Source organism: Aythya fuligula, chromosome 18 (genome assembly GCF_009819795.1).
Source record: "Aythya fuligula isolate bAytFul2 chromosome 18, bAytFul2.pri, whole genome shotgun sequence".
Lineage (NCBI taxonomy): Eukaryota > Metazoa > Chordata > Aves > Anseriformes > Anatidae > Aythya > Aythya fuligula.
In genome coordinates, this window is record NC_045576.1 from 4,929,740 (window position 1) to 5,073,918 (window position 144,179).

General features: G+C 44.5%; 1 protein-coding gene across 8 annotated transcripts; it reads right to left on the reverse strand.

The window, feature by feature from the left end:
* Positions 1–10,437: 10,437 nt before the first annotated feature.
* On the reverse strand, positions 10,438–92,440 carry TNRC6C (trinucleotide repeat containing adaptor 6C). 8 transcript variants are annotated; one of them, XM_032199434.1, is made up of 22 exons: positions 92,417–92,440; positions 91,486–91,507; positions 65,948–66,274; positions 46,869–49,460; positions 38,549–38,758; positions 37,496–37,662; positions 36,441–36,521; positions 35,742–35,799; positions 35,384–35,529; positions 28,471–28,644; positions 27,021–27,167; positions 26,417–26,536; positions 25,044–25,127; positions 24,487–24,718; positions 22,611–22,778; positions 21,345–21,536; positions 21,053–21,196; positions 18,014–18,130; positions 15,315–15,509; positions 13,895–13,965; positions 13,046–13,185; positions 10,438–11,855 (listed from the first exon to the last, which is right to left on the reverse strand). In XM_032199434.1, the coding sequence occupies exons 4-22, from the start codon at positions 49,240–49,242 to the stop codon at positions 11,495–11,497; spliced, it is 5,181 nt and encodes a 1,726-aa protein (XP_032055325.1). In that variant the 5' UTR covers positions 49,243–49,460; positions 65,948–66,274; positions 91,486–91,507; positions 92,417–92,440; the 3' UTR covers positions 10,438–11,494. The 8 variants fall into 8 exon arrangements, with proteins under 8 accessions (XP_032055325.1, XP_032055326.1, XP_032055320.1 ...); XM_032199435.1 differs by lacking the exon at positions 18,014–18,130; XM_032199429.1 differs by lacking the exons at positions 65,948–66,274; positions 91,486–91,507; positions 92,417–92,440 and adding an exon at positions 55,430–55,653 and having other exon boundaries at positions 38,549–38,755.
* Between the last annotated feature and the right edge of the window lie 51,739 nt (positions 92,441–144,179).

Below are 144,179 nucleotides of genomic sequence, written 5' to 3' on the forward strand. Positions count from 1 at the left end.
TGAGGGCCCTTGCAGGCAGCTGGATCACGCCTGGTGGTATCGAGGCAGGAAGCGAGCCGGCTTTTGCTTCCTGGATCACGGCTACAAAATCCAACAGCTGGCAGCAGGAAGCTGAGGGCAGGTGATCACCGATGGAGCAGAGCCCAGGCGGTGCACACTGGGGATGGTGAGGGCTGCCACCACCCCACGGGCACCTGAGTGGAAAGAGGAGCAAGATTTGCCCACCCAACTGCTTCCCCAGCCTGCAGGAGTGAGCAGCCAGGTCGGACGCTTCATGCTGGGGCTTTGTGGAAGCCCAGCTCGGCACTGAAGCACGCTGCTGAACCCAGCATACCTGTGGGGACAGGATTAATCCTGGGCACCTGCAGCCTGGGGGCTTCTCTGGGGGCTGTGGGGAGCAGTGAAGGGGCTCTCGCCTCCAGAGCATCTCCTGTGTGTGAAGATGCAGCAAGGGGAAGGGATGATGCCCATCAGCGTGGCCAGGGGGAATTGGGACTTGCTGAGGCTGAAGGGTCCTCAGGGCTCTTAGCTGTGTGCTGGAGGCTGCTCTAACAAGGGATGGGGGATCTGGGAAAAGCCTCTGTGCCCAGCGAGCCCCCCCCATCCCAGGCAGCAGCAGTGCTTGTGCTCCCCATCCCACCTCTGGGACTCTGGGACTGCAGAGGTCTCCTCACATCATTCCTCATAATTTAGCTGTAGTTTAAGGTCTTTTTTTTTTTTTTTTTTTTTTTTTTTTTTTTTTTTTTTTTTTTTCCACAGGTGGTCCATTACATCCAGGAGGCCCAGAGGAGGTGTTCTGCTGTGTGTGACACCATGTGGGTGGCAGAGGACAGAGGGATGGGGACATGTCCCTGCCCCTGTGGGGTGGCTGTGCCCAAGGACAGCAGGACGAGGGCACATCCCTGCCCTGTGGGGCTGGCAGTGCCCCAGTTGCTGTCCCTCCACGAGCAGCTTCAAGCACCACAGCCCCTGCGTGCTGGGCATGCAGCAGTCACAGCCCAGCCCTGGCTGCTGCTGAGATCCCCAGTGCTGCTTTTCTACAAAAAAACCCTTTGCAGCAGCTTGACCCCATCCCATGCAGAACCAAAGGCTGCTTTTCCCATCCCCGAGATGCTGGAAAGATCTCGAGCATCTTCCCGTGGCAGCTCTCCCTTTCTCCCCCTCCTTTCCCTGCTTGGACTCGCAGCCTGAGCAGCCTCCAGCCCTGTCCCTGCTCTCGCCCACGTCCCCCGGGAGCAGAGCGCCGTGCGCTCGCCCCGGTTCTGTTCCACATCATGTGGCACAGCCCATCAAACCGCGGCGAGATGCTCCCGCTTAATTTGTGTGCACAAACAATCAGGGGGAATCAAGATGCCGCCCGCGAGAGCTGCACGCCAGTGACAGCGGCGCTGCCTGCGGGGGGAGGCCTCAGCTGCGCGGGGGTGCTGTGCCTAATTGGTGCTGGCTGCTGCAGCTTGCTCGGGGTGTGATTGATGGGGAGCGGTGGCACAAACACTTCAGCCAAGGACACTGAACGGGAAAGCAAAACATTTTAAAAGGGAGAGCGGCACGCACTTGTTGGGGGTATAATTAGCCGTGTTTGTCTTCAGGGCCTTGCGCTGAGCGAGGTGCAGCGCTGGGGAAAACAAGCTGGCAGGCTGAGTGCTCTGCAGAGCCTGGCCCCACCGTCCTCGCACCCCATGAGCTGCACCAGGGCGCTCCCGAGGGGTCCTCGGGGCCCTGCTCTGCGTGGCCGGGCAGCCACATGAGGGGTGGCCTGAGGGCAGCAGCAGCAGGCCCCAGGGGCAGCGCCCTGCCCTGCTCCCTTGGGAGCTCCGATGGGTCACAGGATCCTAGAACCCCAGAATCATTCGGGTTGGAACACACCTCCAAGATCATTTGGTTCTACCGTCCCCCTTCTACCACCATCACCCACCAAGCCATGTCTGCAAGCACCACGTCCAACCTTTCCTTGAACACCCCCAGGGACGGTGCCTCCACCACCCCCCTGGCAGCCCGTCCCAGCGCCTGGCTGCTCTTTCTGAGGAGAAATGTCTCCTCATTTCCAACCTGAACCTCCCCTGGCACAACTTGAGGCCTTTCCCTCGGGTCCTGTCACAGTTACCTGTGAGCAGAGGCCGACCCCCAGCTCCCCACCCCTTCCCTTCAGGCAGTTGCAGAGAGCAATGAGCTCTGCCCTGAGCCTCCTCTTCTCCAGCCCAAACCCCCCAGGCCCCCCAGCCGCCCCTCACAGGAGTTGTGCTCTGGGCCGTGCTCTGTCACGTCGCACCCTCTCGGCAATGGCACAAGCTCGGCCTGAGATGGCTTCCAAGCAAGGAGCGTGATCAAGTACGTGGCTCAGTGTGAGCCTGTGGGGTGGGCTTTGGGGGAGGACTTTGGGGAGGAGTTGCGAAAGGACTTTTTGGGGGAGGATTTTGGGGAGGACTTTGGGGGAAGGCTTGGGGAAGGATTTTTTGGGGAGGACTTTGGGGAGGCCAGCCATGCCTCACACACCTCCACAACACGCACTGCACTGCTCCCGTTCCCCGTGCTGAATTATGCTGACTTATACTGAATTATAAGGGGGGTCACAACACTGGGGGCTGCCCCAGCCCCCCCTCTAGGCCCCCAGCCCCCCCACATCGCCACCACCCTGTGTCCCCCCCCCCCCGCCATGCTGGGGATGGCAGAGGAGCCCCTCTGCTGCTGCCCACAGCCGGCCCTTTGTTCTGCTTTGCTCTGCCCTGACACCGGGACAACCCCACAGGGTTTGTTGCTGGCCGAGGGATGAAGATCTGTGCACATCGATGGGTCGGAAATGAGGGCTAGAGTGGGTTTTGGGCAGTGCCCAGCTTTTTTCTGAGGGGACATTTCAGTGTGTGAAGCCATAGGGGTGAGGCTGCGGGCTGCTCAGCACCAGCAGTGCCCATCCTGCTACCTCCCGGGGGCCTGGCACCCCGATACCTGCATAACCCCTAGGAACTGCATGCCACAGGACTCGAAGCATCTGCAAGGCACCTTTACAGCACTTTGCCTTTTAATAACCTCTCAGCTGACAGGGGACAAGCAGGCACAAATTTGTTTGATTTGAGTTGAACCCTGCCTGGTTTAGGCACTGCCCGTGCAGAGTGGGCGCAGAAGCTGCCTGAGCTGGCAGACAGAATGGAGGGCACCAGCACAGCACGTTATCCCCTCTTCCCAGAGTCACAGTTTATAGATTGATCACCAAAAACCCACAGGTTTCCCAAGCTTGGGAGATACTTACCGAGAATAAGTGAAGGATCTGCTTGGGGAACTTCTACATCGCCTGACCATGCTACAAAGAGAAAGAAGGGAGGTAACATTTGTCATTTTATCTCCTGCAGTGACCAAAACCAGCAGCATCACTGCAGTCTGCTAGCAAGGGGAAAGCTCTCCTGTTGTGTGGGAAAAGTGGGATTTGGTCTCCCAAAACAGCCCAGCCCACGCCATTGCCCTGCTGCACAGCCAGCATCATGCTGCCGTCCCACCAGGCACACCAGGGCAGCCCACGCACCTCTCCGAGCCACAAATCTCCACAAGACACTTGCTCTGGACCCCGAGCACCTCATCAGCTCTGTTGGAACCCTTCCCAGACACCGTGTCCCAGACATATCTCCCAGGTGGAGGCCCTGCACCATCTCCAAAGCAGAAGATGGAAGCAGCAATCTCCAGTCATCCCAGCATCCTCCCAGCTTTTCATTACAGCTCTGTGCAGCCCCGTTAAGGCTCTGGTCCATCATCATGGGACAGCAGAACTGAGTTTTGCTTATGCTGCTACAAACCCTGATAAGCCTTGTATCAGAACCCTTGCAACCAGTGGGAACCTGGGATGCTGACCTGCAATTCCCTTGCTGTGCAGACCATGATCCTGTGGTCTCTAAAGGACTGAATCAGTCCTCCAGCTTGGCATTTTCTCTCCTTTAGGTGTAGTTCGCATGTAGCATAGAAGTGGGACACACACCTGTTGCCTCTACAGTTCCACCACTGCCAATGAAAATGGCAAAGCATTTTTAAGAATATTTCAGTCACTTCTGCCAGGTGCAACAGCGCACTTTAAATGCACCCTGTTGACAAGAACCCCAAGAATAATCCCGTCTGGAAAATATGCTATTTGGCCTCCCAGCCTTGTTGAAGGTCCAAGTGGAAAAGGAGAATTCTTCAACCACTTCTCACTAGGCTTATATCAGAAAAGCTTCCATTTCTTCTCAGCTAGAGCTGGAACCTACAGGGGTAAACCCAATGTCTTGGAACCTGGATTCCAAAACACGGTTCAGAAATGGGTGTTGGAACTGAAAGGTGATAAAGAGCATTACTTTTTATTGGGGTGTCTTCACTAGAAGACAACAAAATCCCTCACCTATGCACTGGGATCCCGTTATTTTGGGATAGTTTATCTTCCTCATATTTCCAGGGTTTGGTGCTTTGCTCCTGAATCTGCACTAAACCATGAGCAACCAGTGCACTGCAGAGTAAATACTAAGCTTTATTCTGTGCCAACCCCAATATTAGTCTATAATGGTTGGGCTTGAAAGCAGCACCAGGGGCTGTCACGGGCCAGGTGGTCCCTGTATCCCTGAGCGCTTGACTTCAGTTCTTGCACTTGTCTTTCAGGAAAGCCGCAGGAAACTGTATTTTTTCAAGGCTGGTAAAGCACGATGGGAAATTTTGAAATTTCTTCCACGTACAGCAAAAGTTTAAAACGGAGGTGGGGAAGACAGCACCAAAACATATAGTAGGGAAGCGGAAGAGCAAGAAATAAAGGATATCAGAATAATGCAACATGTCGAACTTAGCTTTAGAACAGCTTTACTGTGTGCTTGTGTTTACAGGCTGATGTACAAAGAAAACCTTCACTGAGATAAGAGCTAGTAGGGAACACTTCTCTGGGGGGTGATACTCAGAAATGACCCCAATCAGCAGTTCCTTATGTTTTTTTCATCCCCGTGCTCCCGGCCTCACCAGCTTGCCTCATTTACCTATTGCATCTTACCTTTGCTGCTGCTCACTTACACAGGCTGGGAAAGTGCAACTCTCCCCATCCTGGAAGATTTATTTATTTATTTTCTAACCATTTAGCAATAAAAGCATTACAAAGTAATCAGAACTATTTGCCTACCACCCTTCGTCCTACAATCATGCTTCTGAATATGGGTTTGTCCTGAAGAGAGAGGCAAGGTCCGCTCAGCTACGGGGACTGGTGTCTGTCCCTCCTTGTTCAGGTATTTTATGCTCATGCTGAATCTCCCACCCAGTACTGTGACTGCATTTCTGGAGTAGAAATACATTTCTGTGTACTTCACACGGGTAGAACCTGCAGTTTTTACCTGCAAAATACTGATTTCCTCTGCCTCTGTCAGAAGTCTCCTGTAATCTGTAGGGAGAGAAGAGTTGGGAAGGAGACAGAAAAAGCAGGAAAAGTGGGTACCACTTCAAATTGGATAAAATAATGCAAAATCGGATTGTTCCTACTCATGTAGGGTACAGACAGAAAAAAAAAAACACAGAAGTACTGTAGTCACAAGGAGACCACTGCAAAACCAGAAACAGCATCTGCTCCTTTCCAGCACTGTCAGCACACAGGTCTTTAGTCTGCTTGAAAATATTTTTTCCAACGTAAATGAAGGAGTGAGAAAAGGAGAAAGAACTATAGAGCAGCAAGAGAGGAATCCGACACAGTTTGGACTGTCACTACTGAGTCAGTCCCCCGACAGAAACGATTTAGGACAGGTCACTATTTGATGTGAAGTGCCTAAAGGCAGGCAGCAGCTGGGGGATTTCTCATCAGCAGTCCCAGCCTCACCGCTAGTTCAAGGCAAGCCACCTTTACTACTACTACTATTTATTGAAAGCAAAGCAATCTTCCAGCTTATTGTGTTTTATAACATTTTAATAACCCTGAAATCATGACTGCACTGGGACCACGTTTTCATCAGAGAAAATTTACAAGCAACTTGTTTCCAATGCATCTGACAGTAAAAAACAAACACCGGGGGCACACACAGGACAAAGTGTCATATTCGCTCCTAATGAAACGTCGTCATTAGAGAGGAGAAAACGGTGGGAGCGTGAGTAATTGAAAATGGTCAACTTTACTGTCTTTGCACAGGCTGGAGGGGCCGTTAGAGCATGTAGTCTGGCAACTTGCAGCAAGCAATAGTTAACCTGAGAATGGGTGTATCCGCTGGAGGAAGACACCTAGAGCCCACTAGAACATGGGCACGTTAGCAGTCCGTCCTCCCTCAGGAAAGCTACAATGTGGATGAGTGCTGGAGGCGCCTCTCCCAAATTCCAAGAGCACAATATTACTGGAAGAGACCCCCTGGGAACAAGGGGGGGATGTGAGAGGACAGAAGTTTGGCTGCTCCCGTAGACTTTAAGGTTTCCCGGGTATGTTACCGCCTTCGAAGCCACCCAAGGACCTGGGTAAAACAGTCCAAGAGACCTGCAGGGAGCTAAAATCGTCCTGTGTGGTCCGTGGACGGGCCCATGGTCTCCTCCGACTTCCCGCTAAAGGTAACACCACGCATCACAGACATTTCCACACATTTACGGAGCTGTCGTTTACCTTGGGTTTTCGTGGGGAACGCGGGTAAGTCAGGCACCCGGACAGTTCGCGAACAGAGTCCGTCCGATCTCCGTTTGAGCTCCCAGAACTCCCCTTCCCTGAAGCTGGCTACGCAGGACTTTTGCAGAGATTGTACATTCAGCATCAATACAGTGATACAATTCGTACACCTGTCATTTTGACAACGCGAGGACGCTAACAGACATCTAGCAGCAGTTCGTATACGGCGGCGTGAGACGATCCTGGCGGGGCGCCGTGGCGATCTTTGATCTGGTACCACAGGTATGCTCCACGCTATAGCTGCCCAAAACCCCTGTCTGAAAGGGCATTTCCATTCCATTTCCAGACTCTTCCAACTCCAATAAGTCTTAACATATACAGATAGCCATATACATTTTTAATTAAAATGCTCCTTCACATACACAATCATATATTGAATTATCAAGGACAATAATATATTTTTGGAGCAGAAGTAGCAAAAACAATCTGCTCTGCCAGTGCCACCCACAAACTAGACAAATAACTAAGAAGTTTGACAGTTTCAGACCACTTAGGAAAGAGAAATTCTCTTGGCCTAGAAGATAGGGAAGCCATGCAGTGAAAGTGCTATGGAAGATACAGTAAATGCAATATACATTAAAAACACAAATTGTTTAAAATGTTCTCTTGTAAAGATTCTTGAGACACAAGGATCATCCTTAGCATCAGGAGCTATCTTTACAATTTCAGAAATATTTGATAACATTAAAGCAGGAGAGAGTATGACACTGAAAATAAAAATTCTACCCAAACACTATAAGATCGATTTTGGCCAAAAGCTACATTTCTTTTAATATACCAGGGTGGATACTAAATTTTAAGAGTGTATCAGATTTACAAAAAGTCATCTGACAAAAGCTCTCATTTGCTGAAACATCTGACTCTGTGATGGACTTTGATGTCTAGGCAAACAAAACTCAGGAAAGCTGAAACTGAAAGCCCTCCTTGCTCAAAGAAAAATAAAAATAGAAACTCTTCCAAGAATTTCAATACCAACACCTGGAAGAGAAAAAAAAAATAAAAACAAACAGGGGATAGGAAGGGGAAGCAGTTCACAGTGAAAAAAACAACTATGACAATAACTGTGCAATATTGGGGCAGTATTGATACTGGATGAGATTCACTGAACAGGCTGCAGATTGGAAATTTTAGCCATCTAGGTAACAGAACTGACCCCAAAATCTAGGTTTGATAATTTGTAACTTTATCATACCTGCCAGCAAACTGCAAACTCAAGAGTTGCTTGGGTTTCCCCCTGCCCAGGGGTCTTTCTCCTTGCACGCACAGCCCATGGCAGAGTAGCCTAGCGAGAGAAAAGACCCCCCAGCAGAAAGCTGGGCTGAAGGCCCAGTGCTGGCAGAGCTGCTGGGTGCTGTGAGCTGCTTCCTCAGTAATCCAGTTCTTCACGAGTTACTTTCCTTCTTAAAAGAAGTGCAATGAGTTATACTGTCCAGAATCAACCACTGGAAACTTGGGATAAATCATGCTTTCAGTATAAATCACCGTAACGCCACCAATAAGTAAAGAACTGGTTTTAGGGAGGTGGGAGGAGAACGTAAGCTCATCTTTAAGCTAGGGAGATGGAGCAAGTTTGGGTTCCTCCAGGAACCTTCTGCGATTTGCCTGCTACACCTGGTTAGCTACTCAACTTATCTCCCTTGAGTTCAAACCTGAAAGGCCAAAACATGAATATATATATATATATATATATATATATATTTTTTTTTTTTCCTATCTTATTTATAGGCTATCTGCCCACCTCATAAAATTTAGCGGAACTGGCCATTTTGATCTAGAGACATTAAGTCCAGAAAATGGGAAGCTACAGCATGACTGAACAGTGGAGCTGGAGAGGAGCCTTTGGCCTCCTGTCTCCATACTCAGTGTTAGCCATTAATCAAAGACATGAATAAATGAGAAAAACAACAAAAAATGATTACTGCTTTTTATGCATCACTCTTTTGGATGTGATATGCAAAGCATTCGTGGTACAAGCCATCATCAACAAGCACATACTCCAAGTGTGTGACTACACTTACAGGAGTGATTTGCCTGGCTTTACACTTAAATCTCATTAATATTGAAAGTGTTAAACTTCCTCCATGAAATACCTTATGAGCTTTTACTTTTTTTTTTTTTTTTTCTTTTTAGTATCCCCTGCATAAAAGAAAAATACACATTATTTGAACAGCCAAGAAAAAACTGCAATTTATTAAGTTTCAAAGAATCTTCGTACTCTTGAAAGCAACTTTCGGTGCATGTTCTTTAACAATCACATTCTATGAGGAGAAAGAACATTAAAAGCCACAATTGTTTGTTTGTTTGTTTTTAATCTCAGAGTTACAGACATCTTTAATCCAAAAGGAAAGGCAAAAAAAAAAAAAAAAAAGCGCCCCCAAACAAAAACCCACCCCAACAAACCCTAAACAGAAATTTCCATTCCCAATTTCAAAATATCAGGAGTTTTTCTACAACTCAATGCTAAACTTCAGCATGAAAAATTGTATGTAAACACGCACATACACACATACATATTTTATATAAGAGAGTGTGTGTGTATATATATATAAAATATATATATGTAGGAGGCGTGTAATGGCAATGAGATGCAATTACTCTGAGGAAAGGTTATTCAGCTAAATACACTACTAAAACTTGAGAAAAAAACAAGTCTTGAACCCAGTTTGTGCATAGTTCATGATCCTCTATAAAACCAGCTTTTGTTAATTTGCAATCTTGCAGGACCCTTTAAATCTGATAAAACCATTAAAAAGCTAATCTTCCAAAAAAAAAAAAAAAATGTAATGCACAAGTTTCCTGATCCAAGCAGGCAGGGAGCACAATGTTCATATAATTTTTAAAACATACTTGAAGTGTATGTTATTCCATTGTCTTTCTTCCTTTCAAAACAATCAAAAACATTGATCTTTTTTTAAACATAAAGCAATTTTTTAATATATAAAGCACTCTTCAAACATCTATTTCTTTTGAGTCCATTATTTGGTAAATATGTAACTGCTACACATTAGATTAGGTATTTTCTTCTTTCTTACTGTCTTTTTTTATTTTATTTTGTTTTTTAATAATATCTTCAGTGCTAGGAGTTGGGTTTTAAAAATACATGAAATGGTGTGGAGTTGCTCCTCGGGAAACCCGGCTTTCCTGAGACATCTTCCACCATGTGCAAGATAGTGATCACAAAGTTTTCGCCACTTTGACGAAGAGGAGGAAAACAACAACAAAAATAGTACACAGCAATGGCCAAAGAAAAGAATAATACAACAACACTGTTCAATCCCAGAGCTCTGAAGTAGCATATCTTCATTCTGAAAATAGTTTTCTTTACGATGGAAGTCTTTTTTTTTTTCTTTTTTTTTTCTTTTTTTTTTTTTAATTCCTTTTTTATTTTAAAGTTTGAAGGAGAAAAAAGGTCTGTAAACAGGTGAGAGCCAAAACTCCTGGCTCCTCCAAAAGCAGTCAAAACCTATGTCCAAGTGCTTGTTTCTGTTCCTGCTTGCAAGGGAACTATCCACTCTTTACAATTATCTATGGCCACAGTTCAACAAGAGTATTTTTTTAAACTTTATATTCCGAATGGAAAAATGGTGCAATACTCCGGTAATAATTTTCTTGCATTAGTCCACAATAAAAAGCCGCTAAAGGTAGATATACATATTATTCTCCAGAGATACACACTGTAATTTTTAAAATGCGATAAGAGTCCTTGAGTAAACATTTACACGTGAATTGTCGCCGGCCCCTTCTATCAGTTTCTTTCTTTTTTTTTCTTTTTTTTTTTTTCTTTTCTTTCCTTTTTTTTTTTTTTTTTTTTCTCCTTTTTTACCGTTATAGGATTAGCTACAAGAAGGGCTGCGGACACTCAGTGCAAAGTTAGAAGCTAATAACAATTAAACATTTGACCAATGAGCAAATAAAAAGCATATACTGAATAAAAGGAAAAAATTCACACTTTTAGTTAAATCACACGTGGGCGCACACGTACACACACATACACACAAGCACACTCACATACATACATCTGTTCAAACAAAAACATATAGTCTGAACTTTAAAAAAAAATCTTAGAGCCTGTTTTTTGTGTACTGATGCCAACCTGGAAGTGTAATAATTAGACTTAGAAAGTGTTCACATTTTGTTATTGGCCTGCTGGATTCAAGTATTTGCATGTTTGATATGTTTTTTTTTTTTGTTTTTTTTTTTGACTTTTTATATTTTTGGGATTAAAAAAATGACATGAAAAAGTAATGAAACAAGGGTAATGTGCATAGGCAGATCCATGGGAGTAGTGGACACAGAGATACCCCAGCCCCCGCCCGCCCTCCCCCCATTCAACCTGTACAGTCAAGAGTTACCATTCAGATTCATTACTTTTCTGTACCAATGGTAAATATCACACTTCACCCTTTCTGATTATTGGGTCCGCCTCTGGTAATGTGCATAATAGTCACAGGCTCATTTTAAATAGGCTTTCATTTCCCCTTCCCCCCCCAAGTTGATAAAATAACCCTTTCCAGCCCAAATTCTGAAAAGTGCCCTTCATGATAGACCTATTCTAAGCAGCTTTTATAGTTTGTTTTTAAAATCACCATACAAACATAAAAAGACAACATAAAACAAAAAGCCATGAAAAAAATAAAACCTGTCATTAGCATGTGACACTGACCAAAAGTAGCCCATACTGTTTCATTAACAGTTCACAAGGACTTCTGCAGTTTCATATTTGATATTGGACAGAGGTACTAAAAAAGGGCTGCCAGTCTGATCTGTTAAAGCTGGATTCTTCATCAAGCCCGGGACTGGAAAGGGTTACAACTTTTATTTTTCCTTTAGTGCTGATGATTGTTATTTCCATTTTGTTTCTCTCGTTTCCTAGATGGACTCCCCACTGAGAAGATCACCTGGAAGAAGAGTATTCAGAGGTGTGGGGCTCCCGATAACTCGGCCGTCGTCGGTGCTGGGGGGTCCCCAGAGGCTGCTGGAGTACTGGGGCACCCCACCCCACAGCAGGTCGCTGCTGCCCTTGCCCCCCAGGCAGGGGCTGTTCCAGTGGCCGGTGTCGCCGCGCACCAAGCCGTGCGAGCCGCCCGCCGAGCCCAGGCGCGTCTGGTTGCTTCCAGTGTTGGACTGCCAGCTGGAGGTGGGCGGCAGGGGCTGGCCTTGTGCTAAGAAACGGTTTACTTCCTCTTCACCAGCAAACTCGGCCAAGATGGTAGTGTTTCCCAGGACACACCTAGGGACAAGAGCAAAAGGCGACGTGAAATGAGGGGCGCAGGCGGCGCTTTTGGAGATATCCAAGATTTCTGTATATCTGTTACCTGCCCCGTGTTAAATTTGAGATGAAGGATTAGGCCAAGTCTGCTCACTTTTAGGAATCCCACTCTCTTAAAAAAGACCCCTTTCATATTTACCTGTCTGCAGGCAAACACAAAGCCATGTGTGTGGAGACTACATTTAGCCAACATACATCACAGGAGACAGTCTGCACTCTAGGCTTGAATTTTCATAGAATTTTAAATTAATTTTCAAGAAGTATTTAATCACTGCTCTTTCTAATTTACATAACAAAACCCCCCACGCAACTTGAGAGAGAGTGAGTGAGCCATTCCCTTATCAAATCAGATGGGAGGGATGGGATCTGAGCCTGTTGACTCTGAGATGTATTTTCCAGCAATCAAGTCCATGTAAACATTCATCTGTGAAACAGACAGTGGCTGATATCTTTAATACTATCCTGCTGGCTTCCACAAATCGCACTGTATTTTGCCGCTGTTGCTCTGCCAGCAACCCAAAGGCACATATTGCTGTGCCTTTCTGTCATTCAGAAAGGTCTGTCCTGTTCTTTGCCAGCAGTGCAACTAGAGGTATGCCACAACCTATTAAAAAAACAATTAAATGGAGGCCTTCCAAATCACTGATAACATAAGGACTTTAATATGTACATATTTAATATAAGTACTCATCTTTAAAGTCAGATACCAATTTCGCATTTGGCAGCATTTCTTTTACCTGATGCCACATTTAAATTGATGTAACTAAGATGGGTCAATTTTTCATCTCCAATCAGCTCTGAATGCTGCTTTGTAACATTTTATTAAGGAAAGGTCCATCCTTATTGTTTGGCCATAGAGCAAACTATTTCTTCTACAATCAGTGTTTTAATCACACTCATGCTACTGATGTCGATAAAGAAATTTCCTTTCTAAGCAGTTAAGTTTCAAACATCAGTTGTTATATTTGTTATATTTTCAATTGTTTCTAACATCACTGATTTTATCACTCAAATTCTCCGGCTCTTGTGTACTATACCAGTTAGTCCTGTGGATTTTAAAACAGCTAAAATTGCTCATTTTGTTCCTTCAGAGAAGTAGTTCTGACATAAAAGTAGCTTCGTAACAAAGGACAAACAAAGTAGAAACGTACATATGCAGAGACTTTTGGGCCTTGGCTGCTTCTTCCTTGGAACTGTATCGGACCACAGCATTCCCTTGTGTCAGGTTCAGGTGGAATGTTATTAGAGGGCCATGCTGCAAACACAGTGTCCGCAGTGTGGAACCATCAATCTGGTAAGAGAGAAGGGGAAAAAGATTTATCTGTGCTTTTGTGGTTTCACTTCATAATTATTGCCAGCTGAACAAGTTTAAAGCTAAAGACTAAGCAGGTGTGAAAGAAAAAAATATGCTTGATTTACATAAGAGGAATTTAATTATAGACTTATCACTGTCTTCATTGAGAGTGACATCCTGTCTTAAGGCTTCCCTGCAGTCCAGTGCACAAAACTTCCCCAATTATGTGACACAAGCTATATTTACAATCAGAAGTCTACAAAGTTAAAGAAAAAGCAGCACTCGTAAATTTAACTATTTTTTCCCCAGGATTACTTTAGATGCTTTGTAGCTTATGATCTTCCTTGTGAACGATACTACAGGGAGGACTAGAGAATTTGACGGACTTAGAAGAAAAATAAAACCCCACAGAATATGCAGCTTTTATACCTCTGAACCTGATAGAAGACATTATTCACCTCTAAGCTTACACATACGGAAGTGGTGCACACTGAATGACTAATTACATGGTCTTAAAGCTCATATTTGATTTGACAGCACTTTAAAAACTTAACAGATTGCCTGCAGAAGACAGACAATTGGAATAAATGCAGAATAATTATTTTCCCTTCAAATGAACCAAATTACCAAGGCTGATGAATGTTCTTCTCATCTCTCAAATATGACAAGTCTCTTTCCATAACTAGTTATGTACAATTCTAGTTACCTGGGGTGTGAGGTTTCGAAGAACCAGCCAGCTGCTTGTTCTCCCTGAGCTGTCAGTACTCCATGCTGAACCTACAATACAAATTCCGCAACAAAACATTTAATCACGGTGTGGAGAACATATTACAAGAAGAAAACTTATCTGGAATCACAACATACTAGCAAGAGAAATTGCTACCATAAACAAATCTTACAGCAGTTTACTTGCAACTTGATTTATTGTCTGCTTTGGAATGAAAGGTTGCCAAAAGAAAACCTGCTTTTGTTACATTTAGAAGATCTGTGGCATTTTTCACATTCCCACAATAACTTTGGGATGCAGGTACGTCACTGCAATAAACTGCATCTTCAGGTTACATTAAAATTACTTTGGAAGAAACATTTTAAAAGCAATTCAGATGTCCAAGCTCAGATTGCTGGTTGCTATTAAAGATTTTTATAGCTCTGCAGCACTCTGCTATGTTGCCAATGATAGATTAATGTATATGAGTTATTCAAAACAGATATTTCTGCACTGACAACGTTCTGATTAAAGATACATGGGTATCACCAGCAAAACCTGCTTTTCCAACCTCAGCCTGATGTTTTACAATGAGAAACTGTACAAGCTTGGTATTTATTAGTGGCATTTGAAAAACTGCAGTACTTCTGTAGTCACATGTGTGACCACACTGGCTTCAGACAGAATACTGGCACTAACAGTATCAGGCCAGCAGGTGGGGCTTTGGTGCAGAAAACATTCAAAATAAATGGTAAGAAGGTTTAATTTCCATCTTAGTGAAAGCATAATAACAAAATATTCAGCTAGATAAAATATGTGTACTGCTTTCTTTTGAAGCTGACAATACTTCTCAGACAAATATGATGCATACATTTATATAGCCATAATTGTGGTTTCTCATATTTGTATTTAAGCAAAATAATGACATCTAAAAAGGAGTCTGTATGAAAAAATCAAGACATTCCCTGCGGGCCCTGAAACGCCATCAGGTCCTAAATGCTTCACATCCACAAACGTGTCCCATGTTAAATTTCATAGGATGATTCACTTATCAAAGTCTTGTAGGAAGTCACAGATCATAGCACAAAACAAGAAACACACTTAAAATCTATTTTTAAAAATAAGAAAACAGGGAAAAAATCCTGATCGTTAATAGGAATGGAAGTATTTGGCAATTCACAGGTAAAATTACTAATATGATGACCTGAAAGATGACAGCTTCATTTACAACCTATTCTAACTAAAATAAACAAACACGAGCTTCATCCTCAAAATGGATACGCTCTGCTTGTGTTAAACCTCAACCATCTGGAGTCTGATACAAAGCTGCAGGGCGTCTCACTATTGTAAGACAGAAAAACAACAAACAATTACAAAAGGAAGGCGCTGTTGTGCTATATGATATAGAAGTCAGGAGTACCAGAGGAGTAAGAGCTGGTCCAACCCAGGGGACTGGCACCCCATGTAGACGATGGCTTGGTGTTTGTTAAGCCTGGAGGAGGTCTTGTAGGAGCAGTAGTGTTTCTGGGTACCTTCCATAGTTCATGGGATAAAGAGGCTTGTGTGTGAGAGATTGGGCCAGAGGACCACGTAGACTTGATGTCTGACAATTTACCTGCAACAGAACAAAATAAATTAGTGTATTTTCTGTTAGCAACAATGGCTAAATCAAATAGGATGGGTAGTCATCAAGCTTCTGAACTCACTACATTCTTCCAGCTTTTCAGGAGAGAAAACAACAGAATTCTGCAACAAGTCAGCAATACAAATCCTATATACGTGTAACCTGCTTACACTGCTATTCATATTTTCAAAGAAATTTTTAAATAATGATTCTAAAACCACCTGCTACATATACAGATCCTTTCTTTTTTTTTTTTTTTTAAATCTCCTACTATTTTGCTTTCTTGTAAAAGTCAATACATGAAAAAAGACCAGAAATTTGAAATCTAATTTCATCAAAATTATAACTTTAAGATTATCTCTCTTAAAGACTTTAGAACCTAAACACTTGTTTTCCACATAACTCATTTTATCTAATATAAAGTAAGCAGCACAACCACATGTTCTTCTGATATATTATTAAAATTCCAAAGATGAAAGACCAGCAAAAATTCTATTTCAGAATATTCAAAATAACAGATACTCTTTTTTCAAGTGTCTCTGAGAAACTGAATTCTGCAGAAGAGTAGACCATTTTGCAATCTGTCAACTCTTTGAAACTTTTTACTGTTTGGTTTATTTCCTCAATCAGTAGTTCAACTATTTTACTATTGTTCCCATCAAATCAGAGCTTTATAAAATAGTACAAAACCCAAGAATAACGAGTACTGTTTAGCTGTGAGAGGCACACAAAATCAATTGAAATTATAGAAATTACAGATAGTAAACCAAAATCCTTTATTCACCTTTAGACTTGCACATCTCTGCCTTTCTTCCTTGTAACAGCTTAAGTTATGAAAGTCAAGAGTGCAATAATTTCCTTGCCATGACACAGTCCCCCCATTACTGCCATTAGCAGCACACATTTTCACTGGAACGGGCTGAAATGGTCACATTGCTGCATATTCTGCATGACCAAGTGATACTGTGCTTATGCTGGCTTAATGTTTTTATTTTGGCAGCAGACAATAAGAAAATACTTTATCTGACAATGTTGAAGATACATAAATCCCGTGGACTTTTTTAAAACCAGATTTGAACTGCCAGATTAATTTTATATTGAATCAGTGCTTTGCAGCAGGTAGTCATAGCAGTCTTTGTATGAGGGACCCTGAAGCCAAATTTACCAGTCACAAATCACAGCCTCAAGTTATATATATACACACACACACACTCAAAATTGTTCCTATTTATCTGTATCATCTAACTCAATGATTTCATACTGAATCATAGTAATTCAAGTGAAAGGGCAATCGCTCTCTCCTCTTCTTGCAAAACTGTGGTGACAAAAATAATTTAACAATGATGATCAAGACATTAACAAAGAGAAAAAGGGTGGGAGTGAGGAGGAAAGTCTGAATTTTAGAACTCAGAGCAGGCTCAACCTGCAATGTAGCACATGATGCATGCATGTTACCACAGATTAGATGTTGCTATCTCACTAATTCCCATGGGTTTAACACAAAGATTAGATGAGACTGCAAAAAATAAAAGCAAGTAAAGCAGAAATGCATGACAGATATAAGAAAAGCAACCTATTCCTTTCTTTTCCTTTTAATGGAGTAAAACATTTCAAACAAACCCTTTTTGCTTTGCTACCTGCAGTATGACCTACAGGCTGTGGCTTCTTTGATTCATAGCAGTGGAGAGTGTTCATTGATTAGATATGAAAGTGGTAATATAAACCATGCAACAGCCCCTACACATTTTTATAATGGGACAAACTGGATATTTATGTAGTCAGTTTGCAAGCTTATTTTCTATGATTTGCAAAGAGAGATACCTCAGAATTTATAGCTCATTGGAAAAAATGGGGCAATTTGCATATTGTTTACACCATATGCAAGCTCAGGTAAATAGTAAGCATCACACTTTGGAATGACAATTAAAAGACATTTAAACAGGTGTTTTGATCTGCTTAAGTAAGGGGACACACGAAGAAAACAAGCTTGTGCTTTATGAAGCTTTCTTCAATAATTAAATAAAAAGCCCCCAAAACCAACCCCCATTCCGAGGCAGAATACCTCCTTGAGGTACAACTTAACTTTCTCCTGAGCTGAAGACATTTTACTGCTAACAGTGAGTTTGTTAACAAAAAATTCCTATGAGCTCGCACTGGAAGGGTCTAGTAGGGGAGTTACTACCGAGGTCTTAGAAAATAGAACATTCCTCTGCAAAGTTGCAATGGAAATAGTCGTTAAGACACCTCGATGCCAATACAGAGTGACGGCATGTGCCATCAAGTGGAGTAAATACATTTTTCCTTAGCACAATTCCAGGCATAGCATACAGAGCTCACCACTGAAGAGCTGCCAGGAGAGCTGCCTACCTGGCACAGGACTGAAAAATGTGCTTCTGTCTATAGTAGCACTACTGCAGTAACTGGGAAAGCACTTCTCCTAGGGCCTTTTCTCAGAATGCAGGGGAACGTGAAAGTAGAAAGGCCATTTTTCGTACCTGCAATGCTAGGTGCGGATGCAATGCTGCTGAAAGAGCTACTGTAGCCGGAGGCACTAAGCGGCCAGGCACTCGATGAAGGCAGCGTGGCATTCTGAGATGATGTTGGGGATGACCCTGCAGAACCAGCAGAGAAGCAACTAAGAAAGATGGGCATAATGATGTTTGGTGTGACATAAGCAAAACTATTATGTGCAAATACAAACCATGCAAGGCATTTTCCTTAATCAGCCTGGTCTTAGAAGTCTAGGAATGAAATGTTACAGAAAGCATGATAAAGTGAAGCAGAAGTCTTTAGTAGAAGAGAAAAGAAAGCTGGCACAGTAGTAAATGTACTAGCGCCTGTGCAGAAGATAAATTCTGCTTTTCGTTTAAGATATGCGACTAAAAAAATCAGCATTAAACTGTTTAGTCTCAAGGAACAGGCCTCATTTATAAAGGTGCTTTGCTGGCTGACTTAAGCAATGGCAACTGTAGATGAGCATAAATGTATATGATAAACTAACCTCTTACCATGGGTGATTTGTCCTAAATTACTTGAGGTGAGCACTTCTCCCACATTTTAATGCCCACAAGCATCTTTAGATTTTTGCAGGCTTTCAGTAAAGCAAGGATATATTTTAGCAATCTCTTCTCAAACTAATAACATTAAACGAAATAGCCTGAAACCATCTTGGTAAATCATTTACAATCTGAGGAGCTATCTAAGCATACATACAATTTCCTTACTGGCAGCAAATGAAAGAGACAGAACATAAAAAAATATCTTCATTATAAGGGCCAGAAGAAGTCGAAGTATTCTTTCTAGCCACCAACAAAATTGTTTATCCCAGGTGACTTATCATTCCGGACATACACAGATATACTGTGATACCAAAACATCTTTACCTGACTAATAAAACTACAGGTGAGTTTTTTGGAAGAAGACAGAGTGATGTATTGAGGCAGAAGGGAGGAAGCAAACGGACATTATCATCCCTCAATAAAAATCACAGGCTATGTACGTTCACCTGGAACGGAGACCAAGCAAACTTTACCTCACCCAGACTCACTGTGCTGCTCTCAGGACACACCAATACAGACATCAGTCTCAAGCAAAATAATTGCATCAAGGCCTTCTCTGGAAATAATCTATTCCCCATGCAGACACCTCTGAGGAAGGCTGGGGAAGGGAATTATATCAGACTCAAAGGCCCATATGCTCACAGAGCTGAAAGCAGCCCTGGTTCCACATGGCTAAAGGCTTTCAGTTTGTAGTAGATGATCCTGCAAAGCATCTTTAGCAAATAGGGCAAAACAACAATCAAACCAAAAGCTTAGGTTTTATCTGTTTCTAAGTGTACAGTGTATATATAAGCCACAGTCTAGCCCTGTGAATGGATCTCAGCTCCATTAATACAACCTGTGAACTTCAAGCTGTAGTATACAAAGACAGTCTTTTTGTGTCAGCGTGTCATGAAAATCCAATTTCATTCAAAGGAGTACTGACAATAACAAATAATTCTACCCAGAAGCAAACACCAGGATATACAAGCATAAAGAAAAAAACAAAGCAACTAAATTTTTTATTAAAATTATATTACTTATATAAAGATTTTTTTTTAAAAAAAGTAAACATATTATGAACCCCAGCAGTCATTGCTTTTCAAAAGGTTTTGTCTCCTGGCAGCCTGTTTTACCTCTGCAAAGATCATCTATACTGACACTCTACAAGTGGTGCAATTATTTCCTCACTCCACACAGATTGTATACCAGCAGAGCTAATGTATGCTTCCATTCCATGAAGAGGTGAGACCTGGAGCAGGTATCATTTCACTTAGAGATACAGTTCTGTAGGGCTACGTTTTTGGCCCAAAGGGAGTATTTCTTGGGTGCACCATATCTGAACTGTGGCTGAATTATGTCTTTATACTTTTTTTATTTAGCACTGTAGAGGTAACTTCAAATGACTGAGGCTGTCTGCCCCTTGAAGTATATCTGGGTCATTAAAAAGTTAATTCAACATTACTTATGTGCACAAATACTTCGTAGTTCGGTTTAAATAAAGACAGCTTTCTGGTAAGAGACAACTCAAAATCATTCAAGGCAATGAAAAACACTCCTCCTTTCCCTCATATCTCACATCCTTTCACATGAGCTGACATGTTCAGAGCTGGAAACTAGTTTCTGATTTAATTTTGGCTTATAATCTATGCAGATATCACTGATGTAGCTACTATAACAAAATCCACATTTTTAACCCTGACAGGTCCTTATTGATAACCTGATTATAATACCCCAATGCATCTTGGAGTACTTTCATAGAGTACAGGTAACTGGCCAATTAGGGCACACAGATCACAATTAAACCAAGCCATCGCTCCATTGATCCACTTTCCCTGTATCTAATTAGTAAATAGCATAGTCCCACAGGTTTATTGTTTTAGAGAATACCCTTTTAATTCTGGGGTAAACAATGTCAGGACAAAAGGAATGGAAATGGCACTGCGAAATTCTAGTCTACAAGTTAATTCCCTTTTTTATTTTTTTCTTTTCTTTGATGGTTTTGGATATAAAACAAAGCCACAGTTATGCATGACAGAAGACTGCTGCCTCAGCTACAACCGTGGAACTTTTGTATTGTGACTTCTTAAATATTTCCTGAAGTGCAAGAAGTTGGTCAGTATGGAGAATAAAATCTTGTTCAAAGCAAAGTGGTAGGAATTATACATGTTACAAAAAGATTTTGTGGTCACTGGAAGTTTTATTACGTATCCCAACCCTTCCCAACATAGAAATATTCACATTCCCAAGGAAAACCAGAACCTTCATAGTCCCATATTTAGCTAATGTATTTCTGGATTTTCAGTGAAAGTTCAGAGCTGAAGCTTTATTAGATCAGGACTATGTGCAAAAATATATATATGTAAATACTAAAATATATAAAAATACTATAATATATAAAAACATATATATAAATACCATACCCATATTATATGAAGTCAACTTTGTTGGAAAGAAGAAAGTAAATATAAATACACAAGTAATTTGTGTGTTTACCTCCACTCTTGAGAAGATAGCGATTAACATCCTGTATTGTGGTGTTTATGGTAGGCCCAGTTGGAACACTTCCAGGAGTAACATCAGGGTCATTTTCAGGATCAATATTCTGCAGTCCTTTCCATGGCACTCCTGGATGAAATTCTGTTCCAAATATAAGAAAATAAACAAACAAGGGCACATAAAGTCATAGTTCCCCAAATTTTCATTCTTCATATCAGAAGGATGCAATAAATAAAACCAACAGTGTGATTTAATGACATCAGTTTAACATGAATGCTTTGCATTTTACCTGGTGGCCAGTTTATGCTGGAGCCATTGGAAATTTTATCACTATCAGTTTTGGCACGTGACCAGCTGTGAGGAACAGCTACGGGTGGACTGGCAGGCGATTCACTGTTTTGAATCAGATCATACCGGCCGTAAGAGTCATCAATGGAGGACTTTCCCGGAGGACCAATACTTAAACCTCCAGGTATAGCACCTGTAAAGAACAGAACAGAAAGGCTTTGTTTAGGAGTGGGTCTAATTTGGGTTATTTCTGTTTTAAAATTAAAAAATAACATACAAACACTATGAACAATGCTTAACAGCCTCTGAAGCCTTACTAGGAAATACAGCTGTGAGATACTGCTGGTAAAATCCAGACTCAAGTTAGCTATGGAAATTTAGGCTACATTACTGCCAAAAAGAAAATAAGTCATTCAAATCATCATAGGGATGGTAAATGGGAATTTGCTGACAGCATACTATGGAGTATCTTTGTAGGCATTCCCCCTTCTTATCGTTCTCTAGGTTTTTATTACTGACAGTATGGATGATTTCTAATAGCAAATCCCATGTTCCTACAAATTATCAGACAACAATTTGGCATAAGCAGTAAAGCTTTTTGCAGAATAAGAAACTATCATAATAGAGAAATAATTCCTGTTGCTAATAATAAAAAGCAGCATACAAGACTGTTAACAGTGTCATGTTCTAACAGAGTAAGCTTGCATAAAGGAAGTAAAGGAATAAATGACTCAGGATACTGGAGGAAACAGGGATAAAGGTGTTCCAACAGATTAGCAATCACTTCTGGAAGACTGAATTTTGTGTTCCTAACTCCCAGTGTGGGCAATTATATAATCCATCATACCTTTGTACGTGACTGGCTGTGAAAAGTTGGTGATATTGGAAAAACTGTGGGGTAAAGTCAATGTAAAGTTTTTTAGAATTAAAGTATGCAGATCTGGAGTATGGGAAAGCCTGTGGGACTTGTTTGCACATGTTGCCAGCACTAATGGCTTATTTTACTCCATGTTCTGAGCAGTAAAAGTCACTAAATGAAACCAGCAGAAAGGTCTGTATGTATGATGTTCTAGCTGCAAGAACTTCAATGCATTGCTGAATGAGACTACAGAAATCTTAAAAAAAGGAAGTCAGTCTCAACAGGTGCTGCTCTGTATCAACCATTTATCAGCACTTACAGAAAAGAGTAACATGAGAAAAAAATATAATTGCAATGTGACTCAAGTTTCAAAAAGCCAAACTGAGATGGAGATTAAATGTGACATACCGTGCTTGCTGGAGTTCTGGTCAAGAGAAGAAGCAGCACTAGACAGATTATCCATTGAGTTGGGGTGTGTCCACTGAGGAAGGCGAGACTGGGACTGAGAAGTGTCCTTCACTGACAAACCACCAGTAATGTCCATGTTATTTACATTCATGTTCGGGTTCAGTCCAGCTAAGGGGAAACAGGTCATTACATATCCCTAATAAACTGGAGGATTAAAAAATAAGTCTCTGTTTAAAAATCCAACTAAAGGAATTATTAAACATTGATTGTTTAGACATTTATACATACATGCAGTAATTCACTATACATGTTTCTATCTGCTGTCAAAAACTAGCTGTTATGAGAACGCTCCTAATACCCCTATGGATTCAGAAAATATTCGAACATTGCTAAAAGGGAAAACAAAACAAAAACAACAACGAAAAAAACACATGTAGGGATATATTTTAAAGCTGTCAGTATTTCTATTTGCAGTCTCTTTACTTGCCCCAGAAAAGGCCTTCTAGAAAAATGCACTGGAATGCTAAGTTTAAACCAGTGAAGAATTTACAACATTCCACTGTTAAGCCAAAGTATTCCTAATGTCTCACCAGCATACCCCTGTGATGTCTGCCATTTTATTTTGTTAACAACATTTTAAAAATCCCAAATGAAGCAATTAAAAGGTCATACAAAGAGCTGCTAATCGTCAGGGCAGGCATGGACATATATATTTTGGAATAGATCAAGCAAAACCATCCTGTTTTCATATAGTACATATAATATTTAGGGAATAATTTTAACATGCTTCCGTGACATGGATCTGGATCCTTTCTCATATATAATTCTGAATGTTAGCAGATCACAGGAAGCTAAGATATGATAAGAACCTCTTAGACTTAGGCCCTTAATTCACAAATACTTTCGCCTTCTGATACCCCCTGCTGTAACAGCTCCCCACAGCAGTCCGAATCACCTTCTTAACTGCTGAATGGTAGAGGAAGCTTTGCAATTCTATTGTACACAGCATTAAAGAGAGGCAGAGAGATTAAATTAATTCCCCTATGTCATAAAGTCTATGGCATACATTGAACAATCACAGAAAATAGTTCTGAAAGTTGTTCTGTTCACCCTGTCTCAAGGCTGAATTGATTTATTTTCACATCGATCATACTTGGCAGATCATGAAATGCCTGGTGAAGAAGTTTTCACAAACTTCCCAGACCATTTATTCCAGTTCGCTACTTTTCTTACAGCAAATAAATGATTCTTAATGTTTAAGGACCTCTCTTATGCAACATAATTACCTCTTCCATTAGCCACATGCAAGACAACTTCTTTGAAACTATCTTTTATATTTTTGAAGATTGCTGCATGCCTCTAAGTCTTCTGTCTCAAGTGACCAAAAAATTTCATTTTTTCCTCACCAGTCAAATTTTCGAAACATCTAGTCATCTACACAACGCTCTTTTTTGCATTCCTTCAAAATCATCTGTATCTGTCTCAAAATACCAAAGTTCATGCCTTACTGATTAGAGTGGAAAGAAAATTAAGCGATTTCAAGACAATATTCCTGCTTATAAGGTGACATTTGTATATTTTACAATATGATGCAGTTATTTTGAATGTAGTTCATGAACAGCAACGTGCATAGATAGTTAACTGAGCAGATCTTCTGCTCTGCAAAGCACAGGTGAGCAGAGAGCTCACTTTTATTACTACCAGATAGGCATGTAGTACCATGATTTTGTTTAGGCATTTCAACGTTACTTAATAAACATATCTTTTGTATTTCTGTCTTTACTATACTGTAGAGCAAAGTACTTTGACACTTAAATAATGAAATACACTCCCTCTGCCTTTTGTGTACGGAACTGCTTTAATGAAGGACACATACCAAGAGGGTAAGGAGCAAAGGTGTTCGGTGAAGACTGTTGCTCTTTGGTCTGCAGGTCAGGAAGGCCGGGAGCCTGGGGATGGGGTGAAAAGCTATCCATGGCTGATTTGCCTGCAGAGGGGTGCAAAGATAGATGTGGAGGGGGAGGCTGCTGCTTCATAAGCAGGGCCTGGGCCAGCTGGCGCTGGTGCTGCTGGATCTGCTGCTGCATGTTATTGATTGTACGTGCAACCTGGCAACAAAAGAGAATGAATCCATAAATGATCAATTCAACACAAGGATGCAAGATTTTTTTTGTGTTATTTCAGGGTAGAAAAAAGCATAAGATCTCCTCACAAATAAAAATTGACTGAATTAGGGGTTGAAGAGCTTTCCTCCAATAGCTGAATGCTGTGAAGTAGCTTTATTCCTCTAGTACTCTTTCCATTTCAATATTCAAACCACGCACTATTATTGTTCTAAGAACGCTTTAGCTGGTTTGGTATAATGTAGTACAATCTCTTTAAGCTATTGAAACCAAATTCTAATGGAGAAATTGAATTGGCAGTCAAACCTACTTGCTGCTCCTGTTGTCTCATGGGTCCGGAAACATTACGCTGAGCCTGTAACATCTGCTGCTGGATTTGTAAACGTTGGTACGCCTACAAGATGGAAATGAGAGGTCAGAGGTCCTAACATATACAAGAAGTCTAAAAAGCTTGCCTGAACTGATCTGGCACAATACAAAATACTGGAGAAACACTGGAGTTTTCTGAAAACAGACAATGAAGCAGATATAACATTCTTGTTAAGAATGTATTATCAAATACATTTAAGTCCAGAATTGCGTGTGCTTTTGTGTTTATTTTTTGAACCAAAGAGGTCAATAAAAACATTGATGAGTAAGTTTGTCAGCAATGAATATTCATTAAAGATAGGAACCTGCTTTACTTCTGAGAAGTTTGTAAGAGGAAGCAAAAATTGAAATATAAGTTTATACTATTGTACAAATAAGTAAAGAACCAACAGTTACTTTGTTTTGCTCATTTTAAATTCTGACAACACACTGCATTTAATCAATTGTGCTGCTCCACTCTGGAAAAATTCCACAATTTTAACATCACTAAATGGGCAAGGTATTATTTCTTCTAATCTCCTGAACTTAAAATCCAAAGGAGATCTGTATGGGTATTTTTCAATTAGCTTCGTCCTGTCGAATTATTATGACATGAGATCAATACTGTGCTTGTCCGATGATTAGAAACAAACAATGGTATCAAATATTGTCACTAAGAGAAGAGTTAGGCTGGCACATTGACATAGTCAATTAAGATAGTTTATCATGCACAATGTAATATTTATCACTAAGAAATACTAATATAATGTTAGCACAGAATATCGCTTTTAACAATATTCATAAAATGTGATTAAATAATATAGATATGTGTGCATGCAAACATCTCAAAAAATACACAACTTTTCAAAAGCAAGTAGTTCTTATCCCATGGTGTGATTAATATTCATTCCATTAATTACAGGAAATTCACCATATACTTTGTTATTTAGGAGGCAATCAAATAAAGTTCTTCAGGTTACTCAGGTGACCAGCACTGCCAGATTCCTCTCTTACTATGGTTTGACTCAAATTTCCTAGTTGCTCAATGAGTTGCATATAATACGCAGAATAGTGCTGTTTGATAATATACAATAGCACAAAGACAATTGACTTTTTAGTTCCACTGATACACTGTAAAGAATAATTATTCCCACAAATTACTATTTATAAAGCCTGAGGCAAAAACATGATTTTGTTTCTTTGAAAAGAAACTCTACTAAAGAAATCACCATTTGATTGCTTTACAGATCTGTCGTGTCCATTTAAAGATTTAGTTCGTTGTTCTCTTATCGTCAATTCTGATTTACAGCTTACTTGCCACGTTCTTCAACTTACCAGCTGCAGCTGATAGAGCTGGTTCAACATCGTCATATGCTGAGGATTAATTGGCGAGGTTAATAGTGCAGGGTTGAGACCAATGTTTTTTGCTGCAAACTGCAAAAGCTGTGCTTGAACCTAAGGAATAGCAGCGTATTAAACCTCGTACATTCACTTTTAGCACTTGCAACTGCATAAGCCATAAACAAGAGCCATAAGACAGTAGCTGAATAATACTACTATTACCTGAACTGCACTATAAATGATAAAAAAAATTAACAATAGTAAAATACAATTTTAATAGCAATACTTACACATCCAATTACAGAAGAAAAAAAAAAGAAAAAAAACACAAATCCTAAGCACAAACTCCTTAGATCTCTAGAAACATTGTTTTTTTGCAAAAAGGAGCGAGAGAATCTGCGCACACAGATAACAAACAGTACACATGTGAGAACATCTCACCCACGTAACGTGCTTACTGACTAGTAAATCAAAAGACACAGTAAAGCAACAGCAGCTGCAAAGCCTCAGGACAATCACAAAATGAGAATGCAGAGGAAAAAACACATGGGAGAGTTCCAGGGGAAGGACAAATACAAGACTGGAAGTTTCATCTCACCTGAGGGGATAGAAACTGAGGCACTTGAGCACGAAGACTAGGCTGGGATGAATTAAGAGGTTGCACTGGCGGTTGCTGCGGCTGTTGCATGGTCCTGGCTTGTGCTGCTCCGCTATTGCCAAACATACCCAGATTGCCACTCGGTATCTACAACAGGACGAGAAGGACATTGGCCTTGAAACACATCGCTCAACGTATGACCTGAAAGTTCCTTATCTGTGCAGTTTTTATCCTCAATGATTATGACAGGCGTGGATAAAGAAACCAGAACGTGCAGACTGTTCTGCAGGTTGCCTTGTTGACAAACGGGCTCAGCATCAGGCACAGCAGAGATCACCACATACCCAGTAACATCCTGCACCTGCCCAAACTTTGTACAGACATCTGAACAAACGGTAGCCGAAGCTGAAGATGTCTTTTATTAGGATGTGTAACCCTAGAGGGTCACAAGATGAACAATGAGAAGTAGTCACCAAAAAGTGTTTGTGTATGTGCAGGAAAGAATAGGAGAATGAAGTCCTTAAACTCACTGCATCCTATTTATTGAATTATCTAGGCAGTTTTTATACATATTCATTTTATGAAGCCACTGATAACGGACGTGCTATTAGAGCAGCCTGTGCTCCTGATTGTGTAACGGGCTGTAAGTGCTGGACAAGTATTGCCTTTAGAGAACTAACTTAAAAGAATATATGTAATAAAAGACACCACCGAATGATATATAGAATTTTACAGTGTTGTGTGTGTGTGTTGTGTTTTTTTTTTTGCCTGATCTTTATTAGCACTTCAATTTATATAGCAAAAATAACCTTTTCATAATCAGCAGTAGTTTATGACCTCTCAGTCTCGACCTGTTTATGAGCCTTCCCCCTCCACCTCCTCTCCCTTTCTTTCCCTTTCAGCACGTTCTATCCAGGGGCCAAAACAACCCTCCTGCCACAGTGCTTTATTTGACCAGAGGTGCTAGAAGCACAGTTCCTTTCTTACCACCTGTCAAAGCTATGAGCTGTCTTGACACTTATGACAAGAATAAAAAAAAGCCATCACTTCTCACCCATCTCATCACTGAATAATTACACCAGCCAGGAAAGATGAATTAGAGCAATGCCTCTGTCTTAAAGTCTGAGACAATTAAAAATGCCTCAAAAAAGAAACCTCACATCAATCAAGGCAGAGCTATTCCAGGACTTGGAGGTATAAATCCATAATACTACAGTCTCTTCTCAATGGACGTGTGTAATTAGCAGGCTGATTACAACTAAGCAGTTGCTTTATGTCCTATAATGCGAGACGTTTACACAGCAGGTAGTTTCTTCACTGGTATTTCATGTGAACAAAGATTTTGTGCACATTTCCAGTTTAAACCCCCGTTTCCCAGGGGGAAGAGACGAGCTAGCTGTGACTCTGTGCGCACTCAAATTCAACCTGCGACCTCCCCGAACAGCCTTACCTGTCGAGAAGAATTCAAGTTTTGCATGCCCAGCCCTGAGGCAATCCCGCCCAGGGTCTGATTAGGGAGTGCACTGTTTGAAAGGGGGAGCTTCAGGCTTGGTGAAGGCAAAAATGGTGAAGTAGTGGGCTCTTCCACTAGGCCGCCATCCTGATTGGAGAAAGAAAGGGTGAGCTGTGTGCAGTGCCCAGGAGTGGGCAGCGCACAAAACAGTTTCCCATGGAAATATAAAAGGGCATGGATGAGTGGGAAAAAAAAAAAAAAAAATGTTAAAAAATAATAATAATGAAAAAAAGAGGTATGAATGATGGGGAATGAAAAGTATGGAGTGAAGGAAGAAGAGAAAGAGAAACAGGATTAAGGTACTGTTTTCCTTTACTGTGTTGCACTTCATCCACAAATGCACAACCACCCTCATCTACCTCCCAGCAGGACAGGGGGGGCTCTAGCCACCTGTCCAACCTAACCACCACTTCTGCTACCCCAGAAAGGCCAGAAAAGCTAATTTGACACCAGTCTGTATTTGGTTCTACATCACAGCTCTGCTTTAAAACAAACACGTTTGCATTAATCCCCTTTCCTAACTGAGACACATGAGCCTCTTTTAATATTCACATAGCAGTGACTTATTAATATCCACTCTGAAACATTACTCTCCAACACGCCCGCAGAACACAAAAATACTTAAAAACAATAATGATAATGTTGCCTCTGTAGCCTTCCTAGGGAAGTGATTAAGACACTGCCTGAACATCCCCCAGGAGGAGGCAGATTTTAGCAAGACGTAAGGAGCCCCCCTCTCACCACGGGGCTGTAAGAAACCGTGGTTGAACATGGATATGATGAACAGAAGGCAGCCCCTGTGGGGGGCAAACAGCGAGTCAGAAAAGAAAATAAATCATATAATCCCCAATCAAACAGGTAGGTATCTAGCTAGTGTTACAGTGGGGTACTCAATTCTATCTCAAACTGTGCTTTGATGTCTGGGAAGCCTGCGGCAGGCATGATCAAATAACACTGTGTACAAAGTACAACTCCAAAAACAGGCAGAGGGGGGGAAAAAAAAACCTTTAATTTGCAACATACTGGATTGGTATTTTTCAGGCAATATTTTCACTGCAAAGAAAGGCTTTTGTATAGGTGAGGAGCTAGGTTATTTCAACCATTAAATGCAATCCCCCTGAAGATTGTGGGATACCGAGAAACCTCCTTTGTTAAAAAAGCAGCCCAGTCCTCTACCCAGATCCCCAAACAAATGACCTAATGTGGCAGGCACGCTCCGTAAATTTTACGTTCTAAGTTAATCCTGAAAAATGCATTTTCAACAGCTCTCCTTTGATGCAAAGAAAAAGTTTCTTTACCATCAGGCGAAGTGACACTTGACATGCTATCTGACTATCCTGAGGGGGACACTGACATTTTCTAATGATATCCCCAAGGCCTTTCAGCTCAAGATATTTTACATTCTACTGGACATCAGTCACACTCTACAAACAACTGCAGCTTGCATGACAGTAACAGGTTCAAGGATTTCTCCTTAGATCACAGACATATGTTTACAATTCTACCCTTCCCCCTTTAAAGCAAAAATAATTTCAAGCTCCGTGCGTGCTCTCTTTCAGGTGCCATTGTTTCCTTTGTGAACAACTATTGACCAAGAGAGACCAGTGCAATCCCTTCCTGTCCCCAAACTTTACTCAAATATTGTCCCACTGGTATTATTTTTCTCATTGTAGGATTATAGCAGGGCTGAGAATGGTGGAGGAGAAGCCACGCTAGAGATCTGGGCATCTGATTTCCAGACCAGACGTGCTCTGCAAGGCCACCTTCATCACAAGCATGTTCTTTGGCTGAACTACAGCACGTGTCTTTTGTAGCAAGTTTATCACACATTGTTCGCATTGACTCAGTTCTAATTTTCTGAATTTGAACTTATCAGAAGAGGCCAACTGTGCTCCACAAATGTACCCTGCAAAGGGAACTGAAAGCAATTCATTTCACATAAACTATTCAGCCGGTCAACATAAAGCAGCCATCAGTCATTCTCAATCCAGACTAGGTGACACCTTTACTGCTGACAGCAGTTTGTAACCTGATGTTTTTCAGGCTCTTTCTGCAGTTATTGTTACTCGAAAAATAATCTTTTCTAACCTGACTTTTCCTGTCCATCCCTCTTCAGTGATTTCCTCACAAATTTATGTTACATTTCTCACTAAGGCTCATCAACTAACCCCCCTCCCCGCATCTGACTCGCCAGAATCCTGCTCAACCCAGCCCTGTATGTCAGCTCTTTGAAGGGACTTGACACAAGTGGAAAATCCTAGCAGCAGCACTATTTCCTTCTATATTTCCTGAACACAAAGCACCGTACTGATGCTCAACAAAATATTGCTTTTAGGACTTCGGAATGTCTCTCACAAGAGTCTCATGTGCTAAATAAGACATAAAGATCTTTCAGCCCTATGAGGTACAGACGACTTAGCAGAGGATTCCTGGGCACTTGGGCAGTCACCTGCCCACAACAACTGCCACTTCATGAATCAAGACAGCCCAACAGACAGATGCCAGACTGCGGAATTTGCCAAAGGTCTTTATACAAAGTCAGTTGCAAAAGTACTTAGTAAAAAATACATGTTAATATCTTCTTAAAACAGAAAAAAAATGAACCAAAAACAAACCACCTTTTCCAAAGAAGGAAGCAGAAGAAAGAAAATCTCACCTTAAAATAAGCTCTTTTTAAACCTACTGTGAGATAGGTACAGGCAGAAGAAACTTGCAGTAGAAGTAATACTTGAAGTGCTTATCATTGGGGTTTTTTATTTTCAAAACGAGAATTTGAAAGAGGTTTCAAAGCTTGAAAGCACAGAATAGAAACAATTACCGGATCATAGGAAACAGGAATGGAGAAATTAAGAAAAAAATCGAACTTGAAAATCCAGCGATCAACATCTAATTGCAAGCCTCAAGAGGTGTTTCTGCATGATGATAAAATATCTCATTCATTATCCCCAAGAGAAAAAACTGTGACATTCATGAGAGACAAGTGGAACCAGAATGAGAAAGAAGAGGTTGGAAAAAATTCCAGCAAATGCTGTATTTGAATTAGAAACAAGGAAATAGCATAGCCAAATAGAATATTTGTGGAAAAACATGAGGGCAGCCAACAAGCATCAGGCCTTGTAGACCTGGATTTGTCAACAGTAGAGAAAAAGATCTGATTGGCAACCACGACGGTAGTGAAAAAGGGCTTAATTTGTTAGCGGAGAATTTCCTACATTCTCAAGAATTTGGGAGAAAGTTTGCAAGCAGCATCTGAGCAAAGAAGACAGCACTCTATGCTGGTGATAAGGGAGAAAGCATAAAAAAGTGAAGGTAAAGAAGGAGGGAAAGTGAGCCTGCCACAGAGAAGGAACAGAAGCCCTGTAGAAGGCGAGCTTGAACTAATGCTAAGGCTGGCTGATGATACTTCTCTTCAGTGAGTTCTTCTGACTTATGTTGATATTCATCTGATAATCCACATATTGCAAGGAACAAAGTATATGACAAAATAAAACAGTGTTGTAATTCAGATTATGGGATGCACTGACATCAATTTGCTATATCTTTTCTTTTGCAAAAAACATCTACAGCACCAAAACAAATCTGGGAAATGACAACAGGGAATAGACTGTGAGCTCTGAAGAAAGCTTTTTTTTTTTTTTTGTAATCTTTTCCTTTACCAGCTAGAACAAGTAGCATTATGGCAGGATATGGCAGATTAGAAATAAGGAGCACAGCTGTACTCTGTTACAGTTTTGGCACCCCTATCAATTGCTCAATACATCTTCCAAGCTGGCACTGAAGATTCTACTGATGCTTCAGCAGCCTTGGCCATGAAGCCGTATGAAGGCAAGCAAACCAACAACACTGGTGCAATGTAGCAGCATAAAGACCATAAAACTGCACATTTACTGGAGAGAAGTACCCTGATGCTGTACGCAGCATACACACTTTGGCATTGGTTTCAAAAAACTGATGTTCTTTCTCTGCTCTGTTTTTGTATCTTTGATAAATACCTTGCCTTTTCTCAATGGTCCCGAGTTCAGTGCTTGCATCTGAATTGTGATAAAATATTACAAGGCATCTGTGTGGTTCAAGGTTTTCAACTAAGGGGTGGTCAGCACAGATCAGCAAAACAACATGTTTTTCTTCTGAGCACAGAATGCTCAATAGGTGTACGAGAATACGCACCAAATGTGAGTCCTAGTACTCAGGAGTGGTACCCAAGGCCAACCCCTACACTTTTAGAAAAGATTCTTTGAAACACACTGGGGTTATTTATCTTTCTGGATGCTTCCAGGAAAATCTTACATGTTTTTCTTACAAATTAGATGGCTCCAGAAGACATCAGGTAACATCTTCTAGCAAACCTGATACCTAAGTACAGCACACTCGCCACCAAGTATGAGATAACGTGGTTGAGATCATATATCATGGTACTGTTAGGCTGGATATTTATTTTCTCAAAGCCATTGGATTTTCTCCTTTCCCCTTTTATGGTGCTACAGGGCAAGATAACATCCTGAAAAATAATACAATTAACAAAGCACCGAATGCCAAAGATTGACTCAGTGGAACACAAAATAAAGAATATGTGTGGCAAGTGTTAAGAGAATCAGCCGATAAAGAGGTAGTAATGAGCACACTAACCCAGCTTACAATTTTGTTTAGAAGAACCTTGCATAACTTATTGAAGACTCAGCAACGCCCAGCAAAAGGATAATGGCCTAGTAAGAGAATAGGTAAAATCAGGAAGATTGGCTGAATTGCTTTGTGCAGCCATGGCAGAGAGTTCATTCACCAACCATGGAAAAGGATGGATGACCTGATCAGAAACTGATGCAGCTCCACGTTCATGCTCTGAAATATCATCCCATAGGGTTCTGAAGAAAAGGAGTTGCTCCAGTAGCATAAGATGCAAATATGAAAAGAGTAACTTTGGGAGAAAAAAAAAAAAAAATCTATTCTTACTGTAGAAACTCTATTTGTTTAATTCACTTAGCAAGTTGCTCAACACTCTTGATAGCTAACAAATATAGTTTGGGATTATTTCCTTTGTTATACCAAACTCACTGTGACAGATTATGCCTAGACTGACAGATTTTACTTGCTGTATGAATACTAATGATTTTAGTACTCCCTTCTCAAGTTGTGTTTAACATATGTTTCCATAATTATGTGTTATGCCTCACATAATGCACCTCTCTCTTTCACAATCTGCTCAAGATATTGTTATCCTAGAAAAGAAAAGGCTAACTGGCATGAATACACTAATTTTGTGACCTTCATCAGGAGAGGGATCTTTCAATTAACATACTCATTAAGGTTTGCCATAAGCAAACAGTTTGGCTACAGTTCAGAATGATTTTTACGTGGTAGAAAGAGGAAAAGAAGAAAGAGTCAGGTTAAGCCTGACATGTCTGGGTTAGGGAGCAATGCCATAATGGACACCGTATCATTCCAAGGAGTAGGGAGCCCACAAACAACAAATGTTTTTCCCTCAAAAGCAAAAGAGCATTTTTCTAACATACCATCTTTGGAAGAAACTGCCATGACACTGTGGCAGTATTTGAACTACCACGAAGAATAGTGGTATGTAAAGACCTTGTAAAGAAAATTTTATACAGATGCTCGTTTTTCCTTATTATGTAAGATACATTTGTGTTTAGTCAAATTAATTTACAGTTTGCACTGTACCAGAACAGGAACTCAAACTGTTTAGGCTACGATGACAGCAGAAACAGCACTAGTTGTCATTAAGAGGTCAGCATTTATCAGATGTCCCAGCACAGTGCCATGCTAATTTTCTCACCACAACACTTAGGAACCTGTCACAGCTCAAACTGTAACTTTCATAGTACTAAATATAAGACTACAAAAAAAACACAGGGTGGGCAACTGGAAAATAAAGATTTTAATACAATATGTGTTATCAAGACTAGATATCACTACTGTCTCACATCCTGTAAACAGCTTATGTAAAATGAATTGGTTTCAGCACAGTTTGTGAAAGGTACTGATTTCTGCATCCAGAAAAGAAAAAGAACCTTTAGGAACATTTCAGATAACTCAAGAAATAAAGAATGGCACTGCTGAAAGCTCTTTCCTTAGTAACAATTTTAGATGGGGAGGATTCTGAGGTGTTTTGTGGTCTATTTGTAGGACTTTGTGTCAGGTTGTAAATCCCATTTCCTACTGAAGATCTGGCTGCACTTTTCCCTACATCCTGTTCTTCAGGCACTTTGTTGAATCTTGGACACCACTAACTCCTGCAGCCTTCTCCTCGGTCACTGCACGGTGATGGAAAATTTGTAATACGTGACCACAGAAGAGGAAGCTCATCTGAGAAGCTATTTATGACTGCACGCGTCTGCTCTTTGACTTAAAAATACCTCAGCTCCTCATTCCTGTGTACATACTGAACTTTCACTGAAATCTTTACGGAGCTCAAAATCAAAACAAAAATTAGAAGCTTAGTTCTTGAAGATTTTGGGCTTGATTGTACTTGATCATTAATCTGGGCAAGGGTCACTCACTGGCTCCCAGGACTTATGGAGTGAAAGGCCTTCCCTGCTCCATTTCTTTGCTTTTTGCATTTCTAATTCTGTTGCACTAGTAATATCTTAGTAGGCTTTATTTTTAAGTGTAACTCTTGGGATAACAATTATTTGTTTCTCTGTGGAAATCAAATCATTGTTCTTTCCACAAGGACTCAATTCACACCAAATTGAAAGAGAGAAGAAAAAGAATATAGAAATATGTCATTACATATCACATCTCTCTCTAGAGCTTTATAAACAGACTGTGGTAATCATCATTATTACTACAGTGTATGGTTTTAACCAGCAAACCACATTCACATTTCTGAACTTACCTTGTCAAGGAAGGTGGGGCGGTCCATGGAAGACTCTTTGGAGATTGGTGGTGGGCGGCAGCCAAGGGGTTTGGTGACCATTCCATTATAGTCGGTCACTCCCATTCCACGCTTGTCCATTTCCACCTTCTTTTCCAGCAGAGCACCTTCATAGAAAGGGGAAACGGATTGAATAAGGTGACACAAAGAGAGTGAATTTGCCAACAAAAGTTCACAAAAGTGTGTCTTGCTTACAAAAGCAAAAACATCTTTAGAAAAGTAATGTTATCCATTTGAACTGGATAAGAGCAAACTCTCAGAATCATGAGCTTTTGTTTTGTTGCTTTCGAGGAAAAAAATTATTTACACAGACACTTACTCATGGCCTGATCGAGATTCATATTGTTGCTCTTCAAGGCCTCTTCCGCTGGCTCTCTCTGTCAAAAACAGGGATAATGTTAAGAGAAAAAGTAATCATGCTTCTATAATTTCAATGAAAACTGAGAAAACAGATACATCTCAAAGTACTGGATTCAGTATTTACTCAGTGGCACACACAACGCCTGCACACTTTTTTTTTTTTTCTTTGGCTTTTACCAATTCCCACGGCAATTTAGCTTCAGTTTGTCAAGTAAGTACCATTTCTACAAGGTCAAGCCACACTCTTCAGCTGTTCAAATTTCTTCCCGTTTTCTAGTGGCAACTTAAATATTATTATTATGTGTCTCTCTTAAAAAAAAATAAAAAACCAACAATACTCTAATGTCATCAATTTAATAAGGAGTGAAGAACAGAAGTGGAATTACTACTGAAGTTCAAATAACACCTGTTATAAAACTCTGAACTTCACAAGTTCTATAAATGTCACCAAGCAATCTCGGAGAGCACTCTTATGATACAGCTTATGATAGATTTCTGAAATTGGAGTAAATTTCTAATTCTAGGTAACAGAACTACTTCCCAGTCTGAAGAACACTGAGTATCTTTTTGTAGTTACAGTCTGAGACAGTGAAAGACAGGACAAGTAAAAGCTACAAAGGCTAAGCCACAGGTACACTGAACTATAACCACTACTCACAGGGAAGCCCATGTCTGTGAGCTGTTTTATCAGGCGGTTCATGATCCAGGCCTCATCTTGCTTGCTAGATGTCTTCATGCCCTTGGTAAACAAGCGAGAGATTCCATTAATGGTCTGCTTCCCATATCCATACTGGTGAGATGTACATCAAATGTGATCAGTTTTCCACATTAATATAAATGTTATTAAATGTTATATTAATACATTTATTTATAAAGTATTCAAGAAACTACAAACAATGTAACTATGAGTCTCTTACTCTACATATCATTCAAATTTTATCTCAGCTGAATAGATGTTCAGTGTACTGTTTATGATGTGATTTGCTGACCACTGAAATAAAGCCACCTTTCATTTTAAGTATCTGATTTTAATCTTTCGCAGAAAACCACAATGAAATACAAAAATCTGAAATATCACAACACTATATATTTGATTGAATCACTGGCCTATGTTGGCTAATGGAATAACAAACTGATTGACCGTATGTGTTCCAAATTCCTTTTAAATTGTAGGCTGGCCTTGTCCTGAAATAATGACTGTGCAATGCAAAACTTCCTAACATAATTGTGTATGTTCTTGGTTAAGCATGAAGTCACTACAAAATTGCTTCTTTCTCACACCAGTACATACCTTAAAAATTATCTGTTTGTTTCTCCAAATAGGAAATAGATATCTTTGCTGGATCACTTCATCACAAACTACCATTTGCCTTTCTACCACCACAGAAAGTGTCTGAAGACCCACTCAACACTTCTTTCTGTTAATGTGCTATCACTTCTTCAGAATCCATGAATGCTTATAAAACTTACAAAAAAACAAAGACAACAAGGACAAGAACTCCTGAAGCATCAGACACACTGGAAGTCAAGTATCTTTCCCTTGCTCCTGTAGACAAGGTAAGCTATACTCAAACCACTGAAGTACCAAGCTCTTTTTGTGTTCTGGTGTCTAATGCCAGGTGTAACGCATGAGAAAATGTGTGAAAACTGATTCTAGAAATGTTGCACTGTAATTCCACTCGTTCCTATAGATTATTTTTATTTTTGTCTTACCTTTTGAAGTCCTTTCTTTGGGGCATTCCCCCAGGAGTTACAGGAGGAGCTGCTCTCTTGTGAAGCAGTATTATTCCACATATCTCCTTCTTCATCTTCCCACTGACTAGTACTGAGATTCACTTCATCCCCACCACTGCCCCAGCCTTCTTGCATAGATTTTGAAGCTGGAGGGAAAGAGGGAGAAGAAAATCAGATTTAATTTTATGCAAATCTTACAGAAATATCCTTTTATACCATATCCTGTATGCCAGCATTTAAGTATTTTCAAGAGATATATAGAGGTTCATCAAATAGCTTAATTGGCATTAAATGATAAGAACTCTTCCTTTGAAGCTAGCAAAAAAAGAAAAGTGCTCTAAATACTGCTATAATAGAAAAAGTCTAGCAATGGCAAGTCTTACTTTTTCCTGAACAAGTAAGAGCTGTGATCATTCCAGTCTCCTAGGAACGGAGAACCAAAAGTATGACCACACACTTGTAATGTGCAATTTTGCTTTCAATGAATCTCACCATTTTGGCTACCGCATTCTTCCAGTGAACAAAACCAAATTACAAGGTTACTAACGGTCAGAAATTCATTCACATCTCAGAAGAATGGGATCTGAAAGGAGCAAGCAGGCTGCAAGGAACACTTTACATTAAATGATGAAGTTGCGTCAGCTCAATCTGTTTTTTTTCTGTTTACTCTGTTTAAAGCAAAGATTATTCATTCTGAGACCTATCAGTCCTCTTTTTAGGTTTTCTGGGACCTCTGACTGTATCTGCTATTTAGTAGGAATAAAATTAAAAGGTTATCACAGCCAAAGCAGAAGTTTTGGCTTTCATAACACCTTTATATTTACGGGACCAATGCATCAAATTCATTATTTTAAATGAATTTGGAATGTCAGAAATTTTGAGAGCTAATTGGAGTTTTGAAAATTTAGGAAGTCCCTGATTTAGCTGCACAGAAAAATCAGAAGCAGTCCTGTTTAAAGACACCGGCAGAAGCAAACACGCTTTTTGCCCTTTTTCCCCAGCCCCTTCAGACAGTGATGTCCGTGCACGTACCTGGTTTGCACAGTGCTGGGGCAGCAGCTGGAGCATTTGTTCTTCCGTATGTCCCTGCCGACTCGGCAGGATTATCTCCCCACCCTGTACCACTGCTGGGGGGCTTCCCCCACGCTGAAGTGCCATTATCAACTGCAGCAGAAGGGGATGACGGCTCTCCCCAAGAAGCTTCGGTCTTTGTGTGGACGTTAGGCATTTCTCCCCAGCCTGCTGAAGCGAGGGGAAGGAGGGAAGAAGAGCGATGAGAGGAAAGGCTTCTTTCGTCAATAATTTAAAAGACAGACATTTTATTAAAAGTCTTTATCTGGAAAGAGCATGAACCAGTAAGCAGGCACAGTGACTCTAATTAAGCATATTTAAAAAAGCCTTTGATTTAGACTCAAAAGTCTTTTTCTTAATTTAATAGTAATGTCAAGTTGTCAAGATGGAAAGAATATTTCTGAGCACAGCCGGGGCAGCCAGGTGAGGCCCAGATGCAGCCCACACCAAGCAGCTGCTTCCCACGGCTCTTCTCGGAGCAGACCAAGCAGGGCTCGGGGAACACAGCAGTGGAAGCACTCACAAGACCAAGACCCAGATTTGAGTTGGGCCTTTGTCAATGTAGCATTTTAAGTTGTTTTAACTACTGTCAAATTATCGAATCTCTTTTCTCATGCCCTGTGCACAAGATGATACACCACTTTCAGTGCAGATTACGTGTGTTAACATTCCTTAAAGCTTTTATTACAGCTTGTGTTTGATTGTGTTCACTCCCTGCCCCTTCGTCACTGAAGCTTTAGGTTATAACCAATACGGTTTTAATGGGAGAACTAGCAAAAATGCAATTAGAACCCACAGTCAAATCATGAGGAATGGCACGTAGAAGTCACTGTTTTCCTGCAGAGTATTACTTCAGCTCATCGAAAGATGTAAGCTACTCTACAGGAACAGCCTTAGTCTGGCTTGAACGTAATGCACTTAAATCCGCATCACACCCATTTTAGCACTACAGTTAAATGTGCCAGGAGCTGCCACATAGCTTCAGAGTCCCAAAGAGCAACACAGACCAACACAACAAAAGCGTAACTTGAATTTTAAATGCCCATTACCTCTTACAAAAAGTCTTTTTTTTCCTGAAGTTTTTTTCTTTTTCTTTTTTCCTGTTGTACATAAGAATTCAGAAGTTTTGTTGAATATCAGCACTTGAGAAAAGCGTTTTCAGTTCTTTCTCCCCAAAACAATATCTAACGTACAGAAGAGCAGCTTCTGACTCTCACAGAGGACTATTTGCTTCATCGAATTTTCCAGAAGGTCAGATTTGGATCACAGATGGATTTCAAGGTACTTTTTGAAAACATGCGAGAGTGCCAGATACATAGCAGGCAAGAAAACAAAGCTTTTACATCTATCCAATATAAACCTATTTTTCTACAATTACTACAAAAAACACATCATATTAAATGACAACACAGATCTCAAAGTATTGCAGAATTCAGTATTATGCTGTCTGCTTAAAATGTCCACTATCACTAGGCTGCCAATTCAAGAAAGCTGCCTTCTCTTCATTGGAGATGAGTATTATTAAGTATTATTAAATATTTTATTCCAGTAAACGATGGCCCTGCCAGATCTGTAACTTCTGGCTCACAAAATGGAAACAGATCTGCTTAAGAAGGAAAACTGGTTTTACTGCTACTCAAAAAAAGAGTATCATTACTTTTTTTTTTTTTTTTTTTAAACAGATTTCATAACTTAAGGGCTAGATGCCTACTTTGCTGCAGCATTATTCTTTTTTTTTGCTCCCCAGTGCTATCTGTAAAAATATTCCAGAAAGCTTCAAAGAGAAGAAATGTAAGATTTTCTATACCAGCTAATAACTAAAGAAGGTATACAATGCAAGGAAGTCACCACAGAAGAGCTTAAGAGTATCCTGAAATAGATTAAACTGTCTAAGCAATAATGTTTCATTAAGCAACAGATTGAGCAGGCTTGCTACAAGTCTTTGCACAATTTACCAATTTCAACAGAAATTTTGTTACTAGAAACTGCAGGCAAAATACACCTCCAAAAACAATTTGAATAGTGACTAGCAGTGGAAAAAAAATCCTTTCAAATTGTGGACTCATACTTGTTCACCACTGCAGCGTTACTGTATTGCATTATTTATTTTAGGCTCCACTTCTTAAAGCAACTAAAGTTCTCTCATCTAATGATAAAAGTGTACATGACATAAACCATACCCAAACAAAGCCTACATGCTCAGGAACACGTAGCTTAATAAAGCTCCTTTGCTACCCGCGAGATTCATCGTGTTTTAAAACATATTCCTGACCAAACCCCAAATTCACTGTTTTATTAAGCAGGTTTTCATTTAAAGCAGAAATGCTGTGTTCTGTTCTAAGCTGTATTAGCCCAGCTGAAACTTCTGGTTCATTTTAAAATGTGTACAAAAGATAAGCACCCAAACGTGTGTGCATGTAGGTGAACCACTACTTAACCTGAATACTTCCCTTGGTGTTTCACCTAACACACTTGTTCAAGCTTACTGCTTGCATCTTTATGTCAAATTAATTTAAGGATTTTTTTATCTGATTTTTTGCCTTAGTACTCAGGAGCCAACCTTGTAACTGCATGGATTCAATCATGTTGACATCTGAAAACAAGTAACCGCAGGCACATGAACCAAAACCCAAAACATTTCTGGAGCACCAACTGGAGTACAACATGCAGAGGCTGCAGAACACTAATATTCCCCTGAGTCCCTGCAAAACATACTGGTAATACTTTAAGCAATTCAATTCAAGAAGTCAACCTTAAAACAAAATTCATAAATGGAAAAGGCAAAGCGTACTAGGTTTTAAACTAAAAAATTCAAAAGAACCGGTCCTTCTGATGCTCTTTACTAGAAATCCAACAACATTGATTAAAGAGATCACAGACGTGCAACGTCCAAGTTATTTTGAGTTAAGTGCTTTAAGTGCGCTGAGCAGTAAATAAGATGGGATTACAAATAATGAGGGAACTAGCCTTTACTAAAAGATAACGCTTGCAGGTACACATAAACAAGCTAAATGTATTAAACAAAAGTTTTCAGATTTATCTTAATACATCGTATTAAGCGAAGGAAATCAGTAAATAAAACCTGAATGGTGCTAGAGAGCTAGGTTGTGCACAACAAAAATTAGCCTCTACATAAATGCCCGAGTAGCTACCATTTATGGAGCTGTTTTTCCCTCCAAGGTAGGTACTCACTTTGTTATTATCTTTATGCTACCTTTTTATGTCTCTACGTGGCTTTATTTTAAAAGCTTTAAAAGGTTGATATGTTTTGAAATGGATGATGCAAAATTCTACAGGTAAGAGAAAATAATATATTTATGTAATATAATAATTCATATTTATTATCGTCCAGAAGCCTACCTTCTTTTAAATGAGGTTTTTCCTTGATTTTTACAACAACCTAGTGTGCCTCATATTCGAAACAGACATGGGTGGAATATTAGTTCAAAGAATCTGCAGTCCAAGCAGCTTGCCTCCAGGAGCACGAAGCTTTCCAACGCTCCACATTACCCAACACGAGCAGATTGCAAATGGCATCGTAGTGGGCTGAACAAGCACAGAAAGCTACTTTCAAGCTCCTTTACACAGCTGTTTGGAAGGAAGACACCTTCGTGATGGTCTCAAATCTGAGCCAGTCTTCAAATTTTCAAAAATTCTCACAATTTTCTTTATGAAAATAAGATGCATGTAAGGCTTTCTTAAGAAAAAGCCTCATGCTTTAAAAAAAAAAAAATCCACCACCACCAAAAACCACATGAAAAAAAGCAACAAACAGATCCGCATGAATGTTGTTTTGCAGCAGGATAAGCTCTGCTAACAGCTACCTTGGCAAGAAAGCGAGGCTTTAATACGGAACTTTTAAAACTGTTAGAACTGCAAGAAACAAAGAGATCGCAGTGAGTAATAAATATGGCCACATTGGCAGAGTTTTGTTTTATAGAAATAAAAACATAATTAACATTGGGCCTCTGCCAAAAGGAAATCCTCAAGGGAAAGTGAAATGTTAACTAAGTTATGGCAGGATGCAGTTGTTTTCCCTCAAAATAACCCTATAGCCATTTGGATGACAGAATTTGTTTTTCTTGAGGTTGTTTGGTCTGTGATAAATACCAGTGTACGACTACAATAAAGGCAAACCAAAATATCAGAACCTTATGCAGATGAAAAAGGAAGATAACAGACAGAAAAATGAAACTGTTTACTAAATAGTCACTCATTAGTCTACTTATAAAAGAAAATAAATTAGCTCTAGCAGTGTATTCATTCATACACGTACGTGTGTAAGGAAAGGTTACAGATGTTTTTAATAGTCACCTGTAACCCTCAACCTTTCACGTCCTACTTTCCTAACAGGTATTCCAGTTCAGGCAGTGGAGCTCAATGCTTTCTTGCATTACTCAGCATTAGGGAAGCTCTTATTTGGCTGTCAGCAACGAGATCATCCCTGCGTGAGAGCAGAGGACAGGTTTCTCAGGATCACCTAGCTGTCCCCCAGTACTTAATTGTTGGAAGGCTGAGTGCACACCACAGGATTTTAGGTTTTCACATGAGCAGCCTAAAGGAGCTCAAAGCTGATCTGGTTTCATGTCCACTGTGATGAAAGTGCAAAGTAAAAAAAAAAAATGCATCCTATTTTCTGTTTTGTGTATATCACATGTTAAGAGTGGCACTGAAGTTGCTACTGACACAATGGCACAAGATTATAAAAGAAACGGAGAAAATAATTTATACTTTGTTTGGATTTTAAAGGTGGAGCTGCTCGCTCTCTAGGAACCACAAAGACCTTAATTTTTGACATACAATCTCCACAAGGAAGACCATATTTCCTTCTGCTGGCTTCGTTTCAAGAATGGAAGACCATCTGTTGGAACCCTGCCAGTCTCCACCTATCTGGTACCTCTCCTCTATCTAACAGGAATGCATCAAGCCCACTTCTTAGCATTTGAAGGAAAGAGCTGTTGGTGTTTGGGATCCAAAAATCTCCCTTTGTTCACTCATCCCCATTTGCAGAACTTTTTGTCACTTCTGCTCGTCTTTCTAAATAACTCATCAGTGGCTTGGGAGGAAGCTCCCCAAACCAGAAAGGAGTATATTCATCACATTATCCACCCCTTTTTTGTGTGTTTTTATTTACAATAGAAACTCCTCAGAGCATTACGCATTTCATCAAGTGTGTACCAACATCTGCTTCCCATCAATAGCTTTTAAGTTCTGCACTCAAAGAATTCTGAGAACTTCTGAGGATGGGCGACAATGTGAATAACAAGACTGTGACTTGGCCCCCATTTCTAAACTAACATAGTATAAATGCACAATTCTAAAGGCACTGCTGCTGCTTGGAGAACCATTTACTAGAGCTGTGCAGTGAAATTAAAATCCACTTTGCTTTCGGTATGTGTGACTGTGCCATCTTACAGCTATCCAACAGGCTTCTGCAGCAATACAGAACAGAATTCAGCATCCCTAATTCCCTGAATAACAGTAAATGATAAAAATGATTGGCAAAGCATGTCAGGAGCCTCGTAGATGATGAAATGCCAATGTTAACTGCTAAGTTCAAGTGCTGGAAGATTTTATATGAGCACTTATCTGTGCCCTATGGCATGGCCTTTAATTATACAATCAGGTTTTACACAGAAATACTGTGCACGGAAAAGAATTGCTATTGGATAAAATTTGGCTTTGTTTTACAGAAGACTCCTGGCTTCAAGACTCTAGTTTCCCCTACGGCAGAGGCTGGAAATGCATATTCCCTGTCCCATGGGACAGGAAATTGAGGTATGAAAAAATTAGGTTAAATGGTGCGACAACAGACTGTAAGACCATGTCTGCTCATGATGTAGGAAAGCCATTCATTACTTGCTTTTGTGTGTGTGTGGTGGTTTGTTGTTGTTTTTTTTAATGTCATAGATAATTCTATAATTTGCAGGTGTTGTAGGTCTGTGTAATTTCAACACACATCTATAGTATAGTGCTCAAAAGCTGCTACGTGCTATATGCAGTGTTAAAAATTGGTCTTCTCACTCTGGGAAGCAAATAGGGTCATTTTAAATTGCACTCTTTTTTGCTTTCTGTGTGGGAAATAAGCAGAAGAGGAGCTCCTCTCAGGCACAGCCAGAAGTAAAGCTGGTCATAGCACACAAAGGCACAGAGGGCAGTACCTAGCTTCTGCTCATTTGCAGATTCAGTGATAGACCTTCAAAACATTTCCACGTGGGGCTCTTATATCCATGCACACACACACCACCGTATGTAGGCAAAAATATGCAAAGGACAACTTATGCCTTTGATAACTTTTAAGAATATCTGAACTGTATTTTGAATTGTCCTCACTTAAATTTATCCTCTTTCTTGCATACAATCTTCAGTACATTCTGCGAGTTGTTTTGGTTTAATACCTTAGGATATTTGTAATGGAAATGTTTGCAAGATGCACAATAATGTCATTTTAACCTAGCCGTGTGCTATCTCGAGTGGATCACTTCAAATAAATAAGCTGTTCTCTGACTGCATAAACATATTACTTCAAAGAAACCCTTCCTTTGCTACCATCTAGTCTCCAGAGGTAACCCCTGAAGATTAACACCAGTTTTGAAATTCCATTTTCACAATCTGAAGGACTCAGAACAGAGAATTTTCCTCTGCAAGGTGTTAATTATTTGAATAGCATTAATGACACATCACTGTACACGAACAGTTTTAAAAACATATGTAATTATCCAAAAGTCAGCTTACTGGGGGGAAAAAAGAAAACAAACAAAAACACTAAAAAAAAGACGCCTCTACTAAAATTCAGAAATTTGTGTTGTCGGTTTCATGGGTGAAGGTTTAAATACGGATGATGTAAATTGAAAACAAGCAAATTATAAAATAACTACGTTAGACTGGCTGTGTACAAATCTCTTTAAAGATTTCTCTATCTGGAGCACACTTTATTTTATAAAAATAGATACCCTCAACTATTAAAATATTTGACCAGAGAAAGGAACGCAAGACTATTTTTATACAGACATTACAGTAAGTTTGAATTATTTCAAAACATCAAAGAAAAACGATGGAAATAAGAGAAGTGGAACAAATCCCACTTGGAGAAAAGCACAGTTAAAAAGTCAATATTTAGCCACGACCAAGACGAAACAAAAACTTGGACACAAAATCAGATGAAGAATTTTTAAGAGCACTGCAAGATTAGGTTTCTTTTGAGAAGTCTGTGGTCGTGACATAGAACAGGGCTTCTAGTGACATTTATTTAAATACCTCCCTCCTAAACACTTTTTTTCTCTTCCCCCCCCAATTTTCATTCCTTGCTGCTTGTCTACAAGTACCTTGGTTTTGATTAGAAAAATTCTTATACTCTTCGGATGCTCAAAAACCTTGTCTTTGGAACAGAGCTAAAGGTAGACTAATTCTTCCCAGCCACCCTGAATGTTAACATCTTTAACCAATCCAGCTTTATGAGAACATCATAAAAATCCAGGATACTCTCCATGCTTGAGACCTGAAGTACGGAAGAGAACTGTTTCTTCATAAAAGACAACAAACAGAAGACAGAGAAACAGCATCAGCCTGGATTCATACAACTGTTAAAAAACATCTGCTGCCAAGAGATATGGTTGGTAGAAAAGAAATAGATGCTTAGTGTCTAAACAAGAACAAAGACTGACTAATAGTAACAGAAGACAAGAGAAGAGAGGTTAGCAAAAAGACACGGAGCTCTCAAATGGCTGAATTAAAAGAAGGTGCTAACTAACCATGGAACACCTGACAAAATAAATATGGATCAACAAGCTCAGGTTGCAGAGCTTTATTGACCAGATATTGTTTAAAGCTTTTCTTACGCTCATTGTGCAGCCAGCCAAATTCCTTTCTGGTCCTACTTTTAAAACATTTTCGATTGCAAAAAGGTACAGTCAACTGGTTTCACTTAGATACGCAGTTTTCCAGATTTGCTCATTGGGACCTGCTGCAAGCACATTTCAGTTATTCTCACATACACCACTGCAGCACTGGCAAAGAGATCATTAAAAGCAACAGAAATTTAGAGAAACAGAAAATCCCTTGCCTGTATCATGTCTATATAAAGAATTAAAAATAAGGTATTTGAACTTAAGGTAACAGCATTGTTAACTGTTAACACTGCCTCAGAGTAAATGAATGCATTTATGCTATGACACAAATACAGGGTTTCTCTCTCTAATGCACAATTACAGAGTGATCAGGCTAGACAGCATTCAGCAATAATGGAACTGGTATAACGTAGCTTATAAAACTATTTTCATACCTGGACCAAGCAGCGGGGACCGGTTCGGCTGGGCACTTGACTGGTGCGATGGCTGAGGTTCAACCATGTTTGTGTTGATAATGGTGCTAGTGGTGGTGGTATTGGTTGTGGTACTGCTCTGAATTATAGGATTATTTCTATCCCACATGTTTACAGTCTTGTTGTTGTTGTAATTTGGGTCGCCCCAAGCTGAGGTACCATCATCGATTTCCATCTTGCGGCGAATGGACGGTGGGGATGGCTCTTCCCAGCCAGTTGCCTCACAGTTCTCTTTTTGTTTGGCTGGCACCGGCCCACCAACCCACCCCGACCCCGTCTGTTTTACAGAAGCAGCTCCTCCCCAGTTACTCACATTGTTGTCCTGGGGTTTGTTAGCCCAATTTTGTTGGGGGCCTGGCTTTAACGATTCCCCCCAACTTGTACCTGTATTTGCCTTGCTGTTTGTGCCATTTCCCCACCCACTGGTCCCAGACCTCGTGGAATCATTCCAACCAGACCCTGACCTATTGTCAGAGTCCCATCCAGATCCATTCTTCTTCCCATCACCCAAGTGTCCAGGAACAGATGACGAATCTGTCCAATCTCCACCTCCTGAAGTCCAGCTTGGATTTGATTTCTGTCCATCTCCCCAGTTTTGAGTTTTGGGTTTCTGAGGTTCACCCCAGGTAGGTGATTTGTCCTCCTGATTTGCGGTCCCACTCCAAGCGTGGCCGCTTTTGGCAGCAGCAGCATTATTAACAGTAGTAGAGCTTGCTGACTCTCCCCATCCCCCTGGGCCATTTGGTGCTTTGTTGTTATTGTCTCCCCAACCTGTATTTGTTGGAACAGCTGCAGGTGGAGAGTTGACCCACCCAGATACTGAAGAGGTATTTGTACTGTTCATGATGGACCCATCGTTCTTCCCCCCTGAGTTTGAAGATTGAGTAGCTGCACAACCCCAGGCCTCCGTTCCATTGTCATTCTTTCGTTCAGACCTTGGGGACTCTTCAAATTCCCAGGCAGTGTTTTGCTTTACAGGGGTCTGTCCCCACCCTGTATTGGACAGGACCCTGGGGTCAAGGTCATTTCTTGGCAACTGAACTTGCCCTTGGTCTATCATCCCTTTATCTCTCCTCCTGCCTTCTCCAGCCCCCTCCCTCCCAGTACTGCCTTCATTTTGACTTCCACTGCTATCGTTACTTCCTTCGCTAGCTGTGGTGCCAGATGCTGCAGCTTTGGCCCAGGAGTTCATTTGTTCATTGCCCTGCTGCATGGCAGGATTCGGACTGGTAACACTTGAGCCATCCCACCCCGTTGATCCTTTCCCGTTGATGTCACTATTGGAATGCTGGTTTGGGGGCTTGCCCCACTCACCGTTTACACCGTTACTGGCGTTACGGTTGGGGTGGCCCCAAGCTCCAGAATGCATGCTACCAACACCGCTGTTGCCACCGCCCCTGCCCCACGCTAGTACCCCAGGGCCAGAAGGAGGCCCCGAATCCCACGCACTCGCTCCGTTTCCTTCCTTTTGCACAGCACTGCTGGATCCATTTTGTTTAGCACTTAATGCTGAGTTCACAGTGTCTCCATTCCCCTGACTGAACCCAGAATTGCTGTTTCCTGTGGCAGGATTACTGGGGGACATCCCCCATACTGAACTGCCCATTCCTTCACCACTGCCCCCACTGACTTGAGAAACTGATGTTCCATTAGCACCAGGAAGGCCTTGCAGGTGGGGCGGGATGATGGCCCCCATACCAACAGCCATCCCCCAGTTCGGCAGTCCATTTGTCTGCATTGCATTGATAGGGTTTGGTGAAGAGTTCATGGGGTTAGTGTTATTTGGTCCATCAGTGTTAAGGTTCTGAGGTTGTACGCTGAAAGACACATTCTGAGAAGTGGACGTTTGTGGTTCTGTGCTCTCTTGCGGCAGCAAGTTTCCCCAAGCACCTAAGGTGCCTGTTGGGTTCCCATTCTGGTTGCCCATGTTCTGACCTATGGCACTGACTGGACTGCAAATACTGGAAGGGTTGCCTGCTCCCACAGTTCCTTCATGTCCGAGTACAGGCCAGGCAGCTGGATTGGCATTAGGGTTAAGGTTAAGATTAATGCCAGCATTTGAGTTGGAAGCACCCCAGCAGTTTTGACTTCTACCGTCTCCAATCATGTTGTCCATCTTTCCATCCCCACCGCTGGCAGAGCAGTGAGCTAGGCCAGAGCCGGAGCCTGCAGCCACCCCCCACACCCTGGCCGAGTTTCCGTTACCGTTTGCTCCACCAGCTCCAAGGGCACTCTGGTTAGAAGTGCTTTGGACGAGTGCTCCGTTGGCGCCATTATTGCCATTAGTTTTCTTTGTATGTCCAGTGAAGTTGCCTTGGGCACTCCCTGTAGCCATGCTACTGTTCTCTGAGCCACAGTTGGAGGCAGAGTCAGTGTCTGTAGTACATTCTGAGGCAGATTCAGTCTCAGCTCCTGTGATGGAAGGCCACGCTTCCTTGTCAGTCCTGTCTATTATCACTTTATCCCAGCTGCAGTTGCCTTCACTCCTGAAAGTGGGCTGCTGTCCCCAGTGGGAATTTTCATAATGGTCTCCCAATCCACTGTGACTGAGATCTGAAAGGATCCGATAAGGTTGAAAATGAGTCCACTGTTCAAGTACTACAAAAACACGCTCTTAAATACTGTTTTACATCGCTAGCAGTAATGATGAGCTCTGCACTGAAGTCTAAATCATGCTAAAATTTGGAGCACGGTTTCTAATATAATACAGTAACTTTTTCCACTACAAACTACCATGCTCATATTTAGTGTTTTTTTTTTGTTTTGTTTTGTTTTGTTTTAATCTGACAAAATTCTCAATTAAAATAATGGGCTAATTCTATTTTAGAACAGAGCAGTAAAAATATTTTTAACTTCTTGGTATACTATTTAAAATAATAGACAATAAATACAGATAGCAAATACACTAAGCCTACACGAAAAATCTAAAAAGTGAATTTGGAGAAAACATAGAAGATCTGTAAGACTCATTATTTTACTGTTTTCATTCTTCAGAGAAACAAAGAACATCCAATAAAAATAAATGTCTGTCTACCATTAGACATTATACGCACACACCCGTCCTCCCCCCCCCCCCAACACAATTAATTTAGGTTTTCAACCCTTCCTGTAAATAAAGGAACAAAAACTGACAGCCATCTTCACTATACAGCATCAATTATAAATTTAAACACCATTACTACAACTTACATTTTAGCAGAGAACATAGGCATTTCTTAATAACAGCTTTGTTAAGAAACTTCGCTCTTAAAGGATTTACAAGGGGTTTAAACATGCTTTTTAACTTGCACATACAGCCCTAATTCCAACCCCCAAACCAGTGAAAACTAACATTATATTACACATATTCAGAAGACAGTCTATTCAGAGCACCTCCCACATCATCAAATGTAGGTGCTAATACAAACAATTTTTAAAAACTCTCAAACCTCTAATTGCTTGCCAGGGCGCAAAGTTAAACAGAAAGACACAACCATTCTCATGGTAAGAACTCAAGCTTAGTCAAGTTTTTGCTTTTAGTTTCTATCCCAGTTGCTCTCTACAAAGGATTTTTAGTACAGATTACTCCTTTTAGTTTCTTTTGATGGGAATTTTATTGCAAGGGATTCAGTCTGATCCTAGGCATACATACTGGAGGCCATCTGCAGAACAGTTCTCCTAACTGGCTATCTAAAGAAGGGAGAAAACTGTATACACATACACGTTACAAATTTCAGATGTCAATTATTTTTACTTGCTGTAAATCTGCAGAAACATGACTTATTTTTATGATCAATTAGTCTAGATTAGATTTGAATAAGAAGTGCATGACTGTTTTGAGAGTAAGATGTATATAACAAACCTCCCAAATAAGCTGCTAACAGTGGATGACTAATATACATTGATTTGAATCACAAATATTTTGGTGTGATTAGCTTCTCTAACTGCTTCCAATTAAAGGTATTCCAACACTGTGAAAAAATGGTTCCAAGAATAGAAAAAGCGCTCTCTCTTTGACAAAGTCTCATTATTCACGTTTTACCTGTGGCTGTGCAAGCAAGAGCAGTGATTACTCAGTTGCCTCATGCAGATTATCAAGATGAAGAAAAAACACACTAAACCAGGACAGATTGCATCTTTTTTTTTTTTAATCAATTGTAACAAAAGTATGCGTGATAAAGAAAGGAAGGGAAAACAGTCTTAGCTCATCACCTGTCTTCTTACGATGCCAGGAAAAGCCTAGTGTTTCACAGAAAGAGCTAAATAATTGGCATTTGTACGACAAATCCTACAGAGAATATGAACCAGCCACTTGGACTGACCTGGATTCCTGCCCGTACATGCGATGGCTAGAAAGGAAGAAAGCATCACATTGCTCCTGGACAAAACTGACTGGTTACAGAGCTGAGGAAGAAGGTTGAAAATTTACCTGATAATCTAGGTTTGCTATACAGGTGTTAAATAGAGACCAGAATCCCAGGTAAGACATGGAAGGTGAAAGGAAGCCTGTGAAATGACTTAAAATGGGTCAACAGGGTCAGAAATATGAGCCAAGCAGCATTCTTAGCAGAGCACAAATGAACAAAGGAAAAAAGCTGCAGCAGCCAAGGCCAGAAGATAAGAAGTTGAGGTAACCAAGGAATCAGATAAGAGGAGTTATGTGAGATTTTTTCAACACAGTGGGTGGTGAGATTCAGCACTATGTTTCAGACATGTCAAAAAAGATTTAAAAGTGCCTTGAAATACATACTTTCAATAAAAGGGTCTTGTCAAAGCTGAAACCTCAGGTACACGTGTGAGTGCCTGGGAGAACAGCGCTGCTGCCCAAGGCAAGCGAGAGTCTGTGTGCAGGGCAGGTTTATGGAGAAAGGTCAACAGCACAGTGCAGGATGGCTCGATACTCACTGAGGTGACACAAAGACCAACAAGATGAAATCAAAGGCAGCTGCTTGATTAACCTTTTCTTTTATTTTTTAAACAAAGATGGTAGTTAAAGCAATGCACAAGTATGAAAGCATTTAAGTGATAGAACGTAAAGGGAAGGGGTGGGAACAGAAGAGGAAGATGACAAAGCTGTGAAAGATTCAAAGGAGCAAAACCATTCATTATATGAGATAGTGGGATTTTGAAGAGCTGCCAGCGAACAAACAAACAAACAAAATTATGATGTGAAAGAACTATACAGACCAACAGATGGCCCTATTAAAATATAGCAAATGGCCAGGTACCTGAGCTTGGCTAAGCCCATCACTCCAGACAGCATCACACAAACACCAAGTTTGGCTCAGGAAGCAGCATCCACGCAGATCAAACGCCCTTCGCTTTTCAAGGGTTTGCAATAATTGCTTCCTTCTAACAGCATTGTTCCTTTTACTGAGGTTCAGACTATGCCCCCAACAATAACAACTGAGTAATCTGAAAGTGGTTACTCTGGTAAGGATTAAAATAATTCTGTTAGATGACATAAAATAAGTACTCCCGTTAACAGCAGTGTACCTGTGTTCCTCGGTCCCTGATCTGGAGTCAGCAGTATTGTGCTGGCAGCTTTCACAAGTAATGTGCTCAAAAGCCAAACAAAACCTAAATCCAACCCCTTCCAGTATAACCTCTACAGCAATAGGACTATCAAGTTAAAAACAACAACAACAAAACTGAAAAACGTACTCAAAGGTAGTTTCTTGCAGATCCAGGATAGAAGTTGCCCCCAAAAGCTTCTCCAGTAACCAGCATTAGGTATTTCACTTTAGCTCCTGGGGTCTGAAACTCCACCTTGATTTTCTTGTGTGTTAAAACATGACAGTGGCTACCACATAGCTAACAACCCGTCTACACAAATGACCTGCAAGAGCTCCTTGGAAATAACTTCAAGCCTCAGAGAGGAAGAGCTTTTCAGAAACAATTGCTTCACAGTCTCTGAATAGGTACTGGAACAATTGCTTCTAACACCAAAAGGCTGCTGCTATAAAACTAGTAAGAAACAGGGCAGATTAAAAATAAAAATCACGGAACAAACATGCAGCTGCAAGACTGTGACTCTACTGCTAGGCAGATAACAGACTTCAACCACAGACTGGTCCTGAAGAAAGTAATTTTTTTTTTTATGCTTTTGTCTCTAGAAACAAATACCCAAAAGATATTTTTCCATTTTCTCCAGACTAAAAGTAGTTCATTTCTATAAAATAAATAAGCATAGAGTAGCAAGGTCCTACTTAATCCATAAGGATTTTACACAAATAGAAAAAATGATGAAAGGAAAATATTTTTATATGATTAAATCTAGGGGATTTTTTTTTTGTTTGTTTGGGGTTTCTTTTGAACACAAATTCCTTCCAACTCTCTAGGAAACCGAGTCTTCATAAAAATTGCCAATATTTTATTTTATAAGCTGTTAAGACTGAAACGGGAAAACCATTAAAGTGTTGGTTCTTAAGAATCAATTCCTCTTTATTCATGCAAAGATCTGAAATAAAGCACTGCAGTCTACCAGAAGCATTTCTATCCTTCTTATGAAAGATTTTAAACAAAGCATTACAAACAGGAACCACAGGTATTTTATGTCAGCAAATTGTAGTTCTGGTACACCACGAAGTCAAATTGATTTTTAAATTAGTACTTTCTGTTTGAAAAATCTTAATAATGCATCTTTTACAAAATAGAGTTCCCTTGATTAAAAAAAAAAAATCTCCAGCAATCAGGAATGAAAAATTAATCTTATACTGAGATTAACAACTCAAATTTGTTTTAAACACACAACTTCTGTCAAATTGCAAGAATACAGGCTACCTGAGAAATGCAAAGCTTTTTCAGGTAGATCAGTGTTACCAATAAGTATGACTTTCTTTTTTTTTTTTTTTTTTTTTTTTTTCCCCTAAATAATATAACAAGATGGGGGGAGATTGCTGGTGGTAGGCACTGCAGCCAGCATGCTTTACAAATTTCAATTCAGCTGTTCTTAAAAATAGAAAACGTTTTTAGCCGTGTTTGATAATAGAAATAATTAGTTGCAAAATCAGGTTAATGTTTACACAGATTACAAATGTAAAGTATGAGTAGACTGAAATGTGAGGAACTGTTGCATGCATGCATTTCTTTGAAAAGCAAAACACTTGGCCTGCACAAAGGCAAACACTTTGATCCTCCTCTAAAAACGTTGTTTATTATAATATTCCTTTTCATTTTTTTCAGCTAAGTTAAAAGTAACTCTACCTTCATAACTTCCATTACTGTAATTAGTTTGAACAGTGTGCAGTAAAATTATGCATCCTCAGCTATGATACAACATTCAGCTGATTTACAAGCCAAAGTATAGAGATGGTGCGAAATGGCTAAGCCTGGGATAAATTTTTAATGACAGCCATATGATATGTATTAGATTTGATTTAAAATCAGATGAACAAAACAGACTACCCCCTTCCTATTACTAGTTTTATTTTTCTATTCATTTTAGTCAGCATAACAACCACCAGATTCATTGGCTCGTTCTGCTCTGCACAAATGACAGCTTACAGACGGTGTTGTTCTTTGCTTTGACATGCGAGAGAGAAAAAAAAATCCCCGAGGCTTGTGACAGTCCGACTGGGGATTGTAATCATCACACAAAGTTTAGTGATTCTGAGCAGGAAGTCAAGAATAAAGGACACATTGCTTTCTTCATCTGAAATAAATAGTTTAATTTTCAATTCAAGTTAACGGGAGATGATCTTTAAAACAGACTATAAATGAATTTTTCTAATTCTCAGTTTAATAGGAATTGCCAGAAATATTGAAGCATTAGATCAAATGTAGGCTAAATTTATAAAAGAAAGAAAAAAATGACACAGGCATCTATTCTGAAGAATGAAATATAATGAAGTAGAAAATCTGTCAATTGTGGTGCTAACATTTAAGGTTACCTGCCACATTCAGCTCTATGCATTCACTGTCTGAGGCTGAGGACAAATCTAGGAACTGTCATCTATTTGAAGTAACTTACAAAGCTAACTTACAAGTCTCCTATGTGTTATGAAGCTGAAATCTTGAAAAGCATACATAATCTGGAAAAACAGACAAAAGATGGAAGCATGGAATAAAACAGCTTTATTTTAAAATGAAGCCACGGTTAAGTATACGAGTGGGAAAGCCTGTTAGCCCGTTTTAATTTTCTGCACTACGACATCAAAATGCAGCTCATTTCCTCTGATGCTGAAACCTTCTAAATGCATTAAGAAAACAAGCACAAAATAAACAACATTCGCATTATTAGCAGAGACTGCACTAAACGCTAGCTCTTCGAGACAAAGCAGCAGCAGCAAACACCGAGTCGTTTCATTTTTCTGCTCGCTGCAATGGATCTTTAGCAAGCAGCTCGCTGTGAAGACGCCATTTTATCAAACCTGAAATGCAGCCAAAAGCTTAGGACGCCGCGCTGCTGCTCTCTCTCTGAAATGTTATGTAATAAATTGATTTAACAGAAGCAGATGCTATTTTCTCAGGGTTAGGGTTACTTTTTTTTTTTTTTTTCCTCCCCCTTTGGCTCTAAAAAGGGCTGATGGGTAATAAAATACCTGAAGAAAGGAGCCGCCCAACCATCCTAGGAGACGCTACATTGTGTGCAGAGCTGTTCCCGCTCCTGCATCTACGTTCTCCGGGGCTCTGTGCTTCAATATGTCGGCTGTGCACAGTGTGAGCCTCATCCTGTAGAGCTGCCAAGAAAATCTCTCCATGCAGCGAGCGCCCAGACAACCTGCGCGCCGGGCCGGGCCTCAGCGCCGCTGGCTCGGGCCGTGCCCTCGGCAGGCTCAGCCTCCCGGCCCCTCGCTCGGCTGCGGGGCCAGCTACCAGCCGAGCCGCAGTTCTAAGCTTTGATTATCTAATTGCAGCTGACACTAAACCGATCTTCCTTCCTCTTTAAATTCTCGCAACTGTCACAAAACATTTTCACTTCGGGACCCAGCTACAATTAGCGCCCCGGCCGCTTTTCTTCAGGTTTTGAAAGTCAGCCAAAAGCGCGGGCGCGTGGTGCTGAGGCGCTGCGCCGCTGCCTCCCGCCGCCATCCTCCTCCTCGCCATCCTCCTCCTCCTCACCACCCTCCTCCTCCTCCTCTCAGGCGCTGGGGAGCGGGCAGAGCCGCAGCGCTCAGAACAAGTCCCATATGTGTATTGGCCCGCTGCCAGACGCTTAATTACTTCCCTGCCTCTATCTCCAAGAGATCTAGGCAGCCAACAGGAGAGCATATTAATCAGGGCCCTGGCTGTTTATAAACGTAGGCAGCAACTGCCCCAGACAACACCTCGCTCTGCCTCCTGCGCAAGGGGGAGATCTCCAAAGCCACCCGGAGACCTTCACCCCTCAAACACACCCTGAGCACAAGGGGGAACAGCCTCGCACTGCCGGGCCCCACACAGCACCACAAATTATGCATGAGCACACGCGGGGAACTTTTATCAGGGTGCACACAAAGATCTTCAAGGATAATTTATACACAACCTTCCAGTACGTCTAGTACGCTCTTCTCAACTACTTCCCCTCCTCATTTCCCTTCTCTTCCTCCGGTCTGTCCCAAATACATACTAATCACACAGCAAACGCAGCACGTTTTAAATGTGCTGTCTCAATTCTTGTCAGGTGTTCATCCCAGCAGCTTTCTCCCTTCGCGCGGGACCGTACGCAGCTGATGTCTCTTTAAAGGTTTGGCTGCGCTCTCCGAATCGCTGCCACTTCACCACCACGGCACAATCACTGCTGCTATTCTTGGCTCCAGAACTGTTCCACTGAAGTACTCCTGAAAATAGTTGGCTTCCCTCTGAAGACATTTGCTCCCCGCTTTGCAATAGTGTCTGAATGCTGGATGGGTTCAAATCTCTTTTTAAAAACTAGGGGCGCACAAAAATGAAATCTTCTGCTTGTTTTTGCTTCCATTCAGAGAACTCTTCCACATGTAATTGGGAACTAAGCTCAAGAGTCAATAACTTCAAAGGCCAACACATTGTTGTGGATCATTATACTCCTTTTGTACCAACTATAAGTGATGGAAATTTTCATTAGTTAAAATATGTCAAAAGTGGAAGAGAAAGCACGTTCCCACGGCCCTTGTAATTTTCTTAAAAATACAGTAAAAATTTTCTGAAATCTCCTTCAACTTATGGAGGAGGTGCTTATAGACAACATCTAATAAATGTTGGCCGTGTTTGCCAGGCTGGGACACCCAGGGAGGCAACACAGGACCCCAGGCAGGACTCCAGAGCCCTCAACCAAGTCTGGGGGCAAAGCATTGTAGCTGCCCTTCCCTGCCCGCCCCATCTCCAACCACCTCTGCAGGGCACGTGTCCGATAAACCTGAAATCCCTATAGATTCCTGAAGACTAAAAAAGGGGATTTGAGAGGTTATGACCTCTCCCCTGACCTGATACGCACCAGGTGATATTTCCCCAACCTAGCAATGATGCCCTGTAACAACAGACTGCAGATTCCCAAAGTGTTCTATAGTTTTTGTACTCTTAAGCTTTTCCTAATATCTACCCTTCATCTTCCTTGCTGAAAATTAAGAAATAGTATTTCTCATCTGATCCATCACAGGCATACAGCACGTCATTTTCTTTGTTGCAGCATTTAGGCATTGCTGTGTGTGTAACTCTATAGTTTTCTCTAGAATTAGCAGCTCCAGTTCTCTCAACTCTTTGCAGATCTTGTTCTCAAGACCTCTCCTCATTCCTGCTGTGTTCCTTTGGTCTCTCTCCAGATTGTTCACCTCCTTTTGACAGCACAGCACAGCACAGCACAGCACAGCACCCCAACCTGCACTCATCAGAGATAAGCAGCACCTGTGCCTCGCGGAAAGCAGCACCGTCTGCATGCCTCAGCGTGCCCATCTTCCTTCCAACAGCATGACCGTGTCACCACCTCCAGATCTACTTCTGCAGCATATTCCTCACGTAATTCTATTTCTGTACCTACTTGTTCTGGTCAAAATAAAGAACCTTTCCGTCTTCTTTGTTTCTTATTCAAGCAATTGCACGATTTTGTCACCACTATTCCATATGGTAAATCTCTTCCAGTTGCCTTGCAGTCTTCTCTAGTTTGGCATCATTCAACAACTTAACGAGGGCTGTTGTTTATAGCCAAATGACTGATGCAAATACTGAAGAATAGAAATTTGCACAGTTGACTTCTATGACATATTCCCCCCCCATTTCGCAATGCCTGTCACACTGCTCGGACAGGAACTGCTCTCCTTTGACACAATCTGCTCTCAGTAAATCCATGTTGGCTCTGCTCTTATTTCTTTACTAAATTCTAAATACATACAAATAGCTGTTTTGATTATTTTTTCCTAGTATTGTTCTAGAGGGTTACACTGATGGATCTATAATTCCCCAGTTTCTCCTTTCCTGCTTTTTAAAATCAGTTGTTTTATTTTCTGTTTTGTAGCCTTCGAACGCTTAAAGAGTGCCATGGGGCCAATTGCTCCAACCATCCTCAGTGTATTCCACTATGAATTTCATCGGTTCCAGACAATTTGAACCATTTCCTTAAGTACTCTAACTTACTGTAGCCTTAAGTCTTAAGTCAGTCATCACTTTACAGATGAGGGAGAAGGCACTTAAAGTATTCTTGAGCCTATCCATCAATGGTTCTCCCTGTTGAGCATCACACCAGCTCCCTTGGCCTGCCTTTTATTACTAATGGACTTAAGAAAATGTTTTGTTGTGTTTTGTTTTTTTTTTTTTTTTCCTCTCTAGTACCTACAAACTTCCTTTATAGCTGCTTGTAGTATCATATCTGTTTCGTAAGCTGTATGAATTCACTTTTCCATCACTTTTCATGTTGCGTTACTCTCTTTCTGCTCTTCCCACAAGGACCAGACTCCTATTTCCTTCTCATTTTGACCTTAGTTAGTTGCTTTCTACCTTTTATTTCTCCTGCTACTGGGTATCTGCACAAGCTTTGTCAGAAAACTGCCATCTGCACATTCTAGAAACTTGCCAGACTCTTTGTTTCCTGATCTTTTTTTTTTTTTTTTTCTTTTTTTTCCCAACAGACACCTGGGCAGTTTATTTATCTGCCTACCACTAAATCACAGCCTTCTACAGCAAAACTAGAGATAGGATACAGATCTACTGATTCCAAAGCAAATGCAGTGGCCTTTGATTCATGATGTTTTTGTACAGCCATACTCTTTGAAAATGAGGGCAGCAAAATATAAAGGCACCTCAGTTATTTATCCTTTTACAGATTTCTATTTTTCCTTCTCCCAGTGAAAAATTCTAATCACTGTCAAATAGATTTGAAGCAGCAGATTTATTTTTCATGCTCTGCTGCCTGATGTCAGATAACATACACAATACAGAAAAATTCATTCCAAAGATTAGTTTGCTGATGAGTTTTTACCATCATTTTTCATTCATAATGCCCATATTTATGCTACACTGAGGTTTCTACTTCTCTATCTACATTCAAAGCATTATATGTTTTTTTTTGAAAGTTTATATGTGAGACAAAAACCCTTACTAGCTGTGACTCACTTTCCACAGACTTTCCCATTACTGTATTTCAGAAAATATTAATCATTCAGGAGCAAATTCCAGACAGTACCTACTGGCTGGATCCCATTTCCATGTTAACTGTGTATTTTCTTCCATGCATGATGTTTTTAAGCTTCCTTTTGTCTAAACATATACCTGACACGAGTGACCTTTGGCAACATTGTGTGATTTCCAGGGATACGCACCAGACTGTAGGCACTACTGAATGCTAAACCAAGCCCTGAGGAAAAAAAGCAAAATTAACAAAGGTGGTCACCACTAGTGCAACCTCCTGTGGTATCAGGACATCCTTTGAGAATGCTAATTTGATGAGACTATTAGCAAGAAGTTGAACAAAAAAAAAAATACTTGTAAATTCTACATTTTGCGATGCATAACATCAAATTGAATCCCCCTAATAGGACAACTTTTACATAACCACGCTGCAGAAAACTTGTGAATAATGATGAGTTGCACAGGGAACTGCTCTGCAAGTTACTGCCAACACCCTGTCAAGTGATGTAAACATTGAAAGCTTTCAGTTTTATTGTAGATACGCACCATGTATTTGCTATGCAGTTACCTTTCGCAGAAGTGAAGAAGAAATAGCCCATCCTTGTGTTTACAAAGAAACACCACCATTTTTTCATTTAAGATCAACAGCCAATATACAAAAAGGAACATCTTCAGGGTATTATTAAAATAAAAATGGAGGAAAGGATGACTGCTATATTAATATATTCATTCTACAACTGTTATTTGCTATAGAAAGTGGTTTGGTTTGGAAGGGACCTCCAAGACCACCTTGTTCTAACCCCCTGCCATGGGCAGGGCTCCCTCCCACAGCCCAGGCTGCCCCCAGCCCCATCCAGCCTGGCCTTGGGCCAGGGATGGGGCAGCCACAGCTCCTCTGGGCAGCCTGGACCAGGGCCTCACTGCCCTCTAAGTAAAGAATTTCTTCCTTATATCTAATCTAAATCTACCCTCTTTTAATTTAAAGCCATTACTCCTTGTCCTATCACTACACCCCCTGGCAAAGTGTCCCTCCCCAGCTTTCCTGTAGTCCCTTTATATGTATCCTTTACAAAGGATCCAGAAAAAAATAATCAATTTTGAAAGTTTCTGTTTTTAATTCCATAACTTGCCAAGTAAAAGCAAAGTCACAGTAATGTTTTGCCAACAGAGACATTCTGCTAACAAAATTACACAATATTGCCCCATAGAGATAATGTTCAGCTCATCATTTCCATCGAGGCAGTTTTCACATGTGCTTTGTCCATTAAAAAAAAAAAAAAACAACCTGTTTGCCATGCCTCCAGGAAATCAAGCTAAATCTTATTTCAGACTCTTGAAATGAGACTTTATTTATATGCTTCAGAACTAATTATGCATATAACATGCCTCACCTGCAGTGATCAGAAAAGTTCTTTAAGCTAAACTGAGCAACTGTTTAAGCATGTTTAACTGTTTAGTTTGAAGGTCAGTATTGCTTTGCTAGATCTGATGAAAGAACTGCATGTCAAAGCTTATCTGTGTTGTCCAGCTATATTGACTGCTTTTCGAAGAGATATTGCCTCTCCCTAAAATGTTTTCCCAGATTTGACTTCACCACCTTACAAGACCACTCTATTAGAAGGAGCTCTAAAGTAACCCACAGCTAGAGGATAGGATGTTACAGCAGGGCAGGATGGAAACAAGGATTGTCAGACATCATTTTAACAGTAAGGGTTCTTTTATCCTGCTTCCTCAAAATTTATCTGTAATAACGTGAATACACGCACATTTATAAGAAGATTTAACCTGCCACACGATGGCATCCAGCAGCTTCCAACTGCCCAGAACACTTATTTCAGCATGTACACACCATGCCAGAGGCGTCAATATGAGAACTGCAACTAAAAATATATTTTAAATATGAAATAAAACTTCCAGTTTCAGAAGGAAAAAAAAAATCAGCACAGAATTCGGCACCAGCCCACAATAGGAAAATAAATCTGTAACTGCTGTCAAATTCTCGTTTCCTCCAGAACAACAGATACAACAAATTAAAAGTGTAACTCTTCCGCTTCCACAATGCTGATGTGGTGAGTATCATTTTGTCTACTGCACGAATTACTTGCTTTCATTTCTTTTTAGAATCTGGAAACGTGTTGCAGATCAGTTCCACAAAATACTCTCCTTGCCAATGCAAAAGGAGTGCAGAAGTTTCATCATAACTCCTAACTCCTGCAGGACATGCTACATTTCTTTTGAGTTGAGGGATATTGGTTTTACATTGCTGAATTGCAGAAAAGTGAAAGGTATCTTCTAGAAAACCTGATTACTTCTTTTGATCTTTGTTCTTACAATCATCAAACATAGTGGTTGCCTGGAGACTCCTCTACAAACTTTGCAATTTGTACAGAAACAAAGGAGGATGCATTACTCGATGTTTTTACTCATCCGTGGTAGTTTCCAGCAGTTGCCTCAATTCTTGTAGATAACATGGCAAAAGGACCATTCCAGTAATGCCCTACACCTCGCTGAAGGAAGTTAACTGTTCACCACATATGTTGGAGTTAGCTGACCAAGTGGGGAGGGAAGAGATAAAGAGCACCACCTTTAAGTAAAAAGAGCAAACTAGACTAGGTATCAGAGTACTGCCCTTAAATTACAGAAATAGTTTAACTTCTCTGTAATCTGGAAAAGGATTACAGAAGTGGCATGTGAAGAGCCAGCTTTGTTGCTCAAGATAAGGTTCTGGAAAATTACTAATCTACAGAAAATGCTCCTACAGAATATAGTTTCAGAGTAGTTAACAATGAATAAAGGAGTGTTTCCAAGGGTAAGATATCTAAAATACTTTGTGCGATTTGAAATATTTCAATATCTTCTCTTAACAGTTTGCTTAGTTAATATTTTACAGATTACCTTAAAAGGGAAACAAAAAAATCACTACTCTCATCCACTTCACTGATATTTCTAAATGATAAACCTGACAAAGAATATATTAGTGGTCATTAATTCCCACTTCCCTTACATTGGCAGAACATCCTTTTTAATTCACAACGTTGCAGTTAAGAGTTCTGATAAGTGTTTTGGATAGGCCAAGGCAGTAGATAACGGAGACTGATGATAAGAGAATAAAGAGATAAAATAGGGCAATTTTCACAGTGAAGAGCCTGGCAGTGCCTCTCTAACAGCTTTCCCTGTATCCAGATAGCTATAAATAGGTCCTGGAAAGAACGTGGTTGCATAATTTCAAGTTAACTCTGAAGGAATATGACCCTATAAAAAGAAAAGCTACAGACATGAATTTACATTAAGCATCTTCAGGATACAGGATGCTAGCTGACAACGATCCTGGCTCTTTGATTAATACCAGGCCATCCATCAGAAGACGGCTACTCTTGCTCAGCCTAAGTATAAAGGAGCCACACACAGAGCCTTGCTCGGACAGAATCCAGTGTGTGTCTAACAAGCTCTGCTCAGGCAATCAGGCGACCAGAGGGAGAAAGCCCGAAGCGACTGATGTTCTATTGACAGCCTCCAAGCTTTGAAAAGGTCTCGTAATGTTCACAAAGCGACTGCTCTGCTGCAATGCAGGTGCCGTCTGACAGACAAAATTCCCATTTCTAGTGGATCAGGCACCTATGCTCATTTGTCTGGACAACTTTGGTTAGGTTGCTCCTTCTCTTCACTTCCCCAGAGAACTTTTACTCCCAAAGACTTGAGTAAATGAAATACCCTGGGAGCCAGTGCTAGAACACGGTCCTTCCTGAGGATAAAATAAAGCAGAGCTGTCTCCTTCTGATAGAGCACTGCTCGTTCAGAATGCTCACTTTAAGAAATCTTTATTTTCATATTCACAAAACTACGAACCACAGCCTGGATTAAATTTCATGGAAAATTCACAGTTAACTGTAAGAGTTTTTCAGGATATCAAATCATAAAATGTTTTCAGTTACTTAAATCCTGATAGCTGAGATGAAAAGGCTTTGACCTTCCCTCACTTCTTTCGTCTTTGTGCTTGTCAAGATGAAGACAAAGCCAGTATGAAAGACCAGTTTTGACGAGAAAGACTGTCAGCATGCGTATTTCATGGCTACAAGGGTCCCTGAGGAGTGAGATGTGCTGTTCTCCTCTCCCAGCCTCACTAAGCACACAGGTGCAGTTGTTGACGTTATAATCTGAGCTAGATTTTTTTCTCCTGTAACTGTTCCTAGTAAATGAACTGATGCTCCACCTGCTGGTAAGAGAAATAAGCAAGGTCTGTATTCAGTAAGTGCTTCCGATGAGGAAGATGCAACCATTTCAGTCTCAAAACACAATCTCTTCCTGGCAACAGACAAAGAAAAAGGAGTCAAGCATTTAGCTTGTTTGAGAATGTCTTCCCTGCTCCAAGAACTGTTGCACACATTTTCAGGTGCCCTTTAAAGCTGTTGCTTTGACTTTATATAATAAACAACCTTTGTTCATGTGCACTAATTGTGAGCTGTTAAAAATAAACTGCTGTTTTACAGTAATACTTTTACAAAGATTTTGATGTCCATTAACTTGTTTTGTGCGATACGGAGTATAATTACAAGCAGAAAAGCCACTGCAGCCTTCCTCCAGTTTGTACTTCTACTTGTTACGGAATTTTAAATTTTATTGTTCTGAATTTTTCCAAAGGTGACATAGAAGTAGCAAAAGAACAAGAAAGCAAACTAATTCAACAGTGTAAAACACTGGCTGATAGTTGCTAGGCTGAGGAACTCCAGAAATAAGTGCTTACTTTATACAGCAAGTTCAAATAGGAGTTAGGTAAAGAGGTCTAAAACCTCAAGGTACAAATGCAGCTGGCAAGATCAAAGTCAGACAGCTAGTACTGTGCTCTTACAAGCCAAGTTCTTTTATGGATTATGTTATGTTATGCTATAATTTACAGTGGACTTTGTTCTATGATTTACAGTATGTTTCTTCAAGATCAAAGAAAGATACTCAGGATACATCTGTACTGATGCTTGGAACAATAACACTGACCCTCAGCCAGCCTCAGCCACTTGAGTTGGTCATCCCGTCCCTACCACATAAATAATCACTGTGTTTTCAGAAATCTGGTAATGAACAACTAAGTATCAGTACCTAACAAAGATTAGTGTGAGTTAAGAAGCATCTCCATACCAAAAAGAAGCCACAGACAGCAACCACCTTCCCCAAAGAACTGTGATTTGCAAAGAGGATGAGAATAGAGCTCCAACCGGTGGATTACTTCCCATGTCACTAAGGCCAAATACTCCGGCATATAGAAGAACCTCTTCCTCTCCCTAGAAAAACATCTTAACACTTTATGTAAATATAAAATTGTTTTATTTTGGTCTGTGGCTTTGGGGAGTAGTTGAATAATATTTTCAAATGGATTTAGATAACCATAAAATCTACAGTTTTTGAAAGAGATTGTTTTCTGATCTAACCAGAACTTCTAAGGACAATGCTGAGTAATTTTGCCTGCTGGAGTTCTGCATCACAGGCAGCAAGTACAATAAAAATTGTGAAAGATTTACTAGTGTCCAGAGGGAAAAACTGCAGACAGTTCAGATCACAACTTTGTGATGTCTGACACCATTAATGAGTGACAATGAGCAACTCCTGAGATCATGAATTACTAACATTCAAATTATAAACAATATAAACAACACCCTTTTGACTTTGTTCAGGTAATTTTTTCTGAGCCACAGAAAATTGTGCCTTAGATTGCTAAGGCATGATACGCATGTACACAGCAGTGTGGTGACCATGGGGATCCACTGCACCTCCTGACCGAGCTCATCTCCACTCTGGAGTTACCTGCTCTCTGGCACAGAAGGGCAAATGAGACACAAGCTGCCTAGAGGTCTTTTCCAACCTGAATGCTTCTGTGATTCTTACATTCTCATTAGCAGCTTCAGAGAAAGACAGGCAGCTAAGAGACTTACTCCTCAGTACGCTGATTTCAAAGGTCGGTGCACCTGGCTGCAGAGGACAGAACAAAGTGGTAGAAAGGCCTAAGATACTCAACTGCTTTTCCCAAAATACTGTTGTTCTAGTGCAAGAGTAACAACTGGGAACACAAGCAAGTAAAAGCATTGAAGTGTCAGAGAATGACATAAGCACAGTTCCCAGTTTTAATTTACATAAGTATATGCAAAACTCTTTAAAGAAAGTTAAAATTGCCAAAGCGATACTTAAAATCTTGGAATAACACAAATTAACATTGCTTTGGGAAGAATGATCACTAAAGAAATACTTAAATTTCCTGACGATCATATCCATTACAACTACCCCCAAATAAAAACAAACAAAAAGGAGAAAAGATGGGGAAAAAACAACAGGTCTGAGCATGTAAAAGAAAACCTTGAGAACTGGAGCCTGGAAATCACACAACACATTGATTTTTTAACCACGAAAGACAAAAAAGCAACAGCACACACTTCACTTTAAAACCTGTCATTTTAAGACAATTCTTAACATTCCTGACGTTTCTGCAACACCTGCGCTGGCAGCGAGGGCTAGAATTACAACCAGAGCGCACCAGCATCCCGCTGGCTTTCAGCTCTTACCTGCTTGGGTCTTACTGGGATGATGCTGTCCTCCTGCTCCTTGCTGCGGAGGAGGACTCGCCCCTGCTTGTCCGGTACCTTGCGCTGGGCTGGTGCCAGTCAGAGTGCCAGGAGGCAGTGGCTGCCCTCTCTTTAGGAGCTGCTTCTGTTCTTGCTGGCGGAAGCGTGGAGGCACCTCGCGAGGCAGGTAACGGGACGCAGCTGGCTGCTGCCCATTAGCAGATGCACGCTTGCCATTGCTGCTGTTGGTAATAGTGCTGGTGGAAGTACTGGTACCGGTACCGGCAGGTTGGGGCTGGCTTAAACTGGTCTTAATAGGTTCTGGCACTGCATTAAAAAGAAAAATAAAAATTGTTTTAATATCAAGAGGAAAAATTTTGTGTAACTGAGCAAAGGGATGATGCTTTTTACTCTCCTAAGCAAACAGAGAACGTAAATTACATACAGCATACTCAAAGGAGAAAAGTTTTCTTTTCTTAGTCTCATCTCGTGCACTTTTTGGAAGTCAGCAGTGCAGCAACAGCCCGGCACAGGCAGGGAGAGCTGGCTGCAGGCAGCACACACCACACTCGCATCTATCCCCACTCAGCTCCGATGCATACAAACACAGGGCTACATACAGGCCTGGGTGCTGATACTAAATGTGACCCAGGGAAGTACAACACTAAGAAAAAACATTGACTTCCAAGAACCCAGCAACTGAAGAGGTAAAAAAAAAAAAACTTCTTGCAGGTTTTCTAAGCATTTCTAAGGCTTCTTGGATTATTATAGAAACAAGATGTCCAATACTTACCTTCAAACGGTAAGTAAAATAAAAGCCCAACAAGCTGATGGCTAGAAATGACTGTTGTTATTCTCACATAATATACAGGAAAATTAATTACTAAACAAGAAATAGTTTCACAGAGTTTGTTTTTTTAACGGTAGGACTTATTATGACACTGAGGAAGTAGCATGCTGTGAAATTTGAATTTTAGAAAATGAATCAAAATTTAAAAGGAGCAGATACCGGGGTGAGGTGGGGGGAATTCCAGATAATGAAAAGCTTTCAAGTCAAGATTAATTTTCTTTACTCCTGCTTTACTCAATCTGTAGATTTAGACACATGTGCAAATACTTTGTACCTATACTGATGCACAAATACATTCTATGTATTGGGATTAAAAAAATAATTATAATTGAAGGCAATTTATCTAGTACATAATATTTAAACACTTTAAAAACATGGAGCTTATGTTTTTAAAAGTTACAATTAAAATCCTGATCACAATTACCACCTTTAATTGGAAAGAATGACTGACTTGCACAACTCTTGTGCTATAACAAGGCTATTTGGGGGAGACTGTTTTAATCTGGTGCCTAAGAAATGAGTCAGGTTTTACACCACTGAAGAGCACAAGCATCATCCCCGTGCTTCGCAACCTTGATTAACAGCTGCTTCTCTGTAAAGCACTGCTCGTTTCTAAACTGACACTGAAATGCAGTAACTGAAAAAAGCCAACAGCATTTCAGTGCTTTATGCAAGCTACACCTTTGCAGGCACACAGGTGAATGGGCATGAGGAAGATCAAGCTGACAGCACTGGTCCTCCCCGTATCACAGGGACCAAAGGAAAATTGCCTCGTCTGTTGTAAGCATCACTCAACTGAAGCTGCAAAATGGATTCAAATGTGTAAACCATGAACATTACTATAATCAGTCAGCACTACTTTTGAAAGACAAAATCTTCTTTTATCATCAATGAGGGGCACTAATCCCTCACAGTGTGCAGGGCAAGCACTTGCAGGTGCCCGAGCAGCCGGCTCCCCCCGGGGCAGCACCTTTCTGGTTCAGGACCTGCACCAGGACAGGCTGCCCAGAGCAATCTGTGGCTGGAGTTTACATTGCAGAGAAATAAATTCATACAGTTATTTGTAGGTCAGTATTTCAGCACAAGATTAACACAGCTTTTCTTGAATCTTTTAAGCCTTAAACCTTTAAACACATTACATACTGTCTTAACTGTTCCTTTTCCATAGCTTTAGCCTCTTCTTTATGAGCAGCACAAGATAAAATGTCCTATAAAAACCACTGCAATTAAAACAGACTGAGGAGCCTTATTGAAAAATAAGGCTAAATTCTGGTTATTCTCCACAAAACACACTGCCTGTTAGAGTACCTGAACTTTTTATTCCTTCTTGTAACAGATCTGTGTGGTTTAAACCAGGAGGAGGAGAGGAGAAGCAACAAGTTATTACGGAACAGACGAGGCATTTCAACTGAATGGTAAGCTGCTGTACACGTGTGTCTACAGCATCCACTGCCTTTTGTGCTCAGCAATTTTTCATTTTGGGCTGTAAGGTTGCTAATGTTAATATCAAATCCCATCATTCTGTAACAAAACAGGAACTTTATCTAAAAAAATACCAAAAATGCCTGTAGTATCTCAAGAGCAGAGAATAAAACCTGCTTTGCCTTTTCAAAATATACCAGCAGCTTTGGAAACAAACAGCTTGTCCACACAATGAGGATTGAAAATGTGGATGAAAGCCATCACAAAATGCAGAACTATTCATTTGAAATACAAAGTCTGCATCTTCAACATGTACGTGAAAACTATTGTTTTCATGATATACCTAAATCTGTCACCCATGTGGGGTAGTATTGCTTGGTTTTAATGGTTCTTATTTTTTAGTAAGCACTGCTGACTTTACCATTCCTCCTGGCCTTCAAGAATTGTAGTGTGCTATGGATCAAACCTATCCTGTTGCTGGACAGCAATCTTCATGCAAGGGATCTCTGGGGTTAGTGGGCCCCCTGGGCAGCCTGGACTGGGAAATGCCCCGTGTCCATGCACCCTGTGCAGTCTGTCCAGGCTCGGGCTCCTGCCACCCCCCGTGCTCTGTTTCAAGAGGGCTGCATCACCCTTGGCACACATCTGTACTCAGACCTAAATGCCTGGTTTCCAAACCAAACTGCATCAAAAGCCAACTCCTGCCTTGTTCTGCTTGCTTTGACAAATCAAAGGGATAAATAAAACAGAGGCAACTTTTTGTGCGTTTGAACACAGTAAATATTCCCATTTCATTTGGGAGATGGAGAGCGGAAAGAGAAAAAATTAGAGAGCTGGGCTTATTTATTTATTTAAAGGCAGAGATGTAAGCATGCATCATGTAAGCATTTACTGACAAGCGCTCAGTACTTCTGGAAAAGACGAAGCTGTACGTGATTTGCCCATGGCCAAAACGAGCACTCAGGACACAGGCTGATCTACCAAAAATAACAAGCTGCTTCAGCCAGGAAATTTCTCCAACTCAGATGACGGACCAGCCGCACGAGCACCTGTGCCAGCGCCACCGAGGGCCCAGCGGGAAGGGGAGGGACAGGAGCCATGGCCCCATCCAGCGCCACCGCACCTCACACCCAGCCCCTCATCGTGCTGCAGGGCTGGGGATGCTGCAGGTCCGGATCGTCTGGAGATGAGTCTGGAAGGGACAACCCCATGGCAAGGCGGGTGAGAGACCCATGCCCTGGTGCCTGCCCTGATTTGCCCTTTCAAGGACAAAAAAGAAGCTATGAGAACTCTTCAATGGAATTTAACAACATTTCTTCAATAGAATAAAAGAAAAATTGCAAGAGAATTAAAAACCATTAACTGGCACAATGTCAACAGAGGCAGTATTTGCCTGGCCCTAAGATTTTCTTAAGGAATATTAATTAATTGGAAACGTATTTGAAAGAGCAAGGCAGGCTGCTTTTTATCAAGCATCACTTTCTCTCTGTGATGCATAGAAATCACATCAGATACCTCCAAGTAGGCATGCAGATGAAATACACTGCTCATCTCAGTCAGAGCGGATGCAAGATTTTGCTTTAATGCCAATTAACAAAGCAGTTTCATCATGGAGGTGTGGCCAGAGAGCCAGTTTCAGCATCAGGAACGTTTCCCTCTAAATATCTGAATCATAGATGAGAGAAAAGAACAAAGAAAATCAAAATATCAAACACACTGTAATTTAAAAAATATTCCTGCATATTAATAATACTGATTTTTCTCTAATCAGCATGCCGAAGTGTTTTTTATTTTGCACACCAAAAGCTCCTCAAGACTAGCAACGAATAGGAAGCTCTTGGGAGAGCACCGTGTATACAGGCACGGTAGCTGGAAAATAACCATTTAATTACACCATTGGCAGGAAATAAAGCAGAAAGTGTCAACAACCTAGGACAGGCTTGGTTCCTAAAACCTGGCTTCATATCAGGCTGGAATTCAGCCTTCTAATACAGCAATAATGTTTGGAGAATATACAGTACAAAGACAATACAATATGGTTGTGTTCTGAAAAAACAACAATTTATTAAGGCCATCCTCAGCAACGTTTAAGCAGCAATTTTCGTTTGATGTGCACCGAGAAGCACCTCCTGTTCAAAGCGTCTCCATCGGATTCACTAATTATTAATTGTCACATGGCGCTCGCTCGAAGGGCTCCCTTCTATGCCAGCCAGACACCCTCCCTCCTCCACCGGGTGCATTTTGAGCCGACGGCTCCCCTTTGCAGAGCACAGGAGGTGCGGAACCGTAACACGGAGCACGCTGCAGGCTCGGAGCAGCGCAGACACCACCTCCTGCACACGGCAGCGCCGGTGGTCAGCAGGGGCTGCCGAGAACAGCGATGCTGTGTGCGATGCTCTGTGCGTTGTACGTCTATAATCAGCCCCAGGGGCCGGGCTGCCAATCTAGGGAGAGACCTCGCCGGTCCCCGAAGGAGCAGCCTGTCTACCCTTTCACCTGAAAGTAATACGCTGTCACGGCTAATGTTATGTGGGCAGCTGCTGGAAACCCAGGGATTAAAAGGCTGCCTTTACGGCTAAATTTGTTTGAAGGCTAAAAATATGGTTTAAAATATATGGGGAAGATAATTTAATACAAAGTGGTTTTCATCGCCATTAGAAACACATGATTAAAGAGCTAAAGCAAAGACATTTAAGTGGAGAGAATCTTGCAAAAATACAATTAAAGGCATCAAATAAGAGCCTTGCTATTGCTTGCTCTTACGATGTTTGTGATGGGTATCTGCTGCTTCTGCGTTCTGAGAGCTGTGCACATGCGAAACAATGAGCTTGCTTGTAATAATTATCAGTACTTAATGGTATCTAAACTTCGTAATCCAATTTCACCCAAACAAATCCAATAATTACTCCATATGCTTTTTGATGATTACAATCTCGGGAATCCCAACTGCATAAAAAAGTGTTATGTGCAATTGTAGGTGGATTTTATTAATATAATGAATAGGATCAGTCTAACAGATTTCAATTACAACAATAGCTTTTAAGTACATTTCTATGACATAAGGGAAGAACATGCATAAATGAAAGAAACTGGTTAAGCCACATAATACTGATTTATGGCAGCTTTTTCCTTTCATTCACCTCATTAACATTTCTCTGTATTTCAGAATCCCACACTCCGGCTCTGTAAAACTTGCATTTCAAAGCCTTGAAGGAGCAGACATTCCAGAAGAGAAACAGTTAAAGCCAGAAACGCATTCTTGGCTGCTACTGTGACAGGATTTATTTACAGCTTCTATTAAACACAGCAGCTCCATTACAAAGTGCTGTATGTGAGAAGAATTTTTGATTATACAATGCCAATGCCTCACTGCGTTAAACATATCATGCCAGTGTATTATTTTTTTCCTTCAGCAATTCGTTCAGGTCATTGTTTGATGGGTTTATGAATTCATTACAGGAAACAGATGGATCCCATAATTCAGAGCTATTCTCCCAGCCAATCATATGGGCAATTTTTTTTTTTTTTCCTCATCTCGCTCCCCCCTCCAAATCAACCTTAATGAAGCCACTTCCTCCATGTCCGATTCCCCGCACACGTACACCGCACCGAGAGCCGGTGCTTAGCGAGGCAACCTCGGACCCGGAGCTGCTGTGACATAAAGGTGACCACCGGCACCCCCCCAAGTCAGACAGAAAGGCACGAACTTACCCAACTCGGGTGAAGGCAAAGAGAAAATGCAGGGTTGTGGAGGGCAAAAAGCTGATGCCTGGTTGCTGAGAAATCCCTTTTTGTATGCTGAAAAATGTATTATTTTTTTAAAGAAAAAAACGTTGCCCCCCAATCTACTTTCAAAGGATGAATTTTCATTTAGCAAATTACCTCCTTTGTCTACTAAGCACTGGTATTTTTTATCCACAGTGACATCTACTGGCAAAAGCAAAGGTATTTCAGAAAACTATTGCGTAAAAACCTAATACTTCTCAGTGTTTCTATACAAAAGCGGGCAGTTTTGTCTTGCTCTTTTCTTTTCCCAGCAAATAAATTTATTGGAAAAAAAAACTGCAGAGAAGTTACAGTCTAATGTGAACAGAAATTGCAAAATTTACGAAAACAGCTTTAAAACTGTAACCAGAAGCTGCTATTTGACAACAAAGCCTACAACCAGGGTAAAAGTAAGAATAAGTGCCTTATTAAAAACAAAGCCTTTCAACTTTACCATTATTTAAAGAAACACTTCAATTTTGTATTAATTCCTGCACGTATCATTTAAGAAACAGCAAGAACAAATAAAGTCTTTTCCTCATTTAATTTTTATCCCCCCCCCTTTTGCTTTCCTCTCCCCTTCCTTCTCTTGAGTTTTGCAATGATTCCTGCCTCCTTCCTTACCCTTTCAACATCCCACTGCTAAAGCCTCTCACCACAACCTGTTTTTCCTAAAAAGCTCTACAGACTTTTCTCATGTCTACCAACTTCTTGGGCAGACCTACTCTACAGAATTCCACTTTTTTTTGCCAGGAAATTTGGAGTCAGAATGGGATTGAACAGGAAGTTGCAGCATTCATAGAAAACCTCTGCATTAACTGTTAGGATTTCTCTGCCGTCCCACTAACATTTGTAATTTAGCGGTGGGCTAAAGCCAAGGAGGCTCCATGGAGAGAAGTACCATCTAATCCCTCATCCCGGATCATCTTCCTGCTTTAGGAAGAGGGATGTGTACGATGCGGTCATTCAGCCCATCTTAGCCTTGCGCCTTTAGAAAGCAGCTTTAGTTCGGTGATGTCTGCCAGGATTCGTATATTAGCTAAATGCAACTGAATAAAAATACTGTGAAGTTACTGATTGTTACACACTGCACACTTTATTTGAACAGCCAGAGTTTAGAATTCTACAATAGAGAAAGAAATCAGCCTCTGAATACACATCCATCCATCCACCCCCAAATCACTTTGGATAAGTATTTTTGCAATAACAGGAGAAATGACAGTTTTGTTAATTGATTCTACAGAAGACCGACATTTTATGCAGGGAGCAGCTACAGGTGAGTTCTTTCTTGCTTGTTCTGGAGCAGTTTTTACATCATGCTTACCAACCGTTATGTTTGTTGGCTGATGGAGCTCTCCAACCTTAAATAAATGCTCTTGGGTTTTCCGTGAGAAGGATCTATGCTAGGATCAATCCAAAAGCCACTCTGCAGCTCCTATTTTTTGCAGTCTGATCCATTCATCTGAAGACATTTCACAGGCTTCATCAAGATATGGGCATAATTTATTCTAAAACTATATTCAGACATATGATCGTTGCGTGAAGTTAGCAGATAACTACCCCCCATAAATTGATATATATTAAATGTTGAAATGTATTTGTTATCTATTCAGTGGGTTTCAATTCAGTCAAAAATTAATTCCTAATTTTGATGCTGGAAAACCTCCTTTGAAAATATGTCATCCAGAAAGATTTTACAACCATCTGTGGGAAATCAATATTTTATGAGGAAATCATAATAACTTATAGGGCCCACAGTGACAAGTCAGTCGCAAATCATCTTCCCAGGAGTAAGACTTCCACATTACTTCTTATAAATTAAAGGTTTTATTTTAATCTTCATAGCTGGATCTGCTAGAGCCATATAAATATTAAAGAAAGCTGGAAAGCGTATTCCGTTTGGTTGTATTTCACAATTTTTGAAGAACTAAACATTCTTTTCTTAAACATACATTGGTATTAACAGCACTGTGGCTTGTTCAAAAGCTCCCTGCTGGCTGGCTGGCCAGCTGGCAGACTCACCAGCAGACACAGCCAGTATATTCAGATTAAGGACATTCCTCCAGACCTCAGCAGATAGGTAGGAAAGGGAAATAACAGCACTTATTAAGCCTCTGCCCTGCACCCAGCTGCACATCTCAGTGACTTTGTACCTAGGGGCCTCTGTGGACATCCTACAAAATTTGGTCAGAATTCACCAGAAATGTCTAAAGCTAAGGGGAGAGACAGACAGGAATCTCTCTCACAACCCAATCTCATAAGCCTCACTTCCAGAGGAAACCAAAAATATATCCATAGCAATTGGTTTATTAGGGCATTTTCCCAGAGTCATACATAAAATGCCTTTAAAACTATGAATCTGCACTGTTCTTGTAGAAGTTAATACTGCTAATTTTGTAACAATGATGGTTTCTGACATGGAATTTTTATATGACATTGTCATAAGCAAACTGGGGAACGCGAGCTAAATGTAAAATTGGTTGAAATATTCTCTGGAAGAATCAATGGTTTGTTGTCATAACAAAAGCGTATTTCAGAATATATTCCCCAGGGACTTGATCTACACCTATGCTGTTCAATATTTTCATTAACAACCGCACGATGGACTAGATAATATCCTTATTAAATCCCCCAACTACCCCCAGGCTAGGAAGAAACAATATTGGGGTGATGAGACTGCCGCGGCACAGGATCCAAATTCTGATAAAGCGATGGGAAACTAACAATGAAGTGCTGTGAAAGAAAGTTGGCTGCAATTCAGTAAGGAAAGCCACCTTATTAGGCAGGAAGAATTAAATGCAGAACATCCAACACCTGATCCCACAGCAGTTTTGCAGAAAAAGGTGCCATGTTTTAGCACATCGCAAACCAAACCAGCGTGAAAAGGTCAGGCTTGTAAGGAAACAAGCATTGTGACGGAACAACTAGCTATGAGGCTTAAAGTAACCCTTCTACATCCATATGGCACCTTAAAACCTTCACTAAAGCACTGCCAGTACCCATGGTTGGACATCTCTCTTCGAGAAAGAGCCTGACCACCTGGAAGGAATACAAAGCGAAGAGGGATGTGGAACCATGAACGACCGCAGCACGCAGAAGGCAAGGTGGGAGCTCAGTCTAGAAGACCCTGGGTACACACAGCAGAGAATAAAATACAAAGAAAGAGGAAGAAATAATTGTTCCATCCCAGGGTGAATAGGACAAGACATGCTGGGTTTAAATAGCAGCTGCAAATATTAAGATTTACGTTTCTAACAGTAACGATGATGAAGGTGTATCTGAAGACACGCTACAGGTTCGGTGATATTACCTCAGGGCAAGAGGCTGGAACAGGCGACCTCTCCAGAACCCCCCTAGCCATATCTCCTACAATCCCACCACAACACGGAGCTCCAAATCCAGTCCTCCCAATTTCCACTTTCCTCAGTCATGACAAAGAAATCATTTTCTCTCAGGTTGGTAATCACAGTACTGTCCTCACCTGCTGGTTTTTCAGTTGAAGATGTGTTCCTTATTCTTCAGCACCACTCGTCCAAACCCAACCCGCTTTGCTCTTGATTAACTTCAAACTGTCTCGTTCCCAAACTACCTTTTATCCCTCCACGCCAATGCAATTTGGCTTCTCTTTGTAAGCCCTTCGCAGCCCACCCAGCCACAGACCCACCCAGCAACATCGAGTCCTAACCCTGCCATATATGACCCTATATTCACAGATTTAACTTCTCTTATGAGCTGGAGAAGCTCCTAATAAAAACCATACATCCTTGCATACTTCTGTGCTCAGATACTAGATTCTGTTTCACTTCCTTAAACAACTTCTACACATTTTTCTGTCTTATCACTCAGCAGAGAAAGTGCCAAATACTTCTCTTGACAGAAAGATACAAAACCTGTTTACTTTGTGATGCAATCTGCATTTTTAAAAGTTTTCTTCAACCCCGTGCTGTTATTCTGGTTTGGTTTCACACGCAGCAGGCTCCTGAAGAATACTTATACTTTAAACAGCTTCCAACAATTTCCTCGCTGCTTTCTTCCATGTTAGCACTGATTATAATTTTAATTTTAAATTCACAATTAATTAGCTGTGCCATTAAAAATGGTACAGCTAATTAGGTTGATAGGTTGTCATCAACAATAGATTGATAATTCAAAGCAAATACGATGTTGTTTAGCATTGTATTCTTTCACCCTGTAATGTTTATTGTAGGTTGTGAGTGCACACACATGGTTTACCATGGCCTGCTTGATGAATGGAAATTGGATTGCATACATCAGACCTCGAATTTAGAAGTCCAGGTCATGAATCAAAATTCTGGGTAATGGAACAGTTAAATTATCACAGCTACGTTCCTTCAGGATGTGAACTGATAACAGATGGTAACTTTCAAGGCTTAACAATTCGTCTGGTTTCTTTCAAGCGATAGTTCTTCAATTTACAGATGATGTTAAGCAGTATTTATGAATTCATGTAACTCAAATTCCAGTGTTAATCATATACATCTCTCTACTTGCAGATTTGTTCAAATATGCACCCACTGTAAAGCAAAAGACAAATAAATAAATAAATACATCTTGCTAGAAGCTGGTCCCCAGGCTACCATTTGTCCTTAAGAGTAAGCCTCAGACATTTCAGCACAGACATATTTCGTCCAACATGTCATTGTACATTAACTTTGAATTCAGACTCTAGTCTGAACTCAACTCCCACCTCAAAAGCAGGATGCTATCAGGCAGACTTGTCTCTTTAAACAATACACTGACATTAGAAAGCCAACTTAACTATTAAAAAAAGGAAAATAATAAAGCTATTGGAAGTTTTTAATCACTCGTGTTAATAACATTAAGAAACATTAGCATTAAGAATTGTCTGAAAAGGATGGAGAAGAGATAAGAGATTGCTGAGATGAATTAGCTTGTGCAAGGTACTATTGCTCAACAACCAAGTGAGAGGGCAGCTCTCAGTGAGGAGGATTGCTCTGCTAGAGCTCAGCAGCATTTGCAGAGTTTTCTCAGGTTTCTGAAGGAGGTTTTCATATAAAACAAGTTCAGCCCCTAACAGCTAGAGAAGTCACGTCTTGGATACTTCCTCAAATTATTTTAAAACATCTAAATCCCATCCGCTGATTTCACAAAGACCCACCAGGGACACACATGTGAAGTTGTAGTTCACCAACAGGACAACTTGTTACAGGGCCCCTCTCTCCTCTGCTCTTGCCCTCCAAACCCTTCCCAAGCGTTGCTCCAGGCAATGCAACCCGTCAGTAACCGCACAATGAGAGTCAGAGACAGGAAACAGCTTACAGCTAAATTATACAATGCTAACACTATCATCACTGCAAGTGCTGGTGGGAAAATCCAGGCACAATAATAACAGATTAAATAACTTCATACAGAGCCACATAAGAATTCTGGGCAGAACCAGCAACTGAATCCTTTAATTTAAGCTGACTGTGTGCATTTAATCTTATTAGACAACATTTTACACACAGTTTTCATATTTAAAGGATTTTTTAAAAGCAAATTTACAAGTGGTGCTAAGGCAAACTGGCAACAGTATTTTTCCTTCATTCAATAAAAGCCATCTCCAGACTGAATAGCAAGTATTCTTTACAGCAGAGATCTGCTCATTGTTAAATCACTTGTACGAGCAGATGAATATGAACACCCACAGTAACTCACTTCATACATAATTAACAACTAGAATTATCACAGTATTGACCAGTTTACCGTATACAGCAAAAGCCTACCATTTCATTTGCACCTTGAACAGTGACACATCTCCAGGTTACAGCTCACACAAACAAGTCTCGAGACTTGTTTAAAACCACACAGTAAGCTGGGCGAGCTGGTGGATCACCAGATTACACATTAACATGGAGTTTTTATAACAGAAGCAAAAATCTTATAAACAGATCCATGTCTTTGGATGTGGTTAATGCCTGTATTATATTAAAAAGACTGTTAGCACCAGCCCTTTTGTAGCAGAATACATTCAAGGTCTGGAGGTCAGAGCTCACCCTGAATGCCTGCTGTGTTCTGCAGAGATGCTGGAGGCAGCTCTTCACGTTGGGGTTGAAGGGAAGGCAGTGAATCAGAGCACAAATTCTGCCAGTTCCAAACCAATAAGTGGTTATATATTGCAAAGAGATACCTCACATACCCATCATTTCCATCTTGGATTGCCTCTACAGAAACACATTCAGTGTCAGTATCTGGCATAAATGCTGTAGGGATGTCCAGAGATCACATCACACCTAGAACATGCTGCACCAACGTTTGTGCATGCAAGGCATGTACCTGGTGTACAAATTTTAGGGTGTCCCACGGCACAGTCAGTGCTAGTATCCCAACCAGGCTGCAGGAGAACTGGAAACACTAAATATTCATGCTATGTCGACCTGCTTTTCCAATTTGAAATCTGAGCTGGAAAGCAGGTAAGGACTCTGGCTAATTTTCTGAGTGTCTGGAAATTGCCGGCATGTTTTTATGGATCAATTCCTTAACTCGTGCACTAGGACACATCAGACCTACTGGCTACAAAGAGAGTGTGCACGCAAGCTGCAGATCAATACACGAGAGAGGCCCTAGGCCTATAATGCATGCACACGCAAAAATTTGTAGCAAATCCATTCTGGGTCTAACATAACCTAGACTCGTCAGATTCACTACACGTGCACACATTTTTGTTCTGGAAAATATAAATATAGCTACTCAAATGACTTCATGTTTCAGGGGGTGGAGGCAGGAGGAACAATTGCATTGGCATTTAGCTCCCTTCAGACGTTCCTGTGTAAGCACGGAGATCGACTGCTTGCTGATTGCAGGCCTGCTGGTGAAGGTAACGTGCTCGACATGATCATGAGATGAAGTTTAATTTTTATTGACATTGGCTGTGTTGCTGAAATCATGGCACTACGCATACATGTCAAATCAACTAGAGCCCTGTATAAACACAAAGCCTTGGCTCCACTGTCATGTACATTTATGGTACCAAATAAATATTTTAAGTGCAATACTAAAATAGTAACAATTTTGTGGGCAAGAGCAATGTTTTAAATAAACCAGTAAAAAGACCCTGCAAGTTTGGCACAAGCCTTTAAGTTCACATTCTACTGCAAGACAAGGCTTAAGAGGATGTTTATAGTGCAGCCCTGCAGATAGCAGAGGGATGGCAGAGGGATGGCTGAGCTATCGCCTGCATCAGTCAGCACACGGCTTTGCAGGACCAGCCTCCCCTCCTCAGCAGCAGGCTCTACTGCGAGCCTCAGGTACCTCGACCCAGGGGAACTGGGCATTACAACTTAAGGAAAGCTCAAACTGAAGTATTTTGGCCTTAGATTTCCCGGTCTGAATGAATCCTCATGGGGCTAACTGCAAGGGTGAGATGAAAAAGTGTTCGCTTGTCATTTGCACAATTATTTCAGGAATGAGTGCTTTGAGCAACCAAGTTCTTAAAAACAAAGATGGGAATATCGACACCACTTTAGAAAACTGTGCTTCACAAAATTTCACAGATTTTTGTTCCTAGAAAAATGTTTGAAGTTCCACATCTTGTTCTGGATGCAGTTCCTAATACTGGAAACACAAGCTGTGTGTGTGTCATTCCTGTGGCTTTAAAATGATCAGATGAATAAAATCTGGACCCCCAAAATGCTTTATTGCTCAAATAAACCCAATTAAAGTCATGCTCTAAAGAGGAAAAAAAAAAAAATAAGTCTAACTTGCAGCATACTGACCTAGACGAAAAAATACACCAAACATAAAACGTGTATTTCAGTTCTTTTGATACCTTCCTTTTAAATCTAAATAAGATTTCGAATATGCAGCCAGGTTTTTCCGAGTGAGTTTCCCAAAGACTGGAAGTTTTTTGTTTAGAACAAAGAGTTCATCTACATGATAGCGAAGCCCAGGCTGACACAGAATCTGAAGCAAACTCTTCATTAACGCAGCTTAAACTGAACAGATTTTTTATGTCTCCAAGGCCATCGTGCATTAATGCCATATATGAAAAAAGATTTAAATTATTCAGAAACGCAAAGAAAGTAGTTCCAGCAGTTTTCAGGCTGCCTTCTTCTCAAATCTTCAAGAAAATGCCTTAAATAAAAGCAAACTAAATTCTGAGTGCATTTCTGCAATCACTTTGCAGCAGCTAAGATGAAGCCAAAAAAAAAAAAAAAAAAAAAAAAGCTCAGCTCAATTTGTTGAACACAGCCTGGCAGAAAACCTCTTTTGTGAGAGGGCTGCAGCCCCAGCAGGTCCATTAACGGCCGGGCATTCCTGGGGAAGCTTTTCCCTGCTCCTTGAGATGCGACTTTGGCATCTCTAAAAGATCGAAGCAACCAAGTTCACTAAAAAGACGGCGAAGGGGGAAAAAAAGGCGCCGAGTGGCGCTGATCCATCTGATCCATCTGCCAGCGCTCGTAGGGCAGCAGCAGCGGTGCCGCTCTGCAAAGCAGGGCTGCTGTGTTTGTTGTTTGGGATGACAGCTCCTGCTGCAGCAGCCTGTCACCATAGCAACTTTCGGTAAGAACTCACAATGCACCCAAACGAACTCCGAGCTAAATTAACTTATTGCATGTCACCAGTGAGAAATGACTGTTCAGAGGTAATTTTCTGTACTAATATGTAATGGAGTTAACTCTCTAAATTGAATTAAATTAATTAAATGCCACTCCCAGTAAATCAGATTCTATTACATGAATGTTAAAAGAAATTAAAGATGTTTTAATAAAGATTACTAATAATAACTTAATATTATTACTTCATTTTAATTCAAAAATTCTGCTGAGTTTATTTTAGACACATGTCTTCCCCTTACTAGGAAGGAATACCTAATTATAGCACATGCATTCATATGCATATATGCACAGATTTAATTTATATTATATGCACATATTTATTTTGTATACACGTACTTAGACTTATCCAAAGGAAATCAGACCAGCATTGTAAGGACTGTTCACCTGCGAAATATTGCTTGGTTTAACATGTGAAATCCTAAGCTTTTCTTTCCCCACACACGCATCTTGATCACTGTTGATAACTGCTGATAAATTTTCCAAGCCTTCAAGGATTGTGTCCAGCTTCTATAAAGTTTTATTTCTGCTGAAAACATTTTGCAACAAGTCCAAGTGCAGAAAAAGAGGAAAATACCAAAGCTGTCTAGGCAGGCCACAGAAACAACATGTCTTTAATGGCTTTACAGAGCTACCTATTATTGTATTAACTTTGTTTTTTAATCTGCTGCTTCCTGCACGTTAGAGTAGGGCAGTCAGCAGGGAGACAAATCCACGATGCCTCCATCGCCCCGTGTCGGTAAGGGCAGGCTGTAAGCGCCAGCTGATGGTGTTCATGCTGCCTGACCCTGACGTTACCCTCGGCTCGTGTTAAAGACTCACCAAAACACCCCAGGTCAGAATTACCCAGCGCCATTTAAGCATTCCTCCTCCTCTGCGTGAGCAGGCAGCTGCGACAGCAGGGGGAGCACACGGCTCCAGATCTGCCACCCCCGGGGGACAATGACGGGGGACAATGACGTGGCCCCCAGAGCAGGCTCGGTTCAGGTTCTGCTCAGCACCCCGAGGGAAGTCAGCGCTGCCATAAAAAGAACACTGTGTAAAATATGGCAAGTGTTTTAAAGCATGTTCTGGATTGCAATTAAAAAACAGCCATAAAAACAAATGTGCAAAGCACGGGTGCGGTAATGCAGTGACCATTTAATGGATTGGAAAGTTGTAACCTGGAATAAAATACTGCCTAGATCCCAAGTATCAGTAAAATGAGATTATGCATTTAAGTTTCCACTGTTATTATGTGTCTGATTTATTGTCCAGAAACTTTAAGTTAGAATTAGACTTTTTAAAGTCTTTGTAGCCATAATAAGGCACCACATCACAAGGTCTTCACATTCAAAATGTATTTTACCATTCAAGGTCCAAACTGGAGAAATACTATACACACTCGTGGCATCAACTCAGTTATCCTAACCCTTCATAAAATAATGTGAATGGACAGAACACTACGGATCAAGTGTTTAAGCATTTTTCCTGATGTAAATGGCTTTTCATTAGTACCCTCTGGAGGGAAATAAAATGCTTTATCTTACGTCTAAGAAAGTAACTAAGGACCTTCTCTGAACAAAAATGTTACTGCCAAGGCAACACATTTCTGAAATGTATACTGAAAGAAAGGTGAGACAGAGACATGGGGCTTGCTGGAGAAAAGTAGAAAAAAGGTGAAGAATGGGCACCCTGGTCTGGTTCACCTTCTCTGGGAAGGAAAAAAGTACATCAGAACTAAACAACTGAGGTAACTGAAGATGATCTCCAAGATTTGATTTCCCACAGTGACTACTGCACAAATTAGAAATAACTATAGAACAAACAAAAAAAATCGTGACTCTCGGAAGATGGCAGATATTAAAGTATGAATTAAGATGGAGCCCATGTCAGAAACATAGCATTGGATATATTATTTTCTTTCTGTTTCGTTCAGAAGACTTTCTCTTGTTGAGGAGAGATGCCAGACAGAGGGGAAGAGAACAGCCTCCCTCAAGCGTGCTTGAGAAGAGCTGAACGAGGGCTGGGTGGGCCCACCACCTGCAGCACCCTCAGGAAGCCTTCTCATCTTCTGCCAATCGGGCCTAAACAACTGCAGTGCGAGCTGCTGGGAATTACAGCAAGTGATATATTTGAATGTCTGCTTCAGAGGTCTACCTGCAGAGAGCAAACGGTTAGAGAACAAAGAGGAAAGAGGGGGAAAGGAGAGTTGGAAGAAGAAACTCCGCGTTATCAATTCAAGATGCTTACGGAATTAGAGAAGAGGCCACCTGAAATTTAGGAGCTCCTTAATGCAAGCTGAGTTCAGAGAGAAATAACTGAGCTACAAGAACCAGCAGCAGCACTGCTATGAGGCAGTTCAGATTACAGAGCTGAACGCCGGACTCAGCTTGAAAGGCATAAAAAAGACTCAGATTTTCCTTGTAAACAGCAGTAGTAAAATTACTGTTACATAGCTTAACTCAGACGTTATTTAATAATCCTCCAATTACAGATACTGCATTTAAAAATAATTCTAGACTAAGTGGAAGGATTTCTAGAGGAGAGAAACATAAATGACTATGGTTTGAAAAATGGCTTGAAAACACCAGCACGAAGAAAGGCTGCACGAAGGCTTGAGTCAAAAAGAGGACACACAAAAGGCCGCTGCGGGGAGGGGAAGGCCTGCTCTGCACTTACCGGCAAATCAGACAAGAATGGGCTTAAATTACAGGAAAGACTGTTCAGGCTGAGCCCAAGACTACTTTCCAACAATAAACAAAATGTCTTTCAAGAACATCTGTCAGGCCTGTCTGACAGCGCGGACATGGGTAAGACAATCCCTTCTTGTTTGTCTGAAGGGCTGTAGCCAGTCCTGTGAGCCTAAGGCTTCAGTGTGAAATTTGGAGTTTTTAAAGGAGTTGAGGGCCTGTCGATTCTGGAGCTTTGTAACCTGTATGCTTCAAAACTGTCCTGGGAGAGCCTGCACAGCCTTGGAGAGGACAAAGGTCTGGCTCCGTAAAAACTACTGGAAAGAAAGAAAAAAAAAAAAGACACTTTGGATTTGGCTGCTTTTGCTATGTCAGAAGTGTTAAGGGCATCCTGAAAATGGGAGGATGGATCTTCAGGAAGCTCTGTGATGTGACAGGAGAATTACTACTGCCAACAAGGAAGAGGCCATCAAGAGCTGGAACCATTCCTCAGCTTCAGCTGGGCCCCTTGGGCAAGCAGCAATAGTTGCCGACATGCTCGGGGCAGCTGAGGAGTGCCAAAAGCATTTGGTGTTGCTGTTAAACACAGGTCCCACAAGTGCTGAGTGTCAGACCCTGCTGCCGTGCTTCAAAAGCAAGGGCAGGATGCTTAGTAAGGACATTACCTCCTCTCCTGGTGATCTCGGACCTGCAATCAGCCGTGTGAGTAAGCACCTTCAGGAAGGTAATGCGCACTGCGCTGCCTAAACCTGTTCAAGAAGAACCGGAATGATCGGATGCACGGCGCAAACACGGCCAGAATGCTTCAGAGCACTTACCGAAGCGTGAGCTGGTTAAACAGACACTTTAAGTAGTCGTGCAGAATTCGTAAAGTATGGGCTACCATCTCTAACAACTCAGGAAAAGCATTAAAATAATCTAGCAAAACACAAGGAAGTCAGGAGGCAGACCGGATTCTCAGAGCAGAGGAATGTCAACACCAGATAGCCAGCAGGAGAACACAAGGTCCCTCCAGCCAGAGGCTCCACGCTTTGCAAAAGAATCAAAACACTTCTTCATTTCCTTCATTTTCCCAAAATAACCCTCTCCAGCATCTGCACAGTAACTACCATGAGAATGTGCACCAGTGTCACAGCATAAAGCTGGTTTCATGCTTCCCAAGGAGTGGACCAAGAAACCTTAGAAAGCTGGCATATGCCTCAGAACAGTCTGGCATCCCGTGTACCAAACTGAGCCAAGACATTTGCTCTCGCCTGATGAGCCTCTCTTCAAGCTTGTAACTTGCAGATCCCACAGATATATGGGATACAAGCCTCCTCCAGGCAGTGGTATGATAATCTATCAATAGAAAGTAGCCATCACATTGCAGTTGAAGGAAAGCTGATAGGTTTTCATGGAGAAAACATCACAGCAGCTGAGTGTTTCCCATGAAAGAGTGACCTAAATGAGATAGTCCTCAAGACAGACAAGAAACTGCCTTTCTATACACACATCTTTAAATAAGGCTAAAAGCTAATGACAGTCTTTAGTTCAGAAGGTAAAAGAACCAAACCAATAAGTAAGCAGAGCTATAATGTCACTTGGAAGAAAACCCATCTTGGACTGCTGGGTGGGTAAGAAAACTAAGAGATGCTCCTGGTCCATGCTTCTCAGCAAACACAGAACAGAGTGATGGCATGTCAAAAATGAAAAATGCATCTGCTCTCTAGTACTAGGGCATATATGCTCTGGTGGACAAGAAATCTCAGACAACTGTCTATCGAATACGTATTTACCAATTTTAAATAAGCAGGCTGATAAAGAACAGAATGCATGCTATTGTCTCAATTGTCGTGACGCCAGAAAGTGCAACAGTTTGACTGTCTCATAGTCTACGTGTTTAAATATCCTACATTAGGCAATGCCCATTACAGAAAGAAAGGTCTATTGCTGAGTGTGGAAGTACACACCGTGGGCAGATAAATAATCATAAAACAGCATGCAGTTTGATCATAACAACCACTATTATCATTGTGTAGCTGTGCTAAAATTGGTATTCTAGAATGTACAGTTATCAACAACTGTATTGGCAGTTGTTGTGCCTTTCAGAAAGCAAGTCAGGGATTTATCTGAGAGGCATTAGCACCAAGGGACACCAAGAGAATTAGCTCCAGATGAGAAAAACCAAACTGGCGTTACCTCATTTGTTCTCAGTCTCTTCACAGGGTACTCTTATAATGTCCAGACTTGAAATTTATCAGGCAATGGACATCGTAAAGAGAAATCTGAAGAAAGCATGTAGTCCTACTGCCTTCAAACAGTACAATGGTTACAGCATTTGAAAAATACTTTCATTTGTGCCTAGGATCTGAAAGCTCCCATTTTCACCCTGTTTTAAAAATAAATATGCACAGGTAGGGCTGTTACCATCTCAAATCTGATAAGCCCACGTCACTTTCTAATTGAGGAAACTGAGAAAAGGGAAACCACATAGAAAAGTAGAGATAAATACTCTGCCTGTATTTATAAAACAAGCACATGCCTAAATTTTCATGATAGGAAACTACAACAGACTGTATAAAGCAGGGGGTATAAGCACTGTCTCTGAGAAGTACCAACACTATCAGGGACCTCTGATTTGAGCTCTTACCCACTTTCCTATGCTCAGCTGAGGAACCTGAGAAGCCTTCCAAGGCAACCACCAAATGAGACTGGAGGTGCTTACTTGAGCTATAAGGAAAAGAACCAACTCTGCAAGAAGCTGAAGCACTTCGCTTCTTCAGAAGTCAGCTGTCCTGTAAATCCTGCTCAGGACAGGAGCACATCAGGAGGAGTATCGTTTCCGCTTTATTTTCAAATAACCCTGAAATTTTGCATTTGTTTTCTTTAAAAAGAGAATTACTTTTTGCCAAAATCCAGTACCGCTAGTTTCAGTGCCTCATTGTCTGCAAATGGTGTTTATTTAGATGCCGAAGAGTCTGTAACTTCACAAGAGCTATAGAAGACCTAAGACTGAACTATCATCTCCAGAAACTCAAGATGGCTCATTACAGCAATCCCACATGAAAGAAAAAACAAGAAACCAAGTGTTGTTTTTTTTTCTCTACGAGTTAACTTCGAGCCTCCACAGTCATTCTGCATGCTTTGTCTTCTTCTGTATGCAAATTTCTCCTCCTAATGCACTCCCACCTTTATAGCATTTTCTACTCTTCTGAACCAGTGTTACGGCAGGGACTCTACAAATTATCTTCACACTCTGTTCTTTGTAGATTGTAAAATTGTAATTACTTCTCTATCAGAGAACTGCTATCTCAGTCAGCTGTGAGAACAAATTCATGTTTGTTTAAAGATTCTTATAATAGCAAAACAACACAATGATAACATTTATCAAAAAGAAAACATATTTATGTTATAAAGCCTTAGCGTGCGGCACCGGGTTATCATTAGGTTATCAAATGACTGCGTATTACGATCTAATTGAAGAACTTATTACAGTGCCCCCCTTCCTTCTGCAATGATGATTTATGGCACGTTTTGTCACTACAATGTTAAAGCGTTCAGTACAAACACAGCACTTAACTAACAAGATGGCAGAGGCAGATATTCAAGTATAAGCTATAAATACTCAAATGAATCAGAGGTTTTTAGTCTGTTGTAAATCCTACCTGATTTGTAGGTTGAAACACATTTCCTAATCTTGTCTAAAAACCTCTGTTGGCCCCTATAATAATAGGGCACAAACTAGAAAAGTTCAAACCTTAAAAACAAAACAAAAGACTAATTGTGTTACATAGTCATAATTCTACTTAAAAGTACTGGTGAGGTTCTCCAAAAAGCCTACACTTTCTTATTTCCTATGGAACTACCCTTAAATGTGGATAACAGCCAGAAAGTGGCTGGTAACATACATGAAACTGCATGTCTGCAGAAACAGGTCTGAGTGTAGGTTGAAGGAAGGTAATTCACATCCAAATCGATGTGAGCAGAGAACATTAAAACCGCACCTTTGGGCAGGGTAAGTGAAGAATCAATTCTAAACAATGCAACAATCTACACGTCTGATTTTCAAATGAAAATACGAGGCTTTGAAAAAAAGTATGCCACTACTTCTGCCATCAAAATAGAAATGCCAGAGCAGGGGACAGATTCTCGTATCTTTCCACCTACTCTTTTTCCCTTTTAACTTCCATTTATAATCCAGCAGATCATGTCCCTCCAGTTAAAATACACTGTACTGCTTGTAGTATAGAAAATGTTATGCAAATTTTAAAAAGTATCTGTAGAAGTTATGTCAATATTTGCAGCACCACAAGTCTTTTTTTAATCAACCAAACACATACTGTTAAATGCTTTCTCTTCTTTTAAGTCTTCCCTGCTTTCCCATTTTCTGCTTGGAAAGCCCACACCCTTCTCCCTGGTCAGATGCCATGAACGCACTAAAGACAGACCTACAGCCATCATAAAGATCCTTTAGACTGAAGGAAAAATATTTTCATTCCTAACCAAAGGTTTACCAAAATATTTTCTAGATTCAACTGAAAATGGTAAATAGTTGACTCTTTTTCCTTCTACACATGTAGATTTTGCACATACCTTCAATGTAGGTAACGCTAGAGAATTGGGTAGACACTTTGCCTGTCACTAACCACGGTAGATGTTTGGGTAACAGAGTTTTATTGCCACTTAAGCTATTCTATACCAGCACTTCAGCTTCAATTTAGATTAAGAGCATAGAATTCAGCTGGGATGGGGCAAAGCAGTCAGGGACGTGGTCACCTGTGTGCTGGCTAAATCTGCAGCAGCTGGCTGGAAGAAAAGCAGGCAGCAGAATGCCTTGACCTCACAGTATTTATCACAATAGCTCTCTATAAAAAGTCTCCTGTAGTTATTAAGTAACAGCCATTTACCATACCAAGGATTGCTTAGTGCACTGTGCAGAACTCTTACTGGTAGTTAGAGCTGAATGTTTCCATTACAAAAGCCTTTATGTACAAAGTTTCTTCATCAAGTGCATATAAAATGCCAAGAGTTTACGCATTCAAAATAAACACTAATAGGCTTTGTTCAATGGTCCCGTTCTCAAAAAAAAAATAAAAAAAATCACCATAAAAGAACAGTAACGTGGAAGTACAGTGCACAGCGTGCAATACAAACATGCTCATTTCCCACCTCATCTAATTCGGCAGCACTGCTCTCCAGCTGAACAGGAAGACGACTTTAATTTGTTTTCAAGTAATTGAGAAACATCTCAGCTCCTTATCAGTTCTTCTAATCTTTTTTCCTTTCACACATTGCCTACAATTGTTGCCAACAGTATATCCATAAAAGATTCAGACTAAAAAAAAAATAAAATACTCCAGCAAACAAAGCTGCAGGAAAAAAAAAAAAAAAAGGAAACTTAAGCTGTTATGTGGAGAAGACTTAAAGAGATGGTTCTTTGTTTAACCAGAAAAAATAATTTAAGTTGTTTAAATAGACACGAGAGCAATGTAAGGGAGCGCTTCCTATCCCTGCACCTTCAGAAGCAGCCACAAACCTTCCCTCTGTTGGTGGAAACCCGTGTTTATTTTGGAAGGGTTTTGTGCTCTGCATCACAAATGAAAACATTCGGCTGGGTTTGAGGCCTCAGAGCAATAGTTAACTGACAACACACCACGTACGCACACCCACAGGAAACCTCCTTCCTCCTCACCAGTTTCTCTTTCCTGAGGCCTCCCCAGAGACTGAACATGCAACAGCTAGCATCGGTTTACAACAAAACGTAGCTACACACACGAAGCACACAAGATGGGGCAGTAACTTTATATTTTCTGTTGTACAAGGAAAAAAAAAAAAAGAAAATGTAATACAAGATTTTAAAAGCACCTCGATCGCACCATAGCTTTCTAGCACACCGTAAGCCAACCAAAAAGGCTAACAACCTTTTCTCCTTCTTGGCAAGTCCTGCAGCTTCCCTCATTCTAGTTACCTCAAAAAAAGTGCCTTCTTCAAAAATGCAGCTGGGAGCAAGTAAGAAACAGGATAAGCATGTTGTCCTAATCAGCTGAAAAAACAGGAACTGAAAAATTGTTCCCCATCTCACCTCTGGTTGTACAATTTTCTTAATTCTTCTCCAACAGACCCAAATGGTGTGAGTGCCTCTCATTATCACAACTACCCAGTTGCAGAACTGAATGATAAATTTAAACTGGCTTTTTTTTTTTTTTTCTTTTAACCCTAAGTTACCACATTTTGAGGCAGGATACAGCTTCCCCTGCACATCCAGGCTGGTCTCAGTTATTGGAAAGGTCAGAGTAAAAAAAGTCACATCCATACTGTAAGCAACTGTATGAAGTTACCTCTTACCTACCAAACTCTGAATATGGTGATGTTTTGCAAAATGCTCAGTCCCAGCTTGGTTTTAATCCTTGTTTCAAACACCATGTATATGCAGTAGCTGCTGCAGTCACTTCACCCAGTTTTCCAGTGTCATCTCATCTTTACAATGCATTTAATTGCTTTGTCCCTCATATAATAAATTAACTAAATTCAGTGATAATCCCTGTGTTGCCTTTAGTTCTAGCAGCATTTGTCATTCAGCCATGAATACAAAACAAAATAGCCAGTGCAGTACTGCATTTATGGCAGTAGCATAGGACACTTAAAGATAACAGACAAAAGTCTCACGGAGAAATGCAGTCCCTCAATTTAAAACAAATGAACTCACAGCTGTACCTGAAAAAAAACTGAATTCCTATCATGCTATTTTTAAAAACTTACATTAAACTTTATATTTTCAAACAATTAAAAGCAAAGCTATCACAACAAAGACAGAAATAGTATCTCACCCAGGAAAGGAGATGGCACTGTGTTTCAATATAACAGAAATCACGACCCATTGTATTATCATGTGAAAATGAGCTTAATTAGTTACTTTGACAACAAAAACATCTGCCATAGAATTATGATATCAAAAGTCATTACAATACATTATAAAACTGAAACATCTTTGCACAGAAATGAGTTGATTCATAGAACAAAATATGTATTACTTGGAAACAGAAATACTCCATTTAGATAGAAACCCATCATATATCTGAATTTCAAATTTTTCACGTGCTTAAGATTTCAAGAGGCTTAACTACTTCTGCCATCTTCTCTACTGAAAGCAAAATCTACTGTTACAAACTACAAAACATCTTACAAGGCAGATGCTACAGAATTCAGATTCAAATTTTCTGATTTCACACTCTTTCTTCATGTCAAAAAGTTTGAAAAGAGAAAGATGGAGTTTCAATAAATTGCTTGTCAGTTTCTTCATCGGGTAATTCAAAGACTATTTTTCTGAATTCAATATCACTGGAGTGAAAATTAATTTCTGCTATATAAATACATAAAAAGCTTTTGAAACATAAGTTGTTTTGCCAATCCCATATGTTAGGCTTGGCTCTTCTCTAATTCCCAGTCTCGGGAATCTGGGAAGCTGTACTTCCCTGTCTGTCACCTAATTATGTAGCAATAAATAGGAGTGGATATTAACGAGTCCAGAACTGTTCTACAACCCTGAGTTCTGTGGGGTGGCAAAGGACAGGCTAGGAGGAAAAAAAAAAAAAAAGAAGCCAACAGCTGCAGAAGAGAGGCATTACCTCGGCTCTCTTCCTCACCTTTTTTTTAAGGCTGTAGCTTCACCAACCTTTCTCCTAGGGCACAGCTCTAGTAGCTCACTGCCCCAAAGAGGAGAGTGTTTTGCTTATTTCTGCTGCTTCCTGGACCATTCTGCAAACCAATTCAATTCACTTATCCAGAACGAAAAAGAAAAAAAAAAAACACAAATAAAAAAAAAAAAAAAAGGTGGTGGTGGTGGCTATGGGGTAATAGCTTTCTCATGAGTTCAGTGTATTGAATTTACTCACTGAATTGAGTTGAATCATGCATAGAGGGGAAGAGGTTTACCCTTGGTGGCAATTAGCTGTCTTTGAAATATCTAAATGAAAAACTACATCTGTCCTGAACATTAGAGGAAAAGTATCGTATACATTGTGCTAAGTTGCAGAGATATTTAATCCATATATTCCTGTCAAAAAGTATGTTATCCAGCAAGATCAGCAAAGTAAAAGCTTACACTGAGAATCCCAACGTGAAAAGTCAGTTCCTCCAACCAAGCTTTAGGAACAGAACTATCCTAACAAGATATTCTCTCCTTTTTAAAAGAGAACGTAATTAAAAGTGCAAGCACATTTTTAAGCATGCCTTAAGAATATCAGATGGTTCACAAAAGAACAAATATGAATTTACCTTTGGTTTTTTGTTCAGCAGCCTGAAAGAAGAAAAGAAAAAAAAATCAACTGCTTGTCAATATTCAAAGGGATACCTAGTAATTGTATGGCTGTACTCCTGACTTTTTTGCAGAAGATGCTTATATAAATCAGGCATTAGTTCTAATTAATGATCAGAGAACGTTAATTTAACTCTGTAAACCAGGAAGGTCAGAATGGCTATCGCTGTCTGACAAGAGCCAAAAGCACATGCCTACAAGACAGTAAAAAACATGGCAAGCAGTATGACGGGACCCCCACATACCCACCCAGCCTTCCCTCACTAGAGATTCTGAGTTGTCCTGAAGTAAACGGGATGTCTGTGACCCTTTTAGAACTCAAGAGAATTCAGTTCAATGAATTTGTCCAATATCCCTTTGAATCCATATATATTACTAGCTTACAAAGAATAACTACACATTTTGTGACAACCCATCTTTTTAAATCTACCTGCTTTTCTTTTTACTCGATGTGGAATTTTTATACTGAAAAAGAGAGCAATTTCCATCCACATCCCAAAGGCCGCATAGTATGAAAACTAACTCCATATACTTGAAAAAAAAAAGGCAAGAGAACACAAACCACAGAAAATGTGCAATGGCCTTGGAATCCCCAGCCACTTCAGTATCAGTTTAGCCTAATCCAGTTAACTTTGCATTGAGGTTGCCAGGGAGCACTCACATGATACAGCTGTGGAAGCAGTAATCTACCATCAGTGGATGGTAAGCAGCTTGGGGCTTGCTAATGAACCGTCACAACTACTTCTGCTGAGATCTTTTGACCACAACCTCACTCAAACTCCACGGGACTGCTGAATTGTGTCAGAATTATTCACAGAAAGGTTGCAAAGTCAGTATATGTAAGTTACAAGAAGTGTGTATATATAATTAAAAGCAGTAATATAAACAAACCTTTTTCTGAGCACCTTCCTTCTTTTTCTTTTCTTCCTGCTTTTTCTTTTTCTTTTCTTCCATCAAATGTTCCTCTTCTTGTGTTTCTTGTTCTTTCTCCCTGATGGAATAAAGGTTGGGAAGAGCTTGTCAGTAAGATCAAGTTTATCTAGGAAGCTAAACAACCTACTAACCATACTGATGTTGCTAGTTTCCGAACTCTCATGTCTACAATAGGCTGCTTTTAATGCTGTAATAAAACCATCATGAAAAAGCTGTTCCGAAACTGAAACGTGTAATGAACAAAACGGTAGGGAATGCAAATTCAAAAATAATAGGTCTTATTTGAAACTCCTTTCCTCAAACACTCCAAAGTACTACTTAATATTAGTATGTTCTATGGAAAGAAAACTTGAAAACTTGAAAAAAAGGAACAAAAATAGCTAATGTTGGCTTTCTTTAGCTATGATTCACAACGTACCTTAAAGATTATGCATGAGTACATTATTTTTGAATTATTTTTCTTTTTTCATTAAATACTTAATTTCTCATACACATCATTTTTGCTCTCAAGGGAAAAAACAACTGTAAAACAAGGCCCAGATGAATTCAAATTACCGTATTTTGTTTATTTTCTGTTATAAACTCTAGCTGAAGAATTTGCATGACTATAAAAAGACTGTTCCAGTGTCATCATGGTTAAAACTTAGAACTAGGAAGTTGTCCCAGCTCAAGACAAAACTGTATTTGAAACCTCCCCACTTGTGCTTTGTTGTCCCTCACTGTAGTAAGCAGTTGTAACACCAAACCTCCCCCAGCATCCTTCCAAGCAAATACCAATGCAAATAATTCATTTACTTTTCAATAACTATTTTATCTTCTTTGACAGCTCTTTAGGGCCCGATCATTTATCAGCCTTACAGATCTTCTGAGAATACTCTGTTTCTGAGGGGCTGAAACCATTACTATTATTATTGGATTAGATGCCTTCAAATTATTCATCAAGATTACTCTTAGCCTAACTTATTATTGCTTTGCATTGAACTTGCCAAAGCTTACATCCTTCATTATTGTTTAGATTGGCTTTTTTTTCTTTCTTTTTTTCTTTACTTATCATACCTTTTGCTTGCTTGCTTTTACCACAAAAGATCTATTTGGAAGGCGAGCACTTTAGGTACAGAAACAGATACTCTACAGATTCTGCATGAGGTGTTTTCAAGCAGTGCCTATTTTACCTTTTAGCTGTTTCTTTTATTTTCCTTTTGCTCATTTTGAGTTTGCGCATTCTTACACAGCTTTTTGAACACGGAATATTGTGTGGTTTAGGGCTGCAGCTGCTGAGGGGTGATCCGGTTTTTGGCTTTTTCAGTTGCCTGCAAATACGGATTTTGGCCACTGTAGACACTTTAATGCTTACAGAGATCCTGCACAGGGCTCCAGACTAAACCAAAAGCAGCTTCCCTTTCCCTGTGTTTCCCAACAGTAAACATTACAGTAAGCAATTCAGAGGTCTAAAGACAGGTGTTGGTGCCCTTTTCAGACACGATAGGGTATCCAAAGTATTTACAGAAATGACAGGTATGGTGAGTTCTGCAGGAGACCCAGTCTGGCAGAGCAGCTGGAGGCCAGGCACAGCTGGGGTGCCTGCTGCACCACTGCAGCTCAGGACACCTGAGGTGGCATCAGGCAGCTGTAGTTTAAATACCTCAATCCCTTCCCGTCACAACCCAAAATTCATCACCTGCACGACTGCCCAAACACACGCCAGTTTCCAAGGGCCATGTTGCAGACACGGCACTGTAAATCTCTGTTCGAGGAGCACTTGCTCTGAAGAGTTGCAGATACGTATCGAGATCGCACAAACACTGAATTTGGGATGGGTTTAAAACCACAGCTTTAAATGGATTGTTCTAGGGCTTTGCAGAAAGCAATGACTTACACTGCCAAAAGGAACCGAGTTGAAACCGTAATAATTTGACTTTTTTCCCGTTAGCTCAGTAGAACAGAAGTCCCCTGGATTTCAGTAACTACAAAGAACAACATCCACTCCCTACGTTTTCAGTGCCCCCTGCCTAAGTCCTACCAGACTCTACAAAGCCCGTGTCTTCAAGCGATCTGTCCCAAGCTGCCAGACTACTACCAAGGCAAGTTCTAGCCTTTTTTTGTTTTATTAAAACAGCAGGTGACTGAAGCAAGTCAGCACAAAGTAGGAAACTTTTTGGTTTCCTCTTGCTATGACTTAAGTAAACCGATGATGTTATAGCAATTCCAGAACACCACAATTATATTCAGATCCCTTTTAATAATCAGTGGGGTATTAAAAACAAAACAAAATAAAAAACTAAAAAACATAGAAACCAAATACCTAGAAACCACAACTGCTCAATTTGCAGTTTTCTTTAAACTATGAAAGTATGTACTTCCCAACTTTCTTGTTAGGCTTTTTTTTTTTTTAATACCAACTTCCTTTAATCACTGCCAAAGTCTCGTTGCTTAAGTCGGACTCCAGTGCACACATCTCTATTTGTCCTGTCAAAATCTGCCTTTCTGTCCTCTAAAGCTGGTTCTGTTTTGACATTTCCCAAGCACTGCTAGGTGTCATTCCCTCCCTTCTGCAGGTAATACACTGTATCAGAGCATTTTCTAAATGAAAGAACAGCAAACATTTTGCTCCATTAAAAATACAATGTATTTTATTACCATATTATCATATCAATTACAACATAAGAGGTAGAAGTGCCACTCCTAGTGGAAACCTGTTTTTTATTTCATTTCTGAGTTTAAAATAGCCTCAAATTAACTCAGAAAATGATACTATAATTTTTAATGGAGTTCAATTTTCAAAACTGATTTACATAATGACACTTCTGAATACATATGCTTTAAATATGCTTAAAATAGAAATAAAGCTCCAAGTGGCCTCTCAGATGGCAACTCTTGCTGTCACTTCTAGGCAGAAATTAGTCATCTAAGAGCAAAACAAAAGGAAAACAATAAAAACATTGCTATATAAAGTTTGATTACATTGTCAAAGCCATGTGTTGTAGTTTTACTTCCTGAGTGACAATTTAATCTTTATTACAGGAAACATGCTAAAAAAACGAATACAAAGCTCGTGATTTAAACTAGAAGTGTCATATATTTGTATGAGTTTGCCTTTTTCATATATATATAGATCTGAAGTATCAAAATCATGGGGGATTTTTATAAGCACAAATCAGCTTTACTTTAACATCAAGTGTTGGTTTAAAAATTGAAATTAGCTTATTAAATCTGAACCTAAACCCAAGGCTATCTTTAAAGTACTCAAGCTTAGGAAGCTTGCTCAGAATAGTAAAGCAAGATGAGAGGTCACAGTACAACGCGAGAGAACTACGGTTACTTTGAGTCAGTGTCTATTATACAAGGGCTTATTTTTTCCACTAAAATAAGCAACAAATCTAGGTGGATTTTATTTTTTAAGCTAAATGAAAACTCGAGTTTTCTACTTGCATCAGGCATGGGATCGCTTTCACATCTGCAAGTGCAGCTGGCATTTTGTGCCAGCACCACAGTGACACTCTAACAGGATTCTGCAACAAGCCTTTTGGGGATATCATATTCTTTCACAAACTTAAAGCAGAGCCTATCCACGTTGTTAGAGGCAGGGTTATTGCCCATCCAGTGCCTTACTTCAGACATTTGGCAACAGCCAAGGACCAGGCAGAGGCAAGGCCCTCGCCTGCCCCTCCGCGCCCCACAGCTCCAAACCCAGCGGCCTGAGGGATTTCTTTTGCATGTATTTAAGCTGCTGAGGGTTTCTCTACACACAAAAACGGTCTGGAATGCTGCTCTAGCACAGCATCTGTGATCATGGTGCCTTTGCCTGGTTCAGCCCAATGAGGGAATAGCTCTAGTACCTGAAATTCCAGCACAGCTCTTCTGCTTCCCGCGTCAGCAACAAAAGTTGCTGTTACTGACAGAAATCCTACACATTACCTACACTTCCTTAAGTATTACTGTGGTTTTGACTTCCCCCACCTCACAACAGGGCACCAGGTGCTTCTATACACGAGCATTTGTCCTCACAGCGATGGGGAGGGGGACTTTAAGCTAAACTTGCATGAATGCGAGAGGCAATCGCGGCCCAAAGGCCTTCTGGAGGCCTCTACAGGAGTACGTGCTGGTAACAGGGGGGTCTGGACAGCACAGGCATGAAACACAAAACAGCCACCTAGCATGGTACGGTTTCAATTAAAAACAAAGAAAATTACTGTTCAAAAGGTTCTTTACGATCTGACTCCAAAAGGTCAGAAAGAAGTGGCTGAGATCGTGAAGGCAGAATGCGGCTTAAAGAGTAGAAACAGAAAAGGGAAAAAATACTCAAAATAAAAAGCAGTGAATACTGGAAAGGCAAGTTTCGATTACTTCAGGACAACTGAAGAGCACTGTCACACAGGAAAAGAGGTGATAAGTCTTGGAAATCACACGAATCCAAAGGTGAACGTGGACACCCTACCCTGGAGGAGGAGCAGGGGATCACCGCACCACCAGGGCTACCACAGGGGCTAAAGCAAGGCTCCATGTCCACCTGCTGCTGCTTGGGTTTCCTCTGGTGTCCTAATTCCACCCAGCCCTTCATGACCTTGCTAGAGGACACGCCGGGGCAAGGCAAATTGCTGGCAAGGCTTCAGAAAGTGCCAGGCTTTCCCCCTTGGAGTCTGGGCTTTTGTTAATCAAGAAGAGTCAAACCAGTCCCTAATTACGAGCTCTCCAATCACCTCAAAACCAGAAAGCGACACACAAAACTAGGTCAAATAAATAAGAATGAATATAAAAAAATCTGTACAAACATGGGTACAAAAATGAGGAAGGTCAACAATCAGCTGGTGCTGCGCATGTAAAAAGTAATAGTAAAGCAATCTCTAAGTGCTTCTGGAATAAGCAGGGCAACAATTTGTGATACTTTGTGGAAAAAGGGGCCTCTAGTGACAGATGATAATTGAAGGCCACAGTGATGGCCTTGCTCTTCCTGCCTCAGTCTCCACTGAAGGCTGCCACCCACCCGAAGTGGTGCTGTGTGTGCAAGGGGCGACAGCTCCACGTGGGGACTGGCAGAAGAAGAACAAACAAAACAGAAAATGGAACTAAACACTTTACTACCACTCCAAATAGGAGATTGGGCCAGCAATATAAGAACAGCTTAAAAAGTCCTCAGAGAAATTGTATGTTTTTCCACTGGCTGGGCCTGATGCAATTTACTGTAAGAACAACTGTGTCTAAGTCCTCACCAATTACCTTAAAGAATCTGCAGAAGATGGATGGCACCCTACAAGACTAACAAATGGCAAAGATTGTGCCTATAACGTAAAAAGGGAAGGCGTAAAAACATCAGTACCAGCTAACAAGGATTTGTGAAGAAAAGCTACATCAAATCAGCCTGATTTCTTTCCCCCCTATGGCATAGCTACAGGCATTTTTAACAAGGAAGAAAGGGGATGCAATACAGGTAATTTATTGACTGTTCAAGCAAAATGTAAAGCTTTGTTAATAAAAACACAGATGCTTTATTCATTTTCAAAGAACAAGGTAGGGACCGTAAGCTAAAAGAAAATACAGTAAGATGCCTGCAAAGCAAGCGGACTCAGCACTTCCCCCTCCAACAAGGCAGAGTGCCACTGGGTTTTGTTGCAGTACACACGTGTCCAGCAGCTTTCAGTAGTTTATTAATCACTTTGCTGCTGGAATAACGTGTGTGTTAAATTTCCAGAAGATGTTAAGGCATGGGGCTGCAAAACATTTAAGGGCAGAATCCAGAACTGGATAAACTTGAGGTGTAGTGTGAAACAAAGCGAAGTGTAATGCAGTAGGAGATGCAGGGCAACGCGTTCAGTAGGGATAATCATGTGCCTCAGTACAGCAGGGGGAACAACTGCCTGAACACCAGCTTTGGGGAGAGAAAAAAAAAAGTTTTTACACCAGATCTTAAACCAAAGGCAAGGCAACAATGACACAAGCAGTCAGGAAGCCATTGCTGGTGTAAGAAGTCCAGTTTTGAACAATGTGCTTCAACAATTTAACCTGCGTGGAACTTTCCACACTGTAGCATTATAAAAACAAACAAACAAACATTAGGAGACATACGAAATCTTTCTAAACACATTTGTGGAGAGTAAAGAGAGTATCTGAATAAAGGAATACATTTTTATTTAAAAAAAATAACACCAATACAAGGCCAAAGTGACACAAAGACAACTAGTCTGGAAATAAGAGGCCTCTACCCATTTGTGAAGTAAAATCCTACAATATCCTTTCACAGAAATTAATAGGGGAAAAGCCCTCAACTACAGCACTGTGTATGTGTTACATGTGTAGGTGGGATCATGCAGCTTGAAACTAAACCCTGTAACTTGAAAGTCTGGGTGGAAAAAACTTGTGCCTGTGAAGAGTCATAAGTGAAGCTTGAGGAGCATTTCTGTTTGACCTCAATTTATGACTTATTAATCCCAGGCTCTGGGGTTTCCAGCTGCCAAATTACATTCCTGTCCTGCACTTGTCACTCCTTAATACATAATTTGACTTGATGGGATTTCTCCCTTCATCTGAAACATCAAATTATCATCCACGGCTAACTGTGGGTCTGGTACCTTATTTTTCCAGTATCTGGTCAACCTCTCTCGAAGCGTGGAAGGCAAAGATGCACGCCTAGCAAGAGCAGTCGATTGTCTGACTTCTGAGGCCACCCAGAAATTCCACCAAAATTCCTGCACAGAAGCCGACCTCCATAAGACTATCCTCGATCTTTCCTTTTACTCTACAATGCTGTTTTGGCTCCAGGTCTTCTTTGTGTGCATTTTTATTTGTTTTCATTTGATTTGTTTACAAATTACTGTAGGTACCTTCAGGCCTACGACACTCTCTAGACCCTTGTCCGCAGCCACCTGTAACTGCGAGGGCTCAGACATGATCCCCACAAACCCCCTTCCAGGCTCTTTTGAAATCTCAGCCCCTTTTCCTAAGGTGCAAGACATGCACAGACAACTTAACTCATTGCTGAAACCTGTGCAGGAGCACAACGAAGCTGCCATTTAGAGACACACCAGAAACACTACAGCTTTAGCTGAGAACAGGATGTGAAAAGCGCCATATTCAATTAAAATATCATACTGAAACTATGGGGAGATTATAGGTTGCCCAAGAGACCGAGTTAATAATCTTGCTCTTACAACCTGTAAAATAGAAATTCCACGATCGGGAGAGAAACAGAGCGCTTGCCTTACACGCCTCGGCCAAAGGCTGCATCTCCAGCGGCACCAGTGTCCTAAACTGGGCCATTTTGGACTCCTGGTTGAAGAGCAATTACAGCCTGACAGCACGGCGAGGAGAGCACCGACTGCTGCTCCCTGCAGGACCAAGGCTCTCGCTGGAGGCTTCCAGTTCACCCAGCGTTAACGTGTGACCCTCCTCCATACACACATAAGATAAGCAACCACTGAAGCAAATTAGATTAGAATAAAAATAAAGCAGGCTCAATAGCAACTATCATTCAATTGGAGATTAAAAACAAAACAACCAAAGAAACCCACACAGCTGCCTGGCCTTGTTCTAGCCTCTGCTAGCTGCCTACCAGTTACCAGAAGCAGAGAGGAAAATCTCGAAGAAAAACCCTTTACAAACAGGGAACGCAGGTTAACTGTAACGGGTAGGTCAGATGTCCGAGGCTCCCTGTTCGAGCACTGCCCCAGTCCCAGTGTATGTCTGTGGGGTTTGAGGGTTCTGTTTTTCAGCTACAGACTTCCTTTTGTTCGCTCTCCTGGATTGTTACCAGATAGAGTACTAATGAGAGTACTAATGAGAATGCTTCAATAGCTGTGCTACGCCTTCATTATGAAGTAGTGAGTGCAGACCGATACCAAGTGGATTTGTACACCAAAACTGGGTGCAGAGGCCTCGACAGCCACTGTGCCCCATTCCCAGTGAGTTTATCACTTGAAACTACAGCCAGTCTGCCCCCAGGTACCAAAAGCTCACTTGTGGCAGGAAAGCACTAAATGCACGCTTGGAGCTCGTCATCCAGCTCAGTTCCATTTAAAGGAATCTGCTTTTATTTAAGAGCAATTGTCATGCTCAGAAATGCCCTGTAATGTGAACTGAAGCACAATATAACTGAGGGTAATCACAAAGTTTGCTTAAACACGACACTGATCCAAATTAACACTCCAGCACAGATGATCCTATAGGGCCCAACGCTGCTGTCACACAGGCACGCTGCCCCTTCTGCGGAGGCGCTGCTCTCCACAGGGCATCCCCCCGATGCACCTACAAGCTCTGCTCCGGGGCAGCCAAGTCCTTGGTAGGGAAACGCAGGCGCAGGCTGGAGCACGGCACGCCGAGCCTCTCCCTTACGCACCGTTCAGGCACGAGCCATACCAGAACTCACCCCTCCAGCCCGCTGAGAACACCCCAGCAGACCAGACCTCAAGCACCCCACCCTGTGCACTGCTCAGCCTATGCAAGGATCGAGCAAAGAAATAAAAAAAAGAAAAAAAACACCCAAACCAAAAACCAGAAGGGTTTCCATTACATTCACCACCTAACACAGGCTGTGAACAGCTAGAAACATGCTACGAGCAACATTCCCCTCCCCCAGCAAACAGAACTGACTCCTCTCTTGGAAAATTAAGCTCCAGACTACGAACAGTGAGCACAACGAGACTCAGCTTCAGTGCTGCCCCCCTCCCAGGCCAGCCGATATTTACCAGCAGCTGATGGAGCATGTGGTGCGGAGCTCTTCCCCAGTCTTCCTGGGACATAATACACAAAGGGAAGCAGCTTTGCAATCCAGCAGCTCAGCAAGAGCGCAGCCTTTTCGTCTTTCCCAAACACTATGTTTGCTATTTTGGCTTCTACGACTACACGAGGAGATGAGAGCTCTGTGCCAAGCGAGGCAAAGCCCCCACGCCGGCCAAGTGCTGGGCTAACTACCACCCATCGACTGACCCAGGCGCAGACACAGCCTGTGGACAAGGCTCCGGGCTCGAGCTCTTTGCCTGGACCTGCAGAACACGCAGGGCAGCGCTGCTTCCTGCGGGGAGGCTGCAGAGGAGGAGGCCAGGAAATAGGAACAGGAGCAGCAGCTCCGCAGGATGTTTTGCCCCCGGGCTCTCTGCACAAGCTGACTGCTCCCAGAGACGGGGTCGAAGGGACACGGCCAGGCACAGAACAGCTTCTGTGGAGGATTCCTTCAAGCAACACAGCTGAATGCTTGTGTTTCTCTCTTAACAGACAGGAAAGGTACGTTTACATTGCTAGAATGATGTACAGTTTTGCCTGTAGTGCTTCCAGTGCCCCAGTCCGTATTTCCCCCTTTGCATCAGTCGTGTGCCAGCACGCAGCTATTTACCAGCCGTGCACGTGCCCGACTTCAGCACAGACCTATCTGCGACCTCCGCAGGACTCCTCCAGTCCACATTGTCCTATGGTGCCAAAACTGTTCCAGAGCCAAGCGGTGGGAGCCCGTGGAAGGGTCTGTAGGCAGGTGGCATCCTGCTCCACTACTCCTGAGTACCTCTGAGCACAAAAGCACCAGGGAGACCATGGGCACGGCCACAGCCCACAAGGCAGGATGTGCCTCCAGGTCTAGAACTGGGAAAAAATAAATAACAACGCTATCCCTCGCGATGCAAGAGCTCCAAATGGTCCTCCACGGTACAAACATCACCAGCAGGAGGTAGGATGGAAAAGGGAAAGCAGATTCCTTGCCGGAGCCAGGAGGACAGTAAGTTTAATGGGAACGCGGAGACAGAGCTGCAAGCTGTTGTTAAAGTTTATTCCTTTAAAAGATTTCAGAATACACAAACCCTCAACATCCTCCTTCTGCATTTTTAAATATGTTGGGTGAGCTCATTGAACATTCAAGTTGTTGTCTTCGAGTTTTCCAAATACCATTCTATTTAAAGGCACTGTGAATAGGGAATTCAATTTATCAAATGAATGAAAGAAGAATTCTTAGCAGGAACCCTGGTGAGCTAATCAAGAGTCACAATAAAATGTCAGGGGTCCTGGAATTCTCCACAGGAGGTTAACACCAAATGTGATGTGAGTAAAGGAAGACAAAACATACTACAGACTAATAAACTGTACTCAAAAATTGTGCACTGCAAATATACGGAAGTTTAAACAAATGAAAAAAATACTGGGTTTGTGCTCTTTTTAATACATCCCTCCTGTTTAACTGCAAAAATCAAAACATTGCCCTCCATGAACATTTCTTTCAACTTAAGGATAATACGTTTTGCATCAGTTTAGTTTTTGTTCCAGTGCATCTTCAGCTGCAATGCTGTTTTCAAAACTATTACAGCAATACAACACAAGTTAGACAAAAAAAAAACATGTTGCATTACTGTCTAGCTAGCCTTAGGCTGGAAACTGAACCCACAGATTTCAGAACAAGGCTTGCTCTATTGGCCAAATATTGAGGAGGCAGAAAGGTCTAGGCTAGCACCTCCTCCACAGCTCTACCAAAGAATTTAAAAGATTAATTCTGTGTTGCTGAAAAGGTAATCCTTATTTCCATTACATTCGTGGAGTTTGAAAGTTCTGTTTCTCCACCTCGCTTTCCGATATTAAAGTGTCTGGGCACCAATTCCTGCTGATAATAAATCTAGCAAGTGACAGCCAAACAGAGCATTTCCATTTTATATTTAACTGTCAGACCCATGATCAGAACAGCCTGTGGGATCCCATGTCTCAGCTTAGCAAGCGAACAGCCTCTCCCCATGCGGGAAGGCGAAAGGGGGTGAAGAGAGAGTTGGGGAATGGAAACAGCCATAAACGATCTTCCAGGACAAGAAAACCAGCTGCAGTAAACACCACTTTGGAAATCAATTTAGAGTGAATCACAATCCCAGTAATGACTATTTCATGTCTTCAGTTAGTCCCCGAAATGCCCAGGGGAGCAAATATCCTCAGAAAGATAGTCAAAATGTCTCTACGCGTGTTATCTGATCAGCACAAGCTGACAGAATTCCAGAAAAATCAGTTCTTGCTCGCCAGGATGCTGACAGAGGGGCCGGGGCATCACAGCTGCGATGCAGTTGGACTCTCAGAGCATCGCAGCACCGCCCAGCCAGCCCGGGCTGGCAGACACCATCTCTTCTATTTTCTGCAAAAGGACAGGGTTTTCTGCTACTCTAATTCATCTACAAGTTTGGGAAGAATATTTCATCTTCACCAATGCAATAAAAACAACCGAGGGTCCTTCTTTTTAAGCAAATAGTTACGTAAGCATCCACTCAGTAATACAGCCACTGCTTTATTCAGTTATTATGCTTAAGTGTAGTAGCACAGCATCAAGACTAATGAGTTCTTGGTACCCAATGAGACTTAATTGGATTGTTCTAAAAGTGACAGTTTCAAAAACCTTGATTAGCAGCAGAACTATCACAGAAGTAACAAATATCACACGTTCATAAAGCTCTAGTGAGCCCCACAGAACATCTTTCACAACAGTGCTATTTATGCAGTCTCCTCGAGTGCAGCAATCCTGTACTGTGACAGCCCAAATTTAGTTCCACACCTGCACCAGACACCCACATTTTAGGATGATATTAGAAAATCTCAAATACCATTTAGCTTGCCACTACTAGGCTATTGTACCAGAAGAACGTGTTATTTTCCACATTCATTCATTTTTAAACAACTTTAAAAGATAAACCTCTTTATAGTGCATTATCAGCTAATATGACAAAGAGAAACCAAACACTTTCACACGCAGGAAAACGCAGAGGGACATTAAAAAGAGATGTGATCAGCACTCTGATGCCAACAGGTTATTTTCAGCTGCCAGCGAGTTTTTGCAGCGTCACAAAACCAGGAGGAGGTACAACACCGTCTGCATGACATCAGAGACGAGGCAGAAGCAGACCTGCAGCGAGGTAGTGGCTTTTTGCAGCAAGGTAAGGGCTTTTTTGCAGTGAGGTAAGGGCTTTTTTTTGCAGCGGGGCAATGCCTTTTTGCAGCAGGGTAAGGGCTTTCATTTGCAGCCAGAGCAGCTGTCGAGTGACCCATCCATCTCAAAGCTGAACATGGGGCAAAATTCAGACTACAGGTGTTGGAAGAAATTCTCCTAGATTAAGTATGCTTGTGCAACTGAGCAAAATATTAAGAGGGAAATTGAGACCTGCAAGCAGAGACTGGTTTTGGTAGCAAGCTACCTGAAGAGTCCTCCCTAACTTACATGCACTCCTGCAGGCTACGCTTGCAGCGTTAGGAAACCAACTTCACCTTTCACACAAGCACCACCTACGAGGCTCCCCTTCTGAGCACGCTGAGCTCAACCAAAACCACTGCAAGCAATGCCCAAGACCTCCTTGGGTTTTCTGCTAACAGCAGAGAAGGAATGGCAGCAAAATGGTAGGCAGCACAGCACCTCCCGCACCCCATGGCTGGCTTTCTTGAACGTTGAAGTGCTTCCTGTGGCTGGCACTGCACCCCACCACCCTACTCCTTTGTTTCCCAATAGCCAGCTCCTGTTTAAAAACATCCCTGCTGTCAGCGGCCCTGGAATTAGCACCAGCCACCAACGGGAACGTTTGGGAACGCCGAAGAAGGAAGAGGCTTGGGATGGGGCACGGCCAGGCACGGTGCTGCCAGGCTGAGCCTGAAATAGAGCAGGCAGCAGCCAGTCTCGACTCATTACTGATGGGCGCTCACACTGACCACCCAGAATGGCATCCAGGCCACTGCGAGCACTATATATAGCCCCCAGACAAAACAAAAAGCTCTCCTGCTTCGCCTTCCCTCTTGCACAAACAGCAAGCAGCAAGTGAGGTCCAGCAGCATGCAGGAGGGGAAGGCATCGCAGGGAGCGCAGTGGCTGGAAGCAGACGTGCCATGCCAGGGGAGTTTTCTGGACCAAGAGCACAACAAAAGGCACTGCTGCCATGCCCCCAAAAAGCCATTATGAGAAGGCACACACAGACCCCACTAACAAGAAGCTAGGGAAAGAGAAGTATGGGTCTTCCTGGCAGGAAGATGCCCACAGCAGGCACTGGGCACTTCACAGCCCAGGGTGTTTTTTTCCTGGGGGTGGGGGCTCTGCTTCCTTAAACGAGCCTATGGCTGGTAGCTGCACGATAACTACTTTGAGATCTATAAACATATTTTTCTCTGGGGCTTAATTACCACAAAGGGATGCCAATCGACTTGACAAGTCAATTTTTCTCCCAAATGAAAAAAAAAAAAAAAAAAAAAAAAAAATGTTCTCTAGCAATTCAGTGCTTATTGCTAAATGGGAAACAGAATCACACGCACAAACAGCCACGGGATAAATATCAGCTATTTTGAAGACAAAGCAATAAGCAATTGTTAACATTTCTCATACTCTAGCTTCCGAAACGTAAGATTTCCTGATTGAAATCTAAGTAAATGCGAATCTAATTTTCGTTTTTTCAAGTGGATGTATATTTCAGAGCACAGGAAAGCAAGCTGCAGATCGCTGTTTATTACAAATGACTTCCACCTCCATAGCCCTCAAAGGCAAACTATAAAGCTGTGCGCAGAGCTCGGCAATCTGGGCAGCCAGCCATAAAACATCCCTGCCGCAGCACAGATAACTGCTCTCGCTCTCGAGCCATCCTTGGCTGCAAACCCACAGGGAAGAGCTCCAGAGCGCAGACCTCACCGCCGCCAAGGCTTCTCGTGTTTTATGAGCTCCAACTGCAGCTCCAGTCAGGGCTCGGCTGAAAAATTACAGCGCGGACTCATATCCAGCACCGACTCCGATGGTGATGCTCGGTGCGCTGAGAGCTGCGAGTTATTGCAGAGCTTCAGGGAGACCCAGCGCCCCTCTGTGAGGCGGCTGGGATTTGGGTGGAGGGATGTCACGCTGCAGAAAAAGACAAAAGAATCAGCAGCGCACTTTAAAGCGCTGCTGCTGCATTTTCCACAGACGGTGTGTTCTTTGGTATCATCTTAAAAAGCTCTGCCACCGTTCTGGGCGAGAGCTGGCAGTTTGTTATTATGATCAAATTTAGACGCTTTCACCTTGTGCAGATTTTAAAATACGTTACTGCCAGAGCAGGAAACTGCACGAGGGAAGTTTCAGAAGATGCAGTTAGCACTGGGTGCTGGGATCCAAGTAAGCTGGCCGTCATTAAGCAGCGATGAAATGAGCAGATCTGCATCCGGTAATTAAGATGTAAAACTAAGCTATGCCTTCGGTAGGCAATTTTCATAAACAGCTCAGATTCCTAAGGCAAGATCAAATAGTACTTTGATTCCCCTGCTTTCACGCGTTCAGAAGCACCATCTTTCATTCCACCACCAGCATTTACCAGCGAAGAGACTGTGCAAAGCACATAGATCATTAAGTAATGCAATTTACTGTCACTTCTGGATCATCTCCCCATTCAATAAAGTATACTTCTCCTCTAAATACTATTTGCCCTGGCTGATATCTTCATAATACAGCTGAAAACCTCAAGCCATTATCACTAGAAGGCATCAGCTGATCCTAAATTGGCTAGACTGCAGCGTCACAGGCATTTAAGAGGTTTCCTTATCATTCATCTTTAATAGTAAGGGATCGACAGGCTCCTACCTGCAGCTTCTAGGCCAAAGGGAGCCCTTCTAAAGGCATTACCGTTATCTTGTCATCTGAATTTTGAACAATTAAAACAATAGCACTTTTGTGCTGCACATCTCTTCTGTAACCAAAGATGATAAATTTTTAATCGCTTCTCATGTTCGAAGTCTTACATAAAGCACTGATTTATTTTTTTTTTTTTTACATAAGCAATGTGCGTCCTGCATTTCGGTTGCTACACCTTCAGAAGCAGCAAAGACCCGAGCAATAGGCACGGCGCATTTTGTTTACTTCGGGAAGGATTGGCCATTTTATTTTTAAACCCGCAGCTCTCGTAGCCAGCACTATCTAGCAATTCTTTCCAAATGAAAGCCTCTTTTTACTAAAGCAAAGGATGGCTCCACCCCTGACCTCCTCCTTCGGCTTGTTTTGGAAAGGGGCCAGATGACAGCATTTGGAAAAGCGCATGTTTATCTCGGCAAGGCCAGCTGCTGAGAGGAAATAAATGTAAGTTAACATATTATCCGGTCCCACATACACCGCTCTTGGTTAAGTCGTAGCAGCTAAAACTGAAAGTAAACTCCTCTGTTGGGCTTTTAATAACGAGCTTGCCACTAACGAAAAAAGGTCTCTGCGTTGCATCTGAATTGATTGCAGAATTGAGGTCATTCTGAGTTAACAGCAGGCAGTAAATCCCTGCCATGATGAATATAATTTCCCGGCCTTTCTGAATGAAGCGAGTAAAAAACAGCAATAGGAGGTTTTACTTCCAGGCTAAGTCACAGGCGTACTTTCCATACGGTTAACGTTCAGCAACAGTTTTTTACGATACAAAAAGATGACAGCTTCTGCTTAACAAAACCTTTAGCCTTACCCTGTGCCATTGCTACTCCAGTTTGCTAAGGTACTGAACTTGAAAGCTTTGAGAACTTCAACAAAGGAGTTTCAGGCTGAAAGTACTCTCATGCCCAGTTATTCTATTCCTCATCTTAAGGAAATTTCACCCTATTGTTTTTCAACGTCTTAAAATGCACCTTCAAGTAAAAAAAAAAAGGATGGAATTACCTTTCTTCCTTTAGACATAAGCAAAAGATCATGAAAATCATCAAATGCATAGCTTGTTACTTAAACAGGAAAAACTATTAGGGGAAAAAAAAAAATACAGGTGGATTTTGCATTTATCCCAGCAAGCTCCAGCAGGCTCTGGAGCAGCAGACAGGGTAAAAACCTCATCCCACTCACAGGGGATCAGAGGCAGGTTGTGAAAGACCCAAAGACATCCATCTCTGCAAAGCCAGCCCGGCTCAGCCGTGAGGGCAAACCCCAAAGTCACCCAATGCTTCTGACCGCTGCAACAAGGCTCGAGGGCAGCATCCCAAAGAAAATCCCACAGCCCTGTGCCAGCACAGAAGTGGCACAGACCAGGGCTTCCCCCACAGGGCTGGGGAACCAACGCTCAGCATCACACCGAGCAGCCTCCAAATCACCCCCAGGCTGCAACAGCCCTACCAGCACCCGCAAACCAGCCCCGTAGGACAAACCAGCCCTGTAGGACAGCACACTGCCTGCTTAGACCAGCTTCTTGTCCCAGATGCACCCTCATGGCTGTCAATGCACGAATCCGCGTGTACAGAGGACAGAAACATTAATAAAGCCTCATTATTTGGTCCTGCCATCTGGGAGGGCTCTACGAAGCCGGCCTGCCCGCATCTTCTCATCGCTAGGAACAAAATGTGGGGTCAGAAGAGGGGCTGGGTCCAGGGACCCCCTCGCCCCCGTGACCCCCAGCACCGTGCAGCTGGGCACCGCCATGGGGACAGCTTGGGGACGAGGGGACAGGGGATGTGCCGCAGTGCTGCGGGGTCCCCGCTGGTCCCTGCATGGTTCAGCTCTGCTGGGCAAGCTCCCATCGACCTCATTCACTGCGGCTGCCTTCATGGGCTCAGGGCTCGGGGCAGAAGCAGCCAGGTTAGCCCAGACCAACGCAGGGCTCATCCCCCAAAACACCAGTGGTCCATCAGCAGAGACCCCAGAGTCTACAGCAGCTCTGCCAGCTGGTGGGTGCAAGCCTGGCATGCCCATTTTACCATTTTGCAAGTAATTCTGGCCAAAAAAAGAGCAGAGATGGTGCCATAAGTAGGGGTGCACCACCAGCACCCCCTGAGCCCAGGGACCTGTAGCTGTTTGGGGCTGCGCCCGCTGCATCCTCGGGGTGCACCTGGGGAAGTGGAGGGGCTCCGGGGAGCCCCAAGGAGCCTGTGGGGAAACACCAAGCCCTGGCCCCAAAATGGGGGAAAGTGCCCCAGAAGCGGGCTGACGTAATAACGGTTATTTCTCGCTTCCAGGTGGCTCCGCTGTGAACAGGGGCGACCTCCTCGCTCCGGTGTTAGCAGCACAGGAGGTGACCGCGGCTGATGGAAAGTGGGGTAAAAAAAAACAAACACAAACGTGCACGTCCAGTACAGCCCAGTAACCCCCAGCAGGACCGCCACCTCTGCACAAAGGGGACCCCAGGAAACCAAACACCATCTCCCCCCCCCCTTTCCTCCCCTCCCTCCTCTTCCTCCCCTCCAGCCCCTTGGCTCAGGGTGGCACACGCCAGCACGCCTGGAGGAGAAATGACAGCAGCTCCCACCGTGCCAGGAGGCGGGGGGAAAGGAGGGAAAAAATAAAAAGAAGCGGATCTGGAGCTGGGGACTCGCAAGGTTGAGCCACCACCGGGGACAAAGCTGGGGAGCACAGCCCCAGGAGTTTTGGGGCTCGCCTCGAAGGGATGCAGCGTGCCCCGGGGGGCGGTTTTGTGCACGGAAAAATGGCAGATGGAAAAACAGTGAATGCATTCTGGCACGCCTGGAAGTATTTTCAGAAGTTTCGAGGAAAAAAAAAAAAAAAAAAAAGAAAAGAAAAGTGGGTGAGATAAAGGAGGGGGTGAAACGTTTTGTGGTGTGGCTGCTTCGCTGACTTGGGGGGGTGAAAGGGAGGCAGCCCCCTTCCACCTCCAACTTAGCAGGCTGCTCCTGCTACCCCTGCTTACCTTTTAGTCTTTTCTTTATGGGGCTCTTTGGCAGCTTTCGGTTCAGTCTTGCTGTAAGGAAACGAGTGAGTATTTTGTCTACCGTGTAGGGGTCTTTCTGACGTGTTCCTCTCTTATTTTAATGCTTTCTCTTATTTTTGTTTTCGTAAGTGTACCCGTAATTTCACGAATCTGAATACGAAAAAAATCTCACACGGCCAAAAAATTAAGTTTTTTTGTTGTTGTTGTTGTCGTTCGTTCGTTTATACACCCCCCCCCCTTTCAAAAAAAAAAAAATAATAATAAAAATAAAAGCCAGAAGTCTGCCACACAGAAGAAAACCCAAGAGCTCAACAGGAACACGCTGTCCACGCGGAGTCGCCAGGAGCCTCGGTGGTATCCAGCCCGGAGGAGCGCAGCCAAGGCAGGTCCAATCCCAGAACGAGCTTTTGATTTCCAGTGGAGCCCAAAAAATAAAAAAAAAAATAAACCTCGAGACGGAGAAACCGAGACCCGGAGCCCCCGGCTAAGCGGCCGCGGGAGCGCGCCTCGGGGTCGCGCCCGGCTCGGCCCCGGGGCTCCGGGCTGCGGAGCGGGGCGGCAGCCGAGGGGGGGGCTCAGTCCGCATGGGGGGGGCACGGGCAGAAAGTGCAAATTAAAAAAAAAATAATGAGAAAATTAAAAAAAAAAAAAAAACGAGGAGAATTCGGGGAAACAGTTTCGTCGTGTTTTGGGGGAGAGAGGAAAAAAATAATAAAAAAAAAAAATGGATCCCCGCTCCGGAAAAAAATAAAAATTAAAAAATTAAAAAAAAAATAAAAGAAAAGAGGCAGAGGGAGGCCGGGAGCCTCACATGGGGCTGCGGGGTCCCACCGAGCCCGGCGGCAGCGCTCTGTCCGTCTGTCCGGCCGCCCGTGTGTCCGTCTGTCCGTCTGGCAGGAGGAGGGAGGATCCCGCAGCCGATCCCGCAGGAAGCAGCGGGCGCGGGGAGGGGGCTCCGGGGGAGGAGGATCCAGAGGAGCCCCGGCAGCAGCAGCAGCAGGAGGCGGAGGAGGAGGAGGAGGAGGAGGAGGAGGAGGAGGAGGAAGGGCCCGGCAGGGGGAGCAACGAAGGGAGGAGGAGGAGGGGGGGGGGGGGGCCGCGGGGCGAAGCCTCGACGCTGCCTCCTCCAGCAGAGCCTCGGCTGCGGGGGGAGGCCGGGGCGGCAGCGGGGGGTCTGTGTGTCCGGCTGTGTGTCCGGCTGTGTGTCCGGCTGTGTCCGTCGGTCCGTCCTTTCCCTCTCTCTCTCGCTCTCTCTTCGCAGGCAGGAGGGGGCCGGGCTCAGCGCCTCCGGGCCGCCGCTGCCCCGCTCCTCCGCGCTGATGCCTCCGCAGCCGCCTCCAGGGACACCACGGGCAGGGACAGGGCCAGAGCCAGCGACAGCGACACGGACACCGCGGGCACCGCCGCCACCACCGCCCCCGGGCGCAGCGCAGCCGCCGGTGCTGCCGCCGCGGCCATTTTGTCGCGCACTGCCCCGAGCCCCGCCAGGCAGCGCCACACCGAGGGGAGGCTCCGGCGCGCGCCGCCCCGCCCCGAGGCCACGCCCCCTTCCCCTCCTCCTCCTCCTCCTGCTGCTGCCCCCCCCCCCAACGCCCACGTGACCGGGGAGCCCCCGCCACATGCAAATGAGCGCGGCGGCCGCAGCCAAACGGAGCGCAGGGCGCGCGCCTGGCCACGCCCACAATGGGGCGCGCGCCAACCCCCCCCCGCGGGAAAAGGGCGGCGGGGCGGGAACTGCTCGGGGGGGGGGGGGGGGGGGGGGGGGCTGTGCACGGGCACCCCCGTGCAAAGGGGTCTGTGCACGCACCCCCCCCCGTGCAAAGGGTGGCCGTGCATTCGTAATCCCTGCCCCCCCCCCCGTGCAAACAGCACTCTGTGCATGCACCTCCCCCCCGTGCAAAGCGGTGTCCGTGCATGCACCCCCTCCCCGTGCAAAGGCGCGTTTGTTTATGCACCCCCCTCCCCCCCGTGCAAACTGGCATCCGTGCATGCACATCACCCCCCCCGCCGTGCAAACGGCATCGATGCATTCCTAAACACCCCCCCCCCCCCGTGCAAACAGGCGTTGGTGCACTCGTGCACACACCCGCCGTGCAAGCAGGCACCGATGCATTTCCCCACACCCCCCCTTGCAAGCTAATGCTGCAAAAAAGCAGCAGCTGGAACAGTTCCTTGCTGGGGGGGGTGGACACAGAGCAGCCAGGGGAGGCCAACGGAGGGGGCGAAGCACAGCCCTGCTGCACCCCGGGGTGCTGTGGGTGCCCCCGCTGTGCCAGCAGGGGCAGCCCCGATGCGTGCACCCCCCCATGGCAGGCTCTGAGCAGCTGCACCTGTGCAGATGGGTGCAGGCGTGCAGCAGCCAAATGCATCCATGCATCCGTGCCATGTGTGCCCCGACGCGTGTGCAGCGCTGGCTCAGCCCCTACACACGGGTCTATAGGGCCCGGCCACCCTACAGCGCTCCCCGGGTGCACAGGGCTGCCCCGGTCAGCCTGGCCCCACGACCCTGTCCCATGCATCAGCCGGGGCGTTGTGCCCGGGGAAGGGCGCAGGGCCTTTCCCAGGGATTGTTTTTCCCCACGGGATCGAGGAGAGAGCCAGGGTCTCTTGCCAAAGTGCCGCAGGGAGGAAAGGAATGCGAAAATGAGTCATTTTCGCTGCGAGTTGTTGTGTCTGGGTCCGGCACCAGGTCCTCCCTGGTTCCCTCTCCTCTGCTGATTCCTTTTCCCCGTTCTGCAGGGAATGATTTTGGGAAGCGCAAGGCAATCTAGAGCCTGACCCTTAATTTGTGCAGCCCATTCATGGTGCTATGAGCAGGCTGGGGGTGAGGGCAGGGCGCTCGCTGCAGCGGGACGGGGCCGAGGGGAGCAGCGCAGCCCGGGGCATCTCGGCTCATGCCCACGCCGGGCACCGCAGCCCCCTCGCAGCTGTCCCTTGACCACTGGAGGGAGCCCATCTTGTGCCAGCGCCACCCGAACGCAACCTGGAGCACAAAACCCACAGCCCGTGACGCGGCCTTGGCATCGGAACAAAACGTCTTGGGGAGGCTGCGCCGCGACCTGCTGCCACGCACGGCGTTGTAGGAATCAGACCTAAAACCCCATTCTGCTTCATCACCGCAAAGGAAGGGGAAAAACAAGGACGAACTAAGATTTTTTTCCCTGTTTTGAATCCAGCACCATTCACAGGAGCGCTGGTGGCAGCCCGCAGTGAAGCACGGGCACCCTCGTGCCCCTTGGCTCGGCGCAGCTCCCGGGCGTTGTGCAATGCAGCTCGGCACCCGCGGGCTCCATCCCACAGCGGCCACCCCGGGCAGCACAGAGGTTGCCACACCGCTGCTTTCGACAGCGCTGCTGCTCGCCGAGAGGCAGAGGCCCCGAGCACGCAACGCGGCCAAGCCCCGCGCCCTCCCTCCTGTGCGCACGCCAAGCGCGGTGGAAGCACCTGGCCACGGTCACAGCGTGCCCCAAGGAGGCTGCCCCGGCCCCAAAACCCCGATGGTTATTGCCCAAGGGAACGTTCCTGGTCAAATTTGGCCCGAAATTGTGAACGTGAAAATATTTCTAATTCGAAACACCCTTCCAACGTGCAGTGATTTCCAAGAATGGCCAGCTCCGCGGGGTGATGCCAAGTTGCTGGAGACCCTGAAATGTCAAAACAGAATAAACCTGAAAGTGATTTGTGTACTAATATGTGTTCTTGGCTCTGGCAAAATTACCATAAGAGCATGACGTAACCTGAGCCGCAGACACAGAGCGCCCATTGTTCCTGATACACCGGGTTCTACACCGCTATCTGCAACGGGTAAAAATTCCCTCTAGGAAAGCAACCATTTCTTTCTACCTGAGATCTTTACCCCTAAATACAGGGCTCCGTGCTATAAACCCTCAATTCCTTTCCTGCTTTGCTCTCCCTGCAGCTTTTTGCCCCAATTTTTGCCCTCCAGGCGTGCTTGCAGCCCTGGGGCTGTGGTGCCCGTTGCAGACCCAGCGCTCCGGGCGCCCGCTGCTGCCTTCCCCCGCCCCGCAGGTAACCTTCTGCTGGCACGCCTGAGTAGGAACAGATGTGGTGTGGTGTGAAGGGAAGCAAGGCGACGTGTGATGCACGTGGCTCGCTGCTAGCAGGGGAGGAGGAATTCCTGCTGCTTGCAGACCTCCGATCTCCTCGGGTCTTGGGGAAAGGGCTGGGACTAAAATGCTCGTAGTGCGCTGGGCACATTGAGCTGATGGACGTGAGGGCGAGGAACTAAGCGGGTTTTTCACGGGTTTCCAAGGGAGTTTTGGATGTGCAAGACACGGTGAGTCCATTTCCCCCTGAAGGATGCAGCACATCCCTCCTGGCCGCCCTCCTAGCACACTGCATCGTGAGGGTGAGCGATTAAATGAGCTTATAGATCCTTCTGCTTATGGAAACACTGATTGTAATAACTTAGACTTCTCTCCCCTCATTTTTACCCAGGAAGAATAGCGGGACCATGGTGGGACCATGCCCTGGTGTCAGACAACCAGCCCCGGGGCAGCTGGACCCAGCTGGAAGGGTCCTCTCCGTGGCACGGTGCCCGTGGGGCTCTGCCAAGGGGGCTCGGAAAGCTCTGCACCCCATAAAAAGCTCTGCACCCCACAAAAAAAAAGCCCCGTGCCCCACGTCTGGCCCAGGCACTCAGCCCGAGCACAGCGAGCAGCGGGGCAGGAGCTGGAAGCCCACCTCTCGCCCTGGGGTCAGCCGCGCTGCTTCCCCCTTTCCGCACAACAACCGGCAAATGCAACATCTGGATTCAATTCCCTCCCCAACCTGCGAGGCTCCAACCTGTATTTCCCGTGGGAGAGATGTAGCACGATGCTAAACAGCAGTCTGGTAAGGGGGAAAAACAAGGTATTTTTTATTCTTGCTTTCCAAGCAGAGCTATTGTATAAACAAGAACACGAATGTCCCGAGGCCAAAAAGCAAACAAGAAGCGCATGACTCTCTACCCTTCTTGCCACGGCACACAGCAGCTGTGATAACACGTTCTGCTTATTATCAATAGCTGTTTAACATTAAATACATAATGTGCCCCGACCAGAGGAGGCAGAGCCCAGGACTTGACCCTATAGCTCGCTCCGGAGGAGAGGAAACAACATTTTAGTGGTTGTAACACGTGAACACAGCTCCCTGTGTCGGGTCTGTAGGCTTGAAAACCGTGCAGGGCTGTGTGTTTCCCATCGTGCTCCCGATGGTAGGAGTGTTTCCAAGAATGCGTTTCTCTCACTCTGGTTTCTGCATTCGTGGCCATCATTTGTAGGCAAAGGGATGAAAAAAATAAGCCAGAGGAATGTGGTACTTTTTCCTAGAAGCCCAGAAGGTTTCCCAGAGCCTCCTGAAGGCTGCCAGGTTTTGTCTTCACCCCACAGGGAGCCCCAAGCAGGCACGGGAAGCACTGGAGCTATTTTCACGATGTGCTCGGTACCCAGCTGGCTTCGGCGCTGCGAGTCTCAGCCTGAGCGAGGCAGAGCGGGGCTGGAGGCAGCCCACGACGAGGTTAACTCGCTGCGCAGAGCAGCCTGACCTTTTCTGCCACGGATAGCTCCAACAGCTGCACCAGCACAAAGAACCCAAAGGACAAAAATACTCCTGAAACGAGCGGTGGGGAAGGGAATATCTCCCAGCGCCCCGGCAGCTCTCAACGCATTGCAAAATGGCAAACGCTTCCTCCTCTAGCTCATTTCTCAGCAATTGCTGCCCCCCCCCCCATCAATGTCCAGAGCAAAACCGAGTTGTTCTAGCCTGAGAACCCGGCTGAACCAAACCAAGATCCCTGAGTGGTTTTGATGAGTCCAGGTGACGGATCTGATGGTAAGTGTTTGTCCCCGTGTTCTGGCTCATCGTCCTAATCCGACTTCTCCAAACCCCACCCAGCGTTTTCAGCAGACCTTAACACCCGCTTCTGCCTTTCTTTCATTTATCCGGGGACAGCATTTGCTGTGCTCCGTCCTGCTGGTGGCAGAGATCTTCTGAAGGCAGTGATAGCAACGCAATAGACATTTACTGCACAGCTGGGGATCTTTGGGTGAAAATGCTCTATTTTGGTGACTGCACTGCACAGACACCAGGGTTTTGGGTAGGACCGTACCCTGGGCAGCTCCTGCCTTCCTGGCAGAGCTGATACGATTTATCCCTGAGGTGAGAACCTGGGAGAGGAAGAATTGCTTGGGACAGACACGAGTCGTGATGCTTAATGAAGGTCTGCAGGGTGTTCGTAGGCAGCGGGATGGGGTCAAACCTGGGAAGGTCGCGGTGCTGGAGGGTGCAGCCCCAAGTCAGCCCCTGGCTCCTCCTCGGAGCCTGTCACCGCTCCTTACCCGAGTCATTCGGATCGCAAAGAATTTATTGACACCCACCCACCATCCCTAAAGTTTTATGGCAATATAGATCCATTAGAAATCCATTTTACAGAGGTATTAAAATAATGAAGGTGAGAATTAAGAGAGCAGCACGCTCCTTTGAAAACCCACTGATGATAATATACTGCTTTAAGGAAAGTTATCGTGCAGTCCCCTTAAAGAAAGTTATCAATTAGTCACTGCATCCGACATCGGAGAATTGTTCCCTGAAGAGGATTTTAGGAGGAAAGCCATCGACTAAGCCATGAATTTATCACCGGGGTGGCGTGGCTCCACGGACTAAGATGACAGGGAGGGCTTGGAGAGCAGCCCAGGCGCCGGGTGGCTCCCGGTGGGTTTGGGAAGGCTCCTGGCCCCACAGAAACAAAGCGAGGGCAGGCAGGAGGAAGGAGCCCCTGGAAAATGGCTTTTTTTGGTGGAGGAAGGACCCCTGGTAGTTCAGGGCACCCAGACACGACGGGAGCCCAGCCCCATCCCAGCAGCTCGCGGGAGGCAGCGCATACAAAAGAGGGCAGTAATACTCCCAAGGTTGGGAATGGTTTTCAAACTTGAGGGAAGCCACAATATTTCTGTGAAATCTGAATCAACTTCCAAAATCCTTTGTTTCGACCCAAATGCACATTTCTCAGTGCAAAACCCAGGGGGCTGCCCTCCTCCGGCACCACGAGGCTGGAAGCGGTGGCGGCCGCGGCCACCTCGCTCGGCGCAGCCCTGACAAATTGCTGAGCTCTCCCCAGATAAACAATCACCAACCAAAATATTTGTGTTTACTGTGGGGATTTGTCTGCGCATAATTATGCATTTGTCATTACGAGGGCTACAGGAGAGTTTTACACATGTAAATACGTTCGGGTAATTAGACGGGGAGAGTTTGGGTCTGATTCTTCTCTGCAGCCTGATCCCGACATGGAGCGCTGCCGGGTGGCGGTGTGCGCTGCCGGAGAGCGGCGAGGGTACGGCTCTCTCCCTCCCTGTAATGCAGCCCTGGTTATCCACACGTATTCCTTTTAAACATTTCTTGTAGCTTTCTGTTAGAGCCTCGAGGAGCTCCGCGCACAATGCGATGCAACGCAACCTTCACACTGTTCTTTCATGTACCTGCCTTCAAGGAGAGAGGCAGACACAGTCCTCAGATAATACCAGATAAGACGCTATTTTCTTCTGAAACAGCCTAAGTGCAGCAGCTTTTAGTAATCTTCTAGCATCTTTTCCTATGTATGACAGTCTATTAATGTCATTTGCATGAGAAGTACACAATAAATCATTCATGCGCAGTTTAGTGCAGGTTAAGTGTAACAGCCTGGCGGTGATTTTCTGTGAGGAAATCAGAGCGGCTCATCGCCGGGTGTAAATCCGCGCTGTTCCACCAAAGCTCCTGAGCCACACTGCCCGGTAACGTGGCCCACGGGGAAGCTTTGGGCAAAAAAAAAGCTGCAGAGGAAGGCAGGACTTGTGCCACGCTTTGAGGACTTTCCTCCGAGCGCTTCTCTCCTGAAAACCTCTCCAAAGAAAATGGAGCTCAAATTCCCCAGGAATCTGCAGCTGGCATTCAGGGGCTTACACGACAGTGGATCGGGGGTTTGAGGCGGTCTGGTGTCCAGTCAAGTCCTGATCTCTGTCTCTCTGATCTGTTATCTGCCAAATTTGGCCTGCTGGGCCCCCCTTGCCGAGCAGGGGAGGCAGTGCTGGGCGGTGGGCATGGGATGACCAAGGTGGCAGCGGGGCTTTGTGCCACCCCACAGGGAGGGGAGCGATGCCTGTGCCCTCCCTCCTTGCCCTGGTGAAGGGAAATTCCTCCGTGGTGACGTGGTTTTGTCACCAGCTCGGGGAATGGCTGCGTGGGCACCAGAGCCATGGCTCCCGAGGGCTGTTGGGGCTGGTGCTGGAGAAAACCCTCATCCCTCAGCAGCACCGATAACTCGCTGCCCATCTGCACGGAGCATTGCAAGAGGTGAAGGTGAGCACAGCACTGCTGCAAGATGAAGTTCGTTCTCCTTTACCTTTTATTCCTTTTCTTTTTTCTTTTTTTTTTTTTTTCCCCTTTTTCTTTCAGTCTGGTCCTTGTTCTCCCTGTGGCAGCCATGGGACAGAGGTCCATTGTTCGGGCTGCTCAGGAAACAACACTGCAGGACTGATCTTATTAGAGCTCAGGCCATGCCCGGGCAGCGGGGGGGCTGCTGTGTGCGTCCCCAGGGGCTTGGTGCAGGGCACTTTTCACTGCTCCAGGCATTTGGGATGCTCACCATCAGCTGCCCAGGGTCTGCTTTTCAGAAGCACAGCTCCCCTGCAGCCTCAGCGCATCGCTGGTGCTCGGGACATCTCGAGTGACTGCCAGGTAGCTCAGGCTGCTCAGCAAAAATCGACCTGAAAATCTGGACTGCTGCAGCCAGGACCTCAGCTTTACTGCAGGAGTGGCAGTGCTGTGGTGGCATGGAAGCAGCAAAAACAACCTGCTTGGTTTGAACCTGATGTGCCAAAGAAGTCAGGCTCATGCAGTCATACTGCCCGGTTCTTCCTGCTGATCCCCACTCGTTTTGGAAAACTGCATGTACAACACTTGACGGAGAAGTCCAGAAAATGCAAAGTTCCTACAGACGTTGCATGTAGGATGAAAAAAGCCCAGATGAATGTCCCCACTTCTTGTTTGACTGACAGGCAGCACCAGGCTGCTCTGCATCGTGCTGGCCCTGTCCTTGTCACCACTGGTATTTCCCCAGGGGATGGCAGAGGAGCTGTGGGTGCTGCAGTAGGAAAGAGATAGGGGCTTATCTCAGATTTGGAGAAAAGACTTAAGTTACCCTACTGGTTACAGAACAATTTACTCTGAAACTGTCTGCAAGTTCAAAAAAAACAAGCCACATTGTTCTTTTAACAAGCCATTGTCACCCATCGGGATGCCCTTCGGTGTTTCAGCAGCTGTCACTTAGCCGTTAAACGGGGCTTGATTTCCATCAGCATACTGATTCCTCACACATGTGCTCTTTTGGGATCTCCCCCTCCTCCCAAATGCCCATCCAGGTCCAATGGAAGCACTGCCTGCTGTGGGCTCACCTTTAATGCAGCTGCTGGAATCTGCTCGGGTTGCTCAACGCTGGCTGATCTCAGCAGAGACGAATCTTCTAAATGTTGATGTACCGCGAGGCGGTTGCACATTCCCAGGCTATTTATTTGTTACTTATGAAGAAAGTCAATTTGAATGTACTGGCTAAATAAGAACTAATTGTTTTCAAAATTCAGGTTAACGAATGCTGTAAGAAGCCGTCTTAGGGGAAATGAAAGAAAAAAAAAAAATCAACCCGGGCACTAATGATTAGAGCAAAACCCTGATGCTAGGACGACGTAGTCTCTGTGGAAGCAGGTTACTCATCTTTTCCAGAAGATACATACATGCATTGCAAAATGTTTATTTTGTACTCTCTGAAGTGGTTAATCTACATGCGGAGCAATGAAAAGGTGGCTTATTAGGCTAATTGCTAATAAAAAAAAAAAAAAAGGAAACAGAACTACTGTGAGAAAATATTTAAAAACAGACACAGAAGGCTGTGAAAACAAACACCGCCTCGTTTTTCCATGAGGTTTTCCCACCAGAAATCATGCAGTTCAAAGAGACGTCCGGTTAATACGGTACCTCCAGGCTCCTGGCGCTGGAGCTGTTCATTAGCCACTTCGTAATTCTGTGATGCAGAACTGGATTAATGGAAAGGTGACGGGGAAGCCACCGAGGTACCTGCTAATGATCCTGCCTCGTCCTTAGAGGAGTCCTCTCTAGCCTTGCCCATGTGCGGCAAAACACACACCATCAGGATACAATGCCACATTATCACAAGAAAACACTTTGGAGAGGGGAAGAAGATGTCATTGCAGAGTGGTACTGGGAACTGGCGAAGCCCAAGATGGAAAAATAATTGCATGCATGTTTTTTAATACAACAGGATTCCCCCAAGCTCATTAAAGCAGATGGAAGTTTTAAAACCTGTATTACTTTAAAAATTAATTTACAGCTGTGGGGCTTGGTGGCCCAGAGAACATTAAAATGATAAATCCAGAAAGGTGATGTGAGCAGAAAGGAGGATTACTTCGGTCACAACATGGCCTCTCAACGTGAGAGAGGGGAGATGTCACAGTTTTGTTCCATACCCTCTGTGGCTTCCTCCGTGCTGTTGTTTCTGGGCTTAACCCAGATTTTAAACCACTGTAACAAAGTATTCAAATTTCCTCCTGAATGACTTGTGATCCCCAAACTGTTCTGAAGCCTCTCTGATTTATCTGAGATCAGGTTATGGGACAAGGCTCGTGATGGTGATGGGACCAAACGTCTGCTGGGCAGCAGCAAAGCTGGACCTAGCGCAGGTTCACGCGTGGTGGGTGGATGCTGACCAGAGCAAGCCAAGCCCCTGGGGATGCACCGTCTCCTCCCATCCTATATCTGCAGGATGCCAGCACCAAGGAGCCGGGGCACTTGAGGTACTGCAGAACAAAGGCTGAAGGTTGCATTCAGCACACACCAGCCCCTGCTTGCTTGGGAGAAAGGAGTCCTTTGTTTGGGAACAGCAGATACTCCCACAAAAACATGCTGGTGCTGTTTGCTCGTGCAAAAACCCACGTTACACACAAAGGTGGTTTTGCACAAAGCTGTAGCCCCTCACACCGGTGGCACCCCAACACACAGGTGGTGCCTGGGGTGCCGCACATCCCCACACCCACATCCACTGCTGCGGGTGGTAGTGGGGACACCGAGCTCCAAGAGGGGAGAGGAACAGCCCCTGCCTTGCACAGCCCCTCCTGCCCACACATTTATAGTAGCATGCCTCTGGTTTCCTCTTCGTACCCAACAAATTGACTTTACCAGTAAATTAACTTTATCCTTTTGCTGGCCAGCCTGACAAACGAGAGCAAGGCGGATTTTTCCGCTGGCCCATTAGCGGAGCCCCAGCGCCTCGCAGTGACTCACAGGGCTCCCGGCTGCCTATTGAAGGGGTCGGGGCCGAACAAAGCCCCCATTCACTGCCCGGCTCTGCTGGCTTTCCTTTGAGCCCATGCTGCTTTATTTTTATTCTTTCCCAAACATTGTTGGCTAATTTCATTGACAAAATTCATAACTCAGGGTTGGAGAGCCCGCTCCTATTCAGCTATGGGCGCTGGGGGTTTTGTTTTTCTTTTCCACGGTCTCCGTCCCGCCTCGTTCCCCACTTCCCCTGAACCCACTGTCCAGGCAGCGCTGCGGGGGGATGGAGCCCTGCACACAACATTTGGGTGGTTTTCAGCTTTTGGATGGGGAAGGAAAAGCAACCTGACAAAATCCGAACCCAAACCACGAGGGTAATGCAGGGGGCAACGAAACAGGACTGGAATTGTGCACCACAACTGAGTGACCCCTCAAAGCACACAGCAAAAGGCTAAAAACAAAAGCCTATTTAGCTTTTATATCTGCAACGCTCTGCATCCCTTTCAGTTAATTACAGCTATTTAAAAACATCTGCATTTCATAAAGAACTTTCTTTCTTTCTTTCTTTCCCCTACGGCTGCCCCTCCTGAGACATCTCTCTGCAGGCTGCTGGGTTACACAGTAATTACAGTCCCCAAGTACCTGACATCACCACCAAGTGCACCACAGGATGGTTTCAGCAGCAAGAGAAACAGTATTACTCAGGATGGGTCTGAGCCAACGTCCAAGCTCCAAACACCGTCATTTTCTTTGGCAAACTTCAGAGCCGGAGCCGAGCCGGGGCCTCTGTGCAAACATTAGGGACGCAGAACCGAGGAGCCATTTTGGCACCCCTGAAGAACCTGCAACAGGCTCCTGTAATTTATACACGTAGACAATAGGTGCTCATGTTCTGATTCTGGCTGCCAAAGCACTGCTCCCAGCAAGGCTTTGTGGTGCTTCATGCAGCAATTCCCCTTCTTCCTCCTCCTCCTCCCCAGGGCCAAGGCCGGGTCCCTGCCCCGCCAGCTCCCACCTGAGGGAGCGCGGCCCCGCGAGCCGCCCCGCTGCGGCCTAGCCCAGGCCTCCCTTCTTGTTCACTCATCGGCCTTTTTCCATGCCGAGAGGCCACAGTGTGAGGGCAAATGTGGCTTTTGGTCCGTGGAGCAAGAGGTTTTCTCCTTGAGTGTGTTTGCCAAAGCTGTGTCCCTGTGGGGGGAGGCTGGGAGCAGGCCAGGGGCCGTGGCTGCCTCACAGCCGAGCCAGGCTCGCCCCGGGCGCAGACATCCCCGGCACCTTCACATCTGAACAACAAGCAGGGGAAGAAAACCACACGATTTCCTCTGCAGACAGCTGTACCCAACACATTCACAGCAAGAGCAAGCCTTTTAAAAACAAAACAAAACAGAGTCCTCCCCCGAGCAAACATTTTATCCTGTCCTGGCTTAATTGGGGAATAAGCTTAACTTACTTTCAGGACAAAGTGCAAAGGAAAGGATAAAAGCAAGTCAAGCCAAGCACTGTACCCTGCTGTGATCATGAGCAGGGGCTGTGTCTGTGTCTCCTGAGGAGCCGGCAGTGCTGGTTTGCAGGCTCAAAGCCAGCATGGAGGAGGCAGGATCCGGCCACTTCACATGCAGCTGCTGGGTCCTGGGTGCCTGCCGCCGTGGGGAAAGCTCCGTGATGAGCTTTCCACTGGGGTCCTGGGTCACTTCTTGTTTTCAGGGCCTATATCACATCGAGGACAGCTAATGATTCCCTGGATGCTTCTCCTCGATGACTTTTTCCTGCAAGGATGGCTGGTGTCCTGCAGGGAGGAGATGCAGAGCCTCATGGATGGGACAAACAGCTCCCAGCATCTCCGTGCTGCTCTGTGGCCCACGCCCTTAGGGATGCTGCCCCTTCCACCAGCAGCGCTGCAGATTACACTTAAATTAAGTCTCTCTGCTAAGTTTTTTTTCCCTGCCTGTGGCCTCTCCCATCCCTAATCCTTTAATCCTGGTTTGGTTTCAGGACCCCAAGGCAGCCGCGGTGGCACGGGGACAGGAACGCACGTCTGAAGGGCAGATCTATTCTTCAGCTGAAGGGAGAAGGATTTGGCTTTCTACATGCAGAGAAGATAATAAATAAATAAATAAAAAGCTTGTTATATACCGGAATACCTTCCTCCCTCACCAAAGGTCAAACTTAGATCCATTTTCAGTCAGGAGGGAGACGTCTGTCAGACAAGCACTAATCACTATTTAGTATTCATATTCACCTATTAGAAGCTCCATGCTGTAAACATGTCTATGAATTAACAAGGCATCTGGCCTCTCTTATACAATATGAGCAGCTTGGATCATGAAGTGTCTGCAGAAAATAAAAAGTGCCTTCCATCTGTCTCTCCCAAATATCACTGCTATCACCAAAGCAAACAGACCCGCTCTTCCAAGGCATGGCGCGGCCGCCTCCCCCAGCACGTGTTACTCAAACACAAACAAGCGTTCCTCCAGCGCGGCTGACAGATCTGAAGCTGCTCTGAGGAACACAGCTCAAATTAAGAACAGGAAGAAAATAAAGAGCTGAAAAATAACTGGGAATAAAAAAAAAAAAAAGGCTTCCTAATAATGAAGCTTCTTCTCAGCGGCCTGGTGGATCACCCATGGTGCTGGCACCCTTGGGAGCTCGGCGCTGCCTGGGTGAAGATGTGTGGGGCAGGACCAGCACCAGGACCTGTGCTGGAGGCAAAGCCATTCCTGGGAATGGGATCGGCCACCTCTCATCACCCTTCACTGGGCTAGATGGGGACTTGGACAGGAAACAACCCCTTGGCTCCTTGCTTGAAGGTGATTTGGGGTGCTCTGGATGGGACCTTCTGGCAATGAGCGTTTGCACCTTTGGGGTACACAGCGGGGAAGGTTGCTGTGGGATCATGTTGTGTGATGGCCCTTGGAAAGGCCAGAGACTCACCTCAGCCCTACACCACAAAAAGGCTGAACCCACCAAGCCTTGAGCCATCGCAAACACATGGCACAAAGGCCATGGGGCTGAGTACCGGGGGGCCAACCCATTGTGACTCTGTGGGATTCCACTGTGACCCGGTGTGACCCGCAGCTTCAGTGGGGCCACCACACCGATCTGTAGGCCTCATCCCCAGTCCCTGGGCTGTTTCCTTCCTTCCCTGTAGCTCATGAAGGCCATGGCTGGGCTCTCCTGCTGCTGCCTGTGGGACAGCGGGAGCAGCACCGCAGCCGGAGCCCCTCAGCACCTACCCAGCGTGCGGATCGATGCTGGCTCAGATCGATGAGGAATCCTCGCAGCCCCGCAGCCTCCAGCAGCAGGTCTAAGTACGTTTGTAATTGCGTCTACAAATATTTGCGCTTTGCAAAGCAAAAAAAAGCCCCGACCAAACAAACCCGATGCGGCTACAGCTGCTGTGCTGGGACCTCAAGGTGCAGGTGCTGGAAATACCCACCTGTGCCATTTGGCATGCAAATATGTCAGAGAAATAAATCAACCTCTCTCTCGTGACGAAATGGTGGGAGAGTGGCTGGGAGGCAGCCCAGAGCAGCTGGCGTCGAGCCGGAGAAGGTTGGAAGGAGGGAGAAAGAAGAATAAGGGAGGGAAAGGTTGGGTTCAGCTTCCTGTAAGATGATCCGGAGCGGCCCCGTCTGGGGGCCCTGGTGACTGAAGAAAGGTCTCACCGTCACCATTCAGAAGGTCACCACGATCCTTTGGTCTGTCCTTTCACTGGGGAAAAGCTTTTGGAAAACAGGTGCTTTCCTTGCCTTGAGGATTTACCTTCCTCTGCTACAGCACGTTAACCCCTCGTGCTGCTGTGGAAATCCCCAGGGCTGTCACCACGTGCCTTGTGGCAGGGACATGGGAGCCTCGCAGCCACCAGAGCCACCTTCCCGGGGCCAGGGCCACCACCGACATGGTGCTCAGGACCCGTCCTCTGGGCCAAGGACCTCATTTCCTTCAAACACTGCTCATTTTCTCACAAAAGCTAAGGGCAGCTAGCAGCTGGGCAAGCACCTCCTCACCCTGCACGCCAGCACGCCTGTGGTGACCCCATCCCACCTCCCGGGTGGCTTTTTGTCTGACCACGTTGCTGCCTGCCCCCAGTCCCCGGCAAAATCAGTGGGGAATCTGTCCTCGTCCCCAGGGGGGCACGATGGGGCTCTGCACGCCCCAGGAAACCCTTCAAGCATGAAAGCTAATTTAAAAGGAGCTCGTGTCTCTTGTGTTCAGAGACACGGAGCAAGGAAAAAGCATGACAGATTTGGGTATATTTTTACAGAGTTATTGTCCACCGGGGACTGAGCTAAGACCACAAACATTATTTCACTTTCCAGCAAGGCTGCGGTGATGAATATGGGTTTTGCAGGAGAAAAGCTGGGTGGTTCTCATTTCTAATCTCCAATCTTTCCTTCTCCTGTGGAGGTTAGGCACGAATACCACAGCACGCGGACACCGAACAAAGGCTGCCGTCCCTTAGCGTGGCGTTGGGGCTGGCAGGTGACTGCAGCAGAGCTGAAGGCACACATATCAAAATGCAACACCATTCCGCACTCGGCTCTGTTAAAAATATTCTGTTTAATTGATTTTCTAAAAAAATCTATTATGCTGCTCTAGGCTCAGCTATTGATCTGCAGCGCTGTAGAAGTAATGAAGAAGCCTTCAAATCAATAAGGCCAAAGTATATCTCAAACTGTATCTGCTCCACCAGCACAACAGGGACGTGGCCAGGCAAATTCCCCAGACGGGGCTGGGAGTGCGAACAAACCTGTTCCGATGACGGCCAAGATTTATTTCTATTGGCATAAACATAACTAATGAAACCCCAACGACTCTTCCCTTCCGTGAGAGCTGATAATATATCGCGGTGCTCACAATGAAATGAGCAAGAACACATTTGCAAAGGAAAAAAAAAAAAAAAAAAAAAAGACTCCCTCAACCGTGAGCTGTATTTTCTTCTTGGTGCCCTTGGTTCTCCTCCACCCCCTTCCCCCCGCCAGGATAATATTTCTTCTCGCAGCTCTCGTGCAGGTTTTAGCACGGCTGTTATAAGTCTCCAAGGCTGGAGTTTTAGTTTTTCTTTTATCCCTCGCTGTCAGTATGGAGTGGGTTGGCAGCTAAAATCACAGGCTGATAGCATTGTTTGGGGCTAACAACCTTATCTTATCTTGTTCGTATTCTTCATATTACCTTAGATAAGCCGCCCCGGGGCCGCACACAAGCACGGCTGGGGGAAGTGACCCCGTTGGAGTTCAGATGGCAATTTGCTGCAGCGAGAGCAGCTGGGCCAACGCCACCGTGCTCTGAACTTGGCCGCCACTTTCCGGCTGAGGCTTTTACCTGATCCTTCCCACCTCAAAGCACAGAGGGACCCGAGTCAACAGCACCGCCACTTGTCCTCCTTACAGCCCGATCCTTCAGAGGGCTGCTGCCCGCAGACCCTCATGGCATGCTCCTGTGGGCTCTGGCCCCCTGCAAGCTCCCCTGGATGCAGAAGGGCATCAATGACACACGATCAGTGCCTCGGTGCCTAACGTAAAGCCAAAGCAGCGTGGTCTCAAGCTGAAGCCTTCGGGGGTGAGCTCCAGGCACCCTCAGGTCACCGTGGCCGTGCCCTGGGCACAGCCGGCCCCGCACGGACCAGGCACCGCCTGGGGACTGCGGAATTCACCGAGCACTTCGGGTCCTTGAAGCCAGCAGATTAATCTTTTTTTTTTCTTTCTTTCTTTCCTTTTTTTTTTTTTCTTTTTGGAAAAAAAACGAACCTCCGAAGTTTAAAAATATGGTAATGCAATTAGCGGCTTTGGCAGGCTAATGAAGCCACTTTAAACCCTTGCAAAAATACCATTAAAAGAGAATGCTTAAGAGCCTCTTCAAACTTTCCAAAATGAGAAGTGCGTTCATATTCAGAAGATGCCAATCTAGTCTCCTTTCTCCAAGGTTCAAGATTAATTAGGGACTTGTTTAGTGCATGAATGAGGAAACAAATGAACTCTTGGATCGCAGAGCACTGGAACCAATTTTTTAATCATTTTTTTTCTTTACAATTACATTCCTATCAAGAAAGTCTTCATTAGACTTTCTGTCACAGGGCCACATCATGTCAGGTAACTATTACAAGTGCTTGGCTTTCACCCAAAGATTGAACAATATGAATTTTCACAGAAATAAATACACGAGATATATATTTAACGCAGCATTTTCTTATTAAAATGCTGCTGCGTTTTCATAATAAATACATGTAACCCTTTCTCTAAGACTCCCTTAAAACAAATGAATTAGAAAAGACCAACAATATCTTCCCCTTTCCAAAACCAGCCTGGATATTTAAAGATTACCTTAGAGAAATATATTAATGCCTGATAGAAGAAGTGCCATACAATGGAAGGAGATTACTAAGGTAAGCAATAATAGATAGGAAGAGCGCGAACATGTTTGAGACTAATTGTCAAAAGAATGGGGTTTGCATGTTTAGTGAAGGAGAAAGGAACAAGGAGAAAGGAAACTGCTCTGGATTTTCAATGAGTTACAACCTGCCCTGAAGGTTTGAGGGATGGGTTCGGCTGATCCCATCCATCGTGAGGCTCGGGTTTGGTTCAAACATACCCAAATTCAGAAACTCTCAGCCCCAGCCCTGCTTCTGCTCGCGGTGACGATCAGCACTGAGAGAATTCACTCTTCAGTGAAGTATATAAAGTATTAAAGTAGAATCATTTGCAAAAAGGATTAAAAAAAAAAAAAAAAAAAGGCCTTCTCATTGTCACACTGGGGCAAATCTAATCGCTGTAGCCATGCTAAAGAAGGGGAGCAAAACTCAAAACAAGGGGCTGCTGCAAAATGAAGGCAACTCTAAGCAGCCCCTCTAATTCTTCCCACAAGTGAGCAAGAGCACAAAGGTTCAGCCCCCAGCCCAATGCTCCTGACACGGGCTGGGTTAAGGAATGGGAAGTACGTAACGATGACTGGCAGGTCTACTTACTCTTTTCCATTAGTACCCATTTATCATTATCCAGACCTCTACCAGGGTGAACAGATAATGTTTTCCTAAGTGGGAAGGCAAGGGTATAATTTCCATAGCTGATTTGTTCATTTCTCTCTCTCCTGCGTCCTTTGAGCAATTGCAAATCAGATCCCCACTTCCCAGGACACACTTCTACGGGCATTTAGAAATAAAGGATCGCATCACCTCTTGACCACTCTCCCTAACCTCGTTTCTGTGGGGCAGCGTAATAAAGTCCACGCAATAGATACTCCTGATGGAGAGGGCAGGCTGCAGCGATGATTGCACTCATTACTCCTTTCCCATTAGCAAAATTGTAAGATATACGGGGAGGAGAGGATTTTACTCAGATCCACGTCCCAGCGGCTTGCCAGTCGCAATAGGAACTCATTGGACATCGAAAACCAACTCCTGGGGGTTGGACTCCCACCGTAAAACCTGGGAGGTTGCGCTCTGTCTCACAGCTGCTGCATCTCCACCGTGCTTCAGCCTGCTCAGCCTTTGTCTTAACGCAGGGCAGCGAGGGGAAATTCGCCCCAAATTGCCAACGTGCCCGAGATCTGCTCAAAAAGCCCCAGTTCCCACAGCGACACAGCCCTGCCGGAGGGGTTGTGGTCACCGGGTAAGGAAAGATTCATAAAAGCAGGCAGGAAGGAGGGGCATGGCCCTGTCTTTGCTGCCACAACAAGGGGGGAAATATGACCCAGGCATCTCTATAAAAAACCTGAAAAGCCACAGGAGAAGAAAAGGAAACCCTGTATGGATTGCTTAACAAGCCAGAGTCATGCTTTCTGACACCAGACTCGAGTTTTTTCACCAGACTTGGCCTTTTGTGCTGCCTTTCTCTTGCTGCAGTCCCTCATTGCCCAGTGCTCATCGCCCCGTGCTGTCTGACCGCCCCCCCGGCGCCCACCCCTCCGCTAGCAGGGTGCTGCCGCTGTCCTGCTCGTGCTGCGAGCCTGGGAGCAGCAGGCGATGGTGGTGCTGGAAAAGGGATATTTAATTAGCAAGGGGAGCCGAAGTATTCAAAGCAACAGAAGAAAAGGACCTGGGAAGTTGGTGGAAGAGTTATGGGATAACAAAAGGCCCTGGCGGCAGAGAGCAGGACATGCCGAACACTCGCACACATCTCAGCAAGTGGCACTCCAGCGGCCCAGCCTCACGGGTCACTTGTTTGCATCAAAATGCCGAGAGCTTCAGCTGAAAGAAAAGAAGGGTCATGCAAATCTACCATTCTTCTTGTCTCCCTGTAATCCTGAGAGCCTTGAGCCAAACTCAGTGCAAGCCCGGAGACATTCTTTCATGAGAATCCAAACTCTGCAAGCTCAGATCCCTCCCTGCCCCAAAACACCCGTCTGCATGAAGTAAGGCTTATCTCCTCCCAACAACAACAGTGTGGGTCAGAACGGGGCCAAGCAGGCGCTGCCATTCCCTGCGAGTACAGGGCTGGGATTGCACGAGGGCTTTTGGAGCTCGGCACGCCAGGCGCTCGCTGTTGTGGGTGCAGATGCGCTTCGTGACTGCGGAGCTGCCTGGACAGCCACTGGCAGTGCAGGCACAGAGCCAAATGCTGCATTTCAGCCAGCACTGCCATGGGCCAGGCATCCCTGTTTTGTGCAGGTCAGCTGTCATCAGCCTCCTAGCACCTTCCAGCACAGCCTTTTCTCGGGAAAAACCCGGGCTTTTGGCTTTGTCTTTAAACCGCTGGCTCCTGCCCGCTTAAGGCAGACAGGGGGAACGTTGCAGATCTGCTCCTAGGTTTTGCTGATTCCTGCAGCATTTTGTCACACTGGGTATTCACAAACCTGCAGCAAGAATCACAAAAAGATCCCCGAGCAACGGCCAAAGAACGGCAAATTTTGGAAGTGGAGCACGGAAGGGGAATTTGCAAACTGCTGTGCCTTGACTCTTTGCAGCTCATGGATACGGAGAAACATCTACAGCTGGACTCTAAATAACCAGGTTAACTACCATCTGCAAACGCACAAAACCTGCTGCCCTGAACCCTACTGCTCTGATGGAGTTTTAATAGCTTCTGCAATAAAAAACAGTGAGTCCCAGAGGAGAGCTCTCCATTTATTCAGAAGGATGCTGCTAAATTCCTATACACGACACATTCCACTGCTGCAACGCGCGCCTCTCCTCCCCGGCAGCTCTCCTTCCTGCCAGCCAGGTAGAGGCGAGGCATATCATCATCTGTGTAATCTGATTTGCAAGGTTAACTGCCCTGGATGATAAATATGCAGGGATTTATGACCATGAAGGTGCACTACCTAAGGCTTCAAGCGCAACGCACCGCGCTCACATCTCCCTTTTCTCTGACTTCTAAAAAAAGGAAAGAAGGATGTCGAGATCCAGAAATTACCATGCCGTAATGGAAGATCCTCAGATAGACTTGGTTTAATTACACACTTCTATCATCTCCTGAGCGCTCCCCATCCCATTATGAAATGACGGCGGTAACTCAGCTAATGGGCTCGCTCCGTGCCGACAGCCGCCGGGGCTGCTGGCGCGCGGTCACGCGGGAGCGCTCGGCCGGTTGGGACTACGGGTCCTTCCCCGCATGGACGCGAGGTTTTGTTACTCCGAGGAGCATCCGAGCTCCAGGATCAGAGGGAAAGGGGGCACCACGCAGCGCTGGGTCATCCCCTGCTGCCCTGGGGATGAAAATCCCTCCGAAGCAGGGATGCCGCAGCCAGCCCCTGGGGGGACATCCTCTGGGGTGACAGCTCCCTGGGGACATCCCCCCGGGGACAATTCTGCTCTGTGCCTACGGCCACAAAGGACTTCCCCAGCCCAAGCCCACCTCCCTGCCAGCTGGGTGCAACGCCTGCATGCACTGCACCAAGCGCTGGCTCTCCTCCTCCCCAGGATGCTCACCCCAGTGGTTACACCCAGCCGGTGAAAGGAAGCGCAGAGCAGAGCTCTGGCCAAGGCAAGGACATTTTTAGTAGTAGTAGTATTTTTTTTTTTTAACCTGCAAACGGAAATCTCAACCCAGGGCTCATGCTGGAAGGAGGTCTCCAGCAGGAAGCACGCTGAGTGAGAGCAGGGCAGAGCAGGCCACGAGGAGATTTGTTGCCCAGGAACTAGATCAAACCCAGATTACAGCCCAGGCCTTGCACCGGGACAGGAGACAAAGGCTTTGAAAGCAAGATGTCACTTACAAAAATATAAAACCCACATTTTTTTTTGCATCTATCATTTTCCTTGCGAGGTACAAAAGTGCACTGCTGGAGCACAGAGGCAGGGGCCATGTCTGCTCACATGTGCATCGTGCGCAATACAATAGCACGGGAAGCACAGAGCAAAGCAAGGCGTTCCATCAGGCCCCAAATCCCTTCAAACACCACATTTTCTGTTCAGCCTCTCAGCACCTCACTCATCCTTGGCAGTGCAGCTGACCTGGTCATTTCTCCTTTTCCCTTTTTACTTCTCACCACCACTTTCCATGGCATTTTCATGAATTAGCACAGCAGTGTGGTAGTTTTGTCCTTTTTTTTTTTTTTTTTTTTTTCCTTTACAAACGCAGGCTGGAAAAAAAAAAAAAAAGAAGAAGAAAAAATCCTATTTAAATAGAGACGTGTGGCAGCTGACATTTCTTGAAAACACTTTGACTCACATTAGGCTTTGTAGGTCCTTTTATTATCTTTAAAGGCTGGTTAAAAGCACGTCTACAGCAGCAGGCAGGCAGCCTGCCTGGGGGACGGAGGGGACAGAGGGGACAGAGACATTTGTGGCTGCGGGCTCTGTCCTGAGCCAGCCGCAGCAGCAACAGGTCCCAGCAGCATTGAACTGAAATGGGGGCTGGGGAGAGACGAGGAGAGCGAGGGAGGAAGGGGAGGCAGCGAAGCGTGCAAAGGATTTCTTTTTGTTTGCTGCCTTTGCTCGGCTGCTCTTTGTGCCGGCTCCTGGCAGCCGCGGGCTGAGCCCTGCTGCAAACCCCGCTGCAAGGGGCTGCTCGCGAGGGGAACGCAGCACCCGGGGGCGATGCTGAGATGGGAGCCGTGGCTCCCGGGGGGTGTTTTGTAGAAGGACGATGGTGGCAGTGAGGGTGGGTGGGTGCTGCCCCGCTGCACCTACACACGCAGCAGAGAAATCACGGCTGATCCCCACAGAGCCACGCTGCACGTAGCCAAACCTCAGCCAAGTGAAACAAACAGGGCGTTGTGCACAGCGTCCTTCCTAAAATGAACCCCACTGCTATCACAGGCATCCCTTCTGCATGGTGAGGTACAGGCAGCAGACCCTGATTTCGTCCCAGTACCCCAATTTCCACCCAATTCTGAAGAGCATCCCACCGCTCGCCTTCCTTAGCAATGGCCAGGTCTGGCTCACGGAGCTGAGAAGCCAACGGGAAGCTGCTGGACTCAGCCCACGCGAGCGAGCTCAAGGTGTCACTGCAGTTAGCAGGGCTCTTCTCTGAACCACCCCTGCACGTGCTCGCAAGGAGCTGTTTGCGCTTACTTTTGACCCTGCTGGGAAAGGAGAGCGTCGGCCAGCCCGCGGCAGAGCCATTTCCCTGCTCAGAGCCCGTGGCTTGGAGAGGGACCAAGCCCAGCAAGGCACAGAGGCAGCAGAGGGCAGAGCACCCCTGAGGAGTTGGTGCACAAATGGCACCAGGAGGCCAGTGTTTGCCTCTGGAAGAGCTGCTGCTGGCCCGAATAACCCCGTACAGCCACAGGGCTGTAAGGTGCAGCCCCCTGGTCAGGAACAAGGCTGGTGGGGCTGGTGGCAGGGCATTATAATGGGTGTCAGGAGGAGGGGGCAGCCACTGGGCCTCTCTGCATCCCCACAAGGTCACAGCACGCAGGGGCCGGATCCAGCACAGAGCCCTGACACCCTCCCAGGGGGTTTGGCTGCACAGCAGGAGACCCAGCGAGGCAGTTCTCCATGCAAAATGCCTTCCGAGGTTAGGGACGGGCTGCGTGAGGTGACCCCAGCCCCTCGCACGCCCTGTGCAGTGCCCAGCTCACTGCTGCCATCAGCATTGGCACAAAACGCTGCGAGGACACAGGCTGCAAGCACGGGTTTTCCAAGGGGAGCCAATTAAAAATAAAAGAATCAGCAAAATGGCTCAAAGGGGTGTGAAAAATCACCGGGCAGCGTCCTGGCAAGCAAAGGCCTCACCTCCCTCATGCGCCAGGTCCTGGGGCAGCCTCCCTCACCAGTTTGCAACCGAGCGAGTAAAGCCACGTTTGCAAACCCACCCAGGAGCTGGTGCTCTGCAGGCCGGGCTCCCCGGCCTTCCTGCTGCATCGTTTGCCCCCAAAGCGATGGATTTGGGATGGGGCAGCCCCAGCAGAGCACGGGGGTGTCCCCAGGGCAGCAGCGAGGGCCAGGCGCCACCACCTCCCTGCAAGCAGCAGCTTCTGCCGTCGCTGAGTTCACCACCAGGACGTGCTTTGGTTGGTTTCATTCATTTGGTTTGCTTTTTGTGGCAAACCTCTTCTAATCCCTGCCTGGCTCTGGCCAGGAGGTTGGGATGTGGGGAAGGATCTTAAACCACCGCGCAGACACACGAGCCCCATATCAGAGCTCCCGCGGGTCTGTGCCTCAGCGGCCGCGCGGTGCCCTGGGCACCGGCTGCATTTCTCACCTGGGGCTCCGGACAGCCCGGCCCGAAGAGACAAAACAGACACCCCTGGGGAAATGGCAACGCGAACCTCGCCTCCCTCTGCACCACGGAGCTCCTGGCCGCGGGCAGGTTTGGGTTTGGGGAGGCCTCCCGCGGGGCAGGCTGCAGCCTCAGCTCCCTAGGACCCCGTGGCACAGGAGCTGTGCCAGGACCAGCCGCACAAAAAAGCTTTTTATGAGAGCTTTTTATGTCTTCCCAAGCCATTTGCCACAGGCAAGTTTAAGAAATGCTTCGATACCGGCACTTCAGATACAAAATAAGGGCAGGGTAGCAGCAGGATGGCACGAACCCATGCCCAGCAGGGCTCGGTTTTACACATCGACCTCAACCCCCTGCCACGAGCACACCGTGTGAGGCACGGCATGGAGATACGGGCACCCACAAACCTGCAGATACAAACCTCACCGTGCTGCACTGCACGCACCTCCTGCGGCCGGGGGGCTGCTGCTGCCTTTGGGGTGAACGGCAAAAGCCCTCGAGGGGTTCGGCCCCTCGGAGCAGGGGGCACAGCCCGTCCCCAAACGCTGCCAGGCTTCCCACTGCCTGCCATGGGGGAATTCGGCTAAAAAAGAGACTGTGTGATCCCAAGGGAAGAGGAACTCTGTCCCCAGCCAGCCCTCGGTGTCCCAGAAAGCCAAGGTTGCCAAATGCTTTTGCTCCAAATCTCGTTTTTTGGTGCCTGTGGTGAAGCTGGCAGCTCCTGACATTTCCTGCACTCGGTTTCTGCTTTGGGCAGGGGGAATCGTTTTGAAACTCTGAGCAAAAATAGCACAGCGGCTCTCGAGGAGGCAATTGATGAGGGAGGAGTCATTAGAACAACACTGAAGTGCGTCCAGTCCTTTAAAATCAAACCCTCGTGAGCGCTCGTGGCTTGGCAGAGCAAGAGGAGGCTGCGCGGGCACCTCCATGCAGTGCGCCGAGCAGAGCGCTCCCCCTCCGCCTTCTGGGGAAAATCAGATCTGACAAATCTAAAGCAAGAGAAAATCAAGACACGGCTTTGAAGGACAACATCAGGCCAAGCCTGTTAAATTATCTCCCCCCTTTCTGTCATGTCTCATTTGCTCCCGAGCTGTCAGCTCCCACCCCTCCTCAGCCGGCTCCAGCGTCCTCCTGCTCCGTTCGCCATCCGCAGCCAAAGCAGGCCCAGGAGCAGGGCTCCCCGCAGGCACCGGGGGGCAATCCCCTCTCTTCCTTCAACGTTTTAAACTTCCCCCGGCCAGGGCAGCTCCACGGGCACTCCCCTCGCCCTCTCCTGCGGTCGTACCCAGGCTCAGCACAAGCCCCCCCAGCCGCACGCCCTCTGCACCGCCCCGTCCCTTTTCCCCTGCAAACCCTGCAGACAGCGGATTTTGGAGCAGGGTGCTCGCTCTGGGGGGCACATCTGGGCAAAGCAATGCCCCGGTGAGCTCCTGCACCCTGGGGCTGCAAATCGTGGTGGGTGGCTGCTGGTTGAGGATGTAGATGTGCTGGGAGCAGCTTCCGACACGATTCAGATGCAAACCCTCTGCTCGCGATAGCCATCGCGTTTCCTAATGTTAATTTCGTATCTCACCTCTCCAAAGTACTCTGCGAGGGTTTTATCCTGTTAGAGGAAATCCATCCCCCTGATTTTCCCAGGCTTAGAGAAAGGCAAAGAGAAGTATTGATCCTAATGAGATAACGCTGACGAGGAAATGGCAAGAGCCGGTGCTATCTATTTAAAATGCACTCTGGTTTTTGACTGGTGGGGGAAAATAGATGATTATCAATTATCCATGCAAATGGGAGATGTCCGGCTCCGATATCCAGCCTGCTTTTCACGGTAGCCTCCCCGTTCCCCCTCCCTCCACATTTTTGCTTTTTTTTTTTTTTTTTTTTTTTTTTTTCCCTGCACATTTTGTCCTTTCAAACAAATAAAAAAGGAAGCCGTCTCTTGCACAGAACCACTGGGGGTTTCCTATTAAAAGAACATTTGGTGGCATTTTAATCTCCAAAGGTAATGCAGATATTTGTCATTTCTGATCTCCCCTTTCTCTGACTGCCCACAGATGACGGGAGCCGTGAAATTGCTCCTGCCAGGGAGCGGGGGGAGAGGGGAGCCGGTGCCCAGCGGCTGCCTCCGCGCACCCTTCCCACGCCGCCCGTGGCCGTCACCCCCGGGCAGAGGCAGATTTTGGGACCCCACGGCCCCGTGTTAGCGGATCACGCACCGCTGTGCGAACAGATTGCCTGAAATCCAGCACTTTCTCTCCGATTCTCATTTGCGTTGCCTTTCATGCTGCTTCCTGCCGGATAAAAGGGGAGCTGGGGGGAAAAGAAAGAGAAGAGAAAGGCACGCCAACACCTGAAAATCCGTTTCATATACCTGCTGCTGCTGCCGCTTGGAGCTGAATCTGAACAGAAGCAGATGGGAGGGAGATGGGGAAGGATGAATAACATTTCATGGCCTGTAGTCAAACATCATTTCAGGCAGGAGCCGAGCAGGGCTGGCCGGGCAGCTCATCCTGCCGGCGCTGAGCCGCGCTTCGGAGCCCGCGCTTTGAAGGCTGGGGTCTCATTTCCAGCCCGCAATTACCGTGCTGGTAATAAGGTCTCGGAAAATGGGGTCAGCTTCTGGGGGCAGGTTTGGACAAGCAGGGGCCCTGGGACCCAGCGGGGGATGCCCTCGGGGCCGGTGGGGGCTGCAGCTGCCCGGGGCAGCGCTTGGTGTCCTGCAGCCAGGGCTTTCACACAGCTCTCACAATCCAACCCCGCGGCCCGATTGCCCAAAGCAGCAGAAGGTTCCTGCTCCCTCCACCAGCGGCTCTGGCCGGGTGCTCAGCGCTATGCACAGCTACAAAGGAGCTTTCTGATTTCGAACACCACTGCGAGGACAGAAGCGCTGCTCCTGGAGGAGAGCTGCTCTCGTCATGTTTCAGCAACGCCGTGCTTTGCTGAGAGGTTTTCCCTTTGCCCTTTCCGACGTGGAGCTCTGGTCCCACACCGCGATGGTCATGACAGGCCAGATTTCCAAAAAAGCACGGCACAAGGGGCGCTTCTCAAAGTCAAACCACTGCAGAAGCACGGCTCTTGAGGCAGGGAGAGGATGGGAACACCCTGCCCTCCTGCCTCCCCAGGGTAATTCTGCACAAAGCCGAATAACGCGAGATGATCTAGGGCTGGGCAGCGCAGGGTGTCCCGTGGCAGGGCTGGGTGGAAGCGCTGCCTCCACAGCTCTGCCTGAAGCCCAAAACCGCCCCCAAAGGGGATGTGCTGCAGTCCTGCCCCGACCCAAACCGGCCACAGCCCGGACTTGCAGAAGTTTTCAAGCAGGCACCTGGCAAGATCTGCAAAAGCAGCTAAGCAGATTAGATGTCCGAGTCCCAGCAGGCTCTGAGAACTGGGCACGTAACCTGCTCAGGCGCTTTGGGAAATTCCTTTGGGGATTTAGTTGGGGTTGGAAGTTTTGGTGGCGAGCGCGTGGCTCTGTCCTGCCCCACCAAAGCCCTCAGCATCTTGCGCACCCCCTGGGTTCCTCCCTGCTTCTCACACAGAGCCACGATATCCCTGGCAATTGTAAATTATAAAAGCATTGCCAAAAAAAGAGCGCCTTTCCTTATAAATCTCAGCAGCCTGCCAAACAAATCGCCTGCTCCCCACTTTGTGCCCCCAGCAGGCAGGATGCGTGCGCCAGCACCCCGGGCACCAGCTCAGCTCCGGGTTCAGGGCCCTGCTAATCGGCAGAGCCGCGCTGCTTCGTGCCTGCTTCGGACAAGTGGCTCGGCCCCTCTGCGCCTGTCAGGAGGATAAATGCCTCTTCCCACCCCGGCTGCAAATGAGACACACTCGTAGGTGTGCAGGCGGCACGGCAAGTGCACAGCAGCGGCACAACAACAGCCCCAGCGCTTTGTCAAAATCGGATCCGGCTGCAGCCAGCAGGGGAGGGGGCGATGGCAGAAGTCCCCATGCAGCTCCAGGGGTTTGCTGCCCCTGCCTCTCGCTGCTTAAGGCACGTCAGGTTTTATGGATGTCACTGTGGGGCAGTGCAGGCAGCCAGGAATTTGGCTCGGCGTCCCCTGGGATCGCAGCCTGGCTTCACCTCCTCGTTCCAGGCTGCTCAGAGGAGGGCTCTGCCCAGCTCCTCCATTGACCTACAGCTCTGAAAGTGCTGCTGAGGGTGGGGAAAACACATACGGGCACCCCTGCACATCTCCACTCACCCATGGGGGTCCTAGGGAGAGCCCCCCCCAGGTTTCCCCCTTTTAATTCCCCTCCTGTGTGGCATTTGGACAGGGTTCGCCCTCGCCTTGCCCTCCGGCACCTTTCCTCTTGCCTCGCAGCAGAGGCTGGCGTCACGGCCATACCCGCAGCAAATCCATCCTTCTCTCCGAGAGCTGCCCGCAGTTCATTAAGTATCTTAAAGGTGCTAATGACTTTTTAAAAAAGACCCAAACTGTCTGATGTTTTTCCAGCTCATTTCCTGCTGCTATCTCCCCAAATCCGGTGGGCAGTAATGACACGTCTGAGGCAGAAAATGGGATTATGATGAACAGAGCGAGCGCTGCTGATATGTGGACAGCATTAAACATTCGCAGCCTCTTTTCTTTACCTTTCCCTTCCCCAGGTACCCGTACCATCCCACTGCCTCCTCCCCGCACCAAGCCCGCTGAGGGGCAGCCAGAAGGGAGGCAGAGGGGAGGTGATGCAAAGCTTTTTAGCACTGCACAAAAATGGGAATTTTGCCAGGGAATCGCTATTTATCTGACCAGGAGCAACACGTTGGATAAAGCCATGTTTTTTTTTTCCCCTCTGTGAAATGCTGCTGGGATGCTCACGGCTTGTCCCGAGACAGGCACTGCAAACACACCTCAGAGAGAGGAACCGGCCAGGTCTGTGACCTCCAGACCCAAGGGGTTTGGGGTTTAATAAAGAAAAGCACCGAGGGCTGGGAAAAAAGCCTTGGGGAGAAACCAAGGGGTGGGGTGACTTGTACGCTTAGCCAGATAAAAGGGAATTCAACCTGCATCTCCCAGGTTGTTGGAATTACATTTTACACCGTGCAGCTTTTGCTCCAAATCAAAGAAAAATCAATATTTTTCGGAGGTGGAAGAGGAGGATTTTCCTGGAGTTCTCCCTTCCCCTGTGAAGCAGGTGTCTGGGTGAGGAGAGGGGAAGGAAGCAGCCGGCAGTTCAGATGAAGAAATGTCCTGGGCACACTGAGCACATCGTTACCAAACTCAGCCAAATCCCAACCAATTTCTTTCAGAGCACTGAGAAGCGCTTCTCAATGAGGGCTCTTCCCAGGCCAAATTTCTTTTGAAAGTAACACTGCAAATAATTCCTGTGCAATAATAAACAAACAAATGAATAAATAAATACAAGACGTATTTCCCTGCCTCCAGTAAGGCCAGACTGTGGTCTCGCCCAAATGCTCCGACCACTTGGTGCCGTACGGAGACCCAGACCTCGGCCAGCTGCTGCCTTCTAATACCCTGGCACGGGCACAGATCTCTCAGCTGCCCTCCTGGGCCACCCTCACAGCTCTGCTCCGAGCCATCCGGGGGCAGCATCCAGCCCGACCCCACGGGCTGGGTTCCTGCACCAGGAGCAGCAGCTCTGCATTAGGTTTTAGCAGCAATTCCCTGCTCACTTCAAGCTCAGGGCTCACGGGCAGGGACCTAAACCCACGCCAACACTGGAGGAGAGCCCGCCAGGAGCCCTAGCAAGGAGAAACCAACAGATTTGCCACCACAGCAAAACCCCGAGCCCTCTGAAATGCTTGTGCTGGGAAGGGTGCATTGTGCAAGGTGCCCCCAGACCCAGCGCCGTGAACAGGAGGATGGAGGGACCTAACGGCTCGGGGAGCCCCGCTGAAACGCCGAGGGTACGAGCACAGGAGCCTGCTCGTGCTCCCAAAGCTGCCACGTGCACAGAAAAATGAATATTTTTTTTTTACAAACCGAGCCCCAAATCGTGCAGCGTGAGCCGGGCAGGTGGCGGCTGCGGTCCCCCACCAGCAGAGCCGGGCGGCTCCTGGGAGAGAAACCCAGCAAACGCCCCCGGGGGTGCCCCAGCAGCCAAACGTGGCTCAAGTTCAACAAAACTCCGAGCTGCTTCTCCCTGCTTTGCAGAGCAGCCCCGGCTTCCCGCTCCCCTCCCCGCAGATCCCACCACGATTACGGTTTTAAAAAGCACTCTCGCTTAAATGTGGGAGGAAGATTGCCTGAGCTCTCATGCGTTCCCTGCTAGATTGTATTGTTGCTGCTTTTAACATGTTTCGCTCAGTTAAATAGTAACTGATGACAGCTACACGCTTAAATCCTTTGGTGTTTTTATCATGGATTTTATATATATATATTATAAAGAACAGCGCACTGCAAGGCCTCTTACCATATCAAAAACAACAAAAAAAAGCACCCTATTTTTGTGTAAAGTATCAAAGCAATAACGTGTGCCAGTGCAGCGGAGCCAGCCTATCAGAGGTTTATCGGGTTTTATTGGCCTTGGGCAACTCTGCACACGACGGTCTTTAGAGTGACATGGAATTTATTAAACTTTTCCACAGCCTGACAGTCTTCTCCCAGCTCGTCCCCACCCCCAAGCTCTTTTCTTTTGAAAAATGATTTCTGCCAATCTTGTGCTTTTAACATTTTTTCTCCTCTCTCTCTCATTTTTTTTTTCCTCCTCTCTCTTTTTCTTTCTTTCTTTTTTTTTTTTTTTTTTTTAATCGCTGGGCACTGGAGTGCGACTCCTCGAGCATCTGTTTAAGGAAGCTCATTAAGGTCCCACCACCACCACAACAAAACAAGAGGGAGAGAAGCAGAGAAAGGCAGCCACGCACCCCATTACCGCCCGGTTCAGCCTTATTGCACTGCATTACTCGGCATGACAAGCTCTGCATACATATAACGCACACCGAGGGTTTTTTCCCTTCTCCTGGATAGCCTAATTTGGGCTTTGCACGGTGCCCTGTAATAAATTTCCTCTCGCAGACAATAGCCTGTGGTCTCCAGCTGCCTGCCCCGTGCGTAACCCGGCGCTGCTGGGAGCGTCGCTCTGCTCGCGCTGCCCGTCCCCGAAGGGCACCGGCCGGAGAGGCCAGGCCACGGTGCCAGGGTCAGGGCTCTGCCGGGTCCCCACGTGGCTGCGGTGCCCTCCTGCTCCTCCTTCCTCCCCCATTCCCACCTCGCCAGCCCCTCGCACCCCCTGCCCCAAATCCAACGCTCTGGTTGCGAGCGGTGTGCGTTAGGGGCGGCGTCACCACGCGTACATCCCTCAGCATCGGCTCAAAAGCCCACAGCTCCTTGGACAGCAGAGAGGAAAATTATTACTGGTACCTTTTTACTGTTCCCCCATGAACTCGCCTTGCAGAGCACTGGCAGCTCGGGGCTGTGGCAGCAGCTGCTGGGTGTCCACCTGTGTGTGCAGGCACCGCCACCACGCTGCCCCTGGACTCCTGGGTACCCCCGGTACGTCCTGCACCCAGTGCCCAGCATCACCATCCCCGCCCGGCGTTACTCACTGTGATGTAATAACTGCTGCCCCACAGGGCCAGGTCCTGCCCTAACACAACAGCAGTCTCATCTCTAAATATCCCCAAAACCACGTCAATCCCCGTGCACTGCCCACGCTCCCCTTCCAGCTCACGTCTGGCAGATGGACCAGGACTGAGCCCAGCTGCATTTTAATGCTCGATGCCCCTCGGCCCTTCTCCTGGACTTGCCTGCATGGCACAGCCCAGGGAGGGGAGGCAGGAGGCTGGGGGCTGCGCTGCCTCCTCCTGCCCTTGCAGAAGGCAACCCCGCTGCTGCCAGAAGAGAGTTTCATAAGGGGAAGAGCAGGGCGCAGGGAGAGGCTCCCAGCTCCATGGTATGTTACTCTGAAAGACACTGAGACAATAATTTGCTTGCCCAGGCTGGAGGGGGGACAGGAGGGGCAGCAGGAGCCATAACCTGGGCTGAGGCTCGGTGCTGGGGCACCAGAACTGGGCTGTTCCCCTGCTCCCCTCCCCAGCCTGGGATCTAGCCCTGAGCAGCTCTCCGAACTGCAGTTTGCCATCGAGGAGTGCCGGGACCACAGCTTATCGTGGCTGTCACTAAACGCCACCAGCTCAGCACGCTGACCATGCCCTGCTGCTGATTTTCTCCACCCAGCACGCAGAGCAGCACGGCGCCGCTGGCCCATTTTCTGACACGCACCTCGGGACGGGACGGGTGCTGTGCTGGCACTGCCCACCAAAAGCCCTGGAGCCGGCATCTGCTTCTGCACAGAAGCAACAACCAGAGTTTGACATCCTTCCCGCGTGCCCGTCCACTAAAACCCCATTCTCTCGCCCACACACCCACCCTTTAACACCTTGTTTGAGGAAAGTAAAGCTGAAAGGCTTTAGCCTTAAGGGTGGCTGGCCAAAAGGAAAAGGTGGAGAGCCCGGATGGGGAACAAATGATGGCAATCTTGATGCCATCCCTACGTGCCCCAAGGCCAGCTGTGACATCAGACGGTCTGGCGCATCCAAAGAGCGACCCAAAGAGCAACGCAACCCTTCTGCTGTCCCCACACACATGCTCCAGGTACAAAGACTCGCTCCCCTTTGAATCAAAAAGCGAATGAGTAAGTGACAGGCAGTGACAAAGCCAAGCTGCAGAACCGGCACAAAGCCGTAAAGCAGAGGATACTCCTGAGAGCTCATCTTCCTGCAGAAGAAAACATATGGTGCTCCAACGGGTAGCTAAGCAAAAAAAGAAATAAATAAAGCAGCACCATTAGGATATAAATAAGTCGAAGGAGCCAGCACATAGCTGTCTAGCAGCACCTTCAAGTGAAGAGCACAGATTTTTCCCCAAGCTCAAAAAAAAAAATAAAAATAAAAATAAATAAAAAAAGGAAATAAGCCCCCATGTTTGTGCCATTTCCAGGGATGTGGCAGGATCCTACTGCCAGGTACAGATGTTTGCGGGGCGATGGGACCTGCCAGGGACCCACCTTCCAGTCCCTGCTGGACAAAAGCTGGTCCAGGAGGGCGAGGAGCCTGCAGGACAGACCTCGCTGGGGGGCTCCCACCTCCTCGGGAAGGTCCCAGCCTCTGCTCCCGCAGCCCCCCCAGAGCTGGAGTGTCAGCCACTGAGCTGCCTTCGTGTTTAACAGATCTCTCCCCGCTATTCTTTCTCTTTATTAAATAAAGAAATAAACCGGCATCTCTTTGCCCTGGAGAAGCTTTCAATAAGATGGATAAATATATATAATTAGCCAAGGAGAGAGCAAACTCCAGTGAATACAATACACCCTGTGAGACAACCCTCCATTAAAAGCCTTCTTGTTTAAACTTCAATATTTTAGCAATAGTGACAAAGAAACATGGAAAAAAAGCATTTATATTTCACTTTTTTATTTAATCCCGTCAAGTGGGTTCATCGGATAATTCCCTACCAATTTCTCCCGCCTTGGCTGCCCCGTTCCTTCTCCCGGCACGCACACGTTCCCAGCTTCCCTTTCTAAGCCCAAAGCTGACAATTCCCACTCGTGTGCCCTGCATTTCCCCTCCTGCCCCTCTCATTTCACGGGGCTGGCACAGGACGTGCAGTAGGGGACCGGGCACACTGGGGAGGCCGAGGCTGACCCAAGGAGCGCCGATGCTGCCGCGACGCAGCCCGGAGTGTGCAACAGGCCAAGGGCTTGTATGGGCTGACAACGTCCGTGCCGTTGATCTGCCCGCTTCTGCTGAGCTGCTCTCCCTGCTTGGCGAGCTGCCACCCCAAAAAGCCATGGTAAGCAGTGCCGGGGGAAATCCCTGCCCGGGCAGCCAGGCAGCCGCTGGGCGTTGTGCGTGCGTGCCTGCATCAGCACGGGAGGAGGCTTGCTGGGGACAGCGGCCGCGCTGTGCAATGCGTTTTGCAAGCACCACGTTTTCCCACCTGCAGCAAACCCAGCAACGGGGACGGGATGGGACAGGACGGGATGGGATGGGACGGGACAGGACGGGACAGGATGGGCAGGCAGCACAACCGCAGCCAGGCGTGCTGCAGAGGTCCCGGTGGAGCTGTGCTGAGCAGCTCCGCAACATCTCCCTGGAGAAGGAGGGAGCCGTCTGCTCTAAACCACGAGTACCTGTGCAATTCTGCACGCTAGGTCCTAGCCTCTGCCTTACAGATTTAAATACTCCTGTGTTTCTGGGGTCTGTTGGGGCGATACTGGCACTTCTGCGGAGGTCCAGCCACGGGCAGGGCTCACACTAACGAAGCCTCGCTGCACCCAGCCCTCACC

Bases quoted from the DNA above. Each gene is read 5' to 3' on its own strand.
- TNRC6C (XM_032199428.1), bottom strand. From the start codon at position 55,454: ATGGTTGGGCGGCTCCTTTCTTCAG. The intron at 36,522-37,495 runs GTAAGACAAAAA...TTGTTTACCAAG, and splicing joins CAAAGAAAGGACTTCAAAAG to GGCATGAAGACATCTAGCAA. The intron at 22,779-24,486 runs GTATGTGTCCTT...GTTTCCCCTTAG, and splicing joins CTTTGCTCCTTACCCTCTTG to CTGGACTGAACCCGAACATG.